The sequence below is a fragment of the Mirounga leonina genome, unplaced genomic scaffold (genome assembly GCF_011800145.1).
Source record: "Mirounga leonina isolate KUSES-001 unplaced genomic scaffold, KU_Mleo_1.0 Mir_224, whole genome shotgun sequence".
Taxonomy (NCBI): domain Eukaryota; kingdom Metazoa; phylum Chordata; class Mammalia; order Carnivora; family Phocidae; genus Mirounga; species Mirounga leonina.
The window spans coordinates 12,751,042-12,895,220 of record NW_023270615.1 but is presented as its reverse complement, the minus strand read 5'-3'; the positions used below and the strand labels follow the sequence as shown (position 1 = coordinate 12,895,220).

Sequence of the window (144,179 nt, the reverse complement as noted above, 5' to 3'; positions counted from 1 at the left end):
AGGCACACTGAACATTTTTATAGTTTCTCCTTCTTTTCTCCCCAGTGGCCATGAACTTTTTTTTTTTTTTTTTTTGAGCCAGACAAAAGCAAAACAACAGAACAAAACGAGAGATACCAAGTAGTATCTGTGTTATCATTGGCAGGCAAAACCCAGAGTCTTAGGGGAGAGTCATTGGAAAGAGAAACGAAAACATTTTATCTCCCTGTGTTGTTTTGATTAGGATCTTGTGGCAGAGTGCAGCAGTGAGAAATTCTCTTAATAACTTGAAGGAGAAAAAACAAACCAACCAGGAGTTATAATTTGTGGCAAGTAAAGTCCTGTTTTCTGTCTTTGCCAGGAAATTTTAATCACAGCCAATCAAGTTGCTGCTTTTCCTTTTTTTCACTCCGCCCCGTTGATCTGATCTCCGCCTGCCTCCTGAACGGCTCTCTCAAGAAATTTCAGCAGGTTCTGCCCACGGGAGATAATTCATAGACTATGAAGAGAAATGGAATGTGCCTTGTGGCTCGCATAGTGTTTCCTGAAATCAAGTCCACTTCAGGGGAAGACTCGCTGGAGGAATTATCGGAAATATTGCAACAAGGATTATTTGGAAATTGAAGGTGAAAACAGGAACTATTTACCAGTCAGGTCAATTCTCTTCCCATTTCCTTGGACTCTGATGTGAAATGGCAGTAGTTTGTTTATTTCCGCTAACAGGTCTGTTCCCTGTCAGGTAGAGGAGCTGTTCCGTTAGCATCTTGATTTTCTTAATCACCAAACTGCCTCTGGAAGGAAATGTTACTGGCCATTTAAATCTTGCTCAGCTATAAATACCTGTCCTGCGTCTAGACTTGGCAAGGGTGCGTGCTGGGTTTACAACCTCAGCAGCAATCTGACTCTGCCTTTTCATGTGGTGATCTGGATTTTTGAAGGGCTCTCTGTGGTTTTCGCCCCAAATACTCCCTTGTTTAATTAAAAAAAAAAAAAATTCTTCTTGGGAGTGTGGTGGGGATCTTTTCTTTATTTGCATTGGGTTTGTGGCATTTATTTGTAACTGGACTGCCAAATTCATCCTCTCAGCTTTCCCTGTTGTACATATGACACTTGTTGAGAAATTGCCACTGTCCTTCTTTCCACAGGCTAGGCCCCTTAGGCTGGACACTTGCTAGCCTCCTGCCCCCCACCCATCTCTGTGGCTCATCACCCCCTCTTCCTACTCAGAACGCCCTGCTACGGTCATGTGTTATCTCACAGCTTACCTTTGACACTGGTTGGTAGTATCACATGGGAAGGAGTATATGAAAATTTTGCCATTATGTGCATGTCATGCCCGAGAAGGTTGAGGATCATAAAGCCTTCCTATGTGTTCACCATGTAACTTTTCCTTCCTTCTGGTGTTCTTAAACTTTTAGGACTCTGTCCAGTCTCTTCAACTGCATTGACATTCCTATAATTTGGGGGGTCACAACCATGGCACCCACACAACTGGGAGGCTGCAACAGGTACACATTTGAAGGACCCTTAGGTGGTTAATGAGGATAATCTGTACCCTGTGATTACACCTCCTATAACCTCCTGAAATTCCTACTGGAACCAGAACTCAGACCCAACACATTTGAAACCTACATAAAGTTCTGTCCTTTGGAACACGTAGCATGGGCCTCTCCTAGACGTGACACTTTATACTGGAGTCCTTGTGTAGCTTGGCATCGAAGAGTCTGGGACTGGACACGACACACCTGTCTTGCACTAAAATGGCTCCATGGAAAGAAGTTAACCGTAGGCTACCGCTGTGTGTAGTTTTAACCACTGACTGTGATCTGTGCTATTCGTTCAGTGATGCAGATGAAAGGCATCACCATTCTCAAGGTATGAGCTCTGATGGATAGGCACTGGGGGTGCACGTCTGTCCTATGCCTGCAGCCTGGAGATGCTCCGGTTCGTGGTCCCGAGCACCAGTTTCCGGGGCCCAGAAGCCCACAGCCATTCTCACTCATGGAGCTGCGTGTGCTCACAGATCTGGGTTAGCTCTGAGCGGTGTGCAGGAGAGCGCGTCCTCCAGTACCTGGCCAGCTCTCTAGGAGGGCAGAGGTGTCCCGCACAGAGAAATGGTGAGGTGCCCATGCTTGATACGGGAAAGAGAGAACGGCCCTTGTCCGAGCAACATGGGATTTCAGAGCAGGGAGCTCTCTCTCCTCTGTGATGGGGAACAACACACTAAAAAGTGGCACTCTTGAAACTTTCTCTTCTTCCCCAGGCTCCATAGGACCTTTGAGTTCAGGAACATGGGAGACAATAAGCAGTCGTGTGTGATAACTCCAATGTGAAATTTGCAGCCCTTAGATAAAATTTTAAGTTGCCTGGACATGTTCCATTAATAAGCGGCTGAGTGAGTAACCGGTAGGAGATTGTGTGTGTGTGTGTGTGTGTGTGTGAGTGTGTTTGTGTATGTGTGTGTTAGAAGGATTTCTGGACCCTGCTGGTGATAAGATATACCCAGAATGTAAATAATGTCCTCTCTGCTTGTCTAGAGGGTGACTCTGTTTCCTTGTTTAAGAACCCAAGGATACATTTTCCAAGGAGTGTTGTGGAAGGGACTTTTTTGACCCTGGGATGGCTTCGAACATTTTTCATTTTTATCACTTTAATGTGATGCGATCTGTGCTGACATTTGGATTCAGAAACTGCGGTTTGCATCTGGGCTCTGTTACTCCTGAGCTCGGTGTCCTTGAGCCTCACTCTGTTTAGCTGTAGTAAGAAGACAATTTTCGCCCTACCTCTCTTACAGCCTTTCATCTGGCTCTAAAGAGAGAATGTACATATAAGTGATTGTCAGTGGTTTTCATGGAGTATCCAGTGAGGGTCTCGCTGTGACAGTGTATTGATAGTCAAAATTTAAAATTATAAGGAAAGGGATGGGAAATGAAGGACTTTGAGTGTCCATTGGTATAAGGACTTTTGAGTTTCCATTTTCTATGGAAATATGTCTCTTCATATCCTCTTCATGTCATAAGGACTTTAGTGACCCTCCTGGTGGTCTTTAGTGACCTGGGGGGAAAAAGGGGACCAAGATCTTACTGTATTTCATAAGTCAATCAGAGAAAGACATGTATCATATGACCTCACTGGTATGAGGAATTCTTAATCTCGGGAAACAAACTGAGGGTTGCTGGAATGGTGGGGGTTGGGAGGGATGGGGTGCCTGGGTGATAGACATTGGGGAGGAGATGTGCTATGGTGAGCACTGTGAATTGTGCAAGACTGTTGAGTCACAGATCTGTACCCCTGGAACAAATAATACATTATATGTTAAAAAAAAAAGTAGGAAGGGAAAAATGAAGGGGGGTAAATCAGAGGGAGAGACGAACCATGAGAGACTATGGACTCTGAGAAACCCAACTGAGGGTTCTAGAGGGGAGAGGGGTGGCGGGATGGGTTAGCCTGGTGATGGGTATCAAGGAGGGCACGTTCTGCATGGAGCACTGGGTGTTGTACGCAAACAATGAATCATGGAACACTACATCAAAAACTAATGATGTAATGTATGGTGAGTAACATCACGTAATCATAATAAAAAAAAAAGTACTAGGGATACAAAGATATACTGGAAACTTGTTTCCAAAAGCAAGGGATCTGGCCTTGAGCAAATGGCTTGAGTGGATGAATTCAGTGAGATGCTGGTTGGGATCCCTAGTTGCTCGTTGCACAGGGTACCCTCACCTGAGATAACACTGAGGCCTTCCCTCCCTCCACCTGAAGATCTGTGTGGCCCGGACAGGAGTCTGCACTCTGTTTGGTGGGAGAGGGGAGTGATTCTCAACACTCTCAGTTGCTCTCTTTATGCAGAATCTTGAAATGCCCCTTCCCTATCCTGCAATGAAAATCATAGATAATATCACATCCATGCATATAACCCACAAAATATCATTGGAATAATGTCCTAAGCGTAACATAAAGGAAAAAGGAAAGAAAAACAACTTGTAATAAAGCAGTATGTCCCAACCAGAGCAGAAGATACAATGCGGCAGTCTGATGTTGCATATGCAGAAGCTCTAGCTTCTGGGAAAGAGAGAATGGCCCTTGTCTGAGCAACATGGGATTTCAGAGCAGGGAGCTCTCCTCTGTGATGGGGACCAACACACTAGCGTGGGCACCGCCCCTTTAGCATCTGCATGGGCAGGTGAGCACATCTGCCAGCTGCTAGATATGAGTTGGAGACTCCTATCCCAAGGGGCATAGCTCTTAGGGATATGATGTTTTGAAATGGCGAGCCAAAATTAGTAATGTTCTAAACCACATAAACAATGGTCTTCTCTGTACCGCTCACGGTAGCTGCATTTCTAGAAATTGCGGTGTTTGTTGAAAGCACCCAGGTACGTTGTGCTTATATATAAAATAGAACCAGGATCTAGGCTCAGATCATTATAAACGGGGGAGAAGCCCTTAATGTCTGCTGGAATATCTTTGGATGTTTGAATCATGTGGGCCATTTTTCTTGATGTCTAGTATGTGTCACCTGCTTTGCTTTGTCTAGGATTCCTGGTCCTTCCCACTAAAGGCCAGCAACACACCTCCAGTCATTGTGACAACCAAAATGTGCTCTTCTAGTCCCAAAACACTCTCTTAGAGGGCCATCCATGTTTTTGCAAATGGCATTCTCTCCTTCCTCTTTATGACTGAGTAATATTCCATTATGTGCGTGCATGCATGTGCGCGTGCATCTGTGTGCGCATGCGTGCGTGCATGTGTGCGCGTGTGTGTACTGCCTCTTCTTTATCCATTCATCTACCGATGGACACTGGGTTGCTTCCATAATTTGGCTACTGTAAATATTGCTGCAATAAACATATGGGTGTCTATATATTTTTTGAATTAGTTTTTTTTTCTTCGGGTAAATACTCAGCAGAGTTATTAGATCATATGGTGTTCTTATTTTTAATTTTTTGAGGAACCTCCATACTGTTTTCCACAGTGGCTGCACCAATTCACATCCCCACCAACAGTGCACAAGTGTTCCTTTTTCTACCCGTCCTCACCAACACTTGCTATTTCTTGCCTTTTTGATTCTAGCCATTCTGACAGATACAAGGTGATGCCTCATTGTGGTTTTGATCTGCATTTCCCTGATGATGAATGATGTTGAGCATCTTTCCACGTGTCTGTTGGTCATCTGTATGTCTTCTATGGAAATATGTCTCTTCATATCCTCTGCCCATTCTTAATCAGATTATTTGTTTTTTTGGTGTTAGTTGCTTAAATTCTTTTTATATTTTGGATATTAACCCTTATCAGAAATATCATTTGCAAATATCTTCTCCCATTCAGTAGTTTGCCTTTCTGTTTTGTTGATGGTTTCCCTTGGTGTACAAAAGCTTTTTATTTTGATGTAGTCCCAATAGTTTGTTTTTGTTCTTGTTTCCCTTGCCTGAGGAGACATACCTAGAAAAATGTTGCTAAGGCTAATGTCAAGAAGATGACTGCCTTTGTTTTCTTCTAAGAGTTTTATGGTCTCCGGTCTCAAATTTAGGTCTTTAATCCATTTTGAGGTTTTTTTTTTTTTGTATGGTATATAAAGTAGTTCATTTTCATTTTTTGCATGTAGCTGTCCAGTTTTCCCAGCACCATTTGTTGAAGAGACTGTCTTTTCCTCATTGCCTATTCTTGCCTACTTTGTTGTAGATTAATTGACCCTGTAATTTTGAGTTTATTTCTGGGCTCTTTATCCTGTTCCACTGATCTGTGTGTCTGTTTTTGTGCCAGTCCCATACTGTTTTGATACTAGAGCTTTGTAGTATTATCTTAAAATCTGTAATCGTGGTAATTCTAGGTTGGTTCTTCTTTCTCAAGATTGCTTTGGCTATTTGGGGTCTTTTGTGGTTCCATACAAATCTTAGTATTATTGGTTCTAGTTGTGTGAAAAATGCTATTGCTATTTTGATAGGGATTGCACCAAATCTGTAGATTGCTTATGAGGGTTCCATTTTCTTCACATTCTCGCCAGTATTTAGACTTGCTGTGCTTCCGGACAAGCAGAATCCAATCAAGTTATGTTTCAGAGTGTATATTGGCTCGGAATCCATTTCTGTCATCTGGTAGCTGTGTGACTCTGGACAAGTTACTCATGGTCTCAGCCTCAACATGAAAATGGGGATAGACCACCTTTGAAGGTTGGCGGTGAGGAGTTGTGAGATCTTTAGTAAAGAGCTTTGGAAGGTTTCAGGCATATGGTAAGAACATACTCCATTTAACTATGTTGCCCAGGTAATACAGGCATCCCTGAGGTCTTATTTTTGTGGAGAAGGGCATTGGTCACAACAGAGGCTACATAGAACAGCTTTGTGAGAAGGTACAGTTGTATTAAGCAAAAAGGGATGGGAGTCATTCTAGAAAGTATTTCAGGAGGAAAACATGCAAGCTTTGGTTTGTACTGCATGGGATGTTTTAAACATGAAAGCAGACATCTTTCTATCTAACACTGAACCCTTCAGGGTGTTCTTTTTTTTTTAAAGATTTTATTTATTTATTTGAGAGAGAATGAGAGAGCACATGAGAGGGGGGAAGGTCAGAGGGAGAAGCAGACCCCCCGCCGAGCAGGGAGCCCGACGTGGGACTCGATCCCGGGACTCCAGGATCATGACCTGAGCCGAAGGCAGTTGCTCAACCAACTGAGCCACCCAGGCGCCCCCTTCAGAGTGTTCTTTCCTCTTACTTCATACCGAGTCCCAGGGACCTCTGAGTAATGAAGGTGTTATGACAATCACACAGTAACCTTTATACGGCTGGAGGTTGCCATGGATTTACAGGTTTGTCATCTTATATTGACTTATCCACAGCCAAGCCCTGTTAGTACCTGTTACTGCTCTGTGCGGGAGGAACCTGGAACAAAAATTCCTCTAATTCTCCCTTACCCACACTCTTTTCCTAAAAAGCAAACATTAATGCCTGCTTATAGTGATATAAGACAGGCAACCAGGCCCTCTCCTGCACACACGTTTTCCTGGGACAAACCACAGAGACAAGCTATTGGAATGTATTTAAATGAAGCATTTTGCTAGCTCAGAACTTCTTAAAGGGATCCAGCTTTCTGACGGAAAGCAGCCCAGGATTGTTAGAGAAAATACTGAAGGTCAAAGAAATGTCCTTCATTTCTTTTGTCAGCATTGTTTTGCCAAAGAAGATGTTGTCTTTTTTTTTTTTTTTTTTTTTTTTTTTTTTTACTGAAGAGTAAAAGGAAATTCTGATCATAAGCTGCTATCATTCCCTGGGCACTTGCCAAGTTTGTGTTTCTCTGTAACGTTAAAGCAAAGTGCCTTTCTTAGAGTTGTCCTGTTTTATAAAAACTTCAAGACAATTTGAGAAATAAGGATGCAAAATATAATAAAGACTGAAGAGAAAGAAAAATAGCATAAAGTTAGGCATAGAAAATATGTGTCCGCAGAAGGGAAATTTGGCTCTGGGCTTCCTAGCGACCAGGGCAAAGAGGAAAATCTGTTGTCATTACATGATTTTTAAAAAATGAAGTTTCTGGGGTCCCTGGGTGGCTCAGTTGGTTAAGCGTCTGGCTCTTGATTTTGGCTCAGGTCATGATCTCGGGGTCCTGGGATCGAACCCCATGTGGGGCTCCATGTTCAGCAGGGAGTCTACTTAAGATTCTCTCCCTCTCCCTCTGCTCCTCCCCACACCACGCGCGTTCTCTCTCTTTAATTTTTTTTTAAAGGCGATTTCTGTCACTGCTTAAAAAAATACGCAGTTTCTTAGGAAGAGCTCCCTTGTCCCTGGCTCTGGGAACAGAATTAAAAGTATTCTTGAAGGTACTCATAAAGAGGCTATTCTGAACTCTGATGATGAATTTCCTCAGATGCCCCACAGTGACTGCCACTGAATCATATAGGACTGCTTTATTGAACGTCCCTCATTGTTGGCATTTTGCCAATGTTTAATTGTATAAAGGAAAAGAAAGAACCTCCAGGCAATTCTCCATCTGAACTTTTGCAAACTATTGAGCAGCAAAGAGTTGGAGGTCATCTCTCATAAGTTCCTGGAATGTGATTCTTCTCTGCAAATGGTGGGTGCAGAGCCAAAGACTTGAAATGGGTCAGTAAGCTGGGGCAGAGATGATGTTTCTTTACAGATAGGAAAAGGAAGCTCAAAGCTATGGGGGCCAGAAGAGAAGGTTGAATGTAGAGGTGCAAGTGCATCAAAGAAGATCTAGAAATTTGGGGGAAGAAAAAAAATGAATAAATTTACTTCTTTAAGATGACCACTGTTAACACTTTTGTAGGTTTCCTCCTTTTTTCATCATGGGTAATGTTAATAAAATCAGAATTTGCATGTAATTTCGTGTCACTTTTCACTGAACTAAGCAGCACAGAATAAGCTATTATGTTTTATATTATTGGGGCATGTGTCGTGCTGTGATGAAATTTCCACCATGGTTTCAGACCTTGCATAAAATGTGATATGTACCAACATACCATGAATAAGCAACGCTTTGGGAAAATTAGAAGAAGCTGTTTAAATGGACTGGTGATGAGTAAAGAGACCAGTGGTGTGGTGTGGGGGTGAGACCTGAGTGTGGGGAGGAATTCAGCAGAAACTGAGAATCAGCAGGAGATATGACTGTGAAATCATAAGCCCCCTAGAGGACTTATGACCTTCTGGGGCCCCCCACTGACTATGAGATTGGGGGTCCAATTACATGCATACCTCAAGATGGAACAAGTGCATCTCCTATAGCATTTTAAAAAATATAATCATGCCTTTTCATAAGGAGAGAAAAATAGAACATTACATGGGTCAAATAATGTAGTAGTGGTAATATTTGGCAAGTTTTTCTCTTTTAAAGTATCTTTTCCAGGTGTCCCTGTTTTTTCATGGTCAAGAATTTTTCTTTCTGGGGAGGAAGGGACAAAAAGTCATCTATTGATTATAGGGGAGACACTGGTGTTCACATTCAAACTAGGCAAACACATATGCAAACACTTCCTGGTAATCTACCACTCACCTTGTTCAATTTTGCCTTTCTCCCTCCCAGAAAGAAAACATTTCCAATGCCTGAAATAACCACAAATTCACTGAAGTCCTGCCTTGAATGACCTCTAGGTTCTGACATTCCCTCGTTGACCTTGTGTAGATTTCTTATTGTGTTTCTTATTTGAATTAGCTTCTGTTCCAGGAAGGGATTCGTAAATGCATTTTCTTAAATTGTGATAGTTTTGTGCAGGCCAGATGCTGTGATACAATTCCACCTTCTCCAGGGACTGAAGTGTGAGTGTCAAGAAAAGAGGCTGACCTTTTTTCTTTATATCCTATGTGGCTTACAGAAATCATTCCCACTGTGAATGATTGCTTTGTTCTCTGACAGCCTTAAAAAGTACAGGGAGGGAATCTGTCAGTGGATTGTCTCAGACAATCCCTTTTGTAGTAAAAGACTAGTTCTTCTGAGGAAATTCAGCCAAATGTGACTTTAGCCGTCTAAAATCTCCCGATCCTAATAAATGCATGCAAGTATTTGAAAAGACACAATAAAATTAGAACCTTTGAATTGATTTAATTAAGCAGCTGGGATTAATGAGAGGAGGTATTTTGCCTGCAGTTATGAATCCTCCTGCATTACCAGTATTCAGTTAATGAAACAATCAATACATGTTTGGAATGGTTTCTTCTCTCCAACACTGAAAATTTTTTAAGCTGCTAGTTTTAGCAGTGGATGTTGAAGTCTTAGAAAAAAAAAAAGACCCAGCTTCTTTCATATACCAAAAGGGAATAGATTTTTGTGCATCTAGCAAAACAGGTAGGCTGTCACCAGGTGGCGTGTTTACTGCCTGTATTTCTGTTTCAGAAATGTAAATGCAAGATAGGTACTCCATCATAGAAAAGGCCAATTTCCCGACAAATTGACCCAGAATGTGTCAAATGAATTCTCCCCTCTCACTGGCTTCTATTCTAAAGCCAGAGATACACGGCCATGCTGTGTCATAGGAATGAATTGAGAAGGTCTGTTGGGAGTTCAGATGGTCCCCATTATTCTGTGAACATCGGTGGAATTTACCTGTGGACTCTTAGTCTCTTCGGGACCTCGGGTAGCGCTGTTCCTAGAAGGACTTCCTTGGGTCTTTCCCTGGATTTTAAGAATGTCTCTCTGTATTCAGGGCTTCTAGAAAATCTTCATTCTTCCTTTAGTTTGGGTGTGTCCAAGCAGCTGTATGGAGCTGGGTTTCCGTGTCCGCTTACCGTGAGGTTCACTAGCCTCACAGAGCCCTTTACCATGAATGTTTCTTCCCTTCCTCTTCCGTTCCTACAGAGCCCCCCACTATTTCCCCATTTCCCCTCTAGTTCTACGCCCCTCTCTTCTATCCCCTTTGTCCTCCTGTCCTACCTCTCATCTTTTTTGGGGGGGGGTTCTTTTTATTTTGAGACATTAAAAAACAGAGAAAAGCATAATAACTTATTTCTACCATGCAAAATTTATAATCTTTTAAGCTCCAAATTTTAGGGTTTTTTTATTTATTATGTTTAGTTAGCCAGCATATAGTATATCATAAGTTTTTGATGTAGTGTTCAGCGATTTATTAGTTCCGTATAACACCCAGTGCTCCTCACAACACGTTTAAATAAAACATTGCAGATAGGAATAAAAGTTCTTTTTGATACTGGGTCCTCTAGTCCTCCCTGCCTGTCCTAGAGGTAACCCGTATCAAGTGTGATGTGTTTCACTAGACCCAACATTCATCCCATGGCCCTTCTTGGTCCGCATGGTGATGTCACCTGGAGCTTCACGGGAAGCTGTGCTCTTTCTTCGGGTCACTGGTTTATTACATGTCGATGGGGGCTGTGCACTAGATAGGGCTCTAGGTATTCCAGAAGCAAATTTAATAAATGTCCACTTTTACCCAAATTGTGTGGGAAAACAAGCAGATGGAACGGGCAAACTCATGAGGAAGAATCAGGTGTAGGAGATTGTAGCAGATGCAGCCGGGTCCTTGCAAGCCCTGGAGCTGTTTCTGGAGCTCTGTCTCCCTAGCCTCCCATCTGTATCAGCAGCTAGATCCTTCGTGAAGGCTCCTAACCTCCTTTCCATCCCAGGAACCCTACTTATTGTTCTCTTGGCTTCTTTTTAATTCAGATGTCCACATTTTTTTTTAATTTTTTTATTCTTATGTTAATCCCCATACATTACATCATTTAGTTTTAGATGTAGTGTTCCATGATTCATTGTTTGTGCATAACACCCAGTGCTCCATGCAGAATGTGCCCTCCTCAATACCCACCACCAGGCCAACCCATCCTCCCACCCCCTCCCCTCTAGAACCCTCAGTTTGTTTTTCAGAGTCCATCGTCTCTCATGGTTCGTCTACCCCTCCGATTTCCCCCGCTTCATTCTTCCCCTCCTGCTACCTTCTTCTTCTTCTTCTTTTTTTTTTTCTTAACATATATTGCATTATTTGTTTCAGAGGTACAGATCTGAGATTCAACAGTCTTGCACAATTCACAGCGCTTACCAGAGCACATACCCTCCCCAGTGTCTATCACCCAGTCAGCCCATCCCTCCCACCCCACCTCCCACTCCAGCAACCCTCAGTTTGTTTCTTGCGATTAAGAATTCCTCATATCAGTGAGATCATATGATACATGTCTTTCTCGGTTTGACTTATTTCGCTCAACATAATACCCTCCAGTTCCATCCACGTCGTTGCAAATGGCAAGATCTCATTCCTTTTGATGGCTGCATAATATTCCATTGTATATATATACCACATCTTCTTTATCCATTCCAGATGTCCACATTTCTAACCCTGGATTCAGGACTGTCTCCTGATCCCCTGGTTGTGTGACGCTTTGGCTTTGATATTCTTAAATGTACACTGTCCCCAGGCTCTGCTTAGTTGAAGAAACCCAGCAGTGGGCTCAGATTCAGGCTCCTCACCTAACCACCCTAGCATGCTCAGAGGGAGGGACGGGCTGGAAATCCCCCTGCCTAAGATGTGAATTTGTTCCTGGATCTGCACAGCTTATGCTCCATTACTATCAACTCTCAAGTCCTCAGAGGGGTAAGAGGGGACCCAGGAAGCAAGGCACTGGACTTCAGCAGTGTCAGCGACCCTGGAGCCTAGAGCCTAAGCTTCACCATCACCTCTAGCAGGCACCTGCAGCCTATCAGTGCAGATCTCGGGGGGAGGGAGTGCTTGTTGAAATTGGCCCTAGTCCCAAGGTTCTCTTCTGGGTCTCCTCACCCAACACCTGTGCTTTTCAGAGCTGTGAGAATTGTTGGCAGGGCCAGGGAGACCGAGACTGATAAGGCTGGGCCAGGGCTGGGTGTATGTAGGGAACTTTCTCATTAGCTTCGCCCCCTTCTGTATGTGTAGTGCTCAGGCCACAAGCTGCTCTGGGAGCTTCTTGATGCTCTGCTGCTTTTAGCCTCCTTCTTCCAGCTTTTTCCCATTAATTTTTCCTTCTCCGTTTGCCTTGACGTATGGGTCTGTTTGGCTGTCTCTCTCATGCTATATCCGGTTAACTGATCCTCTCAGTTGGTGAATTGTAGTGGCACATAAACTGGAAAATAGAAAATATTGATCAACCCTGTATAAAGCCTGCCAAAATTTTCATCATTCCTTCTCACTTTTATCAAATACCAGGGAAATAATATGGTGGGTTATAGACTCGCACAGGCCTCTGAGATTCAGGAATCATGCTGTGGATTGTGTTTGCTTTGGGGAAAAAAATTTCTACTTAGAGTCTTTGAAAAGATAATATTACTGAAGAACAATTATTTTGCATATACCATTTTTAATGTTTTTTGATTCTAGATCTCCCTGGTGATTAAACTCGTTCACGAGGAAGAGTAATTAATCCACTTTTTTCTCTGCTGCTGGGGCATCTCTTTTCAAGGATAAGTTATAATGCTCAAGGACCCTCTTACCTGTCCCTTTTTCATGCCTTTTTCAGGGAAACAAACCAAATAACATGAAACATCAAACAAAGCAAAATCCAAACTTTCCTCATCCTCCTAGAAATGAGAACATGCTCAAGAATCAAAGTACCAGCCAGACCTCTCAGTGAGCACCTCTTCCTCGTACCAGAAAGAATTTTGGGTCCAGTGACACTGGGGCACCTGGCTGGCTGGATTCTAATGCTTGCCAGGGGACCAGAGACAAATCATCTAACCCTTTTGTTTTTGTATTTATTTTGTTTATTTGTTTTGAGAGAGAGAAAGCACTTGTGCAAGTGGGGGGAAGGGAAGGGGCAGAGGGAGAGGGAGGGAAAGAATCTTAAGCAGACTCCCCGCTGAGCAGGGCTCAAGCTCTCCACCCTGAGATCATGACCTGAGCTGAAATCAAGAGTCATACGCTTAATCGATTGAGCCACCCAGGCGCCCCACATCTAACCCCTTTGAACCTTAGCTTTCTCATGTGTGAAATAGGAGTAGATGAAACAAGGCTATCTTCGGATGCTGTGATAAGCAGAGGTAGTATATGAAAGGTGCCTAGCACAGAGCTGACATTGAATCAGCACTCAGGTGTGATGGACTCACAATTACTGTTCTTCCTCTGCGTCCTATCCTCCTCCTCTTCCTCCTCTAGTGAGTGGTTCAAAACACAGCTCTGTCATGGGGCTGCCTGGAATCGACCTTGGATCCGCCTGTTGTTCTGTCAGCTGGGACAAAATCTTCCACTTTATGAGGTTATTCCTGTATCTGGGAGGTGATGATGATGATGATGATGATGATGATGATGGTATAACCCAAGTTCATTTCAAGTTTTAAATCGGAGCATAGTAAATGTTCAATAATTGTTTGTTATTCTAACATGGTTAATGGTCTCTCAGTGATCATAGTCTTAGATCGCTGCTTAATTTCTGGGATATTGGCAGAGTCGAGATGGGGCTGGGCTAAACCGCTTATTAGGTTGAGATGAGTCTTCAGTGACTTTTCACGGAAGACCTACTGCCTTGATTTGTCATTGGAATTTAAGTGAGCCTCCAGTGATCTCTAGGGTCCCTTTAGTTCTCTCTGTTACAGCCCCCACTTCACCCCCAACCACTAGGATGATGACAGAGGAACAGGGATGTCTTAGGCCCCCTTCACAGAAGCTGCTGCTGAGGGGCTGGAAGGAGGGAAACCGCTAGTCCTTCGAGGCATCAAGTAGGGTCTTTTGTCCAGACTTCTCCACATCGCTTCACTTCTCCCTCCAACATGCAAATAGACCTGAGGAGGATCACCCCTTGGGGTGTTACCAGTCAGCCCACCCCTTCAAGTGTTTCAGAGTTAGTGGGAGTTAACTGACAACTGTTTGAAAGCAAAGATATGTCCCCAGGTGGGTCCTGGGGAGCAGTGTCAGCGCCAGGGTGTAGAGTGGCGAGAAGTACCCGTAGTCCAGCAGCCTGTTTTATAGGATTTCCTGAGCTCATTTAACGCTTACAAGTGCAGCCTCTCTAATTGTTACTGGCCTCTTTATTTATTTATTTATATTTTTTAAAAGATTTTATTTATTTGAGAGAGAGAGAGAGTGAGCAAACGAGAGACTGAACATGAGCAAGGGGAGAGGGAGCAGCAGGCTCCCCTCTGAGCAGGGAGCCCGATGCGGGGCTCGATCCCAGGACCCCGGGACCATGACCTGAGCCGAAGGCAGACGCTTAACCGACCGACTGAGCCACCCAGGAGCTCCTATTACTGGCCTCTTTAGTTTGGCTTCTTCCGTGCACTAATTTGGCTGAACCTAATCCGTATAAACTAATATTCCTTTGCGTGTCCAGTGGTAACTCCATGCTCGTTCCCTCTGGCATATTCAAGTCTCATGGCTTGAACCGTGGCTCCAGTCTGGCTCTCCCAAACCCCTGAGAAGGAGCCCTTTTCTGGAAGGTTGACAGGCAAGTGGCGAGGGGTGCTCACCCTTTAACCAGAGCCAGCTTCCTTTTCTACCATGTCAGCCAGCGGGGCACCGGCCGTCTCTCTCCAGAACGGAGTGACTCAGACTGGACTCCGGTCCACGCCCAGCAGAGCTTGTGCACATTTTCTGAAGTGGCTTAAATTAGGGGGTTATGTAAGTCATTACCCCAAGTCATCAAAATAGCAATTAACTCAATAACCATGACATTGAGCCGGCTGTTTCCCTGGGGAAATGTGAAATTGGAAACCAGCACTGCAGTGCGCTTGCCTCAGCCCTGAGCTTCCATGAAACAAAACTGAATATTACAAATATTGCAAGTGTAAGTTTCATAAATATTTCAGTTTAGAGGGGCAATCAACTACCCCTCTTTTTTGGGGAAAGGGTCATGGGAACAAAAAGAAATGTTAAGAAGAAGAAAGGAAAGCAAAAAGATAAGAGTATCCAGGTCTGGGAGAACACCTTTATAAAAGAATATCCACAGCTTTCCTGTTGTTTATTGGATCTTGGATTATCTAAACATATTTAACATATTAAGAAGCAGTTATGGTTAAATTTCCCCCAGGAGGTTAATATCTTTGGCAACAGCGAGATAGAAAATTGGACTAATCTCATTATGCATACTGACTGTATAGTTTTATTCCTTTAAAATTATATTTTTGAAGATTAAATTATACTTTTCATAAAATAGAAAAGCTAATTTTATACAGGAACTATGGAAACTTTTTTTAAAAAGTGCTTTGAGTATATCCTCTCCCACTTATTTGATCATTTAATGATGAAGACTGAGGTTTTTCTTCAAACCAGAAGCTCCTATACTCAGTGAATATGGCAGTAATCAGATCTGGGTATTCTAGCCAAATGGGGATCCCACAAATACTCCAACCAAAGGCTTTGGAAAGAAATGTTTTTCCCCCAGGTGTAAAATTAACATGTGTCCATAGATTATTTGAAAAAATACAGAAAAGTATAAAAAAAATAAGTACTACTAATGTAATCCCACCATGAGACTGTTAATACTCTGCTGTTAATATGTTAGTGTACTTACTTTCTTGGGTTTTTTTGTGCGTGTGTGTATTTCTCATATCATCACACCATAATATGTGCACTTTTATCCTACCTTTACATACACCTCATTACTGGATTCTTACCTTTGAAGTTTTTTGTTGCAAATGATTTAGCACAAATGTGTCAGACTATTTAATTGTACCTATTATTGGATATTGTCAATAATAACTCATGTTGCAGTGAACATTTCAGTATATTAATCTTTGATTTTCTGCCCACTTTTTAGGATATATTTTTAGAAAGGGAGTCAATTTGTTTAAGCATCTGACACCTTTCCAAATTGTATTTTGGACCGATGATACTAATTTTCACTCATTCATGTTCATGTACACTCTGACTTAACTCTACCCTCAAGGCCATTGAGTATTATTTTTTGATCCAATTTTTCTTAACTCTGGCTTCACTTTGGAATCAATGCAGGAGCCTTAAACAAACAAACAAACAAGCAACCAAACAAAATAGGCCTATGTCTGAAATCTACCCCAGACCGATTAAATCAGAATTTCTGAGGAATTGGGGGCCAAGGCATCTGTAAGTTTAAAAGACCTCAAATGAGTCTAGTTGATAGAAAGAGTTCAGAACTTTGCTAGTTGTGTAAATGAAAAATATTCGACTTCAAAGCCCTTTGATATCAAAGCCATTAAAATCTAAGTAGTATATGTTTGCCTCATTGGCTTGAAAAACATACTGTGTAATTAAGGTCCTGGCCAAAATATTTTGCTCCAAGTGGATTTTCATAGGCTTAGAAAAAAATGAGGCCATTTTTGCTTCAGCATACAGAGAATCCCACCATCACCTGGCCATCTTCTCAATTAATTTTTAGAAAAGTTTTACACTTTCTTTTCTGCGTTTTCCCGTTTCATCTCTAAACTTTCTATCACTGAGGTGCTTTTGGAAGTGGTAAATTTCAATTGTCTTGCCTTTCCATCTTTAGTCACACGTTTTATTTATTTTGGCATTTTTGGATAGCAGGCCATGCATTCTCAGTATGAGGGTTTTTACTGTCTCTTAGTGCTACATTTATTTTCCTATCTTATTTGTTGTTTGGTAGATAAAATATACTAAAGAAGACTATAAGTAGCCTGATAAAAATATTTAAAAAGCCCTGTGAATAGTTTGGCCTGTCAAGTTTGATGAAGCTCCAGGCATTTCTGGGTCCTGCTTTTGGTTGTGTTAATGCAGGGAAACCCTTTATGCTCACCCTGTTAGGATCAGCTGATGTGAAATATTCTGCTCTTTAGTAAAATATTTTCCTGTGTGTCAGAAATAAGGGAAGAGAATGTTTCCTTCTCACCTCTAGTGATCTTACCTCAAAATCTGATTATCTCCTTAAAGGCTCTGATTTTTTTGTTTCTGTCTTGCCCCTGGCCTCACCCTTTCCTCTTCTCCAAGAAGGAGAATTTCCTTTCCCACTTCCCAAATACTCATTTTCCCATACACTTGCAGCTGAAAGTGGCCATGTGACACAATTTTGTCCAATTACATGTAAATAAAACCCTGCCCATAGCCTTGGGGAATAGTTTCATTTTCTGAATGAAGGCACAGTGAGTGATAGTGGAACCCCTTTCCCTTACTGTTAGCCTGGACTTGGGTGGCCGTCTTGCAACCATGAGGTCGCAGACCTAAGAGAAAGAGCAAGAGAATAGTAGAGACACAGGCTCTGCTGTATTTGAGCTGGTGAACTCATCCTAATCATTGCCTGCCTCCAGACATTTTTGGGAAGAAAGCATATTCTAATTGAGTCAGTGTTAGATGGGTTTTCTCTTACTGTCCACTGAAAGCATTCCTGGCTATTATTCCTTCCCAAGTATTAGTCAAGATCACTTTTAGCCACTGACCCGTAGCTTGCTGTTTCCTATTTTTTTTTAAAATTATTTATTTATTTATTTGACAGAGAGAGAGATAGCGAGAGCAGGAACACAAGCAGGGGGAGTGGGAGAGGGAGAAGCAGGCTTCCTGCGGAGCAGGGAGCCCGATGCGGGGCTCGATCCCAGGACCCTGAGATCATGACCTGAGCCGAAGGCAGACGCTTAACGACTGAGCCACCCAGGTGCCCCTATTTCATCCATGTAAGAGCTGAATTATAAAGGTCAAGACCATCCCTAAATGAGACAAATACCCACTATCTTGATACCTCCCTTTTATTCTCTTCTCCCTCGGGTAATGGTGAGATTTGGGTCAGTTCTTGGACTAAGAACTGAGGAAAGTCACCACTTTGTTGTCTGTCTCTGATCATGTTTCTGCCTATGCTGGTACATCAAGCTGGCTTCAGGCTAAAGCTATTTAGGCTAATTCAAATAGAAAAAAAAGGGGGGGGAATTATTCTCTATCCTGACTTCTCCAGCTTTTCCCTTTGATTTTGGGCCCACAAACACACATGGTAGTTGCTTGCTTCCTCTTTGCTATCGCTTCTCGTGGATGCCTGTCTTCTACTGTCCTGATAAAGTGAGGAGGTTGACGTCTAAGGCAGGATAGCAGTACCTCTTGCTTTAAATATCCTCAGTAGTACTCCCATTTTAGCACAGTTTCCCTCACCCTTAACGATTGAAACCGATTTGGGAATGAATGCAGTTTGAGGTTACATCTATTTATTCTGTCCTGCCAAATGCATGCCAGTGCCTTAATTGGTTTTGTTAGAGTGAGCTTGAAGCATTGGGTATATAAAGCAATTAAAATCTTTTGGCATTTTGCATTAATCACGGAAGCATCATAAATTCTTGAGTGGCTATGTGATGTACATATTTACCGAACACGAGTAGATACGATTTATGTGCATTCAACTAGGGGATGGCCAAGAAAATGCAAGCGTGTTTGAGGTTAAAGAGAAATACATCAAATGTTCAATCATTGCTACAATAGCCAAGAGTTGAATTAAGTGGGGGAATAAAAGTAAATCGAACCTCTTTCCTCTGTATAATCATTACAGGCTTTACCTATTTCAAATTTTTGGCTAAGCGATTTTTAGACAGGTTTGGCATTTTCTAATTATTCACTATATGTTTCTATTAAGTGTGTAAGCATTTACAGACCTGGTCAGTATTTTCCCTCTACACCTAAGTCATCATAAATCTGTAAAAGTGCAATAAAAAAAATGGGTTTTTATAATTCTGCGCTTGAACTAAAATTCTGAAACAAAGACACTGGCTTATTTGTAACCAAGAATCATCAAGTTGATCTTCTTTTTCAGATGTAACATTACTAGACCAGGAAAGCAGCTATGAAAAAGAGCATTCTTGGGAGCCTAATTCATATTACCTACTACCTGGAGCATCCTTTTCACGTAGCCTTGTCACCGTGATCCTAGCTCCATCTGACTGGAAGAGATTGATCATGGGAAGAAGCAAGCCTATGTCGAAATGCTGCTTCCTGAGCAAAGTGCCTGGGAAAAGGTTACAGAGGAAAACCCAGGCTGGTCCTTTGCAGACTGACACATGAGCTCATGTAGTGACCTTTTCCAGAGAAGGCACTTACTAATGAGAATCTTTACTTTTAATTCACTTACTCACTTTCAGCTTCCTTTGTGGCCAGATAACTAGGTGCCAGCTTCTGTCTGACATCTTAATTTTAAATACACAGAAGGGATCTCTGTGGTCTACCCTGCATGCCAGGCTTACTAATATAGTCTCTGCATGTTTCTAGGTGAGAGGTGGCTCTGTTCTCTGTGTAATCAGGATGTGGGTGAAAGAGAATATGTCCCTTTTTGACTCTTCATGTCTTTCTGGAGATGTTCTGACTTCCCTATCATTCGAAGGTGGAACCAAAAAGATCAGCCTTTATTCTAGAAATCAGCTGTCAAACCTTGAAATCCCCCAAGGTCAGGCTGGGGGTGGGGGGAGGCAGGGACAGTGCTCAATGGCAAAGGGGCTGCTGAATTCTTCCTGCCAACACTGTAGCCACTAATGAGTCTTCTCCATATTCTTAGGAAGTAGGCATGTAATAGTTATCTTACTTCTTTATCAGCAGAGAGGCAAGAGAATGATTTCTTCATTTTGATGGTTCTCATTTAGACCTAACTCTGTACTCTCATTTAGGCTCTTGGTCTTTGCTCTATTCTGGCTTGCCATGGAGGAAACCAGCCAAAACCCATCACTCTGAGCTCTACCCCTCTTTTCCTAGTTTCTCCTTGTTAATTATCAGCACAGACCACCTCCCGCCCGCCCCCGCCCGGGTGTGGGAAGACTCAATAAAATCCTTGCAGGCCTCAAGCAATGAGGCTAAGGACCAAAAAAAAAAAAAAAAAAAAGCAAACCTACCATGGAAGCTAATTGTGTGTTTTTAATTAATTGCTCCAATTAGTCCCTCTCTTTTCAGTTATGCTACTCTATAACAATGTCAGCTAGGATGCTTCTGGAAGTGGAACTCGCTATAATGATCAGGTACTCCTCAATTAAAACTCTTACTGTGTACAATTAGCTCTCTTCATGCTTTCATGGCAAGCGCTGGGGAGTGTCAGCAGCGTGGATACGGCCTGGCCACTAGAATGTCACTAGAATGAATAACATCAGTCCATTTCCATTCCTCCTATTTCGATAGCATACAAATAGTATAAAGAAGAGTCAGTCATCTAAGTACAACTAACAGTGGGTTAATTTTCAAAGACCTAGTCTTTCCCCTTTGTTTAATAAATTTGTTATTTATGTTTTGACAAATAATAAAAAGTAGTGGGTAAGGTGAAGGAAAATGGCATTTATTTATTTATTTTAAAGATTTCATTTATTTGACAGAGAGAGACACAGCGAGAGAGGGAACACAAGCAGGGGGAGTGGGAGAGGGAGAAGCAGGCTCCCCACGGAGCAGGGAGCCCGATGCGGGGCTCGATCCCAGTGTTTTGAAAGATGGCTGTTGGTCTCATTGCTTCTTTGAAAGAAATTATTTATTTATTTATTTATTTATTTATTTATTTACTGTTACTCCTGCTGTCTTAAAAATTTTTTTTTCTTTTTGTTTGGTTTTCTTCAGTTTTACTATGATTTGCTTATATGAGAATTTCTTTATTTATCTGATATACTTGGAGTTCAGGGGACTTTTTAAACATGCAGTTGGTTGTTTCTCATCATTTTGGAGAATTCTCAGACACTATTACACCTTTTTTTTTTTTTTTTTTTGAGAGACAGTGTGTGTGCTCGTGGACGGTGGGGAGGGGCAGAAGAAGGGGGAGAGAGAGACTCTTTTTTTTTTTTTAAGATTTATTTTATATTAGAGAGAGAGAGTACAAGCAGGGGGAGCGGCAGGTAGAGGGAGAGGGAGAAGAAGGCTCCCCGCTCAGCAGGGAGCCCGACGTGGGGCTTGATCCCAGGACCCTGAAATCATGACCTGGGCCGAAGGCAGACATTTAACTGACTGAGCCACCCAGGTGCCCGAGAGAGAGACTCTTAAGGAGGCTCCATGCTCAGCATGGAGCCCCATGCGGGGCTTGATCTCATGGCCCCGAGATCATGACCTGAGCTGAAATCAAGAGCTGTACATTTAACCGACTGAGCCACACAGGCACCCCAACTTCTATTTTTCTACCCTCTTAACATCTTTAAAAAGTCTTTATTAACTTTTTGTCTCTGTATGCTTCCGGGTATTTTTTTTCTTACCTCGTACACTAGTTCTAGTTCGTTAAGCTGTGTACCAATTGTTCTAAACTGATCCACTTAGGTCTTAATTTTGGTTATTTTTCAAGTCTAGAATTTCTACTGTTTTTTTTAGGTTAGAATGGTAATTTTATTTATTTATTTTTAAATGATTTTGTTTACTTAAGAGAGAGTACAGGTGGGGGTGAGGGGCAGAGGGAGAGGGAGAAGCAGACTCCCCAGTGATCAGGGAGCCCGATGCAGGGCTCGATCCCAGGACCCTGGGATCGTGACCTCAGACAAAGGCAGACGCTTAACCGACTAAGCCACACACGTGCCCCTAGTTGTTTTTCAATCTGATATATCCTTTAAAAATAATTTCTCTTCTTTGCTGAATTCACAACTGCATCTTTTATTTTCTTGAAAGGGTAAGCGCAGTTTTGTTTTTATGTTTGCTGTGTTTCACTGCTGTTCATGGATGACTTGGGTGAATGTCACAGACATGATGTAATGCTCCCTAGGCAGTGGAATTCAGTGTGTTTTTCCTGTGGTGGCAACAAAAGAGGCAACTAAGATTCTCTTTGCATTGGTTCACAGGCTTTATTCTTTTTACTGTGAAAAATTCACAGTGCAGACTAAAGTACAAGGTGAAGTATATGAACCTACAAGAATCCATCACACAGTTTCAATAAATATCAACATTTAGCAACCATAGTTATTTTAAAGTGCATGCCTGAGAAGTCTCCTGTTTCTAGAACCACTGTAGGTCTACTTCCATTGTCTGTTTGGTCTGTTGGGTCTTGATACTATCTGGTCTTCTTGCTATTATTCCATTGTGTTTTAGAAATTCTACTGAAAAATCATTTGTAGAAATAATTTGGTGTCTAGGATATTTTGTTCTGCAAGGAAGATTTATGTTTCTACTGCATGTCTGGCAGCTCCTGCATCTGGAATCACTTTAATCCAGTTTAGGGATAAAGATGATTCACAGCAGAGCTGAAGTTATTACAAGACCCAGCCTCCTCTGGTTCACCCTGTTGAGGTGACCTAGGCTCTCTTACAAGTACAAAACCAACATTTGTGACTTTATGCCCATGAGATGGCCAAAAGTGCTGCATAGAATTTTTGGCTGCCTCTTCCTGAACTGGTAAGTGCCCCCAGAGGAAAAACCCAAATCAAGGACCTTTACTCTCCCATACTGGTTCTCCAGTATAAATGATACATGTGTATGAGTGTGTATATACCTTAATTAATGTCAGGAGGAGGACTGGTCTACCATCACTAGGGGCAAAAGCCTATTCGACACATTTCTTTTTTTTAAATTTTATTATGTTATGTTAATCACCAAACAGTACAACATTAGTTTTTGATGTAGTGTTCCATGATTCATTGTTTGCGTATAACACCCAGTGCTCCATGCAGAACGTGCCCTCTTTAATACCCATCACCAGGCTAACCCATCCCCCACCCCCCTCCCCTCTAGAACCCTCAGTTTGTGTTCCAGAGTCCATAGTCTCTCATGGTTCATCTCCCCCTCTGATTTCCCCCCTTCATTTTTCCCTTCCTACTATCTTCTTCCTTTTTTTTAAACATATAATGTATTATTTGTTTCAGAGGTACAGGTCTGTGATTCATCAGTCTTATACAATTCACAGCACTCACCATAGCACATACCCTCCCCAGTGTCTATCACCCAGTCACCCCATCCCTCCCAGCCCCACCACTCCCACAACCTTCAGTTTGTTTCCTGAGATTAAGAATTCCTCATATCAGTGAGATCATATGATACATGTGTTTCTCTGATGGACTTATTTTGCTCAGCATAATACCCTCCAGTTCCATCCACGTCGTAGCAAATGGCAAGATTTCATGCCTTTTGATGGCTGCATAATATTCCATTGTATATATATACCACCTCTTCTTTATCCATTCATCCATCGATGGACATCTTGGCTCTTTCCATAGTTTGGCTATTGTGGACATTGCTGCTATAAACATTGGGGTGCACATACCCCTTCGGATCCCTGCATTTGTATCTTTGGGGTAAATACCCAGTAGTGCAATTGCTGGGTCGTATGGTAGCTCTATTTGCAACTTTTTGAGGAACCTCCATACTGTTTTCCAGAATGGTTGCACCAGCTTGCATTCCCACCAACAGTGTAGGAGGGTTCCCCTTTCTCCACATCCCTGCCAACATCTGTTGTTTCCTGACTTATTAATTTTAGCCATTCTGACGGGTGTGAGGTGGTATCTCATTGAGGTTTTTATTTGGATTTCCCTGATGCCAAGCGATGTGGAGCACTTTTTCATGTGTCTGTTGTCCATTTGGATGTCTTCTTGGAAAAATGTCTGTTCATGTCTTCTGCCCATTTCTTGATTGGATCATTAGTTCTTTGGGTGTTGAGTTGGATAAGTTCTTTATAGATTTTGGATACTAGTCCTTTATCTGATATGTCATTTGCAAATATCTTCTCCCATTCTGTCGGTTGTCTTTTGGTTTTATTGACTGTTTCTTTTGCTGTGCAAAAGCTTTTTATCTTGACGAAGTGCCAATAGGTCATTTTTGCCCTTGCTTCCCTTGCCTTGCCTTTGGTGATGTTTCTAGGAAGAAGTTGCTGCGGCTAATCTTTTTAAAGGGGGAAAATTGAATTGTAATATACAATGATTATAGATGATTTAATTGATGTCTGTATCTACCAGGAGGAATTTATGGATCACTGTTTCTGCAAACTGCTTGTTTACTGTCTGGTCCATCCCGTGCTCCTTTGCCCCTCTGATTTGTATCACAGAAGCTCTCTTACTCTTTGGCTTCCAAGGGGGTGTGACCGAACAGGCGCTGGTGAAAAATAGGAGGGCAAGAATAGCAAAGAAGAGTCAGGGTCTTCTCACCTCTCTTTTTGCTTCTTTGGGTATCTCTGACAGCGGCTGTGCCTCCTACATGGTTCCAGCTCTTACTGGAAGGTCCTGGCTTCTGGGTTGTGGTAACACAACTTCTCTCATGGTCTCCCCAACCCCAAAGAGAGTATAGAGGCTTCCTACTCTTGCTAACTTGTGCTTTACTCTGTTTGGCTTCTCAAGACTTCTAGCACTCTGTTCACTCTAAATTCCCACCATATCCATAACTCCCACTATCTTAATGACCTAGTGCAGTTACTTTATCTGTCTACAAGGTTTTGCTATGCTATGAAGTGCATACTACACCATCCTTATGCTCAGGGAAGGTATAATCTTGACAAGGAACAAAAGACATCTCTATGAGAAGAAAAGACAAATGACCTTGTGTTATGTGTCATCCTTAATGATTTACACGAGAAGGCCAAAGTAACTCAGGGAAAGGAGAAACCCCTGGAATCCTCATGACCTTTTGGGAGAGGTTAAGTTGGACTCCACAGGATGTGTGGTAGAATAGAATAGAAAATACTGCTGGTGGCAGATAGGATCAAAGAATTGAAATAAGAAATTCTGGAAAACAAAATCCTGTCCAAAATCTTCATGGAGAAGTGGCTTTTGAAATTATTTTCCACTCAAGCTAATGTCATATATGAGGAACTCGGTGATTCTTGTGAATGCTTTGAAAAATCCTTAAATGTTGAAAAACCTTTAAAACTGTTTGATGTGATGGCATTTTCAGTCTTACTTTATATACATTTGGTCCTGCTGGTCCATAAACTTGAGCTTCACTGGAAATTACCCTGTCATTCCCTGCAAACAAGCTCTGTCATTTCAGATGCTACCATCAGACAACTTGTTGAAAGCTGAACGATAGGTGATAGGCAGAAAGCTTTTGAGCAAATACATGCATGTTTTTCAATGATGGTTCATGACGGATGTATGATTAGATGCTCTTTCTAAGGGAGGATGTCACTGTCCTTCTGGGTGGACTGAGGTATCTGAAATAAGGTAGGAAATAGAAGGAATAGTGTGAAACCAATGACCTGGAGGTGGGTTGTTATTCTGTTGCTTTTTTTACTGTGTTTCCAGGCCATGCTGGAGCCCAGTGCTAGACATCACCATGCCTCTCTGCTCGGTATATGTTGTCTTCATAGAGAAGGAGGGAGAAGCATTCAAGGTGGAGTTAGATCTGAGTTTTCTTTGATTCTTGGGTAAAGAATTTCACTTGATGAGTTTTGCCTTCCACATCTATAAATTAGGAAGAATAATGCAATGTCTTAAGAGGCTGTTGGAATAAATTAGGCAAACATGCTTAACTGTCTCACAAATGTAGCTGTTTCTTGCACATTGTTTGCTGCCCTAGTATGTCTGAGTTACTGTGCTTGGCCAGGTTATACAATTTGCTGAGGGAGAGAGTAGACACCTCGCTGCACTTCCACATGGGACCTTGTGCTTATCACAGAGACAAGAGAGAATCACATCCTTTTCTTCCTTGCTTTTTTTTTTTTTTTATTTTTCATTTTTTAATTGCCACTCCTAAAATTCTGGCACCTGGCCCATTAGAATGTTTGTATTCATCATACATATTACCCACATGACGCACTTGGCTCTGCTCCAAAGGTGGAAGTTGAAATAAGTAAATGGTCTCTATTTGCTTTGTAACTAAGCCTCATTTCCTATCCTCTCTTACATCCTGGAGCCCTCATCCTATATACATGGCATAAAATGCACACGAAATAACAAGTCATTACTTGCAAAGTACATCTTCTTTCCCCTCCAAGGTCTTATTAGCAACTGATAGTCCTAAAAATTCTTCTAAGCAGGCTCCTCATCAGGTATTTCTTTCTTTTTTTTTCTTTTTTAATTTCTTGACCCCATTCTTTTGAGCATCCTAGCCACTCATTGGTAAGCCATCTGCTAAACATCTTAGAAAAAATAGTTCAAGGGACCCCCTGCAAGCTTCTAGCTCCCCCTACTCAACACAAATGCGAAAACTGGTCAGAAGTCACATTATTTCCTCTGAAAATAATAGTCTTCTGCAGTTTATGTTTCTCTTGTCATGCAACCACAGTAATAATATGTTTGACATGAACTGCATGCTGATTACTTTTATTATTTCAGACGTTTCATTAGCAACAGTCTTCCCCGGTCCCCCAAGACTCCCCAACTTCCAAACATCTAAGAATATCATCTTAACTCTATCCTTGAAGACAAAATAAATGCTAGCATACACATTTTCTGTTTGCTCTCCCCCCCACCCTCACCCCTGCCAAATCTTTCAACCATTTACACCAAAAAAAGCTGTAATTCAGAAAGAAGATCATCCTGGTTTCTCAGAGGAACTCTTGTCTCTTTGAATATAAGAGCTTTAAAAATCTCCTCTAACTCAGACGTGAGGGACCATTAAACACTTTTTTTCTTCTTTCCTTAAATTAAAAAACAAAACACGCCAAATCATGGCCTGTGTTTTTAATTTTGTAAACCAGTTTTCAGCTATTAGCAGCCTTGGAAACAAATGTAAATACTGAACTTCTGAGTGCCAAAATTTAACTGGGAATTTGAAAGTAGATAATGAAGACACCTGAGTAGTCAGAATAAATGAAATAGCACCCATGGATCACATTCAGACTTTTATTCTAAGCAAAAATTGATCAAGCAGTTCATGGCAGATTGGGAAGCAATGAACCTGAAATGGAAATGTTGGTCCCCCTGTGGCACAGTCAGCTCGGCTGCCATAACGAAAGGCCATTGACTGGTTGGCTTACACAACAGACATTCATTTCTCACAGTTCTGGAGCCTGGGAAGTCCAAGATCAAGGCTGGCTGACTCAGTTCCTGGTAAGAGCTCTCTTCCTGGCTTGCAGCCTCCTGTCTTCTCACTCCTGTGTGTGTGCATGTGAGGGATGAGGGAGAGAGGGAAAGAGAAAGCGTGAGCGAGCACAAGCTCTCTAGTGTCTTTTCTTATAATAACACTAATTCTATCATGAGAACCCCATCCTCATGACCTTATCTAAACCCAATTATCTCCCAAAGGCCCCACTTCCACATATCAGTTCATTGGTGGTTAGGATTTCAACATATGAATTGTACAGGGACGATGTTCAATCCATAGCACTCACTAAAGTCAGATGTACCAGCAGCAGCCAAAGAAAGAGTATAAATAGCCCTTTGATAGGGAGTGATCAAGAACTATTACAGCATTTTATTATTAAGAGAGACCATTTAGTTCAGGGGCATGTCACTCTGTGGAGGTCAGTGGCTCCTGAGGGCGTCATGATTACTAATATTCTTAGTAATGAGTCTGATTCATTAAGAAGGATGAAGGATCTTCAGTGTATTCTGTTTAAGAGGAAGAGTGTGGAGTACTCTATTCTAGAATAACTTCTGTCAATGTATTTTAAATATTGGTGTGTATACAGGTTACAATCAGTCATGTGAAATCCCCATTTATGTGCAATGGTTTTTCACTGAAGCATAATTAACATACAGTATTGTATTAGTTTCAGGTACACAACATAGTGATTCAATATTTATATATTATGAAATAATTATCATAAGTGTAATTATCATCTGTCACCATACCAAGGTTTTACATTATTATTGACTATATTCCCTATACTGTATATTACATCCCCATGGCTTCTCTATTTTTATAACTGGAAGATGGTACATCTCAATCCCCTCCCCCTATTTTATCCAGCCACCTCCCTTCTGGCGACCATCAATTTGTTCTCTGTACCTGTTTCCATTTTGTTTTGTTTGTTCATTTGTTTTGCTTTTTAGATTCCACATATAAGTGCAATCATATGGTATTTCTCTTCCTCTGTCTGATTTATGTCAGTTAGCATAATACCTTCCAGGTCTATCTATGTTGTCACAAATGGTAAGATTCCATTCTTTTTTATGGCTTAGTAGTATTCCATTATATATGTATACCCCTTATTTATACATTGTACATTTTACATTGTCCTTATTGTACATTCTTGCCTCCTTTGTCATACATTAATTGACTATATGAGTGTAAGTTTATTCCTGGCCTCTTGATTCTGTTCCATTGATCTATGTGTCTCTTTTTGTGCCAGTACCATCAGTTTTGATTCCTAGAGCTTGGTAGTATAATTTGAAATCAGGGAGCATAGTACCTCCAGATTTGTTTTTCTTTCTCAAGATTGCTTTGGCTATTTCAGATCTCTTGTGGTTCTATACCAATTTTAGGATTCTTTGTTCTAGGTCTGTAAAAAATGTCATTGGTATTTTGATAGGGATGGAATGGTTTGTTCTCTAAAACCTGGTAAATCTCATATAGTAACAAAAACCTCTAAAAAGTATGTTGTAGGGTCAGTCAATGGCATGCCATTTTCAAGGAACAATCTGTTTTAAACTGAATTATGCAAGAGCTAACAAAATTTAGTGTTGATATTTCAGTCATTGAAAACAATCCATCGAGCTCTCTTTCTTTCGCACCAACCTCGTACCATGGTTGAAAGAAATTTATCACAGTGCTTTCTTATCCAAGCATGTCTGTGCATGACAAGTCTTACTATCCTTTAGAGGTGATAATACAAATTGGGGGTTAAGTAGAAGAGAGGACTTATGTTTAACCACAATTCTTTCAGCTGGGCCAAGGAACAACAATTTCCTGATTTGTCTGCCCTTTGTCTTAGTGCCTTCTCTCCAGTTAGAAGCCATTTCCTGGACTCAGTAGCCAAATTTCCCTTCTTACTGTCTGTCATACTTACCAAGCAATCAGCATTCATCACCACAATGAAGCTAATCTTGCCAAAAGTCCGGGATACTCGAAGGCAGTTGGCCACAGTTCCCTGTATCAATCCCTACAGTAGATCTGGTTTGGCCAATGGGAACATAATAATTGACATCCTTTGGCAAAGGCTCCCCATTCTCTGGACAATGTTTATAAAGACACAGCTTCTGACTCTGTAATTCTCTTTTTATATACGATTTCATGTTTGAGAAACCCCCATTTGGCTGACGCATCCCTTCTCATTTTAAAAGTTCTGAAGTCTGGTCTTATCTTGCTGGCAGTGATACTGGATTGTCTTGGGAAGGTGATACTGCAGATCTTTGTTATGAGGCATTCTGCCCTGATTTTAGAGTTTATGCCTGGATGTAATCTTACTCTCAGATTGGTGTTCTTGTTGAGGAGACTTCCCTGTAGTACTCCCAAATCAACGTGGCTGAAGAATACCACATACCACATGCTTTATCTCATATCCACATCTAACCTATTAGCAAATCCCTGTGGCTCCCCCCAAAAATTTAACCTCCACCCCTGTCATTCTAGCCCAGGTCTCTGCTTTTCTTCACCTACACACTGCTATAGTCCCCAGACTGGTCTCCCTGATTCCAGTCTCATCTATTACTCTTTGTCAACACAGCAGCCAGGGTAATCCTTGGAACACAGATATACTTATATCACTGTCCTGCTCAAATCTGCTTCCTCTGAGAGAATAATATCCAAATGCTCCTTCCCTGGATACAAGGCCCTGCCTGATACATGGGCCACCTTTTTGACTTTATCCTCTACCATTTCGCCCTTGCTCATTCTGCTTCACCTACACGGCCTCTGTGCGCTGCTTCCAACACACCCACCATGTTCCTGCCTCAGGGCTCCTGCACTTGCTCTACCCTCTGCTATGTGCATGTCTCAGTCCCATACCTCATTCTGAGCTTTGTGCATATGTCCTCTCATTGGAGAAGCCCTGCCTGACCACCTTATCTGAAATAAGAGCCCCCTAAGCTGTATTACTAAATGTCTCTCCTTGCCCTACTCATGTATGTAAGCATTAGTTTTTTGTCCCCCCCCCCCCAGTAAAATAGGAGCCCCACCAGGGTTTGTTTATAGCTATATCCTAAGGTCCTACAGTGATGCCTGGTACCTAGTGTGCCCCATCTAAATATTTGTTGACTAAATGACAGAATGATTCCTTATCTTATCGGATCGTTACAACACTTCTTTTAGGTGTTAGGTGCTGGTATTCTGATTTTGTACATAAACTGCAAAGGCAAGCTTGGTACGTTGCTTAAAGAAGGAGGTCACTATGGAGCTAAACTAAGTTTTGAATTTGAGCCTTTATGTCCTCTGGTTCAGTGTTTATCGTATCATACTTTTAACCCCATCTAGTGATGTGGAACCAAGTGACAGTATTAGTGAGTGCTGGGCGGTGGCATTCCAGGACTTGCCATGAATGTTCAGTGGCAGGGCAGAATCATTAGGCCAGTGGTTTGATAGAGGATGATGACATTTCTCAAGGAGCTCAGCTGTGGCCCATCCACACATCTATCAGTCAACACCCTTCAGTCTCAATATGGAGATAATGGAGTCTAGTTTTCGGTTTTTATGACCACTCTGTTCTGAATTAACAGAGAGAAAACTTGCTGATTAGTCTTTGTATTGCAATGGCTATTACTGATTTCCTCACCCCATCCTAGATAGATAACCAGGTCGTAACAGGAACTAGAGTGCATATAGTCTGGGTCCACAGCCAGAAGACCAGAAGTTAACCAGATCAGAATAATTCATTCAGGAGTCCGAGCCAAAGAGCCAGTGACAGGTCCAGTCCAAGATACAGAATGTTAGATGTTCTATTTTCAGCCACAGGGTCTTCTTATTAATGGGTTACTTGCCTATCAGATGACTGCCTGGCTAGTGTTAGACAAGGAGGGCCCTGCAGATTAGCTAAGTACCCCCATTTTCCTCTTGATGATGCCTCTTGGGCCAAGGCAAAGGCAAGGTCATGAGTCAAGCTGACCCCAACAGGTATGTGCCTCTTGAATACATTGCCTCAGTGATGGGAGGTCAAGAGGGCACCATGCGTGGCTGCAGGTATCTGCATCCATGGGGTTGGTGTCTGAGTGGACAACACTGCCTGTCTTATGGGTTGATGCCATTTGTTTTTTGTTTATGTAACAGTAAAATTCTGAAGACTTTTCCTCCTATTTTAATGTAGACAGCTGCCAACACAAGCCTGTTAAACTCCAGGAAATAAGTCATTATACATCAATGTGGTTTTAAAAAAAGTAGGGGTACAATGGGCTCAACGTGAGTCAGCATATGGGAATATTGCTTAGGGGGAAAATGTGATTCTGGAACTTGAAAACAGGAACCTAGCATGAGGTTCTTTTTCCTGTATTCATCATTTTAACCATGTATTTTTAGAACGCCAACTACATGCCAGGTAATGTGTTATATGCTGGCAATGCACAGATACAACAGTCCGTTCTCCGGGGGCTTAGGATCTAGCAACTTCTCTGTGGGCCACATCTAGTCTCTTGCGTTCCCGTTTCTTTCAGCTTTCAAGAATTCTGAAAGGAGAAATAAAAACTTGAGATAAATGAAAAAGAAATCGATGAATGAGTCTGAAAGTGATTTAATTACCAATTAGAGCAGAGATAGAAAAGGCATAGCCTCAGTTCATCTCCTGTCACACATAGTGAGGAGGTCTTTGCAGTGAGAGAGATGGTATGAAGATAGATGTGAAGGCCTTCCCTTCTTGACCTTAAAATAATGAAAATATGTGCCTGTGTACTATGTATATGTGTTATGTGTGTACGTCTATATATTTGTGTCCCCCCCAATTCATATGTTGAAATCTTGACCCCCAGTATCTCAGAATGTTACTATATTTATAGGACCTGTAAAAAGGTAATTAAGTTAAATGAGGTCACTGGGCTGGGCCCTAATCCAATAGGATTGGTGTTGTTATTTTTTTTTTTTTAAGATTTTATTTATTTATTTGAGAGAGAGAATGAGATAGAGAGAGCATGAGAGGGGGGAGGGTCAGAGGGAGAAGCAGGCTCCCCGCCGAGTAGGGAGCCCGATGCGGGACTCGATCCAGGGACTCCGGGATCATGACCTGAGCGGAAGGCAGTCGCTTAACCAACTGAGCCACCCAGGCGCCCAGGATTGGTGTTGTTATTAAAAAAGGAAATTAGAGTACAGGCAGGCCCAGAAGGAAGACCATGTGAAGACACAGGGAGAATAGACAAGCCAAAAAGAAGCCTCAGAAGAAATTCACCCTGTTGACATTTTGATCTCAGTCAGCTTTCTAGCCACCAGGACTGTGAGGAAATGTAGTTCTATTGTTTAAGCAACCCTCACCCCCACCCCCACTCCCATGGTGCTTTGTGAGGGCAGCCTTAGTGAAATACTACAAATACACATACATAATTAGAAGGCCCCACCCCTAAAGATGTTAAGAACTCAAAAGCTGCACATATATATTAAGGCAAGTTTAGAAAGAAATACTCTCAGGTGCTGGGTCAAGGGCTTGCTAAGCTCAGTGGTCAGATGAGAAATAATGCTGGCTGGATACTCTAGCTACATGGATGCTAAGTGCTTTATATGTCTTTACTAGTTAATTCACTCAGTGAACACTTTATAAGTTCCTGCTATGTACCAGGCATTGAACTGGGTACAGGAAATACAAGAATGATTGGTACAAGAATCTGTCCTCAAGGAACTGGTTATGGATGACCATTGCTAGTGTGAGAAGTCTTAGGACAAATACATGAACAGGGCACCTAACCTAGGAAGCTTGTTGTCCCAGCTCTGAATTCCCACAGCCACTGGACTACACGTGGTCTTTTCCTTACTTCTCCTATTTTAAAGTCTTCTTTCTTATTGACCTTCTCCAGTCTCTTCTTGTTTTTGTTTGTTTATTTGGTTTTTGGGTTTTGGCTTTTGTTTTGTTTGGGTTTTTTTTTTCCCCCCCTAAATGATTAAGTAATGGATATCAACACAGGATTTGTAGTAGTTCACTTAGGCTCCCAGGAAATCATTCAGAGAAGATGATGCAGTAAATCAAACTTCATGTTAACTCTGACCCTGGAGTGTTATCATCTGACTCAATTCCAGAAGAGAGAACAACCTCCTGTGACTTCTTCCCCCATCTTTCAGACCATAAATAGGTGCTGGGGCCCTGCCAAGCTGGGTCACTGTGGCTCATAAGGGACTGTCAGTTCCTCACAAACATTACACAGCTACAAAATTACTATGCCGCCCAAAGTGACTCGTAAAATTGGCCCCTCTTAAAAAGAGAATTTTAGAAATGTCACCTCCAGACTATCATTCTAATGCAACTAAGCTCTCCTCTCAGCTGACTGCCTGGAAGAGTCCTCAGAGGAACAAATGGGAAACCTAGCACTTTGATCTGCCCAGGGCAAGTATTAGGATGCAGCAAGAGTAGAACTTTTAGGGGATATTTTAAATCTAGGATAGTGATAAAATATAAATGATGTTTGATATCTACTTGTATTTACAAAGAAACAGACCAAGAGTGTGTGTGTGCACGTGTGAGTCTGAGTGCTTATGAAGAGAGAGCGAGAGATTGAGAGACAGAGACTCTCATTGGCTGAGACCCACCCACAGGGTGGAGACACATCTGCTTTATTTAAAGTCTCCTGATTGTAAATGTTAATCACATCTGCAAAATACCTTCTTAGCAATGTTTAGGCTAGTGTTTGACCAAACAACTGGGCACCATAACCAGCCAAGTCGACACATAAAATTTACCATTACACTACTTTAAACAGAAAGAGGTAATCTAAGTTCTTCATCATGTTATTGAATAAGAATATCAATGAAAGTAACTAGCAGTCACACAGAAAAAATCTCTAAACCTCTTATTTATCTCTCTTTGGATGCTTTCAGTCTTGGAGTTTAGAGCCATTGCTTCCCAAGTCAAACAAGTCCGTCTTCGGATGACCCTTATAGTTGACAAATTTTTGCTTGACTTCATTGAGTCCTAATCCCTGTCTGTGTAACTCGTGCTTTAAATGCTGTTCTACCTTCTGGAACATCATGGAAGCAGATTGAAGACCAATTTGCCTTAAATGTCCAAAATATATTGTATAGGGTATTCATTTTGTGTGGTGCTCAGCATGGGGGTGAGGGATAGAGAAGTTTCTGTGCTCAAATAAGTTTGGAAACACTGCTTACAAGCTCTTCCTTTAGAAGATTTATCATGGCTCATATTAAAGGCTTCTGCAGCAAAGAAACCAGCTAAGCTGAACTTTAACCTAGCATTTCCCAGACATCTGACCTTGGAAAATCTTCTTTTTCTTTTCACTACCATCCTATAGAAGGTAAATTGAAAGGTTCTGCAAGGGTCTCTGACATTATCAATGTTAGCCTTTCATTTAGGTGCTCTGTCCCCCGGTCGCTCTGCACCACAGTTGTATCAGTCCTTAGGGGCTTAAAATAATAGCCATTCATTATTTCTCCCAAGCCTGCAGATCGCTGGGTGATTCTGCTGATCTGGCTTGGTATTGACTGATCTTAGCTGGGCTTATTTATGCATCTGCAGTGATGAGTAAGGTGGAGGCTAGCTGGTCTAGCCTAGCCTTGCCTGGAATGACTTGGTTTTATTCCATGTGCCTCTCTTATCATTCCAGCAGACTAGCAATCTAGGACGTTCTCCTTGCAGTGGCAGAGATTGAAGAGAAGAAGTGGAAACACGTAAGCAAACACTTTTCCAAGTCTCTGCTTACATCAAATTTGCTAAAATTCTGTTGGTCAAAGAGTGACACTTGGGGTGATCTCAGAGTGGCAGGGTACTGCAAAGTTATAGGGCAAAGGGCAAGTATATTGGCAGCCATTAATTGAGGCCATGCAACGGTCAAATGCAAATCTGAGAAAGGGGGTCAAGATAACAGTATCAGGGCGCCTGGGTGGCTCAGTTGGTTAAGCGACTGCCTTCGGCTCAGGTCATGATCCTGGAGTCCCGGGATTGAGTCCCGCATCAGGCTCCCTGCTCAGCAGGGAGTCTGCTTCTCCCTCTGACCCTCCCTCCTCTCATGTGCTCTCTCTATCTCATTCTCTCTCTCAAATAAATAAATAAAAAAAAATCTTTAAAAAAGATAACAGTATCAGATCGCTGACAGCAGGGTGGAGGGTGTGTAGTAACATCACGATTCCTCAGAGCCCACCCCTCCAAGATGCTCAAGGTGGGCTTAGGTGCCCATAGTCTCAGAAGCTTCCCAGGTAATACAGATGATGAGCCAGGGTTGAAAACCACCAGTCTAGACGCCACCCCCCCCTTTTTTTTTAACAATATCAATTATGTGCTTACAATGATAAATTTCACAAGGGATATAGAAAGAATTTTAAGTTGAAGACATTGGTGCTTCTTGCCACTGAGCTTCCAGTCTCAGGCAAATAAGACTGGTGTATGATTAGTTATATGGCAGCAGCTCAGCATTCAATCCCACTGCTACCATGACTCTTCCCTGGCCTCAAATACATCCTGGCTCTTGGATTCCTGCAATTAGATCATTTTCTTAAACTGTATCTGATATATTTTATTCTGTGTGTGCCACACCCTCAGTCAGGGGGCAGCCGAGGGAAAGGGACTGAGCCAAGGGTAGTGCAAATTTAGCCGGACTTAAAAGGGGCTATAAATATATGATTTTTTCCCGGAAGACCAAGGACGCCAGGGTGGTCAACAGGGAGTTACTGTTGTAAGGCATTTGACGTGTTAAAAAGAAAACAAAACATATTTTCCCCAAAGGTATTTATATATTGTTATGAATAGTAACATAGAGGTATTACTGAAGTCATCATATCCAATTATTTGTGTGTATATATGTATTTATATATAATCTCAGTCAAGAGATAATGAATATACAACTAATATCTTGTTGAAGTTCGTATAATTTTTAAAATTCTACAGGTGGGAACTGTATTAGTCTGCTCAGGCGGCCATAACAAAATACCCCAGACTGGCTTAAACAACACACATTTATTTTCTCACAGTTCTGGAAGCTGAAAGTCCTTGGCCATAGGGTTGGTTTCTGATAAAGGCCTTCTTTCTGGTTTGCAGATGGCTGCCTTCTTGCTGTGTCCTCACATAGTCTCTTCTGTGTGTGTGTGTTTGCAGAGGAAGAGAGAACAGCTCTCGTGACTCTTCCTCTTTTTATAAGCACATCAGGCCCATCAGATCAGGACCCCACCATTATGACCTCATTTAACCTTATTTACATGCCTAACAGCTCTATCTCCAAATACAGTCATGTGGGGAGTTTAGGCTTCACTATATGAATGTTGGAGAAACACAGTTCAGTTTATAACAGGAACCATTGTGTTAGACTTTTGCTGAAAATAAAAAAATGCCCTCACTCCTTACTGCCATGTGAGATCTCTTTCCAGACATAACGGGGCCTCAGAAGCTTCCCTACAGTCCATTTTTGGATTGTAGCCATTCTAGGTAGCACCAAAGATCCCGTGGCTTCCCTACTTCATGTGGTCCAACTAGATTATATAAAGCAATGGGGCCCCAAATATGTGAATTGTATACTTACTTTAAAATCAAATGATAAGTTTATGTATAGATTTTACATCCTAGAGTATTTCAATATGAGTTTAAATAATCAAATAATCTAGGGCCCCTGGGTGGCTCAGTCGTTAAGTGTCTGCCTTCGGCTCAGGTCATCATCCCAGGGTCCTGGGATCGAGCCCCACTTCGGGCTCCCTGCTCGGCAAGAAGCCTGCTTCTCCCTCTCCCACTCCCCCTGCTTGTGTTCCCTCTCTCGCTACATCTCTCCCTGTCAAATAAATAAATAAAACCTTTAAAATAAATAAATCAAATAATCTTATTCTTACCTTGATCTATGTTGCAAATTAAAAAAAAAAAACAAGCAAAAATAATGAATACACTGCTGTACAAACCTATATTTTACATCTTTATCAGTAAGGGCACGGGTGATTAATATCTGAACTGCAATGCCTTCATGTCTCAGTATAGATACTAGAATATTTAGTCTCCTAATCTGCATATGTGCTTCACTAGAAGTTAAGAAGGCAAATGTTAATGACATAGAGGTTAACAGGGAGGGTTCTAAAGCAAGAGTCAGTAAACTATGGCGCATAAGCCAAATTGTGCATGCTGCCCATTTTTATAAATAAAGTTTTATTGGAACGCAGCCATGCCTCTTTGCTGACACAGCATCCATGGCTGCTTTCAGGCTACAATACCACAGTTGAGTAGAAAATGGCCTACAGAGCCTAAAATATTCACCATCCAGCCCTTTACAGAAAAAGAAGTTTGCTGACCCTCAATCTAAAGTAAAGATCCTTGAGATCAAATTCCTAACTCTGCAGGTTCTACCTGTGTGACCTCAGGCAAGTTATCTAGCCCCTCTGTGCCTTAAGTTCCTCATTGTAAAATGAAGATAATAACATTACCTGGATCAAAGGGGTGTTAAGAGCAATAAATGAGCATATAAACATCTCAGCGTAGGGTCTGGACTAAAGGAAACACTCACACTGTAGTTGTTAACTGAATAATCCACAACAAACTAAATTCATAATGAAGAAGTTAAACTAAGAGCAATTAATAATTAAAAAGGAAAATTAAAAGTAATTAAAAAACCTGACCAACTCAAATCTATAGTGGTGAGGCTCCTCCCTAAATATCCTTTCTAAAAATTTACAAGAATTCTCTTTCTATGTGGGGCATGCCCAGTAGGAGCTTTTGAACATTGGCAGGCATTGCTGGGCACTAAGCCACATTAGGAGAATATAGAATAAATCCTTAGTAAACTCTGATGATATACTAAGTTTAGTTTACTAATAACACATTGAATAACCCTTAACAATTCACTTAGTAATTTACTGGTAAATAGTCTCTAGCCATTCATAAAAATAGAAGGCAGTGGAATTAAATTGTGTTTGTGGTTCTGTTCACAGCCTACCAGATAGATCATCCTTTGCAACTGTTCACCCTGACTCTTCCCTGACTGGATGCATAGCCATCTGGTTCCTGGAGTAAATGAAACCAAGCCATGGATCCCATCCCTAGTAATTTTGCCAGTTTGACTTTGTCCTATGGCTAGAGGATGTGGGGGTATGACATGTGGTTGGGTAAGAATAAATACCTTAGCCCCACTGGAAAATATATCCCAGTGATGAGTGGTAGGTAGGTAGCATCATATTTTGTTTAAAAAGTTTAAAATCTACGAGATAAAGGTGTAGCGGAGGTTGCTCCCTAGTCTACCCTGGGGGTTATGTGAGGTTGTTGGCCATTCTTTCCACGAGGAGTTAGTTTTGCAGTTGTATAGTTAACACCAAGAATAGCAGTTCTAAAGAATAAACGATGTTTAATTAAGAGGAGGAAGTGTGAATAGAAAGTCTCTTATCTAATCTGTTGGTTGTTTGGATCCTTATGACTGTCAGAAGTCTCTTCACAAAACTTCTAAATGAAGTAGAAATAATGATGAACCTGTGAGCAGGACTAGAAAAAAACCATTGAGAATGGTGACCGAGTGGCGTGGCAAGGTACATTCACCACAGTGAACTCTAATCATAGGTTCTTTTTCAGATATGCTGTCGATTTAAAAAATTGCGATGGATATTTCCTGACATAACGTTCAACACTAAATATCTGGTCCTTTCTTTCTTCTCATGCTTGGTTGGAAACCTCTCTGATCAGTGAGAATTTCAGCCATGCCTCTTCTCTCACTTCCTCTCCTGTGTCTCTATTTCTTCAAGATCTGCCACTGCCTGGAGGTCTCCCTCCTGTGTTCTCCACCTTCCCCCATTGCTTTAATCATTTTTCATTTCTGTTCCTGAAGACTCCTTGCAAACCCAGCCTAACTTGGATCAGGTGAATTTGAGCTGACCATACCCCTCCTTTTTTCCCCAGGTCAGAAATCACTAGATAATGTGTTATGGAAAAGGAAGAAGGCCATTAAGGAATATATGTGTGAATTTACAGTTCTTACTTCATTTTTAAAACAACCTGTTTCCTGATTATAGAATACTTGTCCATTTTAGGAAATTTAGCAAAATAAAGAATACTAATGAAGGAAAAGATAATCACCCATAATCCTACCACATGGGGTAAACACTTAATACTTTGCTGTGTTTCTTTCCTGTCTTCATCTGTAGTTTATATTTATAGAGTCCTTACTATGTACTAGATACTTGCTAAACATTTTATGTATTTTATTTCATTTACTCTTCACAACAACCCTATGAAGTATGATTTATATTGTTCTCATGCTAAAGATGAGGAAATAGGGCCCAGAGAATGAAATTACTTGACCAGGTAAATGAGGAAGAAAACAAGCTGATAGCAGCCCATGATATTAATGCTATGCTATTCTAGTTACCATTCCGCTCTGTTGATGTTAGATTTCATTATTTAAATTGAATTTATTGGGGCGCCTGGGTGGTTCAGTCAGTTAAGCATCCCACTCTTGATTTCGGCTCAGGTCGTGATCTCAGGGTGGTGAGATCAAGGCCCCCCATCAGGCTCTGCACTGAGCGTGGAGCCTGCTTAAGATTCTTTCTCTCTCCCTCTACCCCTCCCCAACCCCACTCACGTGTGCTCTCTTTCTCTAAAAAAAAAAAAAGAATTTATTAGTGATCAAAGGATGGACTTTAAAAACCTGGTGAGTTGTTATCTTGGAAAAAGTAATTAAATGTGTATTAATGATGGTTCAAAATACAATTCAGTTTCTTTTTTTAATTAATTAATTAATTTATTTATTTATTATGTTCAGTTAACCAACATATAGTACATCATTAGTTTTTGATGTGGTGTTCAACGATTCATTAGTTGTGTATCATCACAACACGTGCTCTCCTTAATGCTCATCACCTGGTTACCCCATCCCCCCACTCACCTCCCTTCTGTAACCCTCAGTTTGTTTCCCAGAGTCCAGAGTTTCTCATGGTTTGTCTCCATCTCTGATTTCTTCCCATTGAGTGGAGGGAAAACTGAATGGGAAGAAATCAGAGAGGGAGACATACATTTTAATTTCTTAATGGAGTACCATTTTGCTTTCTATAAAATGGCGTAGGGAATATTACCCACACAAAATGCTGTAAACTGAACTCCCTTCTTGTCATTTTCCTTGTTTCTCACAGTTCTGAATGAACTGATGAATTTATCCGGTAAGAAAAGAAAGAAAGGAACTCATCTCCTTAACCCACAAAGGATTCACACTCAACTTCTCTACTCACTCCCTCTGCCACTCTGGCAGAGCGACCAGCACCATGAATACCAGATTCATTGCTTTCTCTCTCATTTTGCTCTCCTGCTATTTCCCCAGTGGTGTTAATCATGAAATGGGCAGAAGTTGAAGTTCTCAGCCGACTTAGCAACACCTGACAGAATTATGATTTCCTTAATTATAGAGGGTGGACTCAATGCATATAAAATTTTGCTGTTCTTTTGTATTTTATCAGTATATAATGTGCATTTTTCTTCTATCAGTGACTTATGTCCTCTGAAATAATAGTCTACCAGAGTATAATTAGAAGTTCTACCTCATCTCCATTTAAAGATATTTGTATGGAAAATGTTATCGGAAATCATTATATGTGTGTAAATTTATAATCTGCTTTTCCTCATAACGGTTGAGAGACTTACACATTTTAAAGGACTGCACAATCTTGATTCTTTAGATGTATTTATATTGTTTGTGAGCATGTCAAGTATATCTATTTTATAAATGAGCTTCAGGGGGCACTGCTGCAGAATTCCTTAAAACTACTGTCATTTGATTCCTGGATTTCTTATGAAATGTCGACAGGCACTACGGCCTATTACTAAGAAAGCAAAATAAATAAGCATCCTAAAGGGTATTTTTGCACTACCTGATTTCAAGTGCTGGATAACAAGGTTAATCTAATTAGAACAATAAGCTGTTATGCTATAACATATATGAGATATAAGATAATTCATTTCAGCCTCTTCCTTTTATGGGTGAGAAAACTGAGTTTATGGCTTGTCCAAGGTCAACAGCTGAAAGGGAAGTCTCCTGCCTGGGTACAACCAAAGCTTCTATGATAACTTAAAGTAGAAGGCATTTATTTATTCACTATTCCCCAAAGGTTTTGGATTTAGAAAAGCCTGGAAAAATGAACATTTCCCTATATCCACAGTATTTGAAATGGAGTTGCCTCCACTCTCCCACAACTTCTGCAACCAGGGGGTATACAAGACCATTTGGTGGTCAAAATTTCAAATTACTTTTAGACTTACAGAAAAATTGCAAGACTAGTACAGAGAATTTCTATATGTCCCTGTCCCAGTAGACTATTAACATTTTATATACTGTAATATAATTATCATAACCAGGAAATTAACATTGGTATAGCACCATGAACTGACTCCATTTGAACTTCACTTTGAAATTTCCAACTCCTGTCCCTTTGCTTTTGCTGTTGTTCCCAAGATCCAATTCAGGATTCCATATTGCATTTAGCTGTCATTTCTCTGTGATCTCCTGTAATCCGCAACAGTGCCTCAGTTTTTCCTTGTCTTTTGTAACCTTGACAGCCCCAAAGAATACTGATTAATTTGTTTTACTCCATGTCACTCCATTCAGGCCTGTCTGGAATCTTATGATTGGACTGAAGTCCTGCATCCCCGTCAAGAACACCACAGAAATGGTTCCTCATCCTTCTCAGTACATCAGATCACAGCATGCATGATATCTGTATGTATTATCATCGATGATGCTGGTATTGATCACCTGGTCAAGATGGCCACTACACTTTTCCACTGTAAAGTTACTATCCCAGTGACCAAGGTGGAACAATTTGAGCACCAAAATAGATAATGATACTATTAGATTATAACCCATAAAATAACATCCATGAGTTAATAGTGACATAAATAAGTAATATCTAGCTATTTGATAAAGTCAGCTCTTGTTATTCTCAGTAATTATGTTCTATAAAGTCAGTGTGTGAACCTGAATTAGCTCATACTGAACCATTGCTCCTAGGGGAAATACAGGTTTGAGTTCCTGCCAGCCTTGGGTCAAAACCTTTTTATCAGTTGATCCATACATCACCTGGTTTTATTTTAATTTCTGTTTAAAGGCTCTATTTAGTTTGTTGATTCATTAACACTGAGCTCACAGCCAACAGCACTGTAACTCCTGCCGGAATGAAGCTCATCTAACACACACATTTTCTCTGTAAGGCACATCCTACCCTCGCAGTTAAGAACACTAGACAGCATTTCAGCACCATGCTTCGGGGACATTTTAAACAGTGAAATCGCCAACAGAAAGCACAAAAATGTGAAAAATGTGGCACTAAATCAACGAATCAAAGGACACTTGTTTACGGCAGGCGAGCTGACTTAAGGAGGCAGACTGTTGCCTTGTTGGACCTCAGCGGGGAGTGTGTGTTTCAGGTGTTTCAGATTTGTCACTGCTCTGCACGTGTCCACGAGTGATCAAGAAAGTGCCATGACTATAAATTTTAGCCTGAGGGTGAATTCTCAAATTCATAATCTGTGAATAATGAGGATGGACTGTATGTGGAGGAGATGTGACAGCTCTTCTTTGCAGCAGAACTCTAGTCAATGCAAAGAATGAAGGACATAGAGAATGGCCACCCCCACAGGTAACCTCCACAGGGATCATTGTTGCAGATGGACCACCAATGGCTACTAGAACAGTGGGCAAAGCTTTGAGGACGAAAGGGATTTGCATAGTTTCAAATTATTTCCCCCAAGACCTTAATTGACTACAGGGGGAAATCTAGTAAATTTATATTCATTTCAAATTTCATATTGCATGACTTCTTAATTTTTCTAATATTACATAGCATTAGCAGATGTTGCCTGTGAATACAAATAAATAGGTGGTATGTTCTCAAATTCTTGATAAGGGGAGCTCCACATTTTTCGCTGTATTTTCATATCTGGATAATCAGTACTCAACCAAAGCTGTTAATTTATGTATAACTGGAGAAAAGTCAAGAAGCTGTCACTTCAAGGGTAGATTTGGGATATGTAAGGTTCACTGCCTGTGTGAAATCATCCCAGGTAGGGGCAAGCACTTATTCTTCAGTGTTCCCGCTGTGTCCTGTTTGGATAGACTAGAAATACTTATTTTACAGTATAGATTGATTGTGTGCCCACTTGTCTCCTAGACAGGCTGTTTCCTGAATACAGTGGCAGCCCCCTCCACCTTTATATCTCCGGAGACAAGCACAGTGTCTCACATATAGTGGGTGCTCAGTAAACAGTAACTGGAAGTAGAATGGCATGGGATGAGACAGGGTAGGATCCAAGACAAATACCTCAGTTCTGCTGGGCATCCACCATCCACATTTTTTCACAGATGAATTTTTGTTCTTGCCATGTTTTCGGACGCTAATGTTTATCTCCTGCCCATGGTAAAGACAAGCATGACCCTTGTTGTAGTAGTTAAAGGCACATGGAAATGAAGACCTTTGTAAGCCCATTTGGTTTATGGGAAGGTTTTTGTTTCACGCATCTTAGTTCAGATGTGACCTTAGGTGTATTATTCATATACCTACCTTTATCCAAATAATGGTGGTACTCTTGTCTCTAGAGGCAAAACAGATTAATGGCAGTATTAGGGATTTTATGGAGCAGCTTATCTGAAAAAGCTTTTATTCTGAAAAAATTGTCATGATTGGTTCCGAGCACTTGGATGATTTCAGGTTAAATCAAATGTATTAGGGTAGCTAACAAACATAACAGCTCCCCAATTCCAGAGACTTAATATAACGCACTTTTTCCTGCTCCTTAACAGTGCAGTTCAGTGTTCCTGGTTGGGCAGTTCTCACTCAGACAATGTTTCAAGGACTCAGGCTTATTCCCTCTCATGGGTCTACCCACCTCCAGGTCTTCAGAATCCTCTCCCCTCAGCTGTGGAGTTTTATGGCCCAGTCTAGGAGTGGTTTTCTACCCTCTTCCCACATTCTCTTGGAAGTGAATCAATCATATTTCCTCCCTTATGTGCAAGGCATGCTGGGAAATATCTAACTTAGTGTGCCCAGGAGAAAAAAAAGAGCAATTGTTCGGTAAACAACCAGCCAGTCTGCCTCACTAGCTCAGCCTGGCATCTCTCTCTCAATTCTCATGTCACTTGTTGTCCTTATTCTTCTTCAGATACTTAACACTTGGTTCATTGTATTCCTTCATTCATTATGAAACCCACTGGTACCATAATGGGCTTCTACAACATGGCAGTTGATGGAGTTTTTCAAGAAAAATCAAGTTTTTTTCCAGGACTCCACCCTGGAATTCAGTCTAGTTCAATGCTATTTAACTCTCAGAATATTTGGGAGTTTTGAAAAAATATGAGTGTGACTACCTATCTCACAGAGTAAGTACTTTCAGCTACTCACTATCTAAATTTTGCCTCAAATATTTATTTGCTGTCCATTCATTTCTTCATATTTTGCCTTTCTGTAGTCTAACTGGAAAACAAGCAGAAGCAGATATTTAAGATTTAGGGGAAAAATGTAAAGGCAAAGAACTTTCAGTTCTCTCTCTGAATTTAATTATCCTTGGAAATTTAGAAAAGATTATTAGTCTTATTAGAGAATCAGAGTGTGAGAGAGAGCACAAGCAGGGGGAGGGGCAGGGGGAGAGGGAGAAGCAGGCTACCTGCTGAGCGAGGAACCCGATGTGGAACTTGATCCCAGGATCCTGGGACCATGACTTGGGCTGAAGGCAGAAGCTTAACTGACTGAGCCATCCAGGTGTCCCAAGTATAGGTTAGTTCTACATCATTTTCCTCAACTTTAAAAAAAATGTTTTCATTATTTTCCTACTAACGTGTCTTTTTAGACTTTTTTTTTTTTTACCTAATCACTTCCTCCCACAATGACATTTTAATACTACGGGTATGCTGTGTATCTGTGAAGTCAGATAGGATTGAGGGGTTGAGGGCCACAAACCACTGTGATAGCCAAGATTTTTTTTGCTCCCCAAGAACCAGTTTCACCTGTCTGGGGTAATATCCCCACCATTGAGAATATATATTCTAAATAAAAGGGGAATGAGTTCTGAAAATAAGAAGCATTTTTTCATGATGTCTTAATTACTTATTAAATTAAAGGTAGTTTAATATCACCTGTTGTACATTTGGCATCATAATGAGACAGCATTAGGAAACTCAAAAATAATACCATTGAATGGTATTATTGAATGCCTGTAGTCTAGATAAAGCTAACAAACATGCCTCCAGCATTTTAAATGGACAGTGATGCTCATGCAAACGAATAGAGATTTAGTAAAATCTGAAAATGCAAAAATAAAATCTGGTAGAGGGCAAAGATAAGAGAAATTGAAGAGATGGAAGCTTTCTAGAGAGGCCGTTAATCTGAGTTTAAGCTTACCATAAAAAGGAAACATGAAGGAGGGCTTGTGAGGCAATAGGATGGAAGGAAAATTGTGCCAGATAAGGAAGCTGGAGGAAATCCTATTCCCTTTTCTTTTCGTAGGTGACGGTTACTACAATAACTAGGTAGCTTCTTTTTCTGATTTGTTGGAAAGGGAAAAGATTAGGCACAACTGAGTCTGCAAGGCTAGGTCATGTCCCCTACATGTCGGGGAACACGGGAAGCTTAGAGCCTACGGGCCAGCTGTCTTCTCCTCCAGCCATAGGTCTGGAAGGAATCTTCATGTGGCCCGGCTGTTCTCTTTTCTAGCTCTTCCTGCTGTTCCTCACTCCCCTGCCTCCTGTTTGTAAATCTGCAGCAAAGAGATCCCATCTGAGTTGTCAGCCTTACCTCTTAACCGCAACATCTCCCCAGACGCTCCTCTCTTTCAGTTCTGTCTCCCAATCTCCCAGCGGTCCTTGTAGGCTCCCACTTGCACACTCTTGCTTGTAACTGATATTCCATCTGGACCGCCTTCTGCGTGCATCTTTGTCTACCTTCATATTCTTCCTTTTTGTTCCCGCTTCCCGACGCTGACAGGTGGTGTGAACCTCACTTTACAGGTGCCCGGCCCTCCTCAGATCACACAGCTGGTGTGTGTGTGCCCAGGTTCCAGGTCTTCTGCCTCAGAGTCCGATGTGCTGTCAACTCCTCTCTGGCAACTTGACTGCCATGTTGTAGACCTTTAGTGAATAGTTTTTCTACTGACGAACGTACAGATAGATACCTTTTACTCTGAAGATGGGTGAATGATGGTGAATAGAACTGCCATAGTCATCTGCATTGTAAGTTTTGTATTTTATTTCCTGCTCATTTGTTGACATCTGTCAGCACCTGGAAATAAAGTTTTGAATCTCTGCTTCCCTGTCTGCAAATGTGTGAGTCTGGTGCAAGATGAGCGCTAAGTGTTGACTCCACAGTATGAATACCATACATGTTGGTTCTGTGTAGTACACCATGAGTTTTTAGGTATGTACTATAGGTAAATGACCACAGATAAATAGAGGCCAAGGGGTTCACAGGCAGTGCTGGGTGTTATGTTGCTTAAAGGTGGAATTTGGTGCACTTATTTTTGTATCCATGGGCCTAGACTGACCATGGGACATAGTTGGTGCTTAATACATGTTTATTGAAGCAAAAGAGCTATTGTTTCCCTCCTCTATATGGGGTGTCTGCCAAGTCCATAACAATTCTCCCTTCTCAGGAGAAGAGAACTGGGAACTCAGAATTGGCTCTGGCTGTTTCTTTCCTGAATTCCTGTGCCCACCCACCACCAGCCATACTTCACTGACCATAGCTGGCTAAATTCCCATCCTTTAGATTTGGAATTGAGACACTGGGGGACGGAGGGTCGGTGTCTGTGGCTAAACCCAGAGCATATAAATACAGGGGCTGCTACAGAGCCATCTTACAACTGAAGATTGGAGAAAGCTAGACTTGAAAGCTCAAAGGCTGAAGCCACAATATAGAGAAGAACAGACAGAATATGGAGAGAAATTCTGTAGGGATTTAGCCTGCCTCTAATCTTGGTTGCATTTCCCATTTGAGTCCTTGAGACACCCTTGTGTTATTCTAGTAACACAAGGGTGTCTCAAGGACTGTTAAAGTTGGTTCGGGTTGGTTTCAATTATTTGTGGCTAAAAATCTTCCACGACTATATCAAAATTTCAGATTTCTCATTTCAATGAAGGAAATCCTACTATGTGGAAAAATTAGGTAAGGAGGAGAGACCAAACTTAGTTTAAAAACTATAAACTGACCCCCCCCCAAAAAAAACTATAAACCAAAATCATCACAAATTGTATGTATTCACAATTGATTTGAGGGGCTTGTAGAATAATGCTGAGGGGCTTTGTGCATTGTTAGTTTTGAAGTAGTAAGGAATTTTTCCTTCATGGTGAAGTAGGAGCACAAAGGGAGTAAAATGGTAGACAAGAGTCAACGATAAAGCAAAGGACCAAAGAGTTAAAATAAGATTCACAAGAAACCAGAGTCATTCCTCCATGCTTCCTCAACTTCAACCCTCCTATCCAACCCATTGCCAAATCCTATCTATTTTCCCATGTAAAAATCTCTTCAGTCTGTCTCTGTCCACTCTGAGTGGCCATTAATTCTCATGAGGACTCCTGCAATGACCTTCTCTAAATGGACTGCGGGAAGCCACTTTGCCACCATTGTTTCTCCACATTGTGACTAGAGTGGTCTTCTGAAAGTGCGCAGTGTGTCTCCTCTTCCAGGTAAGATCTGCAGAGGCTTTCTTTTGCTCTGGCCCATAAAGCCCTGTAAAGCCCAGCCACTGTCCAATGTGTCCAGTCTCATCTGCTCCCACTCCTCTCCCCGACCATGCTTCTGTGTGGGCTTCTTTTCATTTCCTCGCCCCACCAAGTTTCCTCTGCTATGGGGCCTTTGCCCACATTGTTCCCTCTACTGGAACCTTCTTTTCTGCCACTTTACCCAGATTTCCTTGGCTTCTCTGACTAGACCAGTTAATCCTTGCGGAGTACTGTATGCTCATCCTTTCTACCACCTGTCCTAGGTACACAGTTTTCCTTTCCTTTTTCTCATTGTATGGTTGTCTTTCTGCTCTTTGGGGCTGTAAGCTCCACAGGGGCAGGAAATCTCTGTTTCAGACTGTTGTTTTAATCCTGGCCCCTAAGAGGATGATCAACAAATATTTAATGAATGAATTAATATGTGAAAAGGTAAAGGAAAGAAAAAGGAAGCATCCCCCCTCACAAAAAAGCAGCCTCCAATTTTCTCAATACTCTTTTTCAAAAATTGGTTTTATAATTCAGTTGTTTGTAACTCACAGTTTCTCTTAGATACCAGGCTCATGATGAACAATATTATTAATAATGCTAAAATCCCTTTACAAGTAGGGGTATACGGTTATCAGTAGATAAAATATAATTAATGTTAGTAGGACTCCTAGGGCAGTCCACAGAGGCCTGTTTTGCCCAGAGTGTCTCTGAAACAGTAGTTTTAGGTTCCCAAATCTCCTAAGCATCTTGTGTCTTAAGGGGACACAGGCAGTATGAAGGAGAAAGGACTCCATTTACTAGTGGAGCAAAGATGCTCTGAGAGCTGTGCTGTAAGGTTGGCCATTTTGGTGGTGAGCATGGGACAGGGCAGATGGGAATGGAGGGCAGCCTTGGGGACCACTCAAGGGAATAAGTTGCTCATTAGCCAGTTGGTAGGACTGGCTAGGCTAGGTCCCTTTCCCTTTCCCTTTGTGTGTGTCTCTTTGAAATTGTGTGCACTTAAGCAGAAGACACAACTTACCCTGCTGGACAAAGACCTTTCTTTGCTATAGAATACGGAAGTAGCTGTACTTTGGTGGGGCACCTGGCTGGCCTAGTCGGTAGACCATGTGACTCTTGCTCTCAGGGTTGTGAGTTCAAGCCCCATATTGGGTATGGTGCCTACTTTAAAAAAAAAAAAAAGTAGTTGTACTTTGGGCTAGAATTTCTGCATGAGCATTCTATCCTAAGAGGAAGAAAAGGAAAGGAGTTTCCGAAGGAAGAAGGATTGTTACAGAAGCCCTCAGAGAGCAGGGGAGTGAAGTAAATTTGTGGAAGTGATGCTAGATATTGATGACTGAAGAGGAAAGTCAATGGTGCTCAGGGAATGAGAAGGCAGGAAGGGAGAAAAAAGAAAACACAGACTCCTTGCCTGAGAGTAAGGGACACAAACATTCTATTTCAAGGACCAGGTTTTCTTTTTCTTTTTTTTTTGTAATTTTATTTTATTATGTTATGTTAGTCACCATACAATACATCATTAGTTTTTGATGTGGTGATTCATGATCCATTGTTTTCGTAGAACACCCAGTGCTCCATGCAGTACGTGCCCTCCTTAATACCCATCACCGGGCTAACCCATCCCCCCACCCCCTCCCCTCTAAAACCCTGTTTGTTTCTCAGAGTCCATAGTCTCTCATGGTTCATCTCTCCCTCCGATTTCCCCCCTTTCATTTTTCCCTCCCTTCTCCTAATGTCCTCCATGCTATTCCTTATATTCCACAAATAAGTAAAACCATATGAGAATTGACTTTCTCTGCTTGACTTATTTCACTTAGCGTAATCTCCTCCGGTCCCATCCATGTTGATGTAAAAGTTGAGTATTCATCCTTTCTGATGGCGGAGTAATATTCCATTGTATATATGGACCACGTCTTCTTTATCCATTTGTCTATTGAAGGGCATCTTGGCTCTTTCCACAGTTTGGCTATTGTGGACAAAGATAAACTCAAAATGGATGAAATACCTCAACGTGAGACAGGAATCCATCAAAATCCTGGAGGAGAACATAGGCAGTAACCTCTTTGACATCGGCCACAGCAACTTCTTTCAAGATACATCTCCAAAAGCTAGTGAAACAAATGCAAAAATGAACTTTTGGTACTTCATCAAGATAGAAAGCTTCTGCACAGCAAAGGAAACAGTCAACAAAACAAAGAGGCAACCCACAGAATGGGAGAAGATATTTGCAAATGACACTACAGATAAAGGGCTGATATCCAAGATCTATAAAGAACTTCTCAAACTCAATACCCAAAAAACAATCAAGTCAAAAAATGGGCAGAAGACATGAAAAGACACTTCTCTGAAGAAGACATACAAATGGCTAAGAGACACTTGAAAAAATGTTCATCATCATTAGCCATCAGGGAAACTCAAATCTAAACCACACTGAGATACCACCTTACACCAGTTAGAATGGCGAAAATGGACAGGGAAAGAAACAACAAATGTTGGAGAGGTTGTGGAGAAAGGAGAACCCTCTTACACTGTTGGTGGGAATGCAAGTTGGTATAGCCACTTTGGAAAACAGTGTGGGGGTTCCTCAAAAAATTAAAAATAGAGCTACCCTATGACCCAGCAATGGCACTCCTGGGTATTTGCCCCAAAGACACAGATGTAGTGAAAAGAAGGGCCATATGCACCCCAATGTTCATAGCAGCAATGTCAGCAAAAGGACCAGGTTTCCTGACAAATATTCCCAGAGCTCATGGCTCCACAGAAGGGCCAGTTACTTCAGCTAAATCTTTCTAGAGAATATCAGTTTTATTTTAGAAAGAATAATCTGGCTGCAATGTTAAGAAAAACCTAAAATCCAGAAAATACCAAATTATCTAAACAGCTACATGGCATGAGTTGTTTTCATGAAATGAGATAGAGTACTCTGCAAAAGCTTTTTTGTTAAAATCCCATCAAAGAGGATTGCCTGAAATTAAACCCAGTGTTCTTTCCAAAGAGTTTTGCAAATATCATCTATGCTGTAGAGAAGCACAGGAATTCTGATGAGAACACATTTTTCCAGGATTCATAACCCCCTTCTCTTTCACTCAGGAGGTGTCCTCTTATTTGTGGTTGTTGGATGGAACCAGTGAACCAAATACTTGAAACCAATTTGCTGGTTTGAGAAGAGGTTATTGATTCTCCCAGCGGGTGTATGCTTGGAAAATTGCATTGTTTAACTCTACATGTGGATGATTCTTGTCTCCTACTCCTTTAAGTCAGGCTGACTGAGTGAGGCACATGGATTCTTCTTGCTTTATTGAAGTCTTCAGAGGAGCTGAAAAATGTATAACAGGTCTGAATGTTACCTTGAGTTAAAAAGACTGCATGTGTTCTAAGAAAATGTCTGGTTAGGTGAGGGATATTTTTTGCAAGAATGTGCACTATTTGGGGGGCGGATGTTGGGAGAAAAACTTCCTGTGTGTTTTGCCCAGTACCAAGAAGATAATGGAGGTAACTGGTCAACAACCAAATTAAATAAATATATTTCTGGATCTTATTTAAAATGATCACTGCTTTAGCTCTTGTTGATTTATTGTTTTCAGAACTGCAAAGCCCAATCAATGTATTATGTGTATCATATGAGCATTTATTGGTCATATGGCCTAAATTTGTATTCTTGAAATAAAAGGAAGCTTCCTCCCTCACTGATGGAAAGGAAGAATGGAGAGGGTATGGTTTTGAGCACACACAGACTCCCTGAATGATTTTGTGCCTTTGTGTTATTTCACTCAATAATAAAAGTTCAGTTGAATCATTGATATTCAACTCTTCGGGTAAAAGTGTACAAAAACTCAATGCATTTCAGGTCAATATTTCTTCTGGGCATTAAGAATATGTATAAGGTGGTGAAGCCACATGCTGCTGAATATTCCCTCTAAATTCTAGAAGTGTGGGTCCCATCCCACTCTAAACCTTTCTCTTACACTTTTTCCCAAGACATGGGAAGGTTCATATCAACAGGAGGTTTGCCATTTTGAACCAATTTGAGCAGACTTTGTAGCAGGAGGAAATGATTTATTGTTCCCAATCACCATTAATAAGACCATTGTAAGCAAGTTTGCTGATAAATCTACAGCCACAGGGGAGGATTGTAATTTGTGACAAGGAAAATTTCTTTCTGCTTAATGGGAAGAGACATCTCTGACCCTTACCTGTATGGGTTTATGGTGGGAGATAGGTCCTATGGGTATTTATTGACTTAAAACCAGGAGCCTTTCTAATACAGAGTTATGTTTTAGAAATAAAACTCCCAAGGTCCTCATTTGAGGTGGCCAGTTGGTGGAGAAAAAACTCAAGTTATATATTTTTTATTTTATTTTATTTTATTTTTTTAATTATTATTATTTTTTATTCTTATGTTAATCCCCATACATTACATCATTAGTTTTAGATGAAGTGTTCCATGATTCATTGTTTGTGCATAACACCCAGTGCTCCATGCAGAATGGGCCCTCCTCAATACCCACCACCAGACTAACCCATCCTCCCACCCCTCTCCCCTCTAGAACCCTCAGTTTGTTTTTCAGAGTCCATCGTCTCTCATGGTTCGTCTACCCCTCCGATTTCCCCTGCTTCATTCTTCCCCTCCCGCTACCTTCTTCTTCTTTTTTTTTTCTTAACATATATTGCATTATTTGTTTCAGAGGTACAGATCTGAGAGTCAACAGTCTTGCACAATTCACAGCGCTTACCAGAGCACATACCCTCCCCAGTGTCTATCACCCAGTCACCCCATCCCTCCTACCCCACCCCCCACTCCAGCAACCCTCAGTTTGTTTCCTGCAATTAAGAATTCCTCATATCAGTGAGGTCATATGATACATGTCTTTCTCTGTTTGACTTATTTCACTCAACATAATACCCTCCAGTTCCATCCACGTCGTTGCAAATGGCAAGATCTCATTCCTTTTGATGGCTGCATAACATTCCATTGTATATATATACCACATCTTCTTTATCCATTCATCTGTCGATGGACATCTTGGCTCTTTCCACAGTTTGGCTATTGTGGACGTTGCTGCTATAAACATCGGGGTGCACGTACCCCTTCGGATCCCTACTTTTGTATCTTTGGGGTAAATACCCAGTAGTGCAATTGCTGGATCATATGGTAGCTCTATTTTCAACTTTTTGAGGAACCTCCATACAGTTTTCCAGAGTGGCTGCACCAGCTTGCATTCCCACCAACAGTGTAGGAGGGTTCCCCTTTCTCCGCATCCCCGCCAACATCTAAATCAAGTTATATTTTATAGTTTCCTCAAACATCTGCATTTTTGGCTTCAGTTCTTTTTTTTAACTGACAAGTTATTTCTCTTTGAGGCCCCATGCTTGATATAGAAGACTGTCATATGGACCAGAAAGAGAATTAAACCGAAGAAGGGATCTAGATGAAGGCATGCCACAGGGATGCGAATTGGAAGTTTCATCAAATGGGGCAAGAGACAAAGTGCATGCGGACAGGTAGCAGTGCAGGAAATACTGAATTCCCTGTGGTGATTATTGGCACAGGAAACTCATGAAGCACATAGCCCCAAATTAAGGGCCTCGTGTTAAAATTGTGCAGAGAATACACAGAAGGCGCACCAGCCATACCGTTAACATAAATAAATTGTTATATTTCTAAACTGTTATACACTTTGGTGATTAGCAATTTGGGGTTCCTTCTGCTGTATTTCCTGAGAAAAACCTCCAGAGAGTCAGTGGTAACTAAGACCGAAGCAGCTCTCAAGGTGTGAGATTCATCTTCTTTTGGAATTAGGGTCACCTTGGGATTCAGCCTCTAGTCGAGAGCAGGTCACGTGGAATCAAAATTCTTCTGAGACACAAGAACAGGAAGGAGGGTGTGGAGTAAGTCTTTCCCTCTTTGCTCAAGGGACGAACCAAATTTAAAGGCGGTGATAAGAACACTGACAGAATGATATTTTTAAAATATTAACTGATTTTTCCTCCCTGGCAGTTCCTGTTGCCTCTGCCTCTTCCTCACCGCAGCCCACCGCAGCCCACCCCAGCCCCATTTAGGCATCATTTACTGTATCAGGGAAGAAAGGAGTTTTACCAAAAAATAGGGGGGGAAAGGGCTTTTAATTTTCAAAAGCCAAGACTAAGGGCACTTGGCATAGTAATTATATGATGAGTTGGAGCTAAGCTTCTAGCCTCTGGTAGAACATGAGCTTTGCTTGTGTACGGGGAGGGAGGGAGAGGTCTAGATCCAGGGGCAGGGCAGGAGCTCTCAGCTGTTGATAGGGAGGTGAGGAAGAGAGAAGGAAGATGGTGGAGTAGAGGAGAAGCAGAGAAAGCCCTTGGAAGCTGGTAGCCTCTCTCTCCTTTGAAAAGAGGCTTTGTGTCGAGCACCCCGGGAGAAAGTAGTGGGTATATCCCTTTCCTGTAGGGCTCGAGGAGATGTACTTAATGCTTATTCTCTTGCTACCATGTATTGAACACACATGAGGCCAAACCCCAGAACAGAAATGGCTAAGTGGTTTCCAAGGCAGATAGTCTGAAGGAATCTCTACAAGTTGAATGCATCAGCCCAGCATTGCAAGTGTTAAAATGAGTCCCCGGTGCTCAAAAATGCCACTAGCGTGGTAACAGAGAACCCTCAACCTTCAACTGGCCTCTGAAGTCAGGGCAGTCTTGGGAGACTGAGCTCTTAACCTGTGGGCTCTAACTGCAGACAGTGTCAGAAGTGAATTGAATTGCAGGTTGTATGTGTGGGGAGGAGGGGACCCACGTGTTTGGGGTCAGAAGTGTTTTGAGTAAACACCGTTCAGACATTTTGACTTCTTCCCTATTTTTTTTCCAAGGCATAATTCAGATTGCATCTGTTTCCAGGCACCTTTCCAGACCTCTCCATCCTTGTGTTCCTTCAGCACGTCACACATGGATTCTGGCCCTTGATCAGAATTGGCTTTGGATCTCAGGCTGAGTTACTGTCAGCTGCTGCGTGTGAACCCAGAAGGGGTCTGGCTTGTGTCCTCACAGCACCTACCGTGAATGTAGCATCCTAGGCCGGCAGGTATTTTGGTGCCTGGTGCATCATAAAGCTTCGATACCTATTTGTCAGACTCAATTTAAGATTCTAAAACACATCATTATAGAAACATGAGACAGATCCTTGAAAGAACGTTGAATTGGCATGGCTTTGATTGCCTCACTGCTTTTCTATGTCACCCCAACGCTTTATTTCAGACTTTCAAACATACAAAACAGTGCAAGTCACCGTGTAATAATGACCTATCTTGTTTGATAGTCTCGATTATATTCATGCGTCTATGTGCATTGATGTATTTATGACATATTTATTGATCTATCCGTCTACCATCCATCATTCCCATATTATTTTTTCCTCACTGTCTTTCCAACACAACCAATGTTTGAGAGACCTTCAACTTTGGAACAGGATCTGGGATTAATTCCTGACTTCAGCCCTTATTTGTTGCATGACCTTGGGGGTATTGCTTAACCTGAGTCTGTTTCTGCCACAGGAGTGGACAGTGCAGGCTACTTCATAGGTTTCGGTGAGGAGTAAATGAGATAATATAGATAAAGGGCCTGGTGCATCATGTGTGTTCAATACATGGTAGCAAGAGAATAAGCATTAAGTACATCGTAAATATTTATTTCAGCCATCAGCACTGATTTGCAATGATTTGTGCCTCCTGCGTTCTTGCTTTCAGCCCCTGCTTTAGGCCCAGAAAGAAGAGAAATTCACAGGAGACAACAAGTCTCAGACTCTTTCTTGGATATAAGCGAGAGGTCCCTGGATCTAAGAGGTCAGAGGTGATCTGGGCTTTGGTGTGGAAACTGCATTCTGAATTCCCTGGCATAATTAAAAGGCCATATATCTAAGAGTAGAATCGACGGTTATTTACTTACCCTAGACAAGATGGGTGGGTGGGTGGGTGGGGGGTCAATGTTGACATAAATTTCTGAAGAACGTTTGCTGGAAAGGAGGTGATTAAGGAGAGAGTATCAGGACTCTCCCACAGCCATAAAAACCTCTTCCTGGGTCCTCTGGTGCAGGGATTTGCACATTTTCTGAGTGTAGGCCCTCATTAGTACAGCCTTCCACTCTAAGGCTAAAGACTATCCCCAAGTCGGGGAACCAGAATTATGCCCAAATCGTTTTGTTCCTGAAATGGTCCTGCAAAGCTGAGGCCAGAGAATGGAGGATGAGGCCACCTCCCCTATGGCCTCAGACCAGCCAGCATTTGGGATGGTTGGAAGGCTGGAAAAAGAAAATCTCATCCTTTGTTTCCTGCCCGTGCTCTTGCCATGCCCATCCCGTGCCCATTCATAGCCATATCCTTCCTACCCCTTGGTTTAATCATGTTGAGCACAGAAAGGTGTGAATAGTATGGTTTGAATAAAAATGGGGGTCCATCCATAGGACTTGTTTTCTGCAACACAGAGTTGCACATTTGTGTTCATGTAGGTCGGGAGAATTGTCCCTGCATGAACTGGAAAACGCCCAATGTCCTCCTCCTCCTAAAGGTTTACAACCTATGTGACGTATCACATCAATCGGTGGACTCTTTTAAAAATACAAGTGCCTGCTCTCCCTCAATTCTGTCCCCACCCCTGAGAGTCTGAGTCAGTGGGTCTTGGGATAGCCCACTGGAATCTACATTTAAAACAATCTTTACCAATTATTTTGCTTCACAGTCAGAGCTAAGAACTACCTCTGTACTATCAAGTCACATAGCTCTTCTTCATAAAAGCACAGATGAAGCATGCCTTCTTTTGCGATGCAAAACCTTGGTTGACCTTCCCGTTTTTGCTTTGCCTTCCACCAGTTGATGGGCATAAAGTGGAAAGCTAGCTGAAATGAAAAGATTAGGAATACTTCCAAAGTAGAAAGGCTGAGCATAAAGGGGAAATACAGACAACCCAGGAGAGCTTTTGAGGAGACTCTTAATTGGTGTGAAGAAGAACCAATAGAGGTTATCACTTAGCTACCCCAGAGCAGGTAAAGCGTATAACCCAGGCCAGAAGAGCACAGGCAGATTGAATTACTGTATTTTACTCTACAACACCCACACTTCACATTCTAATATCCCAAGCATCTTTGGCCAGGTGCCATTTGGAAAGTAGTTGTCATTGTCTATGCAGAATAGATATTGTTGTTGTTCATGGTGGCATAACTGGACAGTGTCCCTCGGAGTTTCAGTCAGCAAACAATTTAAGGACTATTTGAAGAAAGAATACAATCCTTGTTGTTTGAAAACCTACATTTGCTGGTTAGATCAAAAAAGGAACAACATCAAATCTTCAGATCATCAAGTGTTACTTGTTTGGAAGAAAATTCTAGAGAAAATAGTGGTATTTTTTTAAAGAAATACTGCATTCTTGGTGCTCTTGATGACACAGACACAAATATCATGTGGAAAATGGGAACAACATGCCAATTCTGAGTTGAAAAGTGACCCAAGACAGTCAGTTGGATGCGAAGGAATTTGGGGTATAATTGATTTGGCGGTATCTTTTCCTCTTCCTTAATGGCAGATAATAGTGATGCATCTCATAACCATTGGGGTCTTCTATTGTGTAATATGATATTTGTGTTGGTCTGTACAAAGGAGAATACTGGATAGAATTCTCCTCTAAATAGTCCCCTGAAAAGCATATATAAAACACAAAACTACAGCGGGGGCCCAGGGAATCACAGATTGATGTGTGTCTAACTTCCAGAAAATAAGTTCTCTCTGAAAAGAGAAAGAACCACCACCGTATATTTACACAATAATAACACTTTTAAAGAAAATAGCTGGGTTTCACTAAGAAGGAAGTATTACTATTTTGGTGGAATTTTTTTGAAGAACTATGTAGGCATGTGATCCAGAAATTGATGGATATAGCCAGATATGCTTCCAAAAAGTCTTTCCTGTTGGAGGTAACTTGGCTACCCCAGAGTAGAACCCCTCAGAACCTGTAACCCCCAGGTCCCCTCTCTTCCGCATGCTGCCCTTATAATTTCTCACAGTAGCTCTCATATAAACTTTGCTCTTCATCAGACTCACCATCTCTTTCTTCAAAGATTTATCTATTTTTTAATCCATTTTTGAGGCTTCCCCATCCTCGAGCCTCTCTTCCGGAATACCCTCCAATCTGTCTACATCCCTTGTAGGTAACATAGACCCCAGTTTGTCCAGGAGTCTTCACTGATGCCTATTTTCCAGGCTTAATTTATACCTGCAAACCCTTTCATTCTAAAAAATGTCCTGATTAGAACAATACAGTGTACAGCCAGCCTTCTTACAGCTGAGCTGGATGCACTACATGAGGGTGAGTGGATTAGGGAAAATTAGAGCAGGACTCTCCCGGTCCTAAGTGTAGATGCTTCACAAATTCAGTCAAGTGGATGCATCAGTGACTTGGGACACACCTCACACCGTTGCCTTGGGTTAAGCTGTGGCTCATCGCAGTCAAGCCTTTTCCAGAAAGCCACACCTTCTCTGTGGAGTAGTGCTTCTGGTGGTTCTGTGGCATTTGTTCTTACTCAAGTTCATGGTGTTAGAATTCTGCCCATTGTCAAGAACTTTGCCATCCAAACTGCTGCCTTATCCCTTCCAACTTCCTGCTGTCAGAAGGTAGAATCTTGCCTTTCTGTATCATTATCCACGTTCTGATTAAAGATACTGTGTAGGATAGTCTGGTGGCACTTCACCTCATTTCAGTTTGACCCCCCATTCACATCCCAGGAGTCATTTCACATCCCAAACTCCCTGACCTCCTGCATGATAAGATCTCGGGAGACCTCAGCAAATGCCTATTGAAACTTGACATGTCTAATGTCGAGTCTGTTTTCTTAGTCAAGGCATCTAGATCTTGGACCAAAAAAGGGAAGAAAACACAGTTAAGTCTAATGTGACTTCTTAGTGAGTGCACTTCTTTTTGGCCCCCATGGGGCCTTGGAAATGGAATGACTGACACAGAACAGGTCAGTGCTCAAGGAATATTTGTTGATTCAAGCATGATTTTTTTTTTATTGAAAGACAAGTAGAAGAGCTTGCTCATGGCTCTTGCTGTGAAAAAAAAAAAGCCTATTTCTTTACACCTGTCAAGGACATCTGCTTAGGGAAGTCCCACACCCAGCTTAGGTCCACGCTGGAGTATGAATCGACTATTTGCTAATCATGTAAATATTATTGCCGAAACGAAAACATGATTGAAGCTGAAAATGTGATCTGAATGCAAGAAGTGCCAGCTCTTTAATGTAAGCAATTAATTAGGCATCATCTTTACATCTGGTGATAGGTCCCAGGGTGTTAATCAAATCAAATACCACCAGCTGCTGAGAGAACAGGCTCATTCGGGAAGGATTCTTTGCACTGAAGGGGAGAGGGAGGTGGCACTGAAATGATTTCCTAAGACTCCAGTAGCTGAGGACCCCTCTAGAGGAATTGTGGGAAATGACTTTGTAGGAACATGCGTAGCATCAGAATACACTGTCTTGAGTCAGCTGAAATGGAAAGGGCTAGACAGAGCTGAGGTCACCTCCTGGTTCTGCTTCCTTCTAGCCTTGGAAAACCACAAGATCTACCTGAGCCTTAGTTTCTTCAACTTTAACATAGACGGGACAACACCTACCTTATAGGGCTTTCGTGAAGGTAAGAGACTCTGTAGATGGCACTCTGGGGCAATGCCAACCTGCAAGAAGGACTTCCTGAGGCAGTCAGGGTGGTAGCAATGGTGGTTGTGAGCATCTGAATGGGTTCCGATCCCCACTCTGCTGCCTACATGTCTTCTTTGACCTTGGACATACTCTTCACTTTCAGAGCTTGCTCTTCTGTCTCGGAAAAGGCAGGAGTGCACTAGAAGGTGTTCCAGGGCTAAATGCCCATCATTCTATGACAGAATAGGAATTGGGACAATTCGGTGATAAGTGGGACGAGACATGGGAAAACTCCCCTGATACGTAGGAGGATTGCCTCATGACCAAGGGTGATGCTTCACAGGGCATTCATTTTCCTTATTTCAACCCCACCCACCTCCGCCCCAGAGCAGGCTGGAGGCCACCTGCAATGAGCCCTCATCCTCTTTAGTCCTCACCACTGCACCTGCCTGGCTGTCCTCACAGGTGGGGGCTCATGGTGGAGCACATCTGTGCAGTGTAGGGAGACACTCAGCATGCACCCGGAAGAAAAAAGTAAATTTTGGAAGGGAGGGAGGGCCTGTATTGAACTATTGGGAAATTTGAAATAACACTTCTTTTTCTTTTTCTTGTTGCAAGCTAGTACATGGTTGACGAGGAGAGCTAAGAACGCACGTTAGGTTAAAGCTACCACCATGAGCATGCTGTGGATATCCTTCCAGTCATTTACATATAAAACAAAAATGACTGAATGTTACCACCCTATCTTAGAGTATACTTTTCTGGGCATCTCCCCCCTTCTGCATCATTGCTGTTTTAACTTTTGCCGATTTCTGTTAATAGCAATGCCTTGGTTATTTAGCAGAGGCCTCCAAAATAGGCTGCTTGCCTCTAGGTCATACACCAAGCAATCAGGGAACAGGAAGAAAATTTCAGAATTTTTGTTTATATTTTTATATCTTCTTTTTAAAATTGTGTGTGTGTGTGTGTGTATTTCATAACATGTAAAAATATGTCTGGAGGTAGATTGTCCAGAGCTAGGATGGGGGCACAGGATGCTATTAGAGACTTAAAACTCTTTGTAGCTTCCTGCCCTTCTACTTCATGTATGGGTCTTCATCCCCAGGCTGGCAGCCTCATGTTTGCTAGCTGGCTGCTTCTGTCTGTGCTTTACATTACATTCCAGGCAGAAATCATAGGAAAGAATGAAGCGCAAAGGATTTTCTCCTAGTGAGGCTTTGCTTTTTATTCAAGAAAGGATGTTTTCCTTCTCATTGGTCAAAACAAAGAAAGTTGGCAAATTGAAAACTTTCAGCTTCTCAGCCTCTATGGCAAAGGAAGTCAAGGACATAGGGCATTAGGAATTGTTGGGGGTGTAGAACAGCCATAGGGTCTGCCGCGGTCCTCACTCCAGGAAAACACATACACGTGTGCACATGTGCACAAACACAAACACACACACACACACACACACAGTTTGCCAGGTGATTTCAGGGGATGGAAGGACACCTGCTCTGTAGGGCCAAACTGAGAATGAATGGATGCTCTGCTCAGCCAAAAGCCAGAGAGCATGAGAGAAGCAACAGGAAAAGAAGATAGAAAAGAGAAGACAAGGGGAACATCTATGAATGGGAGTGGCAGATAGGGGAAGCAGATAGGATAATAACAGTGAAAAAGAAATATAATGGCAAAGAGAAATAAAAAGGAAAGAGCAATACTACAATGGGGAACAGGTAAACAGTCTTCTAGGTATCTGAAGTTTAAGGGAGTGTACCCTCCTGAAGGACCAGAAGTCAGCTATCCAGTGCGGGTGGGGGTGGTAAAGGAGGTGGCCGAGGAGGGGACCAGTTACTAAAAGCTGGGCCAAGTTCTATTAACTTCTGTAGAAACACAGGATATGCATTAGGACTTCAAAGGAGTTCCGCTGAAGGTTTGGGAACTTGGAGATTTGAAGTCTGATATCAGGGTCTGATATCAGGTCCAGCAGGGTAAGCTCAGTTCTGTAGAATGCTGCCAAATGGTGTTATATTAGGTATTGTAAATCATTTCTACTGGAGTTTACACATTGGTAGGAACTGATCACAATGTTCGCATTAGATATGTTCCTGAAAACGTACAGTTAAGCAACACGATGACCAGCAGTACCCCTGAAACCATTCTACAGGACCCATGAAAAACTCTTGCCAGCTGGACAAAGCATAGACCCAAAGATCCAGTGTCTTCGGACATTGTGAATTGCAGAAGCAAAAAGTTTTTAAGAACAACACATGTGTTTGAGCCACGTGTATCCTCCTCTAGGAAACTTGGTGGTACCAGGGAAAGACATTACTTTGGAACATAAGTTAAAAAAAAGAGAAGAAAGAGAGAACGAACAAAAAAGGATGAAAATGAAAAATTCACTGATTTTTTCCAGAGGAAGAAATACCTGATTTCTGAAAACAGCCTATATCCTGAACAGTTTCCTGGAAATGACACCACTGGTTAACTTTTATAAAACATTCCAAGTGTTAAACAGCAAGTTCTGATGCTTCCAAGTGCCCGAAGAGGTAAGCAATTTCTTTTTAAGATTTTATTTATTCGACAGAGAGAGAGAGAGAGCACAAGTAGGGGGAATGGCAGTCGGAGACAGAGGGAGAAGCAGGCTCCCTGCAGAGCAAGGAGCCCGATGTGGGACTCGATCCCAGGACCCAAGAATCATGACCTGAGCCAAAGGCAGTCGCTTAGCCAACTGAGCCACCCAGGCACCAAAGGTAAGCAATTTAAATGAGTTTGATATTTTTACCTGTATCTGACTTGGAGGCCCACCTGAAGTAAACATTTCTGTGTGCATGCTACTGACTTGATGTCTCTCTCTTATTATAAGGACACAAGCCTTAATGGATTAGGATCCCACACTTATGACCTCATTTAAGGCCACGTCTTAAATATAGTCACATTGGGGGTTAGGACTTCAATATATGAATTTTTTCAGAGGGGGAGGCACCATTCAGTCCATTATAATTTGTTTGTCTCTCTCAAACTGTATGTTTCATAGCATCTTATAACCCCAGCAATCCATATGCTCATCATCATGTGACCCTAGTTCTGCAAGAAAGGATAGTCAGGCTGCTTATGCAGTTTATGAAGACAAAGAAATGTGTGTTCACTTTAGAAAAAGTACCATCTTCTGCAAATCAGCAAGACAAATACCTCAATGGAAAATGGGCAAAGATACAAGATCAAAATTCACAGAAAGGAAAAACGCAAAAAGCTAACAAGAATATGAAGAGATGCTCAAACTCAGTTGACAGGAAAATGCAAGTTAAATTAACTATTAGGCATCTCTTTACATGTACTAGACTGGCAAAATCAGCGTACTGCCAAGTGTTGACGGAGACATGGGAGCATGGAAGCCCTCACCCACGGCTGATGGGAGTGTAAACTGGTCTAGAAATCCTGCAGGGGACTCTGGTGGTAATAGCAGATTAGGTCTATGTATACTTCCTGACCCAACAAGTCCACTTTTGGGTGCATATCAAGAGGGGATTCTCACAGAGGTCATAGGGTCCTATATGAGTAAGGTGACAAGGCATTTCAGCTTGCATAGGACAGTGTGTACTAGGTACTAGACATCTGCTGTCCTGGTAGAATTACTAATAGCACCCTTGTCACTCTCAAAACTGTTCATCCTGTGTTTAAGGATTGTCCTCACAGCCTATTTGTGGTGGTGGTGGAGGAGGGGGAGGCAGGGAGGGTGTTGGAGGCAGTTTGGGGAGTGGAGAGGCCAAATGTGTTGGGTTCATGCTCTCCCGCAGAGAGACGTAACAGAGTAGATGTACCCTTAGAAAAATATATGGGTCTTAAAAACATGGGCTGAATGAAAAAGAAACAGATTGAGGTTTATAACTATAGTTGCATACCATTAGGATTTATGCATATAAAACTATATGTTGTATAAGAACACAGAGTAGCAAAAGAGCTTGCATTAATCACATTGAAATGGTTGCCTTGGGACAGATGAGGAATAGCAGTGAAATAAAAGGGAAGAAAGAAAGAAAATGAGAAGGGTCGTCTTAGATCAAAGATGATAATGAACCATTGAGAAGTATGAATAACTCAGGCCACAGTATCTGAAATCGAAAAGGAAGAGTCCCATCAAGGTAGATAAAAGCAAAGAATTTTTTAAGCATTCAAAAAAATTAAACTATAACTTTCTTGAGAAATTGGTATTTATTTATTTGTTTGCTTCTTTATTCTCTTATTCTCAAAAAGCATTATAAGTCTGCTTAATAAGTATCTTAAATAGGGGCACCTGGGGAGCTCAGTTAAGCATCTGATTCTTGATCTCAGCTCAGGTCTTGATCTCAGGGTTGTGATTTCAAACCCCACAATGGGCTCCACGCTGGGTGTGGAGCCTACTTAGAAAAAAGTATCTTAAATAAGGAAAAAAAAAAAACAGAAAAATCATTGAGTAAGGAAGGCAGAATAGGGAGTACATAGAACTAGGAAAGATAAGGCAAAGTCAGGTGTGAGGTTAATATCTAAAATTCATACCAAAAAGTCCTATAGATTTTCCAGAGATGGGTCTCAGCTTTGGTGCTGAACTTCCCAAAGAAGGAGATGCCCTCACATACATGATCTACAGTATCTGTAATAACAGACACCACAAAACCATTCCAAGTACTAAGAAGCAGCCCAATTGTTTCCCATTCTGAGATCAGAGAGAAATTTCTCGCTTGGGCTCTCATAAGGATGGCATTGTGTAAAGAAACAGTAACCTAGAAAATTCATCTTTACAGAAAGACTCATTCCAAAGCCACGTTGAATACCTAAATGCTAATTTACTCTAACAGGGTTTGGGTTCCTTGGATTGCTACAAAATAACTAGGTTTCAGTTCCAGGATACTTGAGGAAATGTTCCTGTGAATGCAGTAAACCTGTGTGGCCCACCGACATTTGGGCTCTTCCACTTGGTTATGAACCACAGGGCTATAAATTTCTGGTCATTACGGCATCTGCTAATGAAAGAAAAAAAAAGAAAAGTGTTCTTCTTACACACTCCACGAGTGCCATTGCCTTTCTGTCCCTGAGGAGGGGGCAGGAGACGAAGAGAGAATGTTTTCCTCTATCTCTTCCTGAAGCAACTTTCGCAGCAATTAAATTTTTATTGACTAAAAACCAAACGTAGTAGTTATTGTAGTGGCTACAGGAAGTAAATCTATTATGTGGAAATAGGTGCCACCATCAGACTGAAGCCAGTGAAAAGCAATGCATAATGGAAGGGTTTAGGGGCAGGCATCTGCAGAAATAATCCACTCTGAGAGATGACCTCCAAATGGACATTCAAGGTGTGTGGGAGGGGATAGGGGAGGGAAAGAGACAATCTGGTGTTTGGTACATTCTGGGCTTGGAGCAAGTATAGTTCATCAGATTCTTTGGAAGCCTGATTGAAATAACCCCTGAGCACTATCCAATTGTAGTGGATTTTATTTTATCAAGTGACCTCTGCTTATTAATTCAGTTTTTAAGAGCCTGCGAGAGGGGGGGATGGAAGGTTGATGCCAAAATAGCGGTAATCATTACCTTTCCTGTATCATGTACGTGACTTAGCAACTCATCTTGTCAATAGCTAGAGACTATTTATTAACCCCTCGGATGTACGCTGGCTTGTGACTCGTTGTGCCCGCAGAATGTGCTGGAAGCCATGATGTGCCACTTTTAAGCCTAGGTTATCAAGAGGCTTTAAATACTTATCTCCTCCTCTCTCTGTCTGAACATGCCACCATGGAAACACACTCAGGCCAACTTGCTCAGTGATGGGAAACAAGGCCCCTTTACTCTTACTGCTCTGGCTGATTGCCAGACTGTACTAGCCATGTGTTAGATCAGCCAGCACGTGTGGCCCAACCACCAGGTGAGCACAAGTGCCCGAGCAGCTGAGCCTCTCCCAGATCAGCAGAATTGCCCTGCTACTACCCTAGATGCATGAGCAAAAAGCAATGCTAATTGCCTCAAGTCTTTGAGTTTGGACGTGGTTGTTATACAGCAAGAGCTAACAGATACAGGATGGTTCCCTGCAATGGTATTATAATTAATAGAAAAAAATTTTCCCGCTACTATAAATAAAAGAATACAAATGAAAATATTACAAATGAAAAACAATAACCACACCTTGGCATTCTGGTTTGTGTTTTAGGATCTTCTAAGCCAGTGAGCATGGAATCCCCTGAGAACCTGAGTAGCTGTGAGTAAGTAGACAAAGTTTAGTTTCTAGACTTGCAAAATGGAGGATCAGACCCTAGACAACTGGTTTTTAAAGCACTCCCGCCTGGGATTCCCAGCGTGACTGTGAGGACACAGCCATATGTCTCTCTTATGAATAAAGTGTCTGAAATTTAAGTCCTCATTTTCCCCATCTCCTTCTACTTTACATGACCGAGGGTTGTTTTCTCTTCAAATATCTTTAATTACTCCTAAATTGCATTGCACCTGCTACTGTGAATTCTCCAACAGCTCCTTTCTTGGGGCAGTGTTTTCCCCTCTGCTGGTTTATGTCTCACCACCTCTCCTCAGGGAGAGGAAGCAGGGATGTGCACAGAAATACTCGTCACAAGTGAAGCTGGAAAACACCAGCTTTTAATTGGGTTCTACGGTGCTTTCCGTGGCCACTTCTGACCCCTGACATTTTCTTTTCTTTGAGTTTTGTCATCAGTTTTATTGTGAGCAGTTTGGTTAGGCTTCACGTTTGCAGCGGGAAGGAGAGGCACAGTGAGTCCTGGCCCTCTCGCCCGTGAATCACCAGCATCTGTTACACAGTGGCCGAGTCTCATTATTATTGCTGCTGCTGGGCTGGCAGATCTTTTGAGAGCAGGCATGGAGGGCTCTGGGATTCACTAATGACTCCTGGGGAGGTGCCAGAGGAGGGTTACCATCTTGCGGAGGCCATTGTGAAAATGTGCCTGTCTGTGTCCTGCAAGAAATGAAAGAACCCCTTCCTTTCAGCACTGTTAAAGGAGGCAGTACCAGAGTTCTTAGGAGATCTGTACAAGAAAATTAGAATTCAGTTTATAAAATACCTAGGAACTTTGGGGATCTTTTTGGAAAGCTAAAAATTTTCTCACGCTCTTTCTCCTTTTCAGAAATTAAAGGGTTAGAGCAGTATGGTATAAGGATGTTTGAGCTGGGGCTGGAGTGCTTGATTTCGAGGCATACTTGGCTTGTGAATTGTATGCTTTGTGGCCCATTACTTAGTTTTCTGAGCCTTCACTTCTTATCTATGAAGTGAGAATGATACTGAATTTGTCATGAAAGTTAAGTTATTTAAATGTGTGTAATTCCTAGCAAGCTTGGAGCATAAATGTAGGTGATAAATGCAGTTCCTTTATTTTTCCCCTCTTCTCACCTTTCTTGACTTTTAGTTTTTTGTTTGTTCCCTTGTTTTCTTGCTTGTGTATGGTTTGTTGTTTGTTTGTTTTTCTCTGTAGAATGAAGGATGCATTTTTGGAAAACAAGACATTTATACAAAAATCTTGAAACTGTATTTTTTACCTAATAATCTCACTTATGTAAATGTGTACTGAAACAATGGCCCCAATTTTTAGAAGTACAAAGGTGTAGTCATAAAGAGATCCTATTTTTGCTTCAAGAATATGTCCTTCCTTGTCACTTTCCTGTTTACCTTATTTTTTAAAAAGGCACTTTCCTCACCCTTTTTTTTTTTTAAATCATTTGTGCTATTTGCTACTTATTCTCATTATTGTTTCCATGCAGTCAGTAAATTCCTCTCTCTTCCCCAAATCGTTAAAAAATAGACCAGAATTAATTCCCCATGGGCTCAACATGAATCACTTCCTTCTAAAAAAGATTGTCAAATAGGCTCATTTCTTTAGTCTAGGCAGCCAGTTTCCAGGAGAAGCAAAACTCTGGATTAAAACCCATCTTACATGTTTATGCATCTATTGGGAGATATTCCATAATAATAAACTATGCCAGTTCTTCATAATATTTGGAATTAAATGGTCTAAGAATACCCTAAGAAAACAGTCCAGAAAGCACTCAAAATGAAGGAAAGGGAATTCATCTTGACTAGTCACTTGCTGCTTGCTCATCCCTATGCTGGGGTTTTCCAAGGAATTGCTTTTATAAACACAAACAACAAAAACCCCTACCAGTAAGCATTTTAATCCCCCATTTCCTGAAAAGGAAACTGAAGCTCCAGAATTTCAAATGGCTTGCCTACAGACTAAGAATTTGAACAAAGGGTTGCTTGGCTCTAAAATCCGTGTTCTTGCTTCTATTCCCAGCTGCCTCCAGGGCAGGGTTTCTTACATTGGCTATACATTGGACTCATTTGGAAAGCTTAATACCCAACACAATACTGAAAAAAGAACAAAATTGGAAGACTCATACTACCCAATTTCAAGACTTATCATAAGGCTTCAGTAATCAAGACTGTGTTCATTGGTGAAACAATAGACACATAGATCAGTGGAACACAATAGAGAACCCAGAAATAGACCCAGGCAAATATAGCCAACTGATCTTTGACAAAGGGGCAAAAGCAATGCAGTGGAGAAAGCTTTTCAACAAATGGTGCCGGAACAATTGGGAGTCCATACATAAAATAAAATTTAAAAAATGAACCTAGTCCCAGACCTTACGTTTTTATAAAAATTAGCTCAAAATGGATCATAGACCTGAATGTAATATACAAAACTTGTAAATTGTTAGACTAAAACATAGGAGAAAAGCTATGTGACCTTGAGTTTGATGATGAGTTTGTAAGTATATGATGCAAAGCGTGATTTATTAAAGAAAAATTGAGAAATCAGACATTGTTAAAATTAAAAACTTCTGTTGTCTAAAAAAGCACTGTAAAGAGAACCAAAGGACAAGCCACAGACTGGGAGAAAATATTTTCAAACACATACCCAATAAAGGTCTTATATCCAAAATATAAAAACGACTCTTAAAACTTAATAAGAAAACAAGTTTTTGAATGGGCAAAAGATCTGAACAGATGCTTCACCAAAGAAGATATACAGATGGAAAATTGGCATGTAAAGAGATACTCAACATTATTTGTCATTAGGGAATTACAAAATAAAACAGTAATGAAATAACACTACACATCTATTATAATGGCTAAAATTTAAAAACTGGCATCAGTTGCTGATAAGGATATGGAGCAACAAAGTAGTCTCATTCATTGCTGGTAGGAATGCAAAATAATATAGACACTTTGGAAGATACTTTGGCGCTTTCTTACAAAGATAGGTGTAGTCTTACTAGATCATTCAGTGATTGAACTACTACATGTTTACTGTTTTGAAAACTTAAGTTACTGTTTTGAAAATTTATATTCATACAAAAAAAACCCTACATAGGAATGTTTACAGCAACTGTATTTATGATTTCCCAAATTAGAAGCAACCAAGAGGTCCTTCAATAGGTATATGGATAAACAAACTCTGGTACACATCTATACAATGGCATAGTAATAAAATAATAAATGAACTATCAAGCCACAAAAAGACATGAGTGAATCTTCAATGCAAGAGTTTAAGTGAAAGAACCCGGTATGAAAAGGCTACATATTATATGATTCAAATTACATGACATTCTGGAAAAGGCAAGACTATAGAAATGGTAGAAATATCAGTGGTCTCCAGGGGTTCAGGGGAAGGGGAAAGTGTTGATTAAGGGAAGCACAGAAAATTATTTAAGACAGTAGAACTATTCTGTATGATAACTATAAGGGTAGATATATGATATTATGCATTTGTCAAAACCTATAGAACTTGATAGGACAAAAAGCAAACTTTATGCAGATTTTAAAAAGTTATTTAGTAGGTCGTGGGCGCCTGGGTGGCTCAGTTGGTTAAGTGACTGCCTTAGGCTCAGGTCATGATCCTGGAGTCCCGGGATCAAGTCCCGCATCGGACTCCCTGCTCAGCGGGGGTCTGCTTCTCCCTCTGACCCTCTTCCCTCTCGTGCTCTCTGTCTCTCATTCTCTCTCTCTCAAATAAATAAATAAAATCTTTAAAAAAAAAAAAAGTTATTTAGTAGGTTGGGATCCCAGGATGAAATGCAGAATTGTGACAAAACAGTGTAACTGTATTGTGAATATATTGAACAACCTCACTGAAGGTGTGGAGGAGAAAAGGTACTGACCTAAGTAACCTTGGAAATGAGTAGAGTCTTTAAGACTAGAGGCAGAAGGAACTGTCCATAAGTGCTGTGCTGTAGTTGATAAACTTGTTTCCCAGGTGGGTACAGGTTAACAATTCTGATACCACTCTACAGGCATACCGGGAATTCAGCAGTTCAGTAAATGGTTAGACAATGGTGGGAGCCAAGTTTCTCACTGTTGGAGTGGGAGGTTACAGAAAAGCAAGAGACTGGAAACATCCACGTGATAATTGGATTAGAGTTGGAGATGTCAATATGGACTCCTATTAGCTTGATATGGATACAGATAGTTACGTACAGAAGTACTTACAGATATGTGTATATGCATGGGTTAGTATACACACGTAATTTCCTTGTCCTGTTGACAGAAGAGCCTAGAAGCAATGTCACCCTGTAGCAATGAGCACACCTAGCACCCAGATCTTGGTTTCTAATATCATTCTCCAACGAGAGGAACCAGAACTTGGATAAATGACTGATTCTAGCACTAGGAAATATGTAAGATGAGCATGGAGCCTCTTATGGTGCCCAGAAGTAAGAAAGTGCTCAGAAAAACACCACCACTACCACAAAGGGACACAAGGCCAACTGAAATGACTCCTAATGGCCAAAGCTGGAACACTGGAACAGCAAAATAAAAATAAATTAGTATTAGAATGAAACCCAAAGTAGAAAATAAATGAATCTATATGATATAAATAAATGGAGGAAAATAGACAAATTTCCTATATCAAAGAATTCTAAAAATTTCATGTAGATCCTAAGCCTCAAGGAACTGGAATATAACCCTGCGTTCCTTAAGTGTGGGTTGCACATAATGACTTCCTTAAGAAGAGTACAGTAAGCAAAAAGGGACGAAAGACTAACTTTGTCCTGGAGAAACCTGACAAATACTGTCTCAGCCAAATGATTAGGGTCAATCAACATCACTAGTGACAAATGTGTTATGTTGACATATGGGCCCTTGATCTGATGTGATGAGAATGGCTTCCTCTTATGGTCTTCTTCCCAAAAGCACATAACCCCAGTCTGATTATGAGAAAAACATCAGACCAATCCCAATTGAGAGACACTGTACAAAATATCTGGCCAGTACTCCTCAAAACTATTAAGATCAGCAAAAACAAGGAAAGTCTATGAAACTCTTGCAGCTCAGAAGAGCCTCAGAAGACATGACAACTATGTATGTGGTATCCTAGATGGGATCCTGGATACAGAAAGCAAATTAGGGGAAAACTGAGGAAATCGGAAAAAAAGTATGGATTTTAGTTAATGATAATGTAGCAATATTAGCTTCTTACGGGCGCCTGGGTGGCTCAGTCAGTTTTGGCATCCGACTCTTGACTTTGGCTCAGGCCATGATCTCTGGGTCGTGGGATCTAGCCCCGGGTTTGGCTCTGTGCTCAGCGGGGAATCTGTTTGAGATTCTCTCTTCCTCTGCCCCTCATCCCACTCACGTGCGCGATCTCTCTCTCTTTCCCTCGTTCTCAAATAAATAAATCTTTGAAAAATATTAGCTCATTAATTGTAACAAATGTACCATACTCCTATAAAGTGTTAATAATAGGGGGAAATGGATGTGGGGTATATGGGAAATATCCGTAGTCTCTTTGCAGTTTTTTCCATAAACCTCAAGCTCTTCTAAAAATCAAACATTTATTTAAAAGAATTTGTAGTGCCTGGTACTACCCTGAGATTCTGATTTCCTCTGGGTTGGGGCCCAACCCTTGAGACCTTAGAGAGCTGCCCAGGTGATTCCACTGTGTCTCCTGCAAAGTATTGTAAGGAAAGGATGGATTTTTCCCTTCTCCTTTCTTGTCTAATTATAATAAATGCTCTGACCTTGTCCTTGGTTAAATGGCAGCGTGACTTAAAGATTTTGGTGGTTTGACTACAGCAGTTCTTTAAATGTACAGCCAGTGCTATGGAATTTGGAAAGTGGTATTTTTCATTAGATAAAAACTCCTCTCTAAGAGGCTTTAAGTACCATAAACAGCTGAGGAAAGGAGTGAAGGACTGACTATACAAGGCAAATCTCTGTTGAAATCTATGCACAGTGGGAATGCCTTTAATTTCCTTCTGCTATGCTGGGCCATGTGTACACGGACGTAAACCATCTCTGAGGTTTTAGGAGCAATGGGTTTGACTTTAATTAGGTAGTAGGCTCATTCTCCAGGGTCTGGTTGTGATCCATGAAGTAAAAGCATCATGTGCTGGGGAGTGCTGCTTAAAAGGTTCAGGAACTGGGAACTGAAGCGAGCCTTCTGTTTTTCTCTTGCAGGAAACCTGGCAGCAGGGGTTCCTGAGGGTCTCATCTGGTGCTAGAGATGATCGGCTCCCCCAGTCAGGGAGGAAGGAATCCTCTTGACCCTAGCACGCAGACAAACCTCTGTGAAGAGACAGATCCCGAGATGCATCCTGTTCTCATGCAAATGATGGTGCCTATTGGAAATGGTGAGACTATATTTTCTAGACTTGCTCTGTTTGCTGAAAACCCGAAGAGGCCAGGAAATTGCTTCATGTGCATCAAGGTATGAGAAAGATTTATTCCCCCCATCATTTTCTTCCTCAGAAATAGTCATTAGTAAAAATTTCTGCTTTTTTTTTTTTTAACCTGTGTAACTATTAAGCAACCAGAAAATATTTATTGTTTTTACACTATGCTAGGTACTGAGGGGGACATTTGTAAAGTTAAAAAATAATAGTTGCCTTTTATTCTTTAACCTAAGTAATGCTTGAGTGTGTATCGAGTAACAGACATCTGGGTACTAGAGAGAGGAAAGGTTACCACCCTGCCATCCAGGCAGGGTACAGTGGCACTGTTCAGAGGACAGTCAGCATTCTGTCTTCAGGTCCCAGCATCATAACTATGACAGTCCGGGACAGAGGGCACGTCCAGTTAAATCAGGCTGCTCCACGGATGACCTGAGCCTTCTCCTTTTTATTAAGAGCAGCCAAGTTTCTATAGTCAACCTCAGATATGCAGAAGTCTTCTCAAATACAGCTGATCTTTGAACAGCATGGGTTTGAACTGCATGGGTTCACTTATATGTGGGTGTTTTTTGATAAATATAGTACAGTACTGTGAATGTATTTTCTCTTCCTTATGATTTTCTTAAGAGCATGCTCTTTTCTCTAGCTTTATTGTAAGAATGCAGTATATAAGATGTATAACATATAAACTATGTGTTAATTTACTTTCTGTTATCATTAAGGCTTCTGTTTACTAGTAAAATTTTGGGAAAGTCAAAATTTGTTCAAGGATTTTTGACGGTGTGGAAGGTCAGCCCTGCCAACTTCTGAGTTGGTCAAGGGTCAACTGTAATATTACTGAAAGTCAGTGACACTCTTAAAATATAAACATAGCATTTGCTCCTAAGTTGAAACTACTATAAAACTTTTGTATTGTCTTATCATGTGTATTAAGTACTAGTTTAAATCTTACAAGTGGCCTTGCAACCATATGCCACTATAATATAGCCACCAGCCCATGTGGCCACTTAAACTTAGATTAGCTGAGATTAAATAAAATTTAAAATACATTCTTCCACCACACCAGTCACATGGGAAGTGCTTACTAGACACGTGTGCCTACTGGCTGTTGAACTGGACAGTGTGGACAAAGAACATTCCTATCATCACACAAAGTTCCATTGGACAACACTGCCTTATAAGCCATTTCTGAGGATGCTTGTCAGCATGCACAGTTATTGCTAAAACAGGCTTGTTTTCTAGCAGCTGAGGCACAGGGCAGACACTTCGCATTATCTCATTATCATTGCCTGTTAGAAAGACAGACCTGTTTGGCTGGGAGGGACCATCTTTTGTCAGACATGCGGTTTTGTGAAGGGTTTATGTAATGGATGTTGGGTAATATATCAGATGATTGAAACTGATCTTCCAGAAGTTGTAACAATGTAAAATTTAAGTAGATAACCTCTATAAGGTATTTCTGATCTAAGTCAAGTGTGTATTGTTAAATATTAATTCCATTAAGGTATGTCAGCAGGGAATTAAGATATGTGACCCAAATATATTTCTTTCTAGTAACTGAGTGTAATAGAGATCTAGTGCTCAGTGGATCTTAACCAGGGATAAGTCAGGATGAAGGGAAGAGGGAGGATCAGAAAGAACTGGGAGTTCCTGCAAAATGCATAGGTTGCCCCTGCGTAGGGTTTGTCTGAATGGTGGGGCAGGTGGGTGGGTAGGGAAGGTCTTGCACGTGTCTGTTTTGAAAATATTTCCCATGGAATTCCCCTGTACCCAATCCAGGTGAGTATTGTTGAAAGACATTAAAGGAAAATGATTAATGTGTTTCTTTTCCATTGTATGATGGGGCGGGTAACTTTAAAAAGACACCTAGGCTCTACCTCTAGATATAATTTGGTGCTCTTTGGGTGGGCTCAGTTCTCACTGTCCCTCTTTCAAAAGACCCACTGGTTGTTTCCAGCGACCGCTCCCCCTAGGTCACTTAGAAGGATCAACTGGGTTTAGAACAAGTGTCTCAGGCATTTCCTTCCAGTATCAGTGTCTGTTTCCAGCAAACATGTGCAAGCTGTGTATCATAATCCCTTTTTGGATGCATTTTCTTACCAGTGCCTGAAGTGATGATACTGTGTGTTGTTGATCAAAGAGGTGTCACATGCCCTGGGGACGCGGTGGCCAGAGAGGACACTCAGGTAAGGAAATTCAGGAACCCCATGTGTATTTTTTGCTCAGCTTGAAGGGTATACTTCCACAGAAAGGTGCGCCATGGGTGTCTGAGCAGAGCTAAAAATATTCTCTAAGAGGACCTCATCAAGCCCTTGCGCAACTGTTTAGGTTGAGAATTCAGTTTGGTCCTAGAGTTTGGCTTGTTTTTGTTAAGTTTAGAAGGGTATTGCTAACTAGCCCAACCATCAGGTTGAGAGCTAGGTGGGCTGATGGATAGAAAACTTCAACACCCTTATCCCAACCCTCATTTAAACTGGAATTTCACATCACGTTTTCAAGGCATATTGGGCCTGAATGGACCTGTGTGTTTTTTTCACTTTTGTTTTTTCTGTTATTGCATTTAAAATAGCTCTACTCCATTCCACATTTTCTTTATCCTTGGTTTCAGATTTTCTTTTGGCAGAAATCCAGTTTTCCCTACAATATGTAGTAAAATGCCTATCACTTGGGATTTTAAAAGCATAAGGTGGGACTCATATCACTGGGAAACTATCCAGAATATAAAGTCCTTTCGGTGGCATGTTGCACAACATATAACATAAGCAAAAAATGTTCTAGCATCCCCAGCAAATGTCCAACCCTAGCTTCCCGCGTCTCTTTAGGGCAGCAGAATATGTTGGTTGTGAAGGTAAAAAGAAGGTACGAAAACAAGGAGACTGGAACAGACTATAAATCAGTAGGTTTGGAATATTTCTCCATTGAGTCTCCCAGGACTTGGGATGTCAGGGGTGTGAAATGTCCTAAGATTCTGGAGACCTGTCCGGGTTTGTCTTTCCTAGAATACCCAAAAAAAGGGGAAGGAGAATCTTAAAGCCATGTATAGTTTTGGCTTAAAAAATTCAGTAAGTAATCCCAAGGAAGCGAGGAAGGAAGGAAGGGAGGAAGGAGGGAGGGAGGGAGGCAGGGACTCTAGAGTGGCTTGCTGAGACTGCATCATTCATTAGCAAATATAACTGTCTGTTATGCACCAGACACTGTGGTAGGATGTGGCTACATGGCATGATAAAACATATATTTGGTCTTTGTCCCCATTCCTGGCATAGAGCTCCTAAAATCTTTGGAATTTTCAGAGTGTTAGGAATATCTTTTGTATACTAATGTGGTGACTGAATACAGGTCCTTAGATAGCTTCAGGATAGGGTTGTTTACAAGGAACCAACCATGTGAGAGGGTTAGAACTATTAGCCCAGACTCCAACCAACAGGGAGAAGAGAGGGGCTGGAGATTTAATTCAGTCACCAGTGGCCAGTGATTTAGTAATGAAGCTTCTGTAAATTCTCTGAAACAATGAGGCTAATGGAGCTTTCAGGTTGGTCAAGACAGTGATGTACTGAGAGGGTGACACACTCAGAGGGTTGGAAGTTCTGGATACCCAAGCCCCCATCCCTCCATACGTTGCCCTATGAACCCCTTCCATTTGGCTGTTGCTGAGTTGTATCCTTTATAATAAAACTGTAATGGAGAGTAGAGTGTTTTCATGAGTTGTTCTAGCAAGTTATTGAACCTGAGTGGAAGTCATGGGAACCTTCAAATCTGTAGTCAGTTGGACAGATGTTCAGGTTTCCTGGGGACCCCATTTGTGGCTGGTGTCTAAAGTAGGGGCATCTCGTGGGACTGAGCCCTTAATTTGTGGGGTCTGTGCTAACATTTGAGTAGTGTCAGCACTGAATTGAATTATTGGATACCTGGTTAGTGTCAGAGCATTGGAACATTGATCGGTATTGGAAGGACGTAGCTGGGGATAAAATGGTGAACAAGAGCAGACAGGTTTCTGTTCTTATAAAACTTACAAATACCTTAATGTGTCTGTTGGGTTATTTAGCACTATGCTAAATATCATCCACCTCCAGGTCCACTCACCCTAGTCTTTAGAGACTGACCCTTATGGACCACATCCATGGGCACCCTTCCCTTTATCTCTGGTTGGATTTGACCAAATGGGGAACTTCATCTCTTGCTCAAAAGGTTCAACATTATCAGCCACATAATAATAAAAAATTCATTGCTTACCTCCAAGACGATTTTATTTTTAGGCCAAGTTAATAAGAATCCTTACTCCTCTGAACAGATTCGTCCCTCCCAGCCCTCAGAAGAAACCAATCCTGCCAACACCTTGATTTTGGACTTCTAGCCTCCAGAACTCAGAGACAATAAATTTCTATCATTTATGCCACTCGATTTGGGGTCCTTTGTTAAGGCAGCCCCAATATACTAATACAAGCTGTGTTCTCAGGTTAGTCTGCTATCTAATATCTCTGGGTCTCAGGTTCCTCATCTGGAGCATTAGGGGGCAAAGGACCTTTGAAATTGCTTTTTATCTCTAAAGGTTAATGATCAAGGATGAAGGTACCTCTCACCAATTCTCCTGAGATGTAATCATATGCCATCTTGGGAGAAAAGCTTTCCCTCTTATCTACAGATCCATGGATTATTATATACAGGCTGAAACCATCTCTGATAATCTGGTCTGGCCGTCCTAATTTTTATTTCAGTAACGGCTTTGGAAAGCAAAATAAGGAAGAAAGGAGGCTCGAAGTTCTCCTAGACTTGTCCCATAAACTGCAGCTGATATTATCGCACTGTGATGATAAATGTGTTTGTCCAGTTATTTTCCTCTTTGACGTGGATCTCTCTGTCCCTGGAGCAGAGGCTTCCATGGAAGCAAGCCTTCCTTCTAGGTGTCCTGCGATGAGGCTTTGGCAGAACCACTGCCAATCCTGCATTTAATTCTCCTAAAATCATTTTGTCAGTGTAGAGATGCTTAAAGCATCTAAAGGTTATGAGGCAGCCACATTGGTGCCAGATATCTGAGAGAAATGTTTGCACATTTGTAGGAAGATATTTTTGTTATGTTATGCCAAGTGGTCTTTTAGAGAAGGCAGATCTAAACAAGACAAATTAAAAAAAAAAAAAAAACTTTAAAGTTTTTAGTTCATGAACCATGTCACCAAGGTCAATGTGGCTTGCTCACCCTTGCATTAATGAAAATTGCTTTCATTAAGGGTTGGAACAGAAGAAAAATAACAGGGTGTTGGACTCTTCAGTAATGATCGCATGCTCCCCGTTCTGATGTGGCCCACCATGCTCATTTTGAAGGTGGGAAATCTGATGATCAGAAAAAAACATCAAAACATCATCAGCTCAAGTGTAGTCCCTCCTAGACCAAGGTGCGTCTCACCCAGGGCAGCAACTGGGATGTCGAACTCTGACACAGTGGGCTAAGGGGCCATCCTAACAATCCAGTACATTCACTAGTAATATACTTAGGTCTGGACAAAGCCAACTTAACTAAGTCACAGGATATGCCTCTTGGCACTTAAAAGAGGTAGTAGTAGCTAGGATTTGCCCCCTGTATCCCTCTGCTTCTTAACATTTCCCGAAGCATCACCAGCCCTTCAATATATGCCAAGGAAAAAACTTCCAGTGGTGAAACAAATTTGGAAGATGCCACATACTCCGTCTCTCCTTAGCTACTTATCATGCATACTGGACTATTGAAGCCTTGCACCATGTTTTGCAATGAAGAAGCCATTTAACTTTCTTTAATCGGGTGCTTGCCAAGTCATCTGATCATGGAACCATTTATTTATGTAAAACCTGTAAGTTGCACACAACACATTTCGAGAATTGAGAAATGCTGTCAAAATCTGCCTAAGTTGAAGAGAGATATTGAAGAACAATGTATATACTGAAAAAGAATTTAGATCAAGTTCATAGATGGTCGAGCAAGACTGCAGAGATATCCCTATAGACACTTGTGTGACAGTCCTTAGAATCACCCACAAAAGATTCCTTGTGGCTATTGGCAGGGATGGAACAGTACTCTGGGCTAGCCAGGCTTTTCGCTCATTAGGTTCTTTCTTAATTGTGAGGGTGTAGATGCCTGTGTGTGTGTGTGTCCTGGATAATCAGATGGCTTAAAAAAGAAAAAAAGAATTGAGAAAAGAGTCAGAATGCAGGAAGGGTTTTTGGCCTTTATCATGGATTTGTGATGTGACCTCTCTCAGTTCCATTCCTCCACTGGTCAGGATGCATAGCCCTGCATCCCTCTGTCATCAGGCAGGCCCTTAGGACCCAGCAGGCTTCCCTGGACACTTGGGACCTCAGCAAATGCTGTCTGAAGGTGAAAGGGGGGCAAGGAGGACGTTGTCAGGCTGATGACATAATGTCTAAGTGTTTGTCACCTCGGGAGGAGCAGAGTGTTGGGTACAAAGGGCCATGTCACTGCTGAGGGAGATGTGAACGGACTGTCCGACTCCCTACAGCAGCCTGACTAGCTGTGCAGGATGCTGGTAGTTACATGTTCCTATAACAAAGACCCTTTGGTTTTATAACAGAAACTACCGTGAGCTAGCTTAAGAAAAAAAGGTACTTTGGGTAGATATTTGAGCATGCAATGGAATTTAAACAATGTGAACAGCCAAATCTTAAGAAAGTTCAGAAGATGACAGCTCAAGGGATATGTCTGTAACTTCAGTCTCTGTGAGTCTTAGCTCTCGTTTGGGGTAAATGTCCACTCTCGTCCATTTAGATAGGACACCTCTGTGTGTTCAGGAGAGAGTGGCAATGCCTTGATCTCAAGCCCTCTCTTCAGTCCCAGGGGATGAATCGTGACAGTCTCAAATAGTTATTTAATTTCCTGTTGTCAGTAACTAGCCTAGGGGCGGCCATGTGACCCTGGACAAATGTAGGAGCTATAAATAGGAGGAGGGTGGATATGGATGCTGGGAAAGCTTTTGTCTTCTCAATAAAAAGGAATGACAGACTCATTGGGCATGGTTCTTTCTTCCTTTGCTTTGCCCCTTCTCCGGCATTCAGACATGATGCCCAGTGACGCAAAAGCCATGTTGGGACCTTGACGTGACGAGCACCAGAAGAAAGTTGTGTTCTAGGAACAGAGGGTGCAAAGGAGAAAGAGCAAGGTCCTTCTGTGGTTGAGCCTGGACCGAACACCTCCTGATTTGTACATATTGAGAAGAATGATACCCTGGTTCTTGAAATCACAGTGCACTATATATAATATACTTGCAACCAAAATCATTTCTAGGTGAAAAATTATGTGGTATAAATATAGATGTCGGGAGCCAGCCCCGACGATCAGAGTGGGAGTCTCAGATCTTTAATGGGGTGGTGTTCAAAAGTGTCTATGAAAGCCACCTTGGTGCCTTGAGATCTCACCAAGCCCTCTCTGTGCCAGTCCACACCTGTCCTGGATAGAATTAATCAACTCGTTAAATAACTAATTGCACTAATTTTATTGATCCCTTGTTCTCTGCTAGATATTTTTTTCTGGGGCTTGGGATAGACTGGAGAAGACAGAGAAAATGCTCTCATTTCCCTCCAGGGAGAGTAGACAATAAACAATAATAAATGAAGTGAATAATCTGAGATAATGAGGAGTCCTGTGTGCGATAGGAAAGGAGCATTGCGATGGGGAGTTGTGGGAGGTGTGCCTGTGGCCTGTGACGGTGATAGTTGACATGAGCGTTGAGTGACAGAAGGGAGCCAGCTGTGGTAGACAAGGCCTGGGCTTCTGGGGAGGGCTGGGGAGGACTGGGCAGGCAGGAGCATGGCTGGCTAGAGACACAGAATGAATCATTAATGGGCGTCCACTGCGAAAGGATGCGGGAGGCTGGTCATGCTCATCTCGTTGTAACCGTTCCGGACACTTGGCTCATGGGCTCGTGATGTATCTCGAGGATACTGACAGGGCTTCCTGTTGTGCAGGTGACTTTTCCTATCCTCTGCTTCAGGCTGTGAGAGCCCAGGGAATGGGACAGCTTGGGCAGATCTGCGCGTAATAGACGGTGGTCAGGGTGATGGACCCCCTTTCCCTTCGAGAATGGACCCATCATGTTCAGCCACAGCACTGAGGCTCCCCAGGGATCTGGCTTCCTTTGGAATGGCGTCAGGTCCATTCTGGAAGGACTGACAGAGCGTTCAGCAGGCTCCCAGCTGCTTCGGCACCACGCCCCTGTCACCCGCTTGAGTTGTAGTCCCCACACTGAAGTCTGGCTGTACCCCTGGCTATGACTCCCAGCCTGTCATGACTGGTCATCTCTGACATGTTCAAGTGATACTTATCAGTGAGGTGGTCACATGAGGTCACAAGGCTAGAAACTCCCTCAAAAGTCCTCCTGCCCTGCATTCCCTCATGTATCTGGCATTACCCAGAACAAAAGTGTGGGATTCCCCCACCCTGACTTTGAGCATGTAGCTGCTGAAGCAGGTATTCACCTAGTTCCAGTAGAGAATCCAGTTCTCTTTTCCCTAACACTTGAAGTTGGGGGGCAGTTAGAACCACTGTAATTATATCCCTGGGCTGTTAGATTGCCTCTGGGGTCCTGTGTCATGAATGGGACCCCAGAAATGTGATGAGTGTTCACCTTGGGAGGGCAAGCTGGCCTGAAAATACCCAAACTACCATTTCAAAACCCTGGTTCGCTTCTCCTGGATCTGGAACCAAACCAACCACAAAATATCAAAATTGGAAGACACTCCGGTGTTAATACCCCTCCTCTTATAGACAGGGGAAAGGGGGAAGTGCACTGACCAAGGTTAGCATTCACAATACAGAGAAAGTCTCTTTGGGATCCACATGGATCTTTCGCAGATGTTTACAGCATTTTGTTGTAACGTGCTGCCTTGACTTATGGAGCAAAGAAAAAAAAAAACGTATCACCGATGTGTATAAAGTTCTTTCTTCCTCTGTCTGGTTTGAATCACCATCCTATGTAATGGGCATTCATTTTTCTCATTTAACAGACAAGGAAAGTGAAGGAAATGAATCCATTTAGTAAGTGGCAAAACCGAACTCAAGCTTAGGCCTTCCCGTTTTTATTTGATAGCATTCCAAAGTCCATCTCCGCCTTTGTCCTCTGGGGTTTTGGGGCAAAGCAGAAATTAGCCATAACTTAGGCAGGGTGGGGTCCACAGCAGGTGTCCTTGGGTGCTAGGACCTCTAAGGAGCGGATTCTGATTTTTAGCGAACCACTCTCACCTCTTAGAGCCCCTCTATCTGAGGCAGGGTCCCCATGGATCCTAACGTAACTCGATGCTGTCAGCTACTTACTTTAAATGCCACCTCCTCCGGGACACAATGGCACATAAAAGCCCAGGCCGTTAGAACCTCCAGCTCTGTCCAAATCCTGGCTCCAGCCCTCACTCCGAGTGACCTGAGACATCTATCACTTAACCTTGCGCTGTCTCAATGTTCCTATCTGTAAAATGGGGCCAGCTCTAGTACCTTCCTGGGAAGATGGTTGCAGACTAGAAGAGGTAAAGCATTCAGAAGAGGAAACACTCAGTAAATGTCACTGGCTGCTTTGTTTGCTCTCCACACAACGGAAGGAATTCTGTCACAGATCTGAGTTTTCTCCAGCGGTACGAAAAGATGATGTTCACAGTTCCTGAAGACTGGTAGGCGTCCCAGGGTGAGAAGTATATAAAGATACACTCATGTACAGTTCACAGCTTGACTCCGGAGAGTGAGCTCTTGCAGAGCTTCTACTACAAGGGTATCTTCTTCTCTGTCACTGTCTCCCCTCCAGCAGCAGAAGGCTTTGGCTCACCCACCTGAGAAGCTAAAGCTTGCCTGGAAGTTATGCCTCCAGAAAAAAAGAGCAGTCAGAGCCTCTCATGTAACTTGAAGAGTATGAAAGATCCACTGATAAAAACCACTGCTCCGAACTTTTCCAAAGCACAAAAATTCCCTGCCGACGATTCTCCAGTCCTTGGCAAGGTAACCTTTGTCTGGTTTTTGTAGACTAGGAAAAAAGTTAATGAACCCACTCCCATTAGATTGTGTATTTGTGCTGAAAGGCTATGAAAAAGGCTACTATTTCAACTGAGTCCTGTCATCTAAAATACGCCCCATGTTTGTTTTATAGTTTCTCAGCGATATTCTGACTTTAATTTGATCACTTCCTGTGAATTTGTGTAGTCCCTCAAGCAAAACCGATTCTCCCTCTCCCCTCTCTCTCTCTCTTTTTTTTTTGCCTCTGATTTTTTTGTTTAGATCATCTCTCTCCTGACCTTTCAGTGGCTCAGCACTTTTTTTTTCTTCTTCTTCTTTATTTGCAGTGCACAAGCGAGGCTGGAAAACAGAGCCAAAACACAAACTGTGAAGCAACAGTTCACCCTCACAGAGCGAGTGGGCTTTGTGCTATTTCTGGCTAGAGCAGATGTGGCCTCGGTGGGCTGTGGGGAACAATATCCCTCAGGTAAAAATAAATGATTAAGATTAGGACCAAAATGATACAAATCCTTCATTTCCAAACAGATCATGAACTGGGAGCTGTGTGGAAAGACGACTGGATTGGGAATCATCAGGGTCCTGCCCTGGATTTCTTCCAGATGACTCTACCAATCAGCCATCTGGTCTCGGTGAGTACACGTGACTTAGACATACATTTTTTAATCAACAACAACAACAAAATAGGGCAAATGCAGTAACAAAACTCAATGCCACCAATGAGTTATAGGCAACAGTCCTAACATTTTGACCAGCTCACTGCAGACCTAGTTGAGTACTTGGTGGATTTCTCCTTGATCCCATTTCCCTTCCTCCCACCCCAGAGACAGACACTGTCCCAAACCTTCATACTTTCACACTTCTTCTCTGGACACCTGCATCTTTCAACAGTAAGTATGGCCATCCTGCATGTTTTTAAACTTGAAGTAAATGGAAGCACACTATATGTTCTGTTGCTCTTTTTTTTTTCAATTGAGCATTAGATTTCAGCAACATAGGTCTGGCCCATTCGTTTTAACTGCTCTGTGGTATAATGTTTCATGGACAGACCACCAAATGTTTTTTTTTTTTTTTTTTTTAAAGATTTTATTTATTTATTTGAGACAGATAGAATGAGAGACAGAGAGCATGAGAGGGAGGAGGGTCAGAGGGAGAAGCAGACTCCCTGCCGAGCAGGGAGCCCGATGCGGGACTCGATCCCGGGACTCCAGGATCATGACCTGAGCCGAAGGCAGTCGCTTAACCAACTGAGCCACCCAGGCGCCCTAAAGATTTTATTTATTTATTTGAGAGAATGAGAGAGAGAGAGAGCTTGAGAGGGGGGAGGGTCAGAGGGAGAAGCAGACCCCCCGCCGAGCAGGGAGCCTGATGCGGGACTCGATCCCGGGACTCCAGGATCATGACCTGAGCTGAAGGCAGTCGCTTAACCAACTGAGCCACCCAGGCGCCCGGACCACCAAATGTTTTATCTATCCTACTGTTGATGAACAATTAGGTTGCTTCTAATTTTACACTATTATAAACAATGCTTCAGTGAGTGTTCTTATACATTTCCTATAGTAACATGCAAAAGTTTCTCTAAGATAGCATTTTTTTCAAACTGTTTTGTCTATACCCACCATTAAAGGTACACTTTACACGGACACCCAGCATATGGGTTATAATTATGTGTGTACACATAGATGTGGAATAAAAGTTTCTCAAAATAATACCCTTATTTTCTATTTAGTTACAATCAGTTGAGTGTGGCCTGGAAAAAAAAAATTGCTGGTTACAATGTACTGAAGTGATCCTCTGACCCATCTCCATGAAGAATTGGATAAACACTGTTCTGGGACACGTGGAATTGCTGGGTCATACGTTATACCCAGTTTCAAATTGAGGAATTTATGTCTTTGTGAGTTCATGTCAGGCACTGAAATGGGTAGTTGCACTGAGCTAGCATTCTAGCTAAAGAAGGCGGCCTTCTAGCATTCTACAAGGAGGCTTTTAGGTCATTTCCTGTGTTCTGTGGCTGGAAATGGAAGTCCTGTTTTAAATTTCTGGGCTTTAACTTTTCACCTGTCACAAGATGCCAAAACAAAACAGAAAACATACTAGACTTCACAGTATTTTGCAGACTGCTTTCTCTTCAACTCCCAGGTCCTGGGGAAGACTTCGGGGTCTGCCACAAAGTGTGTAAGTTGGGGGTGGGGTTAGAACAGGGAAGGGGACAGAATGAGTAGATGGAATCCTGGGCTTTTCCCCAGAGTTCCTTCCAGAGGATTCCAAGTTAATATTTCTCCATTGTATTTCCATTTAATTTGTAAAAAAAAAAAAAAAAAAAGTGTGCAGCTTGAAAATATTCATAAACTATGGGTTTAGATGTTCTCCAAGGCTCTTTCCAGATCTAAACTTCAATGAAAATAACTTTTGAGTCTCTGGACATTTAAACTTGCAGCCAGAACCAAAGAATGTGGAGGTTAGGGGGGTAGGGTTCTGGCAAGCAGGGCTGGCCCACCTAAGAGTCGGCCTGTCCCTCCCGCCACGGTGGGAGCTGACATGGACAGGGGGCTCTCAGTCCAGAAGGGCAGTGAGCTTGGGATACTCTCCAGCTGGGGCCACCACCTTGGGGACAGCCATTTCTGTTCTGTCCTATGGGCTTTATCCACATGAGGCTGCTCTAAAAAATCATTGTTTTCATCGTGCTTGTTTATTCTGTGAGTAAGGACATAATATACATTTTTCTGAGTGTCATTTCTGACCCCACAGACCGTTCCACGTGCTCACAATGAAGCTTATTTGCTCAGCAGGGTACACACACAGTTAAACCATTCTAGTCACAGAGATGAAATTTTATTATCAGTTTAATGAAACTATTCAGCTCCTCTCAGGTTTATTTTTGCCTTCCCAAATATAGTAAGGTCATGAAAAGGAGAAAAAAAAAACTGGTAGTGAGTTGGTAGTAAAGTGACTTCGGGGTGGACAGATGTTAATTTATGTGGAATCGTGGATTCCTTCCTTAATAGGCTTGCTTTCTGTCTTGCTCTCTGCACCTCCCCGGGCCTGGATGCCTGCCTCCTCTCAGATTGCAGCCCTTCCATTCAATTTGTCCTGCTTGCACTTCATCCTCCTTAATCACTGTTTTCATCACATCACTCCCAGGCTCAGAAACCCTCCAGGGATCTTCATTTCCCACCATGCGAAGTCCAAATGCGGCTGCCTGTTTCCGAGGCTTCTCCTAATCTATTCTTTCCTTACCTCTCTGGCTTTATTTCCTTTGCCAGATGTGGTTCTGGTTCCTGTAGCTTAGAGATAATGGAATTTTTGTACACATCACCACCCATCCCCTCACAACCCCCACCAAATTTGAAATCTGCTTCATTTAAAATGATTTTATTTATTTATTTGAGAGAGAGCACGAGGCAGGAGGGGCAGAGGGAGAGGGAGAAGAGACTCCCCAATGAGCAGGGAGCCTGACATGGGGCTCGATCCCAGGACCCTGGGATCATGACATGAGCTGAAGGCAGATGCTTAACCGACTGAGCCACTCAAGCGCCCCTGCATCATTTTTCTTAAGTTCAGCCTAGTTGCCTTAAACAAGAGCACACATACCAGCAAGGATTACTTCCCTTGCCCATAGGCGAGTCACTTGCCCAGCGGGGCTGCAGGACTCTCTGGAGACAGAGGGGCAGGGAAGAAGTTTATGTCCCTCTGTCCCTCCATATCCTGGGAGAAGATGCACTGGAAAGGTGACTTTACTCACTAAAGTCCTTGCTGAAAAGCTCTGTGGGTTTGACAACACAGGCAGAATGTACACAACTCAGAAGACAAATACGAAAGATATTAAATTTCAAGACAGGAAGGGCTCGTTCAAACCCTTGGAAAAAGGTCCACCCTGTATAAAGCAACATTCAGCAGGTCCCTGAGCCCCAGAAAAGATGCTGTGGGGCTGGTAGAGGCGAGTCCTGAGAAGGCTTACCTACTGGGGCAGGCTTATCACATCTGCAAATACAGTTTCTTTTCAACTTTTCACTTATTGTGGTGTGTATGTGTGTCTGCTTAGTGGCCATGTCCTTTGTTTTTCTGGAATGATTTCCATAAGTCCTCATTCTTCCACTTAGCAGCTGTATGATTTGGGGCAAGTTTCTTTATCCATAAAGTAGAAGTACTAATGATACATAGTTTTTGGCATTGTTGTGAACTGACTGAATGAGATAATGCATCTAAGGAGCGCAGAACATGGTCCAAGACCAAGGTATTAGCTATTATTTCTATTACAGTTATTGTAAGTACATGTAAGCTGCTCTTTGAGCAGCTGCTGAAATTCCACCTTCTCTCAGAATACCCTCCGGTCACTTTAGTTGAACAAGCATTCACTGAGCGCTCAGTACATGCTGGGCACTGATAGGACACTGATAATACTGTAAGTAACATGTTGACCTTGCCCTTGGGTAGCTTACCTTCTAGTAGGGAAGACAAACCTATAAGTAGATGATGTCAGGTTTTTATTTTTATTTATTTACTTTTTTTAGAGAGAGAGCAGGCACATGAGGGGGAGGGGCAGAGGGAGAGAGAATCTTAAAATCTTAAGTATGCTCCATACCCAGTGCTGAACCCCATGGGGTTCAGGCTGAGATTAATGGCTAAAGAAAATGCAGTGCGTGTGTGTGCATTTTCAGATCGACGGGCTCGATCTCACAGCCCTGAGATGACCTGAGCCGAAATCAAGAGTCAGACATTCAATGGACTGAGCCACCCAGGTGCCCCACATCCTTCCAGTCTAGGGCTGGCCTGTCCAATATAGTCACCACTGGCCACGTGTAGCTGCTGCGACTAAATTGAGATGTGTTCTCTGTGTAAAATACACGTGGGATTTTTAAGACTTGGTTTGATAAGAGAATGTAAAATACCTAATAATAGCCAGTATAGTATTGATTACCTGTTGAAATTCTGGGTATACTGGGTTAAATAAAATATATTTTTTTATTGAAGTATAGTTGACACACGATCTTGCATTAATTTCAGGTGCACAACATAGTGGATTCAACAAGTCTGTGAATTACGCTGTGCTCGCCACACATACAGCTTCCACCCGTCCCCATAGGATGCTCTCACAATACCACTGACTCCATTCCCTGTGCTGTACCTTTTATCCTTGTGACACAGTCACTCCGTAACTAGAAGCCGGTACCTCCCACTCCCCTGCACCCATTTTGCCCATCCCCCTACCACCCTGCCCTCTGGCAACCATCAGTTTGTTCCCTCTATTTATGGGACTGTTTCTGCTGTTTGTTTATTCCTTTCTTGTAGATTCCATATATAACTGAAATCATGGTATTTGTCTTTCTCTGACTTATTTCACTTAGCATAATACTCTCTAGGAACTTCCATATTATTGCTATATAAACATACACACGCACGCATGCACGTGCACACACACGCACTGCATTTTCTTTAGCCATTAATCTCAGTCGACACTTGGATTGCTTCCATAACTTGGCTATGGTAAATAATGCTGCAGTAAACACAGGGGTACTTATATCTTTTCAAATTATTGTTTTCTTTTTCTTTGGGTAAACACCCAGCAGTGGAATTACTCGATCATATGGTGTTCTTATTTTTAATTTTTTGAGGAACCTCCATACTGTTTTCCCCAGTGGCTGCACCAATTTACATCCCCTACAACAGTGCCCTAGTGTTCCTTTTTCTACCCGTCCTCACCAATACTTGCTATTTCTTGCCTTTTTGATTCTAGCCATTCTGACAGATACAAGGTGGTTTTGATCTGCATTTCCCTGATGATGAGTGCTGTTGAGCATCTTTCCACATGTCTGTTGGTCATCTATATGTCTTCTATGGAAATATGTCTCTTCGTATCTTCTGTCCATTTTTAATCAGATTATTTGGTTTTTTTTGGTGCTGAGTTGCATAAGTTCTTATATTTTGGATATTAACCCTTATCAGATATATCATTTGCAAATAACTTCTCCCATTTAGTAGTTCGCCTTTCTGTTTTGTTAATGGTTTCCCTTACTCTACAAAAGCTTTTTATTTTGGTGTAGTCCCAATAGTTTTTGTTTTTGTTTCTCTTGCCTGAGGAGACATACCTAGAAAAATGTTGCGAAGACCAATGTCAAAAAGATGACTGCCTATATTTTCTTCTAGGAGTTTTATGGTCTCCAGTCTCACATTTAGGTCTTTAATGCATTTTGAAGTTTGTGTTTTGTTGGGGGATTTTTTTGTGTGATATAAGAAAGTGGTCCAGTTTCATTTTTTGCATGTAGCTGTCCAGTTTTCCCAACACCATTTATTGAAGAGACTGTCTTTTCCTCATTGTCTATTCTTGCCTCCTTTGTTGTAGATTAATTGACCCTATAATAGTGGGTGTATTTCTGGGCTCTTTATTCTGTTCCACTGATCTATGTGTCTGTTTTTGTGCCAGTACCATACTGTTTTAATACTAGAGCTTTATAGATCTTGAAATCTGGGATTGTGGTACCTCTTGGTTTGTTCTTCTTAAGATTGCTTTGGCTATTTGGGGTCTTTTGTGGTTCCATACAAATCTTAGTATTATTTGTTCTAGTTGTGTGAAAAATGCTGTTGGTATTTTGATAGGGATTGCACTGAATCCGTAGATTGCTTTGGGTAGTATGGACTACCCAAACCCATGAAGGTCAGTGATAGATAAATTGGTGTGAATGCAGTCATGTATACTCTCCTTGGACCCGATGAATGAGAACGTATCAAAAGCTCTCACCTTCCTCTAGGATTCTTATTCATTAGGTCTATACTCTAGGGAGCAATTTTAGGCTGCTGTCTACTCTTTAGGACTATGGGCAGAAGGGAATATTGGTTCTTCCCATCCATGAGCATGGAATATCTTTCCACTTGTTTGTGTCATCTTCAATTTTTTCATCAATGTTTTCTGATTTTCAGAGTATAGGTTTTTACTTCCTTGGTTAAATTTATTCCTAAGTATTTTATCTTGGTGTTGCAATTGTAAATGGAATTATTTTCTTAATTTCACTCTTTGCTACCTCCTTATTAGTGTATAGAAATGCAACTGATTTCTAGGTATTTGTATCCTGCAACTTTATAGAATTCTTTTAATAGTTTCTTAGTGGCATCTTTAGGGTTTTCTATGTATAGTGTTATGTCATCTAGAAATAGTGATTGTTTAACTTCTTCCTTACCAAAAAAAAAAAAAAATTAATTTCACCTGTTTCCTTTTAATTTTTAAAAACTGTACTACTAGAAAACTTAAATTTATGTGGCTCCTATTTTATTTCTATTGGACAGCGCTGGTCTCCAGTGATACAGGGTGTCGTGGGAACCTAGAGGGGCAACATGTCATCCAACCTGGAGGTGAAGGAGTGCTGCCTGGAGGAGTGAATTCATCCCCAGCTGAGTCTTAAAGTTGGTGCAGATATTATCCCGGTAAGGACACATCTTGAGGATATTCTGGATTGAGGTAACAGGAAAACCAGGGAAAGTGTGGTGTTGGGGAGGAGCCCTAAAAGGCTTCCATAACTTGGCTATGGTAAATAATGCTGCAGTAAACACAGGGGTATCCCCTGGTTGGTCCCCAGCCTAAGGTATTATGAGTTGGGGACTGGAAGATGATAAACATTTAACATCCAGTAGTCATTAAATGCCCTGGTTCTTGTCTTATGCATGAGGTCTGGTTATGTTTCCACTCTTTGAGGTTTTGGACTAACAGCTGTTGAAAGTTGGAAGTTTATGTCTCTACAAGAATAAGACCATCCTGGAAGATAGGACTAATGCATTCACATACACTGCTTGGAAGGCAGAATGCCATTTTCCCTTCTGCACATAGTCCTAGAGAGTGGACAGCAGCCTAAAATTGCTCCCTAGAGTATAGACCTAATGAATGAGAAACCTGGAGGAAGGTGAGAGCTTTTGATACATTCTCATTCGTCAGGTCCAAGGAGAGTATACATGACTGCATTCACACCCATTTATCACTGACTTTTAATGAGACTACTTCTCACCAATAAGGAATACAATTGACCTTTGAACAGCACAGGTTTAAACTGCACTGGTCCACTTATGTGCAGATTTGTTTACAAGACAGTACTGTAAATGTATTTGCTCTTAACCTTTTAACATTTTCTCTAGCTTACCTTAAGGATACACTATATAATACATATAACATACAAAATATGTGTTGACTATGTTATCAGTCAGGCTTCCAGGCTATCAGTGAAGTCTTGGGGGAGTCAGAAATTATACATGGATTTCGACTGTGGAGAGTTGGGGCCCTTGACCCATTGTTCAAAGGCCAACTGTAGAATCATTTATCAGATGATATTAATCTGCTTCTCACTCTTTAATGTACATATGACTCATGCAGCAATCCTGTGAAGATGCCACTTCTAATCCATAGGTCTAAGGGTGGGAGCAACAATCTGTATTTTTATCCAGCTTCCGGGTAATGTCAGTGCTGCTGGTCCACAGACCTCAGTTTGAGTTGCAAGATCTTCAGAGTCAGTTTAGTACAGTTCTTGCCATGGCAGCCGTCTACATTGCAACAGCCTGATAAGTCATTAGAAGCCTCTGAGGGCAGATCTATCATCTCCTTTATGCTTCGCCTCCTCCTCCTCTGTGGAGCGAGTCTAATTGTTGGAACAGTTTTTCTTGTCCCTAGATGCTATCTGGGAAATTTCTGTGCATTGGTCCTTGTTCTATTTTTGGAATCCCTGAGATAATGAACCTGATCTCTCTTTCTCATGACAGCCATGTGGAAATTTGAAGAGCATTTTCATATTTCTCTTAATTCTTCTTTTCAGTAGATTAAATCTCCTCCTCTCCTTTGGCTGTTAATCATAGGACCCTCTGGACTGTCCCGGGAATCTGTGCTTTAAGTGTACCTCTCCTAGTTGAGCACAGCATTCCAAGCTTTGTCTGAACATCAGAGAGTAAGATGGGCCTGTTACCTACTTGGCTGTTGATTCTGTACTTCTGCCAGAGTCCTCAGTCATCTTGGCATGTTGACTACTCTTTGGGTATCAGTGCTTCTGAGCCCCTTAGTGGACTGAGCTAGAGAAATGTATGTATGCTTATGTCCATGTGATTTTTCCTATTTGTCCAACAATCCATCCATCTATAGAAAATGCTGAGTTTATAGTGATACTTTTACTCCAGTTCAACTGCCTAGGTTTATTCTAGTTTTCTCGTTTTCCACATTTGTAACTCCCTTCCCTAGGAGTAAAAAACCTGCCTTCTATGATCTTGAAGATAGTTACCTGTGTGATCAAACTCTTGGGTAAAACCAATCTTCCGTCCACCACCACTCCCCTCTCCACATGCGTGCTATGTTCACGCCACTCAAGTTCCAGCACACTCCCACTTCTTCTGGGACCCAGCTGATAGCTTTGGGGATAAATTATTTGGGAAGGGATGGGAAGGGGGATAGAATTAGGAGGAGGAGAAAGTTGTTTTTCTCTTTTGACTTCTAATTTATACTAACAGGTTTTCTAGTATTGACTCATCGTTGGCCTTTCACATTGTGCCCTGCTTTGACTTTTCTACTCTTCCATTTAAGATTTCTTGGTAAATTAATTTATTTTGCTGACGTGAAAAGGCTTTGTAATGCTAGAAATTTTCTTAGACATTCCCTTAAATTCATCCTCTTTGATTTCTACAGGGGGAATACAAAGCTTTTCCTGACTTCTGTGAATTTCTCCAGAGCCTTGCTTTTGGAAATGCTACCAGAATGATGGTGCAAATTACTAGTGGTGGAAATTACTCATAGGTCTCAAAAGCAAGGAATCAGAGACTATCTGCTTTCCAATGGTGATGTATAACTTTCACCAAAGCCACACCCATATTTATAATACCCTAATGAGTTTTTTTTCATAGAAACAGAACTAAGATTCCTAACATTTCCTGAAATTTAGGGAAAAAAAGGAAAGAAGAAAGAATTCCACTAGATGCCCATTTGTTAGCCCAACACTGGAAGGTATCAGCCTTAAAGAATAATCTGTGAGTAAATCAATACCAATACAACTATCCTTCATCTCTTCATATCTAGCCTGCCCCCAAATATTTTCTTGGAACCCACAAGAAGGTTAATTGAAAAGATAAATCTGCTCTGGAAAGCATTTGCATTTTAAAGAGAGATGGAATTTGGGGAAGTGCCATGTAGACATTTATCATTCTACAAATCATGATTATTATCAGTGACTCAAAACCTGGAGCAGGTTATGATGGTTAAATAGTCTGTAGTTTTGCTCTTTGGGAAAGCCTTTGTCCCCCACCTGATCATTACCACATTGCCTTGGGTCTTTTAGGCCTAAAGCACATATGTTGCTTATATTTAATTTTGGAGGCAACCATTTTGCAGATATGATCTCCTTCCTCTGACAGATAAGGCCTGGATTGCTCTCCTTTTTATATTTCATTATTCACACTTTCTTCCCCGTCTCCCACCAACCCTCCCACCATTTCTATTTAAGGAAGATATCTATTATGTATGTAGATTTCTCCAAAAAGATCTACCTATCCCACATGTGCACGCACACACACACCCACAGTACGTGTGCACTTCTCTGTACTTTCTAATTTTTTTTTTCTTGACTAGGTCACTCCTAAAAAAAAATCTGAGTATGACAAAAGCTGGCAACAGAGATAAGAAGGATGGTACTTTTTGATTGTGAGGTTTGACTTAATTTTCACCATGATAAGTTGACTGTTGGGGAACTGTGCCTCCCTGTGAATTGCACACTTCAGCTGGGTCACTGGCTCTGGCCACCCAGAGAGAGAGTAATTATCCAAATAAGGAAATGCCTGAAAACAAAGAATAAATAGAAGTTGCATTTTAGAAGCATGCTTGTTCACAAAACTGGTAGGTCCCATTCATTTTAGAAGTGCCTCAGCTGGAATACTGTCTGAGCCTGTGATTAGAACATTCATTCATTCATTCAACATTTATTGAGAGCCTTCCAAGTGCTGGACACTGGCCCAGGTGCTGGAGAGGTATTAATAAGCAAAGAGAAATATGGTCCCTGATGGTAAATTTAACAACTGGTTTTCCCCGAAGCAAAAGCTCTGATTTTTCATACTTGCCAATGTAAATATGAAAAATCAGAACTAAAATATTCCCACCACAGCTACTGTCAAGCTACCCATGTTCCTCATTGCCTGGCACATAGAAACTGGCAAACATCATCATATCTAGCATATGATCATATGCTAGATCATAATTAGCATCATTAGTCTTGATTTAACAACATAATAATAAGAAATTCATGACCTACCCGGGGAAAGTCTTTAGATGGGCCAAGGGTATGTGTGTGGAGAAGGGTCTGAAAGATGCACATTGGATTTGGTATGATAACCTCAGAAAGATGTAGGATGTTCTTTTTCCTTTTCTTTTTTACTGAAAAATCTGTAAAATGTGAATTTTAATGAGTATGTATTTTTTAACTTTTAAAGAAAGAATTTACAGTGTCCAAGTGGAACAAGCACAGATTTCACCTGATGTGGGCCCAATTGTGACCAAATGCATAGTGGATATAAGGCAGTTGTTATGAGATTCATTGCTAAATGATTGTTAAATTGTTTTCCTGGTGAAAAGTGACAAAGTATTGACAGAAGGTAAGTATTCCAATTGCTGTAGAACACATCACCCAAAACAGTAGCTTAAGACAATGATCATGTTTATTTTGCTCACAGGTTTGCAATTTTGATGGAGCATGGTGGGGACATTGTGTCCCTTCTACTTGGCATCAGGTGGGGTGAAGAAATAGAATTGGAAGACTGAAGAGTAGAAGCATCTGAAGGGGCACTCATGTGTTGGCAGTAGATGCTGGCTGTGGGCTGGGACCTCCATGTGGCCCCGCCACATGGCTGCTTGTCTCCCAAAGGTGAGTGTCCCAAAAGAGAGCCAGGTTCAAGCTTTTATGCCCTAAACTTGGAAGTCACACATCTTTTCTCCAAGTTCTTAAGGTAGTCACAAAGCATCACCCAGGTTCAAGAAGAAAATTAGACTCTACCTCTCTTGGTTGGCAAGTTCTGCAAGAATGTAGGAACTGGAATATCAATGTGGCCAGTTTTGGAAAAGACAACCTGCTCCAAGAAATTCTCTCCCTTTTGATGTTATCTGCACCCCATATCTGCAGAGAAAACATGGAAAGTCTCAGTTGCCCTGTTGAATGTGAGTATTGCAACTTCATTCCAAAAGTAATGTGTTGTAAAAGTTGTAAATTCTTATGTGGGAAACCCAGCAAACGTTAGCATTGTATTTCCCATGCCTAGCAAGCCATGGTTTTTAAATTAATTTCCATGTGGACTGTCAAATTTATCTTAACGGCAAAGCAAATGGACTCATTACAAAGATGGTGGGAGTCTACCTTTGCTTCGATGGACTCTGAGTTTGTACTTTGTCTCTAAGCTTACTTCTCAAATGCAAACAAAGAGCACAGAAAGGAGATTCATGAAAATGAATGTTTTTCAAAGGAATTTCAGATATTCTGCTTAATGCATATAGGTGTCCTTCTTATTACCTGCCAGCCACAGGATATACAAGGCTATGTTGAACTTGATGTGGTGGTTGAGAGTCCAGTGCATTCCTCCTCTTATTTCCTTATTAGGGTTTGAGTCAGTTCATTCATTTGTATCCACAACGTCCCTTAGTTCCCACTGGAGCATGCATAAATAGAACATATTAACAGGAGACTAATCACCAGATATGTATGGATTACCCATAGAGTAGCAGAGAATTGTCAGAAAATATCCAACTAATCCAGTCTAACAGATTGGAATCTTACCCGATGGTATGAATTGGTAGCCCCAAACCAGTTGTAAATTAGATATGCAGGGATTCTCATTTTTAGAGCTATTATTACTGGAAGTTTATATTTCTTTGAACATATCCAAGTTCTTTCCTTATTGAAGATGAGGTCATTGTATAGCAGAGGTCTCAAAAACCAAGCTCTTTTGGCAATGGACGTGTAAAACAAACAAAATGATTATTCATGGTTGGATAAATCAAATTGAATTTGAACAAAGTTCTGTCCCCAAATATTTTCTTGTTCAGGCTGAAGACAACCATGAGACATTTAAGACAATATATTGTTTTTCAGAAATTTGTTGAAATTTTGAGCAGTCCTTTTTCTCCCATAACTACAATGCCAAAAGAGCAAAATGAGTAAACTGACTGCCAGTATTGTCCCTGCTTCAGTGGAATTCAAATATTGTGTGTCCAGATATTTCTGTTCCTTGACGTATACTTGTAAGGAATACTTGCTGATAGTTAGCCTGGTGGTTCTTCATTTCACCTAGGACAACTTTTATACAACTAATTAGTTCTTGGGGCTCACTTCCCAAAGATACAGGCCAAGATGAGGCCAAGGAATGTATATTCTTTAGGAGTTCCCCTTATGATCCTGGGAATCAGCCCAGCCTTGGGAACAACTGACCTAGAGCATTTGCTAACTTCTAAAATTTTTGTGAAGGAGTTTTGCTTTGATAGAAGTTTCTGTGGCTCAGGACAAAATGGTGTTATAATTCCATTTCTGTCCTTGGTAAACAAACATTTTACAGTAGAAACTCAGGTTTACACTAAACTTTTTTATATTGACTCACTTTGTAGTAGAAGCTAGAACTTTGAAAAAGAGGTAGGGAAAAGAATTCCAGTTCATTTCCCTCTTGAGCTTTGTTTTTGGACTGAAATTTTTGTATATTTAAATGTTGGATGTAATGATGGTAATGATTGTCATTATTTGCTCAATTTTTTTAGATATCCCAGGTCCCTCCAGCTAGAACTCATGAAATAAACAATTTCAAACTAAAGTGGCAATTACTGGATAGAGCCACAAAGAATAAATAAGTTTTCCAGGGCGCCTGGGTGACTCGGTTGGGCATCTGCCTTCAGCTCAGGTCATGATATCAGGGTCCTGGGATTGAGCCCCACACTCGGGCTCCCTGCTCAGCGGGGAGTCTGCTGCTCTCTCTGCCTCTCCCTGGCTTGTACATGTTCTCCCACAAATGAATAAATGAAATCTTAAAAAAAAAAAAAAAAGTTTCCACAGGTAGAAGAGTAGATAAAAGATATTTCCAGGTAGAGGGAACATAATAAAGGCACAGATGCTTGAAGATGCCTGGTCTACTCAAGGATGGGTGAATAGCTCAGTGTAGCCAGGATCCAATATATATATGGGAGATATCTATGGCTTGAAATATTCGGTCCTCGGTGATGGAAGCAAAGAATTCTCTCTTAAGTTCTGTCTCCAATTGCCTGGCATGGCTTTTTGAAGAAATATTCTGAGGCTGCATCTGGCTCTGGGACTGATTAGGGCTCAGAAGAAGGGGCAACAGTACTCAGGCCACATCTTTTCTCTTTCACACCCTCTCTTAGTTTGGCATATATATATATGAATATATATATATATATTCAATGTCTTTGTCCTGCACTTGATTCTCCTTGGGCTATCTTTGACAAGGGAGTTTTGCTTTTGGTTGCCATTTTTACCCTATTGGTGAGTACTGGGGCAGGACTCTGCTGGAACTGATGGAAGTGGTAAGAACCAGGTGAAATACAACCCTATGTTCACTTCTTGAGTTTCTGAATCAGTGATCCAGTCAAAGGAATGGCTATTAATCTGATTGGCTGTATGGATTTCCATTTAAAAGTTGTTGGGGCATAGGCCTATTTTTTTCCAGAAGAAAAAGAGATAAAGTAGAAATTAGATCCTACTTCAATGTTGACCAAGAAAGTTTGCACTGTCAAAGCACCTGCATTATTATATATGTAACTTTTGATTGGTGAATAATTTTTCAATTTAGTTTTTCCAGAAACCAATCCAAATACATGCTTCTAAGAAATTTAAAAATGTGTATTTACCTGCTCAAAACTGTAATTTATGTGAAACCCCTTTTTGTTGTTCCCATATTTAATTATACCTAATTATCTCATTGGGACAAAATATATATAGGCTTTCCATTAGTATCACTTGAAGATTTTATCTTTAATTGGCATGTTTTTTTCAATTCTAGCACTTTCTTGGGCGGCACATTTTAGCACTTTAAAATCAGGAAGTGTACATTGTCATGTCTATAACCATCTCCCATAGCATTTCCTGTCCATTCCAACTCTCACCTCCCATTCCCTCTCCCTGCTCCTAGTTATTAATTCTATGCTGCTTCTTGACCATTTTAGAATTGGGAAAACAGGGAAAGTGCATGCACGGAGGATGGATGATGCTTTCTGGTGTTGCAAGAATGAGAGAATAAGAGCGTGATAACTAAGATAGAAGATGTGTCCCTCTTCCTCTTCGTTTTGAAGGTGGCTCCGTGGAAGCTGGAAGTTTGACATGACTCTTCCCCAGTGTCTTAAGGTACCCGATATATCTTTCATGTTCCTTTAAATACTTTATCCAACATTTTAAAATTATTTTGGTTTAGTAAGGTAAAAATGTAAACTGGTTATTGGTGCTGGAGTGAACAATTTTACTTCTACCTAGAGATTAAGTTAAAAACCCTAGAATATCAATCTACAGGGAATGTTAAAGGTTTTCCAGTTCAGCCAAGGCTTTGGGAATGGGGCCTTGTCCTCGCAGAACCTTCTCCTTGCTTTAGGTCTACAGGTTGAGGTTGGTCATTCCCTCATGGTGATGCTTATGGCAAGTTCTTAAACACTTCCTGCCCAATTATTTTGATCTTAAAATAGCAGTCTTCAAGCCAACCTAAATCTTCTAGTTGCCGCACACAGATAAGTTGTGTAAGGCTCAGCAAAGCACCAGAGATATTTGGGGGTCAGACTGCAGTTCAAGCCTCAGTACTACCACCTTTTAGATTTGTGACCTGTCCCGTTACTCAACACCTCTGAACCTTATTCATTTATTCAAGCCATGCAGAAAATAATCACTGTAAATGAGGTTTACACATTTAGAATGTGTCAGCACTAGCCTGGATGCTGGGCATATAGTGCTAAACAGACATAGTTCCTGCTCCCAAAGAACCTTGCTCATGAGAATGTACAAGGAAGAGTTGTATTTACAATCCAGAAGCTAAGTTCTCCAATAGGGAGAGCCCGGGTAATGGGGTACACTGGATAGATAAATCTTTTGGAGAAAATACTTCAAAGCTGAGACAATGAGTGCCTTAACTTTCTTCCCTGCAAAATGAGGACACACCTACCTTGCTGGGTGAGGAAACAGACAATGAGTATAACCTCCCAAAGCTGTGCCCAACAGTTCGTTATTGGGCCAGAAAACATATATTGAGTAGTGACTGTCCTAAGCACTGAGGATTCAAAAATGAGTAGGGGGCTGTCCCCATCCTCATGGGTCTCACAGGCTAGACGTTGAGCCCTAGCTCCCAAGGCTGCACTATTACTGCTCTCATCCCACTTACCTATTCAAGTGTCTCAATCTCAAGAGCACCAGCTTAGGAATGCTTCTCTATTGTCCACTGTTGCACGTTCAGTGCTTAGCAGTTCCTAGTGGACCTTTGCTACTCACCCTGCACCCTGCCTTATCTTCTCTCTCTTACCTCTCCAGCTCCCATCTGTCCAACTTGCAACAGTCCACTCCTGCCTTTATTTGCCTGAAGGTCTGCTCTGTCTGGCATGGGCCACTCGGGCCACACCTATGCGGGGGAGCTTCAGAGCGATGGGGAATTAAGTCCCACCCCAGCTGCTCCACGTCCTTCACACTCTGAGGAATTATTTCTAGTTACCCCATGGCGATAACTCAGTTGATAATTCACCCTCCATTGGCTGTTTTGCCTTCCTGATCTTACTTGCCCCACTTCTTCACCACTGATGTCAGGGGTTCCCCCCAACTCCCAAATAAACCACTTACATTTGAATCCTTGTCTAAATGGCTGTCCAAACTAAATTGTCCACTCAGCACCCAAATCCTTATCTTGTATTTAAATTATCCTGCTGCCTGTAAAGAGCCCCTCTCTCATGATGGGAATTGGAAAGGTCAGGTACACTTACAGCCCCAGGTGGGTACATGACCTGGTCTGTGCTCATCAGATACACCCACTCCACTCCCTTCAATTGGAAGCTCCTGGCATGACAAAGGAAATGCCCAGAATGGATTCTGTTGCCAGACGGTAGCAGAGACAACAATGTGAATGCGAGTGTCCAGCATCCGGTGTTGGTGGAACTATGGTCTGTACACCGCCCCCCCCCGCCCCCCGCCCATGCATAGAGCCTGGCTTCACTGAACAGTTCTAATGGGATATTTTTGAGCATTGCTCTTTCCCTTGTTGTACTCTCAGAGCCTCTCCTCCTTTTGTCCTTTCAGAGATTCTTTGATCTCCCCACTAATTCCTTTCCTGCCAACATGTCAGGTTTGGTTCCTATAACTTGTACCTAAGAAGATAGAGCCAGGAAAACAGTCCTCTACCTTTTCCAAGCCAATGGGATTTAGTACAGAAGGGTATAGAAAAGCTGGAAAGCCATACAGGAAGCAATGAGGTAACCCACAGATCACTAACAGCTGGAAGCTGCCATCACCCTAAGGAGGGACAGTAGAGGAAGGGAGCACATTTTCTGGCAGGAGCTAGAACCGCATTGGGGGGGCTGCCTGGAGAGGTCACCAGTTGGGGTCCAGGACCCGAAGTTCCCCAGGAAATGCGGGAGAGAGAATGGAAGCAGCATCTGGTTTTTCCTTCTCCCCCCTCCAATTTTACATTATACCACCCATAAATTGAAAGTAACCAGACGCTAGAGGGCAAGGGAGCCTAAAATGTAGAGCAGAACAGGGAAAGAGCCAGAAATAGACCTGGATGCCAACAGGCAGTTGACATGCACAAGTAATGGGAGCTCCCATAATTTTTGGCTGAATGAACAAAGAGAATAACCAAGGAGGGAGCTGGGACCAGAACCTTGTGTTACACCAACTCTTAAAGGATGGGGGAATTAGATTGCCCCTAAGGAGACGCAGTCAGAGAGCTAGGAGGAAACCAAGGCATGAATAGTGTCCTGTATGGAACAGCTCTGCCATCCTATCTGCCAGACTCCTAACTGGATTTCCACCAAATAGACCTCTGAATTATTCATGGAGTCTAGACAGGAGACTCAGAGTGCTTATCCATGAGCTTTGGGTATCATCGCTTCTAATCCAGGCTATTCCCTGGGTAACTGGAGTTATTAAGTGAGGATAACAGTGCTTGCCAACTTTCACCGGGCAAGGTGAGAAGCAATGCATAATGGAGATTTTTAAATACTTGGCAAGATAGAGAAACATGTCACAGCAGGAGCCTTAATTGATAAATAGAGATAAGTGCATTCACTCTCACAGTTGGAAATTACAGGACTGTCTTACATGACTTCCATGAATAGATGGATTGCAACATCTTTGTGAGCGGCAGCGCAGAAGAGAAAACAAAGCTCTGTGCTTGGATTTATGAGAGGGAACATGGTATAATGGAAAGAGCATCAATTTCAGATTCAGGGGAACCTCATTTTAATCTCACCTCTACTGCTCATTAGCCTTGTGATTTTAGACATTTTCAACTGCACTCCAGTGTCTTCATGTTTAAAATTGATTCTGTGCTGGGCATCGTGCTGGAATAGTAACTTGCCCACATAAGGGGCAATTCATAAGTATTTGTTCCCATCCTCAATCTCTCTCTCTCTCTCTCTCTTTTTTTTTTTTTTTTTTACCATAGCACTAGCCTCTAGGAAAGAAAAGGTGAGAAAGGAAACTAAAATTCTTTCTACAAAAAATGGCTGGCATGCATCAGTTTTATAGGGAAATGCTTGAAGGAATTAAAAACCAAATCTCAGACCTCCTGCGTATTGTTGAAAGTGCCAAAATCCATGGGTATTATACATCCAAGGCTGCTTACTCAGAATTTCAGATGGTCTAAAAAAAAAAAATTATCTGTACGGATTTTGTTTCTTAAAAAAATCCTTGCTTCCCGAGGATGCCATAAAATGTGTGTTCACATATTTTGAGTGGGATTTCATTCTCAGGCGGTGCCTTGGTGTTTCTATGACCCAAGCAAGGGCTCCTTACCCCTTTATCACATGGTTTCTTCTTGACACAGCTGGAAATATGATTACGCCAAGGCCCATCACAAAGAAGCAGGGCCTCTGCTATGGGTCAGCAGCACCAAGAAGTGTTGCCAAGATACAATACGTAACACGGGACCCCCCAGGTCTCCCTCTGGGTTTCTGGAGCAGCGGTCTTTGGCTCAGCTGTAGAAATTTCAGTTTGGTCATTGAAATCCAAACACACCTGTCCTCCAGACAGGAAAATGCCTAATAAAGGGAATTCCTCCGTGCTGGCTAGTCTTGCGGTTTTATTCAACCCTTAAAGACAGTGTGGGGGCTGAGTACCATAAAGCAGCCTAGCCAGGGATGGAAGGAAGCCCCTGGGATGGTCACTGAGATAGAAAAGTACCAGCCAGCTTGGATACCTGGGGGCTGCAATTAGGGCACTCAGAGCTTGCCTTGGCTTTGAAACATCAGATGGAGCTCAGACAAAATCAGGTCTCACTTAAACTTTATCCTTGTGTGGACAACCTGTATGCCTTCTCGCTCATTCTGCGGGCTGTCCTTTGGCACAGTGCCTTTTATCTATTTAATTTCAGAGCATGACAGGGATATTTATCCCTATGTCAGTCATATGCCTTTAAATATCATTTGTCGGGGCGCCTGGGTGGCTCAGTCGTTAAGCGTCTGCCTTCAGCTCAGGTCATGATCTCAGGGTCCTGGGATCGAGCCCCACATCGGGCTCCCTGCTCCGCAGGAGGCCTGCTTCTCCCTCTCCCACTCCCCCTGCTTGTGTTCCCTCTCTCGCTGTGTTTCTCTGTCAAATAAATAAATAAAATCTTAAATAAATAAATAAATATCATTTGTCATGACTTTTAGAAAAAAAGATTTCTAAAAAAAAAAAAGAAAATAAGATTTCTAACCAAAATTTATTACTATTTTTTTTTTTAAGATTTTATTTATTTATTTGACAGAGAGAGAGATAGCGAGAGCAGGAACACAAGCAAGGGGAGTGGGAGAGGGAGAAGCAGGCTTCCCGCCAAGCAGGGAGCCCGATGCGGGGCTTGATCCCAGGACCCTGGGATCGTGACCTGAGCCGAAGGCAGACGCTTAACGACTGAGCCACCCAGGCGCCCCTATTACTATTTTTTTTAAAGGAGGGGCTGTAGGATCAAGCCAAACTTAACCCAGGTCCTAGGCAGTGGAGATCAAAAAGAAAAAGGGTAAGTTGCCTCAGCAGGCCCCTTACCAGATAGAAAAAAAGGCTTTTCCAGGGTGAGAGACTCGTCCTGGGACTGTGGAATGAAATGCTCGCAGAGGGTAGCTTTTCTCTTGGATTGTTCCCCAACAGTGCAAACTCATAGTGTTTAGTGCCATGGACCCTAACCTTGAGGCCCCTGTCAGAAACTATAAAACCACCTGGTCCTCCTGTGTTTCCTTTTTAAAAAATTTTTAAACATTTATTCATTTATGGTACCAAATGGCCATAGTTTATCACATCCTGTGCTTTTGAGGAGTAATGTAGACGTAATTAGCCCTTCATTTTAATATTTATTTCCATAGTCTAAATAGAATGCTACCTCTGTTCACATTCTATTATGGTACATAAAGTTATGTCTTGTATATCTGTTTACCATTCCTCCATCCAATACAATATTTGTATTATAGGACAATGGAATAGTCACTGTTGAGCCAAGGACCCTATTACCATGTTTCCCTTCTTGTCCAGTTATTGCTTTCTGTAGAGCTGAGAATTTGTTTTTGTTTTTGTGTTTTTAAAGATTTTATTTATTTATTTATTTGACAGAGACAGAGATAGTGAGAGCAGGAACACAAGCAGCGGGAGTGGGAGAGGGAGAAGCAGGCTTCCCGCCGAGCAGGGAGCCCGATGTGGGGCTCGATCCCAGGACCCTGGGATCATGACCTGAGCCGAAGGCAGACGCCCAACGACTGAGCCACCCAGGCGCCCTGGTCTCTTTTTAAAAAAAAAAAAAAATGCCTTTAGTTTTCTCCGTACATGGTAAGTCTTTCCAGTGCCTCCAGTAGCGTAATATTCAAGGCACTGTTTTTTGTTTTTTTAACACATTAAGTATAGTAACGGACTTATTTTTCACAGGAACTCAGTGAGGTACGTACATTATGATCCATCTCATAATTGGGAAATGTGAAGCATGGAGGGTAATTGACTAGCATGGTGGGGTCCTAAATGGCAGGGTCGGTACTTGAAGCAGGGCTGCTGGGCTCCTGCAGTTCTTCTCCCAAGCAACACAGCCCTTGATGTAAAAATCTACCAGATAATTCGTTGGAAACTTTCTGGAAAGCTTTTTCTGCTGTATGTCCCCGGTCATCTGGTTTCGCCTGGATTGCGTGCTTTCTACCCCTACGCCCACTGGTCATACTCCTCCAGGGGATTTCCTTCTCTCCCTCCGGGGTGGATTCCTGGTTTTCTGGATAGCATTCCTTCTTTCTTGGTTTACCTTAGAGCTTTGTGGGGAGCCATCCTTTAGAAGGCTTCTCAGACTATTTAGGTCTTAAAAAAAAAAAAAAAAATTTGCATTCTGTCTAGATAGCGCTGGGTACAGCGTTCATGGCCATTCTTACCCTCGATCATTTGTGTGTGAACTGTTTTTTCCCGTTATTGAAACTTAAAATGGTGGTGGGTCTTCTCTCATGCATGGTGCTCAGGAGGCCTTTTCAGCCTGGACATACATGTACTTCAGGCCCAGAAAATGTCCTTGTAATATTTCTCTTAACAGTTTTCTCTTCCAAACCCTATTTTGTAGGGTATTGGGCCTTCTGGATTCCTCTATAGTTTTAGCTCTTCTATTTACATTTATAAGAGCCCTTTCTTATCTTAATAATAATGTCTGCTTAATAGCATCCTGACCTTGTTTGCAGAATAAATAGCTTATCTCTCTGAGGTCATTAACTACAGTTTAATCAAACTTTTCTTCTGAGTTTCCTTTCTTCCTTTTATGTTAGAGGCTTTCTTCAAATGTCAAGTAATCCTCAGCTTTAAGATTTTAACAGTTGGGTGAATAAATGCTGCTTGGAAGATCTGTGTGAAGTTTCTAAATGTCCATACAGGTTTTTCTTTAAGCACATGAGGTATTTATTTGTGTAGCATTATATTGAAATTCAGTGTTGGATGTGGACGTTCCTAAAAACCCTTCTGCTATTTCTGCAACTCGGACTCCACCTCCCTGCCATGTGGCTTAGCACTGTCTTCTCCTTTTCTTTCCCCACTACTAAATTCTTAGACATTTTAATGTAGAGCAGTTTGGTTGATGCTGACCCATGTTCTCCGAGTGTTCCTTCTACCCCTAATCAGCTTTACAGTTTTCCTAAATGAAGATAGTTCTATCAAAAAGAATTACTATTCAATTTGTGCCACAAACCCAAACATCAATGATGGAGTGAAAAACTCTAATACTTCTATGTTACATATAATTCTTATTTCCTTATAGTGTGTAATAATTAATTACATTTAGATCCATTCCACTTATTAAGATTACATTTATCTTGAAGTACATTAATCTCCTTGTTGCAGTGACTCTGATTAAAACTGCATGTTTGTTTATCTTCCTGATGAGTGTCCTTCAGATTTCCTATGTATTGGAAGTCCTGTCTATTGCCTTTCAATGGAACTCTCCAGACCTCTTGGCAAACTTACGGTTAAGGGCTCCTTAAGTGCTGTAGAAACATAATCATTGTAGATATACCTGGATGCTTAAACCTGATTTCTTTTACATGGAATCAAATTCTGTATTTCCTGGCCTTACCTTGGGTTGTTTTCTGCTTCTTGAAGCTTCCCTAGATACCACATTCTTCTGATTTCGTTTCTATCTCCCATCACACTCTTTTCATTCTCCCTTGGTCCATGTACTCAACTTGACCTCTGATGTAAGACTGCTTTGGGATCCTATACTCACCCCTTCTCTTCTCTGCTAAATCTCTTTAGGGGATTCCATCCAGCCCATAGTTTTATGCTGATCACCCCCAGATATTTATCATTAACTATGTTGTATCCCTAGGACTCCTGACTCTAGTTGCCGGCTTAACATTTTCACATGCTTGCCATGACCAATACAGAACTTTTGAGCCACAGCTCTCTGCCCACACAGTAACTACCCCTTATATTCCTCTTTCTTCCCATTTTGGAAAATGGCGCCAACATCCAGCCACTTGTTCAAGCTGCAAATCTGACAGTTGTCCTCGAGCCTTCTCTTTCACTCAACTCACAAAAGCCATTTATCTACACACTGTTGAATCTACTCCAGCAAACACCTTGAATCTGTCCAGTTCTATGCATTTCTGTGACTCTAGCCTTAGACAAAGACATCATATTTCTTCTGAACCACCACACTGGCTTCTTACCTGGCATTTTGCATCCAGTCTTGCACATAGTAATGACAGTAAACTTGTTTGAACCATGAAGTAGATCAGATCATAAATTGGTTTAAAATCTTTCAAAAGTCTCCATGACTAAAACACCATCCGTGCTCCGGCTGGTTCCTCACAACTCCAAGCTCATTCCCTCTCTAGAGTCTTCACACTAGCTCTTCTGCCTCAAATGAGTTTCTCTGTGATTCACACATGGCTCAGTCTTTCTTGTATTCTCATCTAAAATGTCACCTCCTCAGAGAATCCTTCCCTGGGCACCCACCTAGGGTACTCACTCATCTTTCCCATCAGCCTATTTTAATTCTGTGGATAACACTTACCACTATCTCCTATATTTTATATGTTATTGTCTGTTTATTGCCCCTGCCAGAATGTAAATTCCTTGAGAGCAATGACCTTATCAATCTCATTCAACTTAGATGGATTAAAGGCACTTTAGAAGTGAGAAAACCAGAGAGAAGAGCAACTTGCCACAGATCACGTAGATAGCAGGCTATTTGGCCTATTGCTTTAAATGTGTTCATTATCTTAATGACCTCTACTACATCCCATAGCTACTATTTTTAATTATACTGTTGGTTCCACCACTTTGAGCAGTTTTTTCTTATTCTAGGGTTTTACCTTCCCAGCATGACCCCACTTGAGGGTTCTATGCCCAGAAGCCAACTATGTGTTCTGTCACTGGTCATCTTTATCCTGAGCTTCTCGAAGCTTCCTAAACAAGCTTGGTTTATGAACTTTGAGAACTTTCTTTTCAGCTATTCTTTCCCGTTGAGCCACTAGAAACCCACCTTTTTGCCAAACCAGATAGTTAATAGTGTTCATGTATAGGGTAGAATTGTCAATCCACAGGGTAATCATGGTTTGGTGGAAGGAGCTTTGCCTGGGGAAACTGGGCTTTTCATCTATTTCTGTTACCCAGGAGCTATCGGATCTTAAGTAAGCCCTTAACACTCTAAGCTTCAATTTTGTTGCCTGCCCAGCTCTGCCATGAGCAGAGGAAAATTAAAACAACAATCCAGGGCGCCTGGGTGGCTCAGTTGGTTAAGCGACTGCCTTCGGCTCAGGTCATGATCCCGGGGTCCTGGGATCGAGTCCCACATCGGGCTCCCTGCTCAGCAGGGGGTCTGCTTCTCCCTCTGCCCTCTTCCCTCTCGTGCTCTCTGTCTCTCATTCTCTCTCTAATAAATAAATAAAAAATCTTTAAAAAAAAATAAAAAATAAAACAACAATCCACTCTCACTCTCTCCCACCCATCTATTTGGAATAATACATATGAAAATTCACTTCACAGGGATTAAGTGAATTCATAAATAATCCAGTTAGCTGGATTAAATGAACTCATGAATATAAAAACATTTTGCTGATTGTAAAATGCACTACAGATGTGGGGGATTAAATGTAAGGGATTGCTCACAGGAATCAGTTCCTAATGCATTAAATATATGGCCATCAGTGAATGATTGTTTAAAATGCTGGTTATAAGCCAAACTTTCAGAACAACAGTCTTCCTATCCTGTATGCTTTTGAATAATGATTTTTCTTAATGAAAGTGTTGTATACACAGTAACCAATCCAAATGGTATAAAATGAAAACTGCAAGTTCGCTCTCTCCTCAAACCTCACAAGTGTCATGCCCAGACCCAAGCAGTTAACCTCAGCTTGCTATTTTGAGTTATTAACAATAATACTTACCAGAACAGCTTAGTACTTGACAATGAGTCTGACATTATTATAAGCCCTTTATAGATTAACTCATTTTGATGCTCACAATAACCCTAGAGTTCAAGTATTACTGTCATCCTGCTTGTATGTGTGAGCGAACTGAGTCACAGGAACGAGCAGCTGTTTGCTCAGTGTCACATTCACACAGGCTGACTCCAAAGGTCATACTCTTAGGCACCTTTCCAAGTGAGTCTAGAGAGTACCTGTAGAACATTCCATTGTATAATGTATCCTGGTACGATTTTTATAAGCTCTCCTAAATTTTTCATTATTCAAAATGAAGTGCCCAATACAGAACAAATAAGCCACCATGGACCACCTAGTGCTTTTGTGTTTGTCCACAGCATACGTTTCTCTAAGTGAAAAGCTGGAAGTGTCTCAAGTGATACCACCAAACTGCCTTCCACAATGAAGAGTAATGTTCACCTGGAGCCTGCAAACCACCAGATTCACTGAGAGGACCTGTGAGTTTTATGTGCCTCTGTTTTCTTCTCTAATTGCTTTTAAAATCTGACTGCTCTGCTGTGTGACAGGGATTTTACCACACAGTAAACACAAACTTTTTGGGAAAAGCTCCTCACATTCCCGTGGGCTGATGTCTCAGCTCCCGAGCAGGGGATGAGCCAGCATCCGGTGACCTCTCTGCTTGTTCTGCCTGGTACCCTGAGGCTCTGGAAAAATTACCGTGAGGCTATTCACCTTGGCTCAGCCTGAGATCTACTCTGACAGATTTATTGGCCCTTAAACTTTTACCCAAGCAGAACCTCTAAACCAATATACGGTTTCACTCATTTGCACTCCAGGGAGAGAGAGAGAGAGTGTGGCAAGAAGGGGGAGGAAAGTCCACTCCTCTCTCATCCCCTTGCAAACTTGTAGGAAATGGAATTCATCATTTCTTTCCAATTTAGGTTCTTTTTTTGAACCAGAGTTTTCCTCAGTCCATTGGTATGTGGAAATACATTGGTGAAAGGAAAAGTAGTAAGATCATTCAGTCAACCACTACATCCATTAGCTGTTTTTTAAAGGAAAATATTGAATGAGAAACTTGCAGTTTTCCCCAGCTTTTGTAGGAATGGAGGGTGGAGAAAATGGCATCAATTTAAACAGGAGGGAATTTAGAGCATTAAGGAGGAACATCTAAGGCAGATCACTAGTAGTATTATCCCTATTTTCCTGCTGAGAAAACTAAAGCTTAGAGAGGGGTTTAATGACTCAGGCCAACTTACTCAGAAAGGGGTGAAGCCACAGTTCCAACCCTAGTTCCAGTTTTCAAGCCGTGTATCCTCTACTGCACCTGTTGGGGGGTCTCCAAACCTGACTGATAATGCTCTCTAATTCCATGTACTTAATGCTGCTTTCCTAACATCTGTGTGCTACAGACACATGAAAATGCTGGATAAAATCTAATGAAACTATTTTACATATAGGGAAGGAAGAAAGCGAGAGAGAGATGGAGACTGAGAAACAGAGAGACGAAACTCTTATGTGCCAAAAATAAAGAAGAACCTCATAATCGGTGTGTAAGTACAGGAGGTCAGGCCAGAACAGAGGACATCAGACATGACCATAGGACCGAACAACTAGGGCCTGGAGTTTTTTTTTTTTTTTTTACACATGGCCCTTGGGCCTAAGGAAGGTAAGAAGTTGGAACTGAAATTCGCTTATAAAGCTAGGACCAAGGAAGACCGGCTTCCACTCTGTTAAGGGACCATAAAGCATTATTTACTCACTAAAGCTACTGGCAAATTTCTCACTGATCAGATATCTGGGTGAGGAAAATTTTCCACAATAAATGGCAATTTAAAGAAAATCTGTGCTATGCATAGGTGTAGCATCCAAATTTTAGACCCTCCTCATAGCAGAGGTACCCCAAATGAAGATATTAATATATATTAATATATAATATACCATAAATATTTCTGACCAGTGAAACGTCTGGACTTCACCGAAGAATCAAATGTAAGACTCCTCTGAAGGATTACTACCACATCTTAAAGTACCCAAGCATTCCCCAGGGAGCTATATCCTAACTGAAAAAATGCTCACAAAGCACAAATCCAGGAAGCGGTCCACAAAATGGGAGAGTCGACAGATACATGTGGGACGAGTATAAATTTAAGTAAATTCACAATCATGAAAGAGATAAAGGGAGAAATAAAAAGCCCTCATGAAAAGAAAAAAGAAAAATGGAAAAGAATTGGCAGTTATGACAACGCAGTAGAACAATTCAAAATGAAACATTGTGAATAAAATTCAGCTATGACCAGCTTTGACGGCACAATGGCAAAGTTAAAGAGAAGTGATGACATGGAGGATATGTCTGAGGAAATTACCCAGAGTGTGGCAGAGAGAGATAACAATGAAATCAAAAAGACAGGTTTGGAGATACGGAGGATTAAATCAGAAGTTTGAATTTAGCTGTAATGGGATTTCAGAAAGTGAAAATGGGAATAGGGCAGTGCTTTGCGTGAAATGGCTATGAATTGTCCAGAACTAAGAAAAATCCTGAGACCTCACAAGGAAGCAGTACACTGAATCCTGCATATTACATGCAAATCTGGTAGATTCCTCTTATGAAAAGCAGACACTGAAGCAAACACTAGTTGAAGAGCCAGTAGAGGAAACAGATAACATAAAACACAATAATCATTAGAATAGGGGACACATCAGCAAAATAGAGACCAGACAACTAATCTGTCCGATCATCAGAATCACCTGAGTAGTACATGAAAACAGTGTTATGGTTTTACCCCAGATGCTTTGGATGGTGCTCAGGAGTATGTGTTAAAAAACAAAACAAAATTTCTGGGGTGATCAAGTAGGCTTAAAACCCTTTTATTCCTGAGCACCAAATCCATAAGCATGTACATACATTCACATTTTCACGCACACTGATCTCAAGTTTGTGTTAGTGAAATTCCCCCCCACACCCCTAAAACCATGGAGAGGTTTGATCCAAAACCAAGGATAATTTCTAAAAAATTTTTTTTTCAAACTCTAGGAGATTCATGCTAAATGGGACCAGAAGATGATCCCCAAAGAACAAGGCAAAAGAGTTAGGACAAGCATCTCTGACCTCACAATTCCTCAACATTTCTACTTCTGCCTCCTCGAGTACCTGTATGTATTAGCATCAGAGGACATGTCATTTGGCCTCAGACCTCCAGAATCCTGTGTGTGTGTTTGAGGAGAAGAATAAACAGCCCACATTTGAGAGCATGTGGTGAGACACAATTCCTATCTTACTTGATAGTTCATATTAAATACAAAAAGACACCTTAACACACTAACAGCAGAAATTTAGTCTGTTTTGCCTTTATGGACATCTGTTCTCAGACTACTAGTTGTTTATCTAACTGCTATAATAAAGGTTAATTTCTACATTAAAGTAGTACTAGGTATAATTGGAATATTTTCTAAGAACGCCCAACACCAAAAACCTGGAAGTCTCCAGACGGGATGGATGGCAGTGAGATTTTACCACGTTGTTGTACATGCATGTAGTAATCTACATGCATTTAGTATGTAGTATGTATTAATCTACATTTGCTTTTTGGCTTGAACTCCATATACTTTGCTTTTCCCCTTTCCCTAGAGAATGCTTACATAAATAATAGCATATCCACATAACAGAACTATGCCAGTAGAAAAATGATGTTTTGAATAGAGAGTTCACAAAAGAAAAATATTTAACTTCATTAGTAATAAAGAAAATAATAAAATTCCATTTTCTTCCATTAGACTAATGTATTGTTGTTTTAAGATTGATAGTGCCTAATGTTGGTGAAGTTGTAGAGAAATGGGTACTACTTTGCTCTTGGTACTATAAGTTGGTAAATACTTCCTAGACAGATATTTGGTAATATGTAGTCAAAGTCTTAAAAATTTACACAGATTTTTTTTTTTTTAGCCCAGCAATTCCATGTAAAGAGTATATATTCTTTAAAAATTGAACAAGTGCAAAGAAATGGAATAAATAATCCTAAAATTTGTATGGAACCAGAAAAGACCCTGAATAGCCAGAGGAATGTGGAAAAAGAAAAGCAAAGCTGGTGGCATCACAATTCCAGACCTCAAGCTCTATTACCAAGCTGTCATCATCAAGACAGTATGGTCCTGGCACAAAAACAGACACACAGATCAATGGAACAGAATAGAGAACCCAGAAATGGACCCTCAACTCTATGGTCAACTCATCTTTGACAAAGCAGGAAAGAATGTCCAATGGAAAAAAGTCTCTTCAACAAATGGTGTTGGGAAAATTGGACAGCCACATGCAGAAGAATGAAACTGGACCATTTCCTTACACCACACACAAAAATAGACTCCAAATGGTTGAAAGACCTCAGTGTGAGACAGGAGTCCATCAAAATCCTAGAGAACACAGGCAGCAACCTCTTCGACCTTGGCCACAGCAACTTCTTCCTAGAAACACTGCCAAAGACAAGGGAAGCAAGGGCAAAAATGAACTATTGGGACTTCATCAAGATAAATAGCTTTTGCACGGCAAAGGAAACAGTCCACAAAACCAAAAGACAACCGACAGAATGGGAGAGGGTATTTGCAAATGACATATCAGATAAAGGGCTGGTATCCAAAATCTATAAAGAACTTATCCAACTCAACACCCAAAGAACTAATGATCCAATCAAGAAATGGGCAGAAGACATGAACAGACGTTTCTGCAAAGAAGACATCCAGATGGCCAACAGACACATGAAAAAGTGGTCAACATTGCTTGGCATCAGGGAAATCCAAATCAAAACCTCAATGAGATACCACCTCACACAAGTCAGAATGGCTAAAATTAACAAGTCAGGAAATGACAGATGTTGGCGGGGATGCGGAGAAAGGGGAACCCTCCTACACTGTTGGTGGGAATGCAAGCTGGTGCAGCCACTCTGGAAAACAGTATGGAGGTTCCTCAAAAAGTTGAAAATAGATCTACCCTACGACCCCACAATTGTACTACTGGGTATTTACCCCAAAGATACAAATGTAGGGATCTGAAAGGGTACATGCACCCCAATGTTTATAGCAACAATGTCCACAATAGCCAAACTATGGAAAGAGCCAAAATGTACATCAACAGATGAATGGATAAAGAAGATGTGGTATATATATACAACGGAATATTATCCAACCATCAAAAAAAAAAACCCCATGAAATCTTGCCATTTGCAACAACGTGGATGGAACTAGAGGGTATTATGCTAAGCAAAATAAGCCAATCAGAGAAAGCCAAGTGTCACATGATCTCACTGCTATGAGGAATTTGAGAAACAAGACAGAGGATCATAGGAGAAGGGAGGATAAAAATGAAACAAGATGAAACTGGAGAGGGAGACAAACCATAAGAGACTCAATCTCGGGAAACAAACAGGGTTGCTGGAGTGGTGGGGGGTGGGAGGGGTGGGGTGGCTGGGTGATTGATAGACACTGGGGAGGGTATGTGCTATGGTGAGCGCTGTGAACTGTATAAGACTAATGAATCACGGACCTGTACCTCTGAAACAAATAACACATTATATGTTTAAAAAAAAAAAAAGATAGTAGGAAGGGAAAAATGAAGGGGGGGAAATCAGAGGAGGAGACGAAACATGAGAGAATATGGACTCTGAGAAACAAACTGAGGGTTTTAGAGGGGATGGGGGGTGGGGGATGGATTAGCCCGGTGATGGGTATTAAGGAGGGCACATATTGCATGGAGCACTGGGTGTTATACATAAACAATGCATCATGGAACACTACATCAAAAACTAATGATGTAATGTATGGTGACTACCATAACATAAAAAAATAAAATTAAAAGAAATGAACAAGCGCAGCATTGTTTATATTAAGAAATTTGGAGACTTATGTGTCCCAAAATAGGAATTATTCCAATAAAATCTGCAGTTATACAATGGAATACAGTTAGGAAAATATCTGTAATACATAGGTAATAATTTAAAGGTTGTAAAATTAAAGGTAATATAAAGCAATAATTTTTTAAATTTATAGACAAGAACACAATGTCAAGACAGACTAAGAATTGAGAATGGTTATTTCTTGGTGGTGGGACCTTAGGGATGTTTTTTCTTTTTTGCAGAGTATGTTCTCTAAGTTTTGCAATTAAATTTTATTTTATTAAAGGGAAAAGTGTGGTCATAAAAATTCTTAAGCAATTGGAGATAATGCCACTTATGGCAAAAATGAAGGCTACCTTACGATTAAAACTCTAAAGAAATGTGTGCATGAAAGCAAAGAAGGAAGGGAGGAAGGAGAGGAGGAAAAATCAACAGTGCTTTTCTTTGGCCAGTGGAATATGGGGCAAATGCTTTCTGCTTTTATGAATTTTTCATATTGTCTAATATAGTATCAATTTTAGAAGGAAATTTAATAATCAGGATTTTCCCATTTTATACACCTCTCATGCCATGTCAAATATTCATTCAGAGTCCTAACACCGAGTTTCTGGGCTCCATCCAGGCACTGAATTAGCTAAGTATACATAAAATATTACTACTGAATTTATGCGTTCAATCTGAGGAGGCTAGGAGACTTTTCTAGAATCCTCTCCTGAGTCTATGAGGAAGCTGGGCGAGATGAGAACTTGCCTGTCTCCACTCAGTATTCCGTCTGGGTCTGCAGAGGGGGTAGAGAGCAATGAGGTCCTGGCACCACTGTTGTAGACCATGCTGTAGTGCACTTGATTTTTGGCATGGATTCCTCACACATATGCTTTGCCTCTCCACTTGCAAGCAGAGGGCTCCTTGCCTACACCAGTCTGCATGTCAGCAGGGGGCTTCCTGGCCCCAAAAGCTTTCTGTATGAATTACTGTGTGTGGTTTCTGCACATTGAAACTTGGCACCCACACACACCCCTCTCTCTGCATAGCCTCCCTATTCCATTAGAAGCCATCCAGATTCTTGACCTGGATATTGGCCAAAACCAGACTTCAAAGAATCACCAGGTTTCCATCTGCTAAGATACCACACTCCCTTCCCCTTTCCAGCTTCCAGGCCCTTCTCCAGTCCTGTCTCCACATAGCCACCTAAATGAACTGATATTGCCAGTCCTTGGCCCTAGAATCTTCTGCAGCTTCCCATCATATGCAGAAGAATGTATGTATTCTGTAGATGGAAAGCAAGGTCCTTCATGTTCTGCCCCCAACTTGTCTAGTCGGCCTTGACCTTCATCAGACATTTCTGACCTTCCTTTATTGCTCTAACACACCGTCTCTGGACTTGACCTACTTCCTCTCATCTCTGCTTTTCCACACACGCTTCTCTTGCCTTCTCCACTCACTTTGTCCCTCCTTCAATATCTTTTCATGCTTCAAAAGTCACTTTGAGTGTCACTCCCTTTGGGAAGCCTTCCTGGCTCCCACCTTCCTGTCTCCCCCTCCATCCCAGGTGCTCATTTCTGTCAACACTACTGTATGATGGAGAATGCACATGCCCCCTACCAACATCCTTGTTGGTATGTGGCAGCTCAGCTCTGTCCTTCACTGGATGGTGAGGTCCTTGCAAACAAGGACTGGGTTTTTCCCTGGTTTCATTCCAGTGTCTACCTCCTTTCGTAGTTTCCAATGACTGGCCAACCCTCAAAATGTATCCAGCACTTCCGCTCCTAGTATAATCCCAACACACACAAGACCTACACATTCTTGTGTATTTAAGGATTAAATGAGTTAGTCCCAAACTGGAAAGAACCCAAAGATCTGTTCATCATAGAAGAAGTTAGTAAATCACAGCATTTTAAATAAATAAATCCTATGCAACAATGAGAATGAGCGAATGAATGTTGTGAATGAATCTCACAAACAATGTTGAGTGGAAGAGTTTACAAAAGAGTAAGTGACATGTAACTCCATTTATGTTAGTTCAAATGCCAGCAAAGTCATCTGTGGTGTTTAGAAATCTCGGGAGTGGTTACCCTCAAAGGTCCAGGGGAACAGATGGGGCCTCTGGGATCCCAGTAATGTTCTGTTTCTTGATCTGGATGCTTGGCTGCATGAACATTTTCACACCATGAAAATCCATCCAGCTGTGTATTTATGATTTGGGCATATATCTGTATCTTCTGCCCCAATAAACATTTTCATGTAGGAAAGTTCCCTTTGTGAAACTTGTCTCTTTGTGGCGTGTAGAACAGTGACAGAAATGGGGAATGTAGGTTTGAGTCAAGTGAATTGCCAGCTTGATTCATGCTCTTTTCCCCATGCAGGACTGTGTCGCACTGCAGAAAGGAACTTTTTTTTTTTTTTTTAAGTGAACAGTCTCCCTGTAGAGGGTCTAGCTTTTGCTTTAAGAAAGGGTGTCAGTGGATGTTCACTCAAAGAGTTGGGCTTCTCAACTTGAATTTCGGCAAGCTCAAATAATTTTCGAAGGCGTCAGGGTGTAAATCAGCAAATAACCATAATTGGGATTGCACTCTTTACTTGGTATCCTCATCCTTCTGTTTGTACAGTTTCTGTCCCCAGCGAGCACAGGATTATGGGTCCCCCCCCGCCCCACATCAACCACACCTTCCCTCCACTTCACTGATGAATGTTTCACTGCTACAGTTCAACATCGGGCTGCTTCTTGGTACAAAGATAAATTATCTAAATGAATCTTTCATCTTTTCCCCTCCAAATCTTAAAGAGTCTAGAAATATAAGGGGACGTGTGTAAAAATAGATTGTCTTCTCTTGAAACAAACAGAGGATGGGAGCCTGGCAACCCTGAAACAGCCAAGGCCACCTTGGGCGCCTTGTGGGCGCCCCACGCTGGAGCCCATCCGGCCACCTCTGCAGGGACTCACCGAGTTTCTCTCTCACTTTCTGTAATAGGAGCCCTTCAGCGTTTGTACACATGGGAATGTTGCTACCACCTTCTCATTTCACATTTCCTGCACTTTTCCTCCCAAGCACTCAACTGCCCGAAATAGAAGCATGGTTTTCGGAGTCTGTGTGTAGGAATTTGGGGGGGGGGGATAGCCAGGGTTTCTGTAATTCCCTGTCAAGCCCACACCCTGAGGTAATTTTCCTGTTGGCTACAAGGTAGATGAAAGATTCAGAGGCAGGCGCAGAGTGTCTTTCAGAGAAGAGCGTAGGTTTTCCTTCAGGGGGTGGTTAGGGAAGGCCCACCGTGAGGCAGGGCATTAGCACCCAAGGAGGACACAAGAAGGCACAAAACATAGGGCCTTGCCTTTCATGCCTTGCCACCCAATAGCACCCTTCACCAATTCTCTGCTTTCCTGAGGGCTCTTCCTCATCGGATATCCGCCCCCCTCTGCTTTTTAACTGAATCCCAGAAAGGATCAACCTCCTTGCTCCTCTCTGCCTACTTGAATTCCCTCCATCCTACCAACTCTAGTTCAAATCCCACCTCCTCTGGGAAGCCTTCCTGGATGACTTCAGCTGGTAGTGATTTCCCAGTTGTCTGATTTTGCAAAGCCCCTGCTAATATTAACTGAGCACTTAAGTGCCAGACATTATTCGTAGCACTTCACATATGCAAAGTCAGAATCCTTACGATGACTCCATGACATAAGTTTTGTTATTATTCCCATTTTACTGATGAGGATCCTGAGGCCTCTAGTGATAACATAGCTCCCTAATTAGATTAGAAGCTCCATTTACCATTCTCTTTGACTTACTGACTCATCCCTTTCACAGCACAAGACTGGAGACTTGCAACTGCTAATTTGTTCAACTCATACTTGCCCACCCCTCTGTGTGCTTAACGGGACTTAAGACCATGACAAAAAGATTTTGGAAAGCATTTCTATCTGTCATATATATGCTATCTTTCCATTTCTGTCAACACTGCCGTCCAACAGAGGAGATGGGATTGATAAAAACCACAGTAACAAAGACAAGTCCTTGTTTGGTCTGTGTGGTATGCCGGGCACCGTGGTAAGTGATGTACATTCCATGTCTCTCCTAATCCCAGCTCTTCTTCCCGAGAAGATCAGAGAGGGTTACAAAAGCTTGCAATAGGATTGAATAAGTAGACTGAGCAAAGGGAATACAACTGTAAGAAGTCCAACAAAATCCTGAGTTCAGTTATTACCCAAGAACATATACCTTAAGGACCCTCCTTTGCAAGTGAGCCACAAGGTTGGCTCTAGGTTTCCTAGCGTTTGTGACAAAGAAGGACACATAATCAATGACAACACTCCCATCGCCTTTTAGATAAAGACAGACCCTCTGTTCAGATGAAGGACACATAAATGTCTCATCAAACCATCTCCTATTACAATTCTCAGTGCAGGCCCTTCTCATCTCTCTGCAAAACATGATAGTAATAGCCATCAGGGGAGGCGGCAGAACTATTCAGCCTACGTATGTAGTTTAATTTGGTTTAACTTCATTTATCGAAGAGATAGAGGGACTGTACATGTTTCAGAAATTCCCTACCACTGCTATTTCTCACAACTGGGCCTGCTTCAGACGATTGCCTTTACACCTTTAATCGCTGAACAGGGATTTTGGGATAACCCCTATGGACATCCTACAGAACTCGCATCCTTCCTGGGAACAGCCTCTGGGAAACCCAGGCTCACAGGCAACTTGGAGCTTTAAAAATGGAATTTTCAATGAGGAAAATGAAATTCAAACTCCTTTGTATGATTTATGATGCTTTTCACAACCCAACCTCAATCTGCTTTTCTAGACCTGATTTATTGTCCCCCTTTCAGCATCTTCATGCTTCATCCAAACTAAACTACATCAAGTTCCATGAAGACACTCCGTGCGCTCACTCACTGAGACCCCATACGTGCTTCCTAACCACCCTCTCCTGTCTCCTGTCTCCCCTAGCTTCTCTGGCTACTGGGTCTTGAAGGATGGCACCTTTTCTGTGAATCCTCCCATGATTCTACCTAACAATACATCTTCCCCTTTACTAGATTCCTGTAACACTTTACTACTACCATATTTTATTATCCCCTTTTGTTAGCTTCTCTGATTTTTTTTCCCCCTGCCACATTGTGAACTCCTCCAGGGTAGAAATGTGTCTTATTTATCTTTGTATCCCGGCATCAGGGACATTGTCTGCCCTGGATTTATTTCACCAGATATTTATTGAGTGCTTCCTGTCCGGATAAAGCAAGCTGGGACAATTCCCATCCCGTGATGCTAGGTTAAAAAAAACAACACGTGAGTTATTCCGCAGGTGACCTAAATATGTTTCCATTATCTGAAGCTACCCAGATCTCTGGAGATGGATTACTCAATATGCTTGATATAGAAAAGGCAGGCCCAGTACACAGTTAGGTTGAACCACAAACTAATTCTACCGAATGCCATTTCTTAACTCAGGTTTTCCCAGATTTGAAAAGCAGTTAAAGAAGCTGCATTTACAGGTTGCCCTTTATTCCAAGTGTCTTCTCTTGTTTGTGCAACCTCTGTCAAGCCGAAGGACTTTGCAAAATTATATTCAGCATGCAGATATATCACTTCATCCACCAATAAAACATGTGTCACTTACAAGGAAAACAGAGCCACAATTCCAGGGGTGTCCGACAATTTTACAGCAGAGGTAAGAGAAAAAGATCAGGGGGGAAAAAGGGTATTTACTCCTCCTTGATTTCCTGACATAAAAAGAAAATTTAAGAACTAAGTTACCAGATTTCATTGTCATTAAAAGGACCTATTTAGATGGAGGCTACAGTAAGCATTGTGTGAATCTGACCTCAGCTCGGGTCCTTGAGAGTTTTTAATTGGCCATCCATCACAAAAAGCCCTATTATGGACATTCAGAACCACAGGAGCCCTGCAAAAATCTAAGAACATTTCCGTAAATGCAGTTCCAAAACTGGGTTGAGCAATGAAGGCGTTCTGAATATAGAAATTGGAAACTGGTATTTGAAAAATTACTTTATACCATATTGTTTATCGCTATACACTAACCAGCCCAGCAAAAAACGTTTGGTTTTTTTGTGTGTACATATGCAAAGGCAAATGACACTAGTAACTTTTGTTAGGAAATAAGTTGTTTTACGTTACAGAAGAGTTCCACGTGGGGCGCCTGGGTGGCTCAGTCCGTTAAGCGTCTGCCTTCGGCTCCGGTCATGATCTCAGGGTCCTGGGATCGAGTCCCGCATCGGGCTCCCTGCTCGGTAGGGAGTCCGCTTCTCCCTCTCCGTCTGCTTGCCACTCTGCCTACTTGTGCTCTGTCAAATAAATAAATAAAAATCTTAAAAAAAAAAAAAAGATTTTTCATGTGATAGAATGAGTGCAGGACTTTATAAATTTGGCATTATTTTTCTAGTATTCTGTTCAAAATAGTTAAACTATCCAACTTATATAAAGAGTTAACTGTGTGCCAACCTCAGCAGTTGGCACCGGAGAAAGAGCACTAAAATCTTTATCCACATGTATCATGTAGCATTTTAGGGAAGACAGACTGGCTAAGATATGATTTCAACATATTATGATGTAAATTCTTAGATACAGATGTTCATAAAACTCAGAGGAAAAGCACAGACGAGAGATCACAGGAAGGTTTCCTGAAATTGCTAAGTCTTCTTGGAAGATGAAAACAGTGAGCACCATGCATCAGGTGGAGATTACAGTGCATCTCCTTACAATGAAATGAGAGCAGACAGGATCTGGGCTAAGTTCACAAACTAAGGGGCAAGTGGAGGAAGAGGAGACTTTGAAGGGGAACAAGAAGTGCTAAGAGAGGTAGCAATAGAACCAGGAGAGAAGAGTGCCACAGAAGCTGGTTGTGGAAAGCAAGAGGTTACAGACAGCAACTCAAGGAGGGCGTAATGGTCCACAGTAGAGAGAAGAGAGGATGGGAGCAATGCCCTCAAGCCGACAGGGACACCAAGAATATGGATGGAGGAGTTGACCGTGAGTAAGAGTGAGGAGCTCCAATCCTCCACACAGTGGGGAAAGATTCAAGAATGGGAGCAGGGGTAGGTAAACATATAGGTGGGAGCACCAGGGGTTAATGTAGTCCAAAGCCAGATGGCTTCAGTTTTTTGTTCAAAGTAGGCAACAAAATCATCTGCTGCTGATGATGACTTAGGGACTGGGGAAAGGGCTGGAGGGAAATGGTAGTTTGGGGACATCAGAGAAAGAAGTAGAAGAATCTTACTGAGAACAGGGGAGAGCATGGGGTTTGAGATGCCTCTGATTCACAGATGGTTGTGGTTTTCTCCACCTGAAAGCAGGAACCCAAGGATTAGAAGCAAGGAATAATAGCAAATGTTTACTGAGCATTTACTAGATACCAGACATTAATTTTAGCATCTTTATATTTTGTGGTAAGCAGAATAACAGCATCTCCAAAATGCCTAATCCTAATCCCTGAAACCTGTGAATTTGCTACATTATATGGCAAAGAAAAATTAAAACTGCAGATGGAATTAAGTTTGCTGGTCAGCTCACTTTGAAATAGGGAAAGTATACTGGATTATCTGGGTAGGCCCAATATAATAAGAGTCCTAACAGGTAGAAGAGGGAGGCACAAGAGAAGATCACAATGATGTGATGCGAGAAGGACTGAACCTGTTCTTGCTGGCATTGAAAGTGGAGGATGGGGCCATAAGCCAAACAATGGAGGTGGTCTCTAGGAGCTAGAAAAAGCAAGGAAATGGATGCTCTCCCAGAGCCTCCCGAAAGGAATGCAGCCCTGCCATCACCTTGATTTTAGCCTCATGAGACTGTGTCTCTTTTTAACTCTTGACACAGTATTTTACCAGTTGGGAAACTTTGTGAGTTGATCCCGGTTATTGCCCTGGATGTCATAAGAGAGGTGGGGACAATCTTGAGGAAGGAATGTTACCATTTTACAAGACATCTGCCTCAAGGAAATATTTATAATATTTTTTAGGCAAGAAATAATGGACCACTTCTGAAGGCATGGAGAATTCAAACGGGATTTTGATAATGTGGGGTTCTCAAATTCTTCCATCTAGATGTCCCCACCCCATTCTTTCCCTATCAGTTCCCTGCTTTAATATATAAGATTTGGTGAGGTTTGTGTATCAAGCCTTCTCTGCAATTTGACTCACAGTAAGGTCCCTGGTTTTCAGCCCAATCTGCCTTCTGCTAACCGTAGTGGAGGGTCTGTTTAAGGCCACAGGAGAGGCCTTCAGAGTTGCACATTGTGCCCCGAATTAGTGGTTAGTCATGTTGAGCCTGCCAACTGGACAGCCCTTATAATTACTTCTGGTACTGCCTCTTCCAAGTGTTAGTGAGTCTGCAAATGCCAGTATCCCAACCCCTTTGACCCCAGTTAAGATTCTTAGTAGCTCTGATGTTAAGCAAGTCAGGGGATAACACTATTCCACTGTTCTCCTACAGAGGTGGTCTTTCCCAGAACTGGACAATAACCAGTTCCAGAAGCATCTGCTACATCTTAGAATTAAAATGAGTTTATTTCAAAATCAAGACAAAATACCACAGAATACAGAAGCCTGAACTCCTAGATATGACGATTTGCTTGTGTTTTACCAACTAAATGATAAATGTAGTAACTAAAATGTCCCCAACAGGGGCGCTGGGTAGCTCAGTTGGTTAAGCATCCCACTCTTGATTTCAGCTCAGGTCTTGATCTCAGGATTAGGAGTTCAAGCTCCACGGTGGGTGTAGAGCCTACTAACTAACTAGGTCCCCAACAGCTTCCAGCAGTCAATGGAGTTGAGCAAGATGAACCAGCATTGCTATTATAATGTTCTGTTCTACCTTTGCCTTCCCTGTAGTCACTTCTAGCTTTTTTTTTTTTTAAAGAATGCTGATTTCTACTTGGATTTGCCGTAATTTTTTTTTCCTAGAACTTTGCCAGGACTCACGGATCAATTAATTGAAGAAAGCATATAGTGTATATATAGCATATATATGCCCGAACAGTTGCTCCCTGAGCCCCATCTTCTTCACATCTTAACAAAGGATCATCAGAAAACCCACTTGATATTATTCTACTCTTCTCCTCGCTCACGCTTCTCCATTCACACCAGCGTGGGTTTCTGCAACATGCCAAGCTCCCTTGCAGGAATTCTGTACTTGCTCTTCCTCTCCCTAATCTACCTTCCCTACTACACTCCAAATAGGTGGCTTCTCATTTTAGGTCTCAGCTTAAATGTCACCTTACTTAAATCCTATGGCATCCTTCCTTGACTGTTCTATCTAAAGTAGATTACCTCACAAAATTCACCATCCCTGCATACTCTTTTCCTTGATAATTCATATAACATTCTGTAATTATTTTACATAGGTATGTATAAAATGTGTTGCCTGTAAATATAATGATACTCTTTAAAATGCTAGCTCAAGGGGCACCTGGGTGGTTCAGTCAGTCAAGCATCCAACTCTTGGTTTCAGCTCAGGTCATGATCTCGGGGTCCTGGGATCAAGGCCCACATCCGCTCCATGCTCAGCACATGGAGTCTGCTTGAGATTCTCACTCTCCCTCTCCCTCTGCCCCTCCCCGAGCTCATGCTCTAAGTAAAATCTTTAAAATGCTAGTTCAAGTCTTCACACAAAATAGACTCTTAAACATCTGTTAAACAAAATGTGAATCTACTTCATTGACTGAGTGTATTAAAGATGCTGTATATGTGAGCAAAATTTTAATTATGAAGTATTTTTATCTGTACTAAACACTAGATGGATATAATAGTTCATAACGTTCAAAACTGTTCCTTATTAGGTCAATGATTTGATGCTACTCCAAAAATAGCAGTATATTATTAACTTTATGGATTTTTCTTGTACAAGGCTTTAAATGCTCACATCCATAACTCTTGCAATATTTTCTTGAAGTGTGTCCGTTATTTCATCCTAAGTAAATGGATTATGTGCAAAATTTGAGTTGTGAAAGAATGACACATTTTGAGGGCTCTAAATGTGCAAATGATTGCATGTAAAGTGAGGAATTGCTTTCCCTTTTGCCCACCAGCCAAACTGTTCAAATTCCTTTGATGTAGGATTTCAGGGAGCAAAGAAATATACACACCTCTGAAATGCCAGTCACAGAAGTGCCCATCAGCTCTGAATCCTGCCTTAATTGAACATTGGGTATGCATGAGAATGAGCTACTTGCCAATGTCACATGATTTATATCCATAATCAGAAAAATATGAGACTTAAAGTTCAGGTGCAGACTGACATTCTCGAGCCCGCATGAAGCGGATCATGACCTTTCAAAGCCATGAGCAATCACTTAATGTCCATTTCTTCTCAGCCACCTGGAACATCAAATCAAAAAGCATCTCTGGAAAGCTAAGATTTTTGAATTGCAAAGTGATACCCAAATCATCCAGCTATTAAGCATAGAGCTGGGCAAGGAGAAATTAATCAAGCAGGGGGTTTTTAAAAGAGAAATGTGGCTTCCATCTTTTATGCATAAGGTGAAGCAAACATGTTGAAAACTTTTTCCAGAAACAAAATCCTTTGTGACTATGATCCTTTGAACGGTTTAATGATAGTAAGTCCTGGAGTCATTAGAAACACACAGTACGGGTGTGCTGGTCCCTGAACACATGACATTTCTAGGATCAGTCCCAAGTCCACATGCATGTAACAGTGTGAAGGCTCTCAGAGTCATGAGATCTGCCTCTAGTCCTTCATTCAATAGCTTTCCCAAACTACAACCTCCTAGATTATTTCCATAGGAATGTAAAAAGCAGAATATAATTCAAGGACTCTATAACTGGCTAGATGCCTTGGAGTCCCATGGCCTTCATTTTGAGATGGGTCCAGATAGAAAAGAACACTATTGGCTATCACATTTGAGTACCTGCAACATACCAGGCTCTATTACATATCTTATCTCATTCAGCCCTCTCTCTAACATCATGATAGGAATTTTTTAAAGTTACCTACAAGGAAACTGAAAAAAAATCATCAAGGAGTACCAGCAAGTACCAGCAAGTACTAGCAAGTACCAGAGCATACGGATAAACCTGTCTCAAATAGACTCCAAGGCTCATGCTCTTTCTACTACACTATCTGTTCTTCACTTGACCTCTATTGGGAGTCAACCTATTCTTCCCATCAATGTCAAGACCAGTGTTTGCTAGGAGAGCAGATTGGATCATTGGCCTCCAAAGAATGCTCCCTGTCTTTTAAGCTAAATTTAACTTCCTGGAGAGTTTCCTCTCAGTGGTCCAGAGCAGTATTTATTGACCTTGCCAGTCAAGGTAGCAGTGTCTTTAGGAAAAGCCCAACTGAATTTGCTCCTGTAAGTGCTGGTTGTCAGGAGCTGAAGTTGGTTCCCCCTGAACACTATACCCTGGAGCTTTTTGTAGCAGGAACTCTCATCAGCAGCAGTTGCTCTCAGAAGTGATGGCTCTCAGTAGCTCTAAGTTGCTTCCTTGCCATCAACCCTAGCAATGAGACTCCTCAACAGCCAACAGCCAATAATCCTTCTAACTACTATTGACAAACCATCAGCATAGTCCTTAATGGGTCTTCCAGGCCCACCATAGCTTTGGCTACCAAGAGGTAATTATGAATAAAGCCACACAGATCTTTGGAGAAAATTTTTACAATTCTTATGCAAATTTCCACTCAGCATCATACTTTTGTCTTCCCCACCTCGGCCCTGTTTTACTTTGCTTGAGGACAGGAAGTACTCACCCTTCTTTTAATCTGCAAGGAAAACTATTCTCCAAGAAGATAGGAAGTACCTGGATTCAGGTTATATAAAGATGTAATGCTATAAAAATGCTTCAAAAATCTCAGACTGTCCCTTCCTGGGGCACAGAAGCACCTAAACAAATCAAGACCCCAGGAGAGTCCAAGAAATTTCTTAGTAATCCCAGGTACATTATTCAAATGCAATGCTCTTAAAAACCAAGTCTAAAGCAAGCCACACACAGAATATTTTTCTTTCTCTTCTGCTTTCTGTGATAATTTGATCTCTCTTAACTTGAAAGAAACCTTTATCTGATTGAATGGTCTCTCTGGTTCCCAACCAATTTCTCTCCTGCCTTTCACTATTTACTTTCTGGACTAGAGATAAACCTGCTGCAATACCCCCCTTTCCTCCTCTTTTTGCAATGTGGTTCCTTCCACCAAAACTCTAATATTCTTGGATTCTAATGTAGGCAATTCCAGTGACTACTGAAAGTCCTCATTTTCCTTGCTTTCTCTCTAGAACTTTCCAGGAGAGAAACCAAGAGCTCCAGTTGAGCTGCTCACCAAAAGCTGCTCACTAATTTACTAGTCACATGAGGGAGCCTTCTTGGAAGCAAATCCTCCAGCCCTCAGTTAATCACTAGCAACCGCCAACTTCTCCCAAGCTAACACTGCATGGAGCAGAGACAAGCCGTACCCTATGGAGCCCTGCCCAAATTGATCTATCAGAAAAAGAAAAATATATATATTGCTATTTTAAGCCCCTGTTTTAACTAAAACATAGGACTTCAACCCTAAAGTGCCAGACCCTCCTCTGAATCCCTCTGTACTATTCATCTATCACTGAACTACGCTGTCTTATGTTACAAGTTATTTTTCTCATGTGTTTAGAGACTATATCACCTGAGTGATGATTATCCTCTTGGAGAAAGGTATCTTGTACTACATTTTTTGAGCTATCTATGTATCACACAGTGACTTTCTAGACAGTAGTACTCTAAGTATTTCTTGGTTAATTAAATCAAAGACTATGCGTTCTGTAAGAAAAATAATTTTTTATTGTGTCAGTTCTGCAAACATGAGAGATGGCACAGAGAAGACATGATGAAATCCATCCAGATTCTGAGTAGATAACCACACTAACATTTAAGATAATAAAATATCTCCATTATAGAAAATGCATATAACCACCAATTCTTCAATCTTCTGTAGTGGTTATTTAATGCTCTATTGGAATTTGGTATCCAAACCTTGGAATTTATTTAAAAAGTCAAAATACATTAGAGCCTTATCACTCAACAAGTAATTTTTTAGTTACAACAGAAAAGAATCAAGTTTTCAGTTTTAATGAGCTACAAATAATCTATCTGTAAATAATAATTACCACTAATAGCCAAATTAGTTAGACTTCAGATTTGTTGTTTTTACACTATTTTTTTTCCTTTACCCTAATAAGTTTCATCTAAAGATAATTAAAGAGACATAATTTCTGGAATGGCAGTGTGAGGAGCCCTGCAGACTTATTCCCTAACAAAACAGCCTTACCTAGTAAAAATTATTTTAAAACCCCAACAACTATTTAAAGTCTCTCTAAATTGCCTAAAGGAATACAAAAAATGAAGAAACATTTATTCAAGAAAATATCATAAATCCTGGTAAGAACAGGGAGAGCCTATGTCAACTGAGTCATGATATACTCCCTCTCTTGCCCCTTCCCTCCCAGCATAGCATGCTGGAAGTTCCATTCCAGAGAGGGCTCCCTCTTCCCCAAGCTACCAGTCAAGTGCTATATCTCCCTGGGATGGACAACTGTCAACATTTCTCATCCTCTCCTAGCTGCCTACTTCAGAGGCTAATTTCTAAGCAAGGGTGAGCAAGAGGTCAGAGGCTCCCATCCTCCCTCCAGCCCTACTCTTAGCCCCAGTGGTTCTATTCCAGGCCAAGATGGCTTATAACACTGGAGCCAATTACTGTCACCACAGTCTGCTCATACAGAGGATATTCCACACTGGGAGAGGCAAACTGGGAAGACCCGAAGCTACTGCTCCAGCCCAGTGCCCTGCTCATTAGAGCAAAAATGGTACTCCAAGAGAAGTGGGTCATTGTCCCTGCTCCCACATCCAAAGCAGTGACTCTGAGATTTTTGCATAAAGAGAGGCAGGGCAAAAGAATAAAAGATGTAGAAACTCTTTCCAGACAAAATTTATTTGGAATAGAATATGGGCAAGTTTAATCCTAAGGGATTCTCAAAGCACAATGGAGATTTTGGTGTAGACAATTAAGTGGAGGTTGATGGCTCTATGAAAGCAAAAGGAAAGACTATAGGCCAACTAGATTACCAGAGAGAACCAGGTAAAGAAATAACTGCTAAGACAAACTCTGCTGGAGCCAGGAAAAAAACCTTAAAGACTAGCTCTATAAAAGGGCTCAGATGTAATTGGATCAGACTGTGGAGCACTTTATATATTAGGACATTATCAAAAAACCACAGAGTAATCAGCCAGCAGTTAATGGAGCCTAACAGCTGGGTGTGATGCCAACGAAGAGAGAGATCAGGAAAATAGACAGCCAAAGAGAGCCCTGCTAAAACCAGTCATCCAAGGGTGACTGTGCCCAGGCCCAAGGCTGCACCTTCTCACGAATGACATCAGAGGCTTCATGCTGCATGGAGAATAGGTTTCACTAAAGTACTCCGGCCAAGTTACTAAACAAATAAACAAGCAAATAACAACAAACCTGGGAGAAGAAAAATCAGTATCCAGAGTCACTACAATATACTATCACAAATGTTTGGTTTTCAGCAACAAAAAGTTATTAGACACGCAAAGAAGCAGGAAAATGTGACCAATAGAGGGGGTGGGGACAAGCAGGCAACAAAAACTACCCCCTAGGAGGGCCGAGATGTCGGACTTAAGACAAATTCACAGCAGCCACTATAATATGTTCAAAGAACTAATGGAGACTATGCTTTTACAAGTAAAGGAAGGTAAGATGACAACAATATCTCATCAAATCAGGAATAATAATGGAGATGAAAATAAAGCAAATGAAATGAAACTATACAAGTGCACATGAGACATTCCCCATGACAGACCATATGGTAGCCAATAAAATAAGCCTCGATAAATTTAAGAGGATTGAAATCATAGAACTGATGACCTCCACCATGGAATCAACTTAGAAGTCAATAACAGAAAGAAATTTAGACAATTCAGAAATATGTTGATATTAAACAACACACTCCTAAATATCCAATAGGCCAAAGAAGAAACCACAAAAGAAATTACATAATACTTTGAAGTGAATAGAAATTAAAATACAATGTAGAAAAACCTACAGGATGCAATTAAAGCAGTGCTGAGAGGGAAATTTATAGTCTATGTTTAAAAAAATCTCTAATCAATAACCTAACATTCCACCTTAACACCCTGGAAAAAGAAGACACACTAACTTTAAAACAAGCAAAAAAAAAAAAAAAAGATAATAAATATTACAATACAATTAATGAAATAGAGAATAGAAGAACAGAAAAAAAAAATCAACAAAACCAAAAGATTGGGGAAAAAAAAATCAACAAAACATTTAGCTAGACTAACAAAAAAGAGAGAAGACTGACATTACTAAAATCAGGATCAAAGAGGGAACAAAACTGCTTCCTGAAATGAAAAAAATACAAGGATAAACTATGGGCAAGGGTATGCCAACAAAACAGATAATCCAGATGAACTGGACAAATTCCTAGAAAGATACAAACTACTAAAAAGTGATTCAAGGAGCAATAGAAAATCTGAATAGATCTATAACAAGAGATTCGCAATAATTTTTTTTTTTTTAAATTAAGCACAAAGAAAAGCCCAGGACCAGATGGCTTCAGTAAAGAATTCCACTGAACATTTAAGAAGAATCAGTACCAATACTTCACAAACTTTTCTAAAAAATCAAAGAGGAAAGAATACTTCTCAACTCATTTTATGAGGTCAGTATTACCTTGATACCAAAACCAAAGATCACAAGAAAGCTATGGATCAGTATCTCTTATGTATAGAGATACAAAAATCAGTAAGATACTAGCAAACCAAAATCAAGCAACATATTAAAAGCTATAAATCATGATCAAGATATAAAAAGGATTATACGTCATAACCAAGAGGGATTTATCCCAAGAATGTAAGATTGGTTCAACATCCAAAAATGATTAATATATGTATTAATAAAAATAAATGACAAAAACACATGATCATCTCAATAGTTGCTGAAAAAAAAGTATTTAACAAAATAAAATATCCCTTATGACAGAAACACCGAAGTAATGTGGACTTGAAAGGAACATCCTCAATCTGAAAAAGAATACCTTCGAAAACCCAGAGCAAAAGGGAATGAACAGGAAGATTCTACCAGCTGTTAAGTATGCGTATTCCAGTTATGCATTCTTTAATTGGGAAAATCACCATGGATAGATGGGCCTGAGCTAAAACTCCATTGATCACCTGACCTCCATAAGCCCCTCCACTGAATGATGGGGCACAGTCACAGACATTGGGTCTCTCAGACTTAGTTCAGAGCCAGTGTCTGGTAATCCCTAAAGGGTCTGATTATTTCCTTTTCCCCAATATATAGTTACTCTGGTAAAAGACTATAGATCACATTAGGGAAACTGGGGGAAAGATGAACAGTATAAAGTTTCGGTAGTGTACTGAGGTCTTTCCTCAAGAGGACACAGCCTCCCCCTCATTTAATGGGTTGTGGGTCTGTAAGTTGGCTCAAGTCTGGGAATTGATTGAGGGGCCATGACTCTGTTTTTAGGATTCAGGTAAAACCCATTTTTATTCACTTGACTTAAAATTTTTCTGCTCATACCGAACAAGAATTTAGTAGGCTCTCTGTATTTTTACTTCTACTTCACTATGATTAATTAGCCAGAGTCATGGTTCTGCACAAGTCAGACTCCTAACTGCTGCTTTGACTTTCCTGTTTATTATGATACCCATCCCACTTGGCCTTTGGTGGTGGAGCCCCCGCCACTAGGGATCCATCTATCCCCATTGCATTTTGGTTTCTCCATACGGTGACTGCAGTTTCCACTGTGAGGTCTGGCCTACAGAGAAGAGTGATCACTCAGCTCCCCTCACACATTTATTCCTCACAATACTGGTGAAAGCTCTAGCTTTTGGGCCCTCCCAGTGAGGGTGAGTAGGCCTTACTTGACAAATCCTTCTACATTCCAATATCTCTAAGTCTTTGAACCCCTTCCTCTCCATTAAACCAAGGCATGTCTAACATTTCCGATTCACTCATGGTGAGCCACATTTTGGTCCATGTTTCATCATCCTTAAAAGAAAAGATCCGAATGCCTCTCCCCTAATAGAAGGAACAAGACGAGGATGAGTGCTCACACCACTTCAATGTAATAGTGTCAGGAAATTAGACAGTTAAATTCTAGCCAGGACAATTAGACAATAAAATGAGAAAAAAAAAGTCATCAGACTATAAAGGAAGAAGTAAAGATATCTCTGTTTACAAATGACATCATCAGTTAGATAGAAAATCCTAAGGAAGCCACTAAAAACAATTAAACCAAATAAATGTGTTCAGCAAGGTTGCAGGCTCTAAGATTAATACACAAAAATCAATTGTGTTTCTACAAATAGTAAGGAATAAATCCAAAAATGCAATTCAGAGAATAATTTCATTTACAATAGCTTCAGAAAGAATAAAATACTTAGGAGTAAGTTTCACAAAAGAAGTGCAAAAATTATACTCTGAAAACTACAAAGCACTGCTGAAAGGAATTAAAACCCAATTAAATAGAAAGTATCCTGTGTTCATGCAGGGGAAGATTCAATATTATTAATATAATGATACTCCTCAAACTGATTATAGATTCAACACAATCCCTGTCCAATTCCAACTGGCTTTTTTCTAGAAATTGACAAGATGTTCCTAAAATTTATATGGGAATTTAAGGGACCTTAGAAGAGCCAAAACAATCTTGAAAAAGAACAAACCTGGAGGACTTACACTTCCCAATTTTAAAATAACTACAAAGTTAAAATAATCAAGATAGCATGACGCCAGCATAAACATACAGAGCAAGTAAATAGACTTGAGAATTCAGATTTTACTCTCACACTTAGGGTCAGTTATTTCAACAAGGGTAATAAGACATTCAGTGGGGGAAAGAACAGTCTTTTCAACAAGTGGTTCTGTGACAACTGGATATTCATAAGCTAAAGAATGAGGTTGGACCCGCTAAACTCACAATATATATAAAAATTAACTCACACTAAATGTAACAATGTAAATGAAAGAGCTAAAAGTAGACAATACTTAGAAAAAAATCATGGGCATAAGTTTTCATGACCTTGGATTAGTCAATGGTTAAATATAGCTAAAAGACCAAGCAATAACAAAAACAGATAAATCAAATTTCACCAAAATTTAAAGCTTTTGTGCCACACCATTAAGACCACTAAGGAAGTTAAAAGACAATCCATAGGAGAAAATATTTTCAAGGTATATATTTGATAAGTGATAAAAAGCCCTTAGAACTCAATAATTTTTTAAAAACAGTTAAAGAGTAGGCAAAGGATCTGAATAGACATTTTCCCTAAGAAGATTAACAAATGACCACTAAGCACATGAAAATATACTTGACATCATTAGTCATCAGGGAAATGGAAATCAAAACTACAGTGAGACACCACTTCATTTCCACGAGGATGGCTATTATAAAAACTGTTGATGAAGTCAGAACCCTCATACGCTGCTCAGGGGAATGCAACATGGCGCAATCATTTTGGAAAATAGTCTGGCAGTTTCTAGAAATGTTAAACAGCTGTTGTATTGCCCAGAAATTTGATTCCTAGGTATATAGTCAAGAAAAAATTAAAGCACATGTTCACACAATAACTTACACATGAATCTTCATATCAGAATCATTCATAATATCCAAAAAGTGGACTGAATCTAAATGTCCATAAACCGAGGAAGGAAGGAAGGAAAGAAGGAAGGAAGGAAGGGAGGGAGGGAGGGAAGGAGGGAGGGAGGAAAAAGAAAAGAAAAAGAAAGGGAGGGAGGAAAGAAGAAAAGAACGAAAGAAAGAAATGTGGTATAGCCATACCATGGAATACTCTTCAGCCACAAACAAGAATGAAATACTATACATACTACAACATGGAAAAACCTTGAAAAAAATTTGCCAAAGAAGCCAGTCACAAAAGACCACATATTGTGTGATTCTCTTTATACAAAATGTCCCTTTTAGGCAAATCTGGAGAGACAGAAAGTACTTTTGTGGTTGCTTACAGGTTGGGGCCTTAGGGGAAAATAGGAAGACTATTGGATATGGAGTTTCTTTTACAAGTAATAAGAATGTACTTGGGGTGCCTGGGTGGCTCAGTTGGTTAAGCATTTGCCTTCGGCCACTCCCCCTGCTTGTGCTCGCTCTCTCTTTCTCTCTCTCTGACAAATAAATAAAATCTTTAAAAACTAGAATAAAAATGTTCTGAAATTGGTTATTGGGGTGCCTAGCCAGCTCAGTCAGTAGAGCATGCAACTCCTAACTCAGGATCCTGAGTGTGAGCCCCGCAGTGGGCGTGGAGCCTACTTAAAAAAATAAAACTGATTACGATTGTACAACTTGGTGAATATACTAAAAATCATTGAATTCTGTACTTTAAAGAGAGGTGAATCATATGGTTATATGAATTATAGCTCAATAAAGCTGTTATATATAAAATATAATTTGAACATGTTTAACTTGTATAAAATATGTTCATTCCTGATTTTAAGTTATTAAAATGTCCAAGAAACCAGCTCACAATTCCCCACTGCTTTGGTCTTCTCTGAAAAAATGGTTCAGGATGTATAGACCATTTGGGGGTTTAAATAAAAATACCTCTTTAGATGAAGAATTAATGTGAGAATGTGGTAAAAGTGTCTCCCTTCTCTGTCTTTCTGGTAAAATGAGAACTCACCCAGGACTTGGATAGTGCAAGTGGCCAAATAAGTGACCATTGAATTTTAGAGCAAGAGTGCGCTCTGGCAACCAGCTAAGAAGCATCCCATGAAAACATTTTTATCTTACTACAGATTCCCCCAAAGCAAATTCTGAGATATGAGCTTGGGTTCAGGTGGTTTACCTGAGTGGATTCCAGCAAGAACAAGTGAGTAAGTGGAGAAAGACACAAAAGGAAAAAAAAAAAACCAAAACAATAAAAGGTATAATGAAACATAGGTTGCCCAAAGTGGGCAACTGGGGCTTAATCCCAATGGGATGTTCTGTAAAGACATGTACAATATGGCTCAAAATTGCCCCAAAGGAGGATAGGGAGACTGAGGCATGTATGCACCAGCTCACGTGTGCCTTTGGTTGGGGATTGGTCTGGAGGAGTTAACTCTCCCTCACTTCTGGGCTGCATCTGCCTGCTATAGAACGAGCTTCTGCTGAAGAAATCCTTCAGCCTTAGAAAAAATAGAAACGCAGATGTTGGAGGGGAACGCCATCAGCCTTCTGGAACCAGTTCTACAGCTACAAGCGAGCTTAGGTGGGTTGTACCATAAAGAGGTAAAGAAACTAATCACCTACAGTCTCCTGTGACTCAACAGACATCAGAGGGTAGGGATTTCCACCACTGTCCTGGCTCAAAAGGGAAGTTCCAACTCACCCTTCCTGCCCCTGCTAATTTCCCTTCAGGATCATCATCCCACAAGTGGCAAAGACTTTTTTGATCTGTGGGCCTTCGGAGCATCTAGGACCTTCGCTAGAGGCTGGTCTACAGGCGATGAGTCCATGAGGAAGAGTGGAGGAGTCTAGGCAGTGTCTCACAGGCAGCAACAAATCTCATTTCCATCCAGGTGCTCCACAGTCCAGGGGTTGTTCCCTGGGGGTTTGTGGGACACCCATAATGACAGAAAAGGGACATTTAGGCATGGGGCAGAGTCAATTTCCTCATAGCATCTTGGCACACCAAAGGTACTTGCCTTCTTAGCACAGTTCCCAACTTCTTCTTTTTACCCTATTGAGGCTGAGTTACTGAAAGAACTCTTTCTGCTGACTTCAGTCCAAGCCTCTCTGTACTACAGCCCCACTGGTTAGTGGCAAAATGTTAACCACAGAAATTAATACCTGGATATGTAAATTCCATGTCTCAAGGTTAGGAAATGTCAACGTAAAGAAAGCCAAGCAAGGTTCCTTAGCACAGGATCTCCCAGATCTTTCAGTATGTCCATGAGCCATGACTATCCTTCAGGAGAGGTTTCAAATTCACAGATTTCTCAAACCTTTTTGACCAGAAACGTTTTTCCCCAGGGAATTTCATGGAACTTATGTTCTACAGAACACACGTGGAGCAACACTGGAATAGCCCAATCCATTCGTTTTAGTGATGAGAAAACTGGAGTGTAGAGAGGCTAAGTGACTTGCACAAGTCATGCTGTAAGTTACCGATGCAGACAGAACTTGAACCCAGATCCTTCATCTCTCAGTGAGAGGCCCTTTGCTCAGTGAAAACGCAATGGTTATGCCTTTGCCTGTGATGGAAAGCTCATGAGGCATTCTTCCCCTGTTGTTTGTGTCTTAGAGAGGTATCCTCCTCCATCAGTCCAAACCAGAAGAATGAAATATTTGTATCATCCCCACGATCAGCAACTGTCAACTAGTAGAAGTTAATGTGACGAGTTCTCACTAAGGACACAAAAAATGAGGTTTTTAAGCAGCAAGGATACTTTCTCCACTCTCTCTTGCCTCCTCTACTAGATGGATGCTAGGAACAAGAGGACCCTAGGGAATGACAAAGCCATACAATTGAAGGAGGTCTGTTTTCTGAACCTGCATGTGGAGGGAAGCCACTGACTTGCCTGCAAGGAATCCCACACGAACAAGAAAGAAACTTCTATTGTGATAAACCACTGAAAGTTCTGGGTTTGCTACAATAGTTCACATTGTCCCATTTAATACACGGAAAGATGAAAAAAAAAAATATGGGGCAAAAGAAGAGATGAGGGATGTCAGGAAGCATGAGATAATGAATTCAGAATTTTGGAGACACAAAGCCATTTCATCTCAACGAGAAAGAACCTGCCACAAAACAGATCAGCCCTTATTCTCAGGAACCAACGGGCTAGAACACACACAGCATCCCTGAGGCCATGCCCTCCCTCACCACACCTTCATTCATCACCTCGCTAAATGTTCTTTGCAGTATCTACTTCTCTCCGTTCCCACTGCCAGAACCCCAGGCTGACTCATCTTCATCTTTTAGCCAAACTATTCAAATAATTTCTAAGGGGGTTCTATCTTCCGTAAGCTGTCATCATCCCTTGCCCCTTACTAAACCATTCTCCATGCTGTGTTCAGAATCACCTTCAGATCACACAAATCACAGAATGACCTATATTTTCCTCACCCATCCCCGCAGCTTGAATAGCTTCAATTAATTCCCAATGTGATTACAATGAACTTCAAATTCCTTTGCAGGATGCATGGACCTCCTTTTCAGCTCTCACCTCCCCTGTCTTTGGACTGTGTTCTTCAGCCATTCTGAACTTCCTTTGGCTCCTTGATTGGGTCTTGCCTCTCTTGTCTCTTAGCCGTCATATGGGATACTTCCACTTCCTGAAATGGGCTGCTCCTTTCCTTCTTCCCTGCCAAGACCTCATCTCTTCCTATCCAACAGTTTGACTCTAACTTAACTTAGCTGTCACCTTTTCTAGTAAGGCTTACCTGATCGTTTCAAACTGTGTTAGCTTTTTATTTTCTATTTGTCCATAGTACCCTGCCTATGTCCCATCACAGGACATTCATTGTCACAGCTCTAATTGTATGCCTACACATATCCTCCTCTGGAATGGTCTTTGAGGACACAAACACCTCATTCACCACTGAATCTGACCACTGCTTGGGGGCTTAGAACAAAGCAGGTGTTTGCAAATTATTTCTTGAAGGGATGGATGAGGGAGGTAGATGGTTGGGATGGATGCCTATTCTATACAAGCCTAAGAAAAAGCTTCACTTAGGTCAGTTAGCAATGTTGTGTAACTATTAGTGAAGACAGGATTGCATTTTTCTCCTATTTATTTAATTCTGCTCCATAGGGGCACGTGGGTGGCTCAGTCGGTTAAGCGTTTTCCTTTGGCTCAGGTCATGATCCCAGGGTCCTGGGATAGAGCCCCAAGTTGGGCTCCCTGCTCAGCGTGAGCCTGTTTCTCCCCCTCCTCCCCGCTCATACTCTCTTCTCGCTATCTCTATCACTATCTCTGTCTCTCTCTCAAATAAATAAAATCTTTAAGAAAATAATTCTCCATAAAATGTCTTTTAACATGTGATAGTCTAAAGTTGCTGCATTTGCCTGTTTTAAAGGATTGGATTAATTGATTTTGTGTATTTACTAATGTCAGTGGAGAAGCCACACATCTCACTCAGTCTCTACAAGCCAGGACTATAGAGAAATCTGGCTGGTTGGTCACAAGGAATGAAGCATGCACAGGGTTAAGAGTTTGGCTCTGAAGTCAGGATGTCTGTGTTGAGTCCTGCCATAAGATTTACCACAACCATACGACCTCAGGCAATGAAATAATGTTTCCACAATCCTTAACAGAGTGTCTGGTACATATTAAGAGTTTAACAGCTGGTAGCAATAGTTATTAATGTTGTATTCGCTACAGAAACTAATATTAATTTTATCATTATTCTGCCCTACTATTGTCCTTAGATCATGACGGAGACATCACCAGGAGGTTGTACGCTGTATGCAGGAAAAGTAACCAACCAAGACCAGCCCTGTGAGATCATCAGGGAAGACCTAATTCTTGTCATTGGACAGACAAGAAAAGCCACAGTCAGCAGGGTGAGGAGACCTGCTCCTAGTCACGTAGCCAGTCAGGGCAGAACTGAGACTCAAAGAACTTCCGATTCCAAAGCCAGCTCTCTTTCCACTACACTGCACGGCCTCTGGGCATTAGCACTTCCAGATCCTACAGGCTTCCAAGTTTCTAAGATCAAATAGGACTTAGGATTCCAAATAAGCACACTGGGACTGACTGTTCCCCTCTCTCCATTCATAGGTGCTTGAGACTCTGGGCTCCCAGAGCATTCTGCCCAGGCTACAGCACTCAGGGATGTGGGCCCTCTCCCCAGGCTCCCCTCTGCCAAGAGGCCAGACTGGCTCCCACAGAGACCGTAGTGTCCTTTTATGAAGTAGCTTCTGCAAATACCCCAGGACCAGGCTGGGAATGTCAGTTACCCCTGTCCTCCAAAAGTCAGAGATGCTGGGTAGATGTGTACCACTGAGACTGAAAACACTTGCCACTTGAGCGAACATAAGGGTGTGCTAAGTCTCTGAAGTCTAGTTCTACGTGCAAACTGCCAAAGTAGATAATACACAAAGTACTCGGAAAGTCATAGATTGTCCAAGCTTGATAGGACCTGACCTTACCTTTGTCTGAACTATTTATTTTGTAGAGAAAATCTGAGCATAGGAAAGGGCAGGAACAAATATCCAGGCTTTGCTTGGGGTGGGGGGGGGGGTCTGTTCTGAGTTTCATCACACTAATATACATTTTTTCTGGAACATCATTGTAATTGGATAACCCTTATGGAGATGGACTGGCTCAGATGTAGAAACCTGCTTAGGGCATTTACCATCCCTGTGGTGAGCCATTTTTGACAGAGGTCATCTTTAGTGATCTGGAACAGATCCTGAGGATGAGATGATTGTTGGGGCAGGGGGCTGTATTAGTCTGGGGTCTTTGTTTAACAGGACCCCTAAGAGAGTCCATATAGAGGTGTGGACGATTCTAGAGCTGTCAAGAATGATGCTCATTGCTGGTTTTTCAGTATACAGAGAAATGCTCTGGAAAGATGAGATATTCATCAGGATCTGTGAGTCAAGCCAAAAGGCCAGATCAGGGAAGTGGCTATCAGCCATCCAGTTGCAGGGGGTAGCTCTTGAATGGGATTAGGGAATTCCCAGGCACCTGCCTTACCCATTAGCCTAGTGCCCTTCATAGGTGGGAGGGAAATTTTAAAGGGACCAACCTCTGTTCATTAGTTCTTGGAAACGGAGGTCTTCAAGGTCCTATGGAAACTCACAGGAGATCCCTGAACCGGGACTTGCTCCAATCAGACAGACAGACAGACAACGTATCTAATGTCCTCTGTTCTTCACAGTGTCCCAGTCATAGATCAGGGACAGGCAGTTCCCTAGAGTATGTGGTGCTGTGCCAGAGAACTAAAGGAAGTCTGTCCATAGCAGACATCATTCCCAGGAATGGAGAGCTGGAAGTAGATCCGAAGGGGAAAATCTCCATCTCTTAATTCCATCCCATCTAAGTCAGAAGACAGCACTTTTTTTTTTTTTTTTTTTTTTTTTTTAAGTCTTAAACCTTCATTACCCTTTTTGGTAGGGGTGCATGGAAAAGTCTGAATACACATCGGACAGATGACTAGATAGATAAATGAATGAAAGAATAAAGTGAGTGTTCGAGTTCATGAGTAAATGCACAAACTATCCAGGCTGAGAATGACTGTGGAGATACACAAGAGAATTGCAAAACCTTCATAACTCATGCATACATTTGTATGATTCTGGGCTGAAAAAAGTTGTTTATCTGTTTATTTAATTCCTATCGGTACGGCGTTTCCTCTTCTGTTCTTTACTCTCCTGAACTGTGTATAACAAGAAACCTTTAACTATTTTGTTCTCTGAACATTTGGGCAGAATGAAAATAACTTTTTGGTGTTATTTCTCTAGCCAGCCGAACATTTGTTCCCAATCCAGAGCCCAAATGAGTTATTTTTCACTTAAACTCTCTCAGTCTTGTCTGTTGCCACCACCTGGACTTGTCACCGCAATATTCCTTAATACCCTAGTAGGGAAAAGGCAAACTGGAGGCAGAAGACAGCAAAGCAGTGGAATGGAGCGGGGCGGCGGGGGTGGGGGGGGTGGGGCCTCTGGAGACAGACAGCCCTGGGCCGTGGGGTCCTGAGTCCAACATCTGATAAAGTGGCTTTGGGCAAGTTACCAGCCTCTGGATAATAATGAAACATGCACTGTGAATATAAGTAGTCATGCAGGGAAAGTACATTGTATCATGTCTATTACACAATGAGTGCTCAATAAATTTTAGTTACTGTTATTCTATTGTATTGTTATGTTACATTGCATTACATGGTGTTGCATTACATCATATTACATGGTGTTGTACATATTGTAGGATATACGGCACTAGTAAACTTACAGGGCCTTGCAGAACCAGGGCCTATGGGTGTGTTGGCCAAAGTCACACCCTTCAAAAATATCTCCTCTAATCACTTAACTTTCTTTCCCAGACTCAAGACCACTCCCTAGTTCTCTATTACCTACATCTAGAAAGTACAACACAGTGCTCTTCAAGGAGAAAACCTACTTGCCCTTCCTGTCAAACTCTGAGCCGCATCTCTGGCCAGGCTAATCCTGGCTGTCCCGCAGTGCTTTCTCCTCCTTCCCACTCAGAAGTCACCAGAGTTCAGAGTCCTGAAGGGAGCTCTGTGTCTGTGGAAGAAAATGCACTTCGACCTCCTTTGTTGACCTGACTTTCACCCTTCCCTTCCAGCATTCCAAGCTCCCACTCACATCAACAAGCTGCATTTTTAAAAGCTGGTTGGGATTATGAAAGCTGACGGTTGTTAGGCGAGCTCAAGGATAGGGCCAAAGCTGAGTCTGGCAGCTTACTTTACTCCCTGCACTGGGGCAGTCAAAGCCCGGGGAGGGTCGATGAAAGGCTAGCGTTTTCTAGTAGGCTTGGACTGTGGGCCTTACTCTAGGGAAAGGATTTAGAGCTGCAGACAAGTCATCAGATCAGAGAAAACAGGTATGTTGACCTGTCACAACTCTATCCTTAGAGTTGGTTACCCTCTCTTCTATCTCCTTCACATTATAGAACCACCATTTCTAAGGGGTGGCCACATGCTCACGGAAGATAGAACTCCTCCCCCAGCCTGAGAGAATGAAACATCATTGGCTTAGGCCAAACAGGGCAATCTCATTCCCCTTTCCCCGTGATTGACTTGGGAGTGGGCATGTGACCCAATTCTGAGCATTGAGACTAAAGGGGCAATCTACTGATGGATTCTTCCCAAAAGATTTGTGTTTTCTGCTACAAAGGGTAATAGAAAATTCCTTCTGGCCTAACGTGAATATAATTGCATGGAAACATGATACTTGGAGCTACAGCAACCATTTTGTGATCATGAGGAAACAAGCCAAAGGGCACAGGATAAAAGTGAAGAGATGGAACATGGGGTTTTAGATAGTAGCATTAAACCGTTGAACCAATTTGGAAACAGTGTCTTCTAGACTTTTCTAATCTGTGAGGTGATTAAAATTTCTATTGTTTTAGCCACTATTTCTTTTCTGCTACTTTATTTGCAACCAAACACATCTTATCTGATATAAACACCATCCAACTCATGTTGCAATTTTTATATTTCCTATCTGTGGATTCTGTCTCTCATTTGTGTACTTTTAACATTGAATATGATCCTGGCCCTTGGTAAGGGTCAATGAATGTTTGTTGAAAAAGTGTTTCGGTGATAAAAACATCTGAAGTGTGTGTGTGCGCATGCTCGCATGCACACACAATGGAATATTGCACAGCCATAAAAAATGAGATCTTGCCGTTTGTGACAGCATGCATGGACCTAGAGGGTATTACGCTAAGTGAGGGAAGTCAGACAGAAAGGCAAATATCATATGATTTCATTCATATGTGGAATCTAACCAACAAAATGAACAAATAAAAAGCAGAAGCAGACCCATAAATTCAGAGAATAAACTGATGGGTTGCCAGAGGGGAGTGGGATGACAAAATGGGTGAAGGGGAGTGGGAGACACAGGTTTCCAGTTATGGAATGTGTAAGTCACGGGGATGAAAGGCAGAGCACAGGGAATAGAATCAGTGGCATTATAATTGGGTTTTATGGTGACAGATGGCAGCTACATTTGTGGGGAGCACAGCACGAGACATAAACATGTTGATTCACTATGTTGCACACCTGAGACTAATGTAACATTGTGTGCCAACTATACTCAAATAAAAAAATAAAAAACTTCTGGAGTTGGTGAAGCATGAGGTTTAGGATCCAATTTTAGGTTTAATAAAATTCTTGCTTCCCTCCCTGCCAGGGACTCCTTCATCTCTGATCCTTCGCAGGAGCCAGAGAATGGTTGAGAACTATGAACTATGGTGTTGTGGCTAGTAGTGAAAACTATTTCCTGAGACTTCTCAGCAGTTCCCTTCAGCCATGTTTAGATTGGTTCTGGGGCGATCAAGTTTCCTGAACTTGAATCAGTGTACATCATCAATGGAGCATTTAAATTGGCATTGTCCTAGAAAATGTAGGACATGTGCTTTATACATTTGGCAAGCACTTAGGCAACATCTCTCATCTGCCAGGCACTTTATGATGCACTGGAGATGTAGAGATGAATGACCACAGAGCCCCTATCCTTGAAAATCTGACAGTGAGAAGACAGGTTGTTACAACCTAACTAGAGGTATTTATAAAGTATCATATCCAGCGTGGAGCATAGCATGGAGTATGCATACCCCCCTCAGTGCTACCCCTGAGTTAATCAAGAAAACCAAATTCCTAGGCACATGTCTTTGACAAAATGATGTCCATGAGAACCTTCCAAGCTTGGTCTTCCCCAGCTGAGTTTCTTTGGGGAGGTGACTCTGCTCTCATCACCCAAAGTTCTCAACATTTACCACCTACCCTCCAGAGGCACCCTTTGCCCAGAACACACCTCTGCATGGGTCACACAGAGCAGTTATTTCATGAGGGAAACAAGTTTGATAATTGTGTGAAGATTTTTTTGGGGGGGGGAGGGGTGCTTTTCTAGGTGAAGGGGATTATAAATAGTGCCTTGCTTCCCTATGAATCAGCAAATGTAGAGAAAATACAGATCAGATTCCATTCTCCTACTTAGCTAAGGCCAGAGGTCTTGTGCTCAGCATCTCTGGTCCATTAGCCCCAAGGGCACCTTTTAGTTCTACATGGACCCTAAGTGCACAAACGTAGACTTACTAATTTCCCCGCTGGTCTACCTTTTGTAGACATGGCCAGGAACTGGTTTTTCTATTGTTCTTTCCTAACCTATGAGCCTTTCCAGCCTCCCTTATATAACCTTCTCCGCCCCCTCTCCTATTGTCTAGTCATCGAGCTCTTAGGGATGCCCTGGCCTTCTGTTGGTGGCTCAGCTCTATTTTGTTCCTTCTTGGCGAGGCCCTGATTCCAGAGCCTGACTGCCTGGGAATAGATCTCAGCTTCTCCACTTAATAGCTGTGGGATTCAAGTGACTCTTATTACCTTCAGCTCAGTTACTGCTTCTGTAAATTGGAGATCCACCACCTCTCCTTCCAGAGTTACCATCATCGGCTTCCCATTTGTCAACTTGGACCACTGACTCCCTCTTAGCTAATCTCCTACTCTAATCATTTGCCATCCAGATTCATGGTTGGGGAGCCACAAGCAGAACCATCCCTCTATTTAAGACTCATTCTGCATCTGAGTTTATGCCCTTTGTGAAAAGTCAAACTGTGTACTTATTTGTGTATTTTTTCTTTTCTTTTTTTTTTTTAATTTTTTTATTCTTATGTTAATCCCCATACATTACAACATTAGTTTTAGATGAAGTGTTCCATGATTCATTGTTTGTGCACAACACCCAGTGCTCCATGCAGAATGTGCCCTCCTCAATACCCACCACCAGGCTAACCCATCTGTGTATTTTTTCTGTATATACGTTACACTTCAGTAAGGTATTTACTTCAATTTTTTGCATTTATGTTAAAACTGTGTAGCCAGGCAGGGCTTACTTCCTCACTCTGCTCTTTTACTTTCTTTGATTCAAAAGGATTACACACGAATACATAGTTATTTTAGAAAAATAGTATGAAATAGAACAGCCAGAGAATGAAAATTAAAACCCATCCATTATTATCCCCAGCACCCAAGAACAACCCCAGCTATTTGAGAAGGTGTGTATCATTTTTACAAGGGAAAAAAATATGTTAATACTCTTTTCTAACCTTTTTCCTGTAACCTACCTCTGAATTTCAGGGTATTATTTTTAAAGGCTGTGTTATACTCCATTAAATAGGTATAGCACAATTATTTAACCAAACCCTACAAAAGACATATTGATGGTTCCACTATTTAACAGTGTTGCTCTGAACGGCTTCGGGGCTAAATCATTGCACTGCACTAGGGTATCATTCAAATTGCATTTCAGTTATTCATGCCATTCATTCCAGTTTAGATTTCCTGGTCTGTGCAGGCATTCCGAATTGCTTTATTATGCACTACATCTTCTGGGCTCGCCTTCTGAAAGATTTGTATTTCACGGAAACAAATCATGAGCTTGAAGTAGCCATGTTCAGACACACGATGGGAAGGAACAGAGGCACTTTGGGTCACACATCCCTTTGCGAGTGTGGGCGAGGACAGGGAGTGTCACACTCAAGACACCCTGACTCGCGGGGGACTAAGGCTGCTCAGGAGCCCTGTTCCAGCACAGAGTGGCATTTGCATCCTGAGTGTTCCTTGCAACGTTTCTAGGTGCTAATGACTACAAATTGCTAATGGCTGTGAAAAGCTAATTGTCGTGCAAGGTGTTGCTCCTCTCCCCCAAATGCCAGGAGAGCTCACAGCCACAGTTAAACAGAGATCTCATGAGCGTCTCCGACACAGTCCTCAAGGGGAGTCCTCCTCGCAGCCTGGCAAATAACCAAGGCTCCTCTGCAAATCCAGAGCCGAGAGGCTTTGTGCCTGGCCAGCAACAACCGAACAAGGAGGCAAAAGATGTAGGAAACATTTCCCGTGAGAAAACAGGAAATGGGATGGTACTACCACACTCCAGCAGCAAACCCCAGGAAATGCAAAGGACGTAGGCATGTCTCCCCAAAATAAGGATGTGGTAGCTGGCTGCACCAGGCACCCTGCCTAGTGTCTCCTGGCTTCTTCTCTTTCCATTATCCGCACTTTACAGTGGAGCATGCTGAGGCTTGGAGACTGAATAATTTCCCCCAAATCCTTTAGCAGATTACAAATCTGGGACATGCTTCTCAACTTTTTTACTCTAGAGGCAGATTCTTAACCACAGCCTAATAGTACTTCTTGAAAACCAGTAGGTTAGCTTCAGACCATGCTGGGGCATGAGTATGCTTGTGCATTAAGAATTTGAACACCACAGGGCGCCTGGGTGGCTCAGTTGGTTAAGCGACTGCCTTCGGCTCAGGTCATGATCCTGGAGTCCCGGGATCGAGTCCCGCATCGGGCTCCCTGCTCGGCGGGGAGTCTGCTTCTCCCTCTGACCCTCCTCCCTCTCATGCTCTCTGTCTCTCATTCTCTCTATCTCAAATAAATAAATAAAATCTTTAAAAAAA

General features: G+C 41.5%; 1 long non-coding RNA gene across 1 annotated transcript; it reads left to right on the top strand.

Annotated features, from left to right (window-relative positions):
• Window positions 1-41,193: 41,193 nt before the first annotated feature.
• LOC118026335 lies at window positions 41,194-111,129 on the top strand. The gene is made up of 16 exons (XR_004683533.1): window positions 41,194-41,851; window positions 61,876-62,008; window positions 65,638-65,689; window positions 71,914-72,163; window positions 74,229-74,311; window positions 81,896-82,086; window positions 82,428-82,539; window positions 82,627-82,730; window positions 89,380-89,517; window positions 91,748-93,968; window positions 94,043-94,258; window positions 97,262-97,439; window positions 102,214-102,279; window positions 107,530-107,649; window positions 108,613-110,408; window positions 111,096-111,129. It is a non-coding gene; the product is annotated as an uncharacterized LOC118026335 (long non-coding RNA).
• Window positions 111,130-144,179: the final 33,050 nt, after the last annotated feature.